This window comes from Prionailurus viverrinus, chromosome B3 (genome assembly GCF_022837055.1).
Source record: "Prionailurus viverrinus isolate Anna chromosome B3, UM_Priviv_1.0, whole genome shotgun sequence".
NCBI classification, from domain to species: domain Eukaryota; kingdom Metazoa; phylum Chordata; class Mammalia; order Carnivora; family Felidae; genus Prionailurus; species Prionailurus viverrinus.
The window spans coordinates 19,599,075-19,743,253 of NC_062566.1; the positions used below are offsets into that span (position 1 = coordinate 19,599,075).

The 144,179-nt window shown below is 36.3% G+C and overlaps 1 protein-coding gene across 4 annotated transcripts; it reads right to left on the minus strand.

The window, feature by feature from the left end:
• Window positions 1–16,301: 16,301 nt before the first annotated feature.
• UBE3A (ubiquitin protein ligase E3A) lies at window positions 16,302–114,242 on the minus strand. 4 transcript variants are annotated; one of them, XM_047862029.1, is made up of 13 exons: window positions 113,668–114,242; window positions 96,374–96,437; window positions 94,079–94,198; window positions 90,806–90,850; window positions 56,029–56,336; window positions 48,529–49,778; window positions 39,512–39,656; window positions 36,022–36,227; window positions 35,249–35,413; window positions 33,793–33,948; window positions 33,628–33,701; window positions 19,494–19,637; window positions 16,302–18,470 (listed from the first exon to the last, which is right to left on the minus strand). In XM_047862029.1, the coding sequence occupies exons 3-13, from the start codon at window positions 94,096–94,098 to the stop codon at window positions 18,350–18,352; spliced, it is 2,634 nt and encodes an 877-aa protein (XP_047717985.1). In that variant the 5' UTR covers window positions 94,099–94,198; window positions 96,374–96,437; window positions 113,668–114,242; the 3' UTR covers window positions 16,302–18,349. The 4 variants fall into 4 exon arrangements, with proteins under 4 accessions (XP_047717985.1, XP_047717986.1, XP_047717987.1 ...); XM_047862030.1 differs by lacking the exons at window positions 94,079–94,198; window positions 96,374–96,437; XM_047862031.1 differs by lacking the exons at window positions 94,079–94,198; window positions 96,374–96,437; window positions 113,668–114,242 and adding an exon at window positions 92,402–92,596.
• Window positions 114,243–144,179: the final 29,937 nt, after the last annotated feature.

The following is a 144,179-nucleotide window of genomic DNA, read 5'->3' on the forward strand; positions in this document are numbered from 1 at the left end:
CATACTCCAGAGAAACGGAGGGGGGGGGGGACCCACACTGTATCTTGTGAAAAGAAAGCCCCATAAGCAATGACCCTTCCGTCTTGACCTGTGCATTGCTGCAGGTCTCATTTAGAGCCTCAGACACAGGACTTGCCTGTGTCTTTGAAATGGCTTTCAAACAAACTTTGATTTGGCTTATGCTCTAAAAGTGGTTTGAAAGAAAGGGCTCTACTTGTCCATCAAGAGAAGGGGTAGCCGGGGAGAAGCCCACTCCCCTCTACAGTAGGCAACACCTGTGCAAATGGTGAAAGGGAAAAAACATGCCCATTCAGTTTGAATGAAGGGGACATGAATGCTCTCTGCTGCTGTGTTCACAAAGAGCACTCCTCAGACTTGCCCTTTGTTAGCTATCACCCACCAAGGTTATAGGCAGAGGCAACCCAGTGTAGTACAAAGAGTCCTGGAATGGGTGTCCCAGATTTGATACCTGGGTTTAGCTCTCTATGAAAACTTGACAATTCCCATATCATCTCTGGCGTTCAGACTCCTCATCATTTGGGCTCTGTGACACCCAGAAGCCTTTCCTATTTTTATATTCTGTAATCTCAGAAACTGAATAATGTAAGGAGTAACCCACAAGGAAGTTCTCAGCTTTTATGGGATCAGAATTCACGTTAAACATACCACAGACTGAAGAAGTTAGAGTATAAAGGAGTGAGTCAGAAGATCCTAGTGCCTGACGCCATCAGGTATTATTAACTCAAAGTACCAGTTCCATATAGGAATATATTTCCTGCATTGATGGGCTATGTCCTTCATAGGTATGAGCTTGTCCTATTGGTCAGTGGATTCTCCCAGAGCTAGACTTTTTCAGTACTTCTGTAGAGATTTCTGAGACTGCTCAATTCTTTTAATTGATACAGGCTTTAACAGAAGGGTCAGGGTATTGTGTCAGGTTATAGGCCTGGGAATCCTGCCTTGTTAAGGTAAAGTTTTGCTTTGAGAGAAGGAAAGAGGGTGCAAGTGAGCAAAGGGCAGACAGAGCGAGAGACAGAGAGAAGCAGGGCTCACCCAAAGTGGGACTCGTGTTCAACTGAAGAGGGGCTCAAGCTCACCTGATGCAGGGCTTGAACTCACAAACTGTGAGATCATGACCTGACCGAAAGTCAGATGCTTAACTGACTGAGCCACCCAGGCACCCCTTGTTAAGGTAATATCATTTCCATATTTCTAAATTCTACATGGAGGTGAAATATCAAGGGTGGTCTTACTGTGGCACTCAGGTCCTAGGTCCCAGAAGCAGGATAGGGTCACAAAGCCCTCTTAGTCTATGTGAGAGATAACTGGAGTAGTGGCCAAAGAGAAGAAATGATGTGAAGATCATTTCTGATATATTATATATGTATAAGACTTCGGGGACAACTAGATATGGAAAGTCAGAAACAAAGAGTTGGAGATGTCTTTGAGGTTCTCAACATAGGTAATATTTCTTAATGTTATTTAAGAAAACATCAACATGAGATTAAGGTGTCTGTAGTCACTGAACTAAACTGTAATTTCAAAGTGTATACTTCATGGACCTTAAGTGTGTAGTGATCAGATTCTCTGAGCTAACAATACTATGACTCTAGGAAAAAATAACATAGATTGGCATGCTATGTCAATGGTAAGTGTAAATGTTACTACCATAATCACAGTGGGACAGTACTATTGGTTATTCATCTAGAACTTGGTGCAGTTCCACATTTTGCTGGTGCTGACCTCCATGAAGGGCTTTTTGGCCCTTTCCTCTCTTTTCCAAAGTTGGCAAATCATTGCAGAGCTAATCCTTATATAATAGTATGTTGAACTAATAATCTCTTAGATCCCTTACAATAGTAAAATTATTATATGCACACCTCTATAATGAAAGGCAGGGTTTCAGGTGCAGATGGTTTTTCTGCTGCTATGGTTGTTTACATCTAGCATCTATTCCAGTTTGTTGATGTCACATTGTCAAATTTTGGAGATTATCCTTGGATGTTTTAAAGCACAGTGCTAGGCTCTATTGACTGTAAAACAAACTAGCATTTCTGACCTGACCTGTGTGGGATCAGACTAAGAGAAACTACCATGAGGAGGGAGGGGAAGACATAACTGGGTAAATTCAGCCCCTTTACCAGTTGCAGTATAGACAACCAAAATGCCCAAGCCATTCTGATGGTTATCCTGCTATTTAAGGTTGGTGAGGTCAAAGAGGGATCCTCCAGTATAGTGTGCAGGGATCAATAGAAGTTTCATTAAGCCACTTCTCCCTTCAAAGGAATTCTGATACTTTGCTAATAAGTACAATTTTCTTATGTCAGTTACAGGAATTTATCAGTGAAGATACTATTAGCTGACAACTTCTTGGACAATTTGATGATATGGCTCAAACATGTGATTTAAAATCTGGGTTCTGTCCCTCCACAAAGCTATCCATGGGTCAGCATTATACCAAGGCTGGATGCCCTTGGTGGTAAGAAGGCTGACAGTAGAAAGTGGAGACAAGAGAAACTAGAGCAACAAGTTTCCTTGTTTAGGTAGTGTTGCTTCCCAAAACTCATATAGGAGCAAGCATACTTTCTCCCAAGTCATACTAAACATCCTGCCATATCTTACAGTCTCACAGTGGTTTTGGCCAGCCCAGACTCAAATCAATCACTGTGGCAAGGCAGGTTTTGCATTATCCTGATTGGCTGAGACAAACCTGCCTATCCTCGGGGCTGGACACAGTTTTTGGGTCAGGCCTCCAAACTGCATGTAGCCATTCAGTGGAGACAGGTGGTATGATGTTTGAGAGCAATCTGGATTTGCAAAAACTCATTTAGATTTATATAATATTTTCTAATTTAAAAGCAACTTTTATATATTTCATTTTACTAATATAAATACCACTTTTACTCTAAATGTAAGCAAAAGATGAGGTCCAAGTATGTGAAGGAGCTATCAAAGCTTTGTGTTTTTACACAGTAGGGTTTGGCAAATCAATAACTGTTAAAGAAGGAGAACAAACAGGAGAGTTTAAGATTGCAAGAAGGTTTCTTGGGCTAAAGGAAGACTCCATACTATTTTAGGAATACAATGTTTAGATAAAAGAAGTTGGTGTCTGCTTTTTACATTTTTTTAAAGTTTTTATTAATTTTGAGAGATGGGGGGTGGGTGGGCAGAGAGAAAGGGAGAGACACAGAATACCAAGCAGGCTTTGCACTGTCAGTGTGGGGCCCAATGCAGGACTCGAAACCACGACCTGAGCCAAAATCAAGAGTCAGTTGCTTAACTGACTGAGCCACCCGGGGCACCTCAGGGTCTAATTTCTTGAGGAGAGTTGAGAATGACCTGGAAAACAGGAATAAAAGGGATAGTAATAAACAGAATAATTTACATTATTTTACAGATATTTTTACGGATAATTTACATACTATATGGGTGGCAATTAATGGACCTAAGAAGAGGAAGATTATAGTTGTTAAAAGGTCAGTCATGAAGAAGAAGAAGAAGAAGAAGAAGAAGAAGAAGAAGAAGAAGAAGGAGGGGGAGGAGGAGAGGGAAAGGGAAGGGGGAAGGGGAAGGAAGGAAGGAAGGAAGGAAGGAAGGAAGGAAGGAAGGAAATCTTCATAAGTAACAGTCTTGAGTTGCAAAGTGGCTGGGTCACAAACACATTAAATTCCTGGTAGAACAAATGTAGCAGCTTATCTGAAGGTACTTATGTAAAGGGGGCTATGGTTTGAGGCATAAGAGCTGGGGTTGAAAATTTAGGGCTTCTGTAAGCTGGCACCAGCACTATCTAGGGGATTCTGTGGCCCACCCTACTGTCACCCTGTCTGAGGCTGTCTAGAGAAAGTCTAACATCCAGTTAAGACCAAATCTTTTGAGCTCAGCATCTAGGTGCAGACTGTTAATAGTTGATGTGCCTTCAAGAAGAGTATCCTCATTTATATTTTCTCTTCTTCCTTCTCCATTTCTCCCATACTTCCCCCCCCCTTTTTTGTTTGGCTGTTGGGAGGTCTCATCTTTGAAAAAAAATCTTCTATATCACAATTAATGAAGGTGTCCAATTTCAACCAACTGATCACTTCCATCTTGAGAGGTTCACATAATAAGACTATATAAAGTACCTTTTTCATTTACTTACATAAACATTCTCCTATTAGATGATACTTCTATATCTCATATCTCTGTTAATAATCTTATTAAAAACTTCCCTACTGGCCATTCCCTACTTGTCAGGGAGATAGAGGGAACTAAATTTAAACAATCTGTAACATCTTTAAGTTACTAAAAAGTAAACACATTCAGCCCTGCCCCTGTCAATGCAGTCCAATCAGACAGAGACAGAGCAGATGGCCTTCAAGCTCCCACCCCCTTAGAAAAGGAACAGTTCTTAGGTGGAAGCCGAGCTTGCAGTAAACAGGCTGATGAATAAGTTTCCCAGAATCTCTGTTCTTAGGAAGAGCGTTGACCACCAGACTGTGTAACCTGATGATCTATGGAGTTAACAACAAACACCAAAACCCAGAATAGAACCCTTTGATCATAGTGTCCACTTGTCACTAGGCACCCTCACAGATCTGCTGACAGAATATTGGCTGCCAGGTCCCTGATGGACTGAGAAATGTCTGATCCCCAAGTCCAACTGGGTATCTTATGGAGAAACCACCAGCAGAGCGACTGTTATAACTTGTTGGACAGCATCAGCAATCAGGGAAACAAACACTATTCCACAGTTGGAGAGAACATAAAACTTAAGGAAAGAGAGAAGTCCTGCTCAATTCTGTCTTTCAACTGGAAAGAAGAGAATTTGTTGAAAAAGAAACTCAGTTTTCTGGAGTTCATGAAGAAATATGAAGCTAATGCCCAGCTAATGGAGCAGAAAGTCTTTTATAAACAATGTCATTTGAAGCTCCAAAGGTCAGAGCTGGCACATGCCCAGTTGCTGGGCAACAAGGACCTGGCCAAACGGCTCACCTCCAAGAATATGTTGTCCAACTACACCTCTACCTTGGTGGATGAGAGTGAGGCAGCAGTGAAGGCAATAGTCCAGAATAAGAGAGGGTGGAAGAAGAACAAGATGTTCTTCAGGCTCAGTCTGGACAAAAACATGCTCTACCCACCCCTCAGCAGTAGTCTGATGAAGAAGGTGGAGGCCCAGCCAGTTTCCAGGGTGACTTTAAAGGCAGACTCCAAGAAAGAGAGTGTAAGGGCAACTGTAAAAATCAGTAGGTCTCCTTCCCGAAAGGAGGGCAAGCCAGCTCTGGTTTTATCTTTAGAGTCTCTGGGTAGCCCACAGCAGGAAGCAAGGCAGAGAAAGCTTCCCTTAGACAGCAGGCCACCCCTGGAGGGGGAAGGAATGATGAGGGACTTCTCCAGCAGAACATCAAGCATTGTGCAGAGTCATCTCCAAGATCCAGCTAATGGCAGGAAATCAAAAGGCAAGTTTCTTAAATACATAGTGTATGGAGACAGAAGTGTGGAACACCCCAATAAGAAAATTCCAAGACCCAGGAACAATCCTCATGGCCAAGAAGTGGTCAGCACTGCTGACCGAGATCCAAATCCTTTTAAGGCAAGAGTTTCTGATGAATGAAAGAGCTAAGTCTCTGGAGAACAGAATCCAAAGTCTGCTGCAGCCTACACATTTTCTTTTTCAAGATTATTCTTCTAGCAGTCCCTTGGAAACAGGAAGTGAGGGAGTACTGCATGATCCAGTAATCAAAATGCATGGTGCAGGAAGAGAGCAGAAAATCATTCTTGAAGAGATCAGAAAACAAATTGGAAGCAATTCCCTCATTAAAGCAAACATTTTTTTCCCAAAGGTACCCTTCCCCTTTCTACCCATTTATCATTCAGCAAAAACTTAACAACAACAACAAAAATCTTACCCCTGACCTCAAACTGCTTCTGAACTCAGAGAGAAAATGCTTTTCCTCTTCTATAAAACCATGACATCAAGACAGGATTTAACAGTAAGAAAGTGGACCTGGATCACAACTGGCCCTTGTAGCCCTTAAATTGGAGACACAGAGACAAACATAGCCCACAGGCAGCAAATGATGGGCAGGATGCACTGGGAGCAGGGCATCTTGAACTTTCCATACCAGCCTTCATCTCTACACCAAATAACACTTTTCAATGAGTAATATCCAAAAGGAACATGATTCTGGGAAACTTTTTGCCAATATTATTTTTACTGTAAAAAGAGTCAAAGACAATAATTTGGGAAATGTTAGCAAATTTGTTCCTTCAGTGGCATGAGGAGGGAGTGGGAATGGAAACTTCACTTTAATTTCTGACCTTTTCACAATAAAAACAAACAAATGAACACTAGTTGACTTGAAAACTAGGAGAGATCTTTTTCTTATGGGGAGAAACCTCTTATGGGGAGCCTCCTTACATTTAGTTAAACAAAGACAGTACTGACTGAAGCAAGCTGAAGTTAACTGGCTTGATAATGTGGAAGGAGCATGGAGTGGGAGGCAGAGCCTGGTTTCTACCTTTAGTTACATGAATACAATGGCCAGAGTAATCTTGGGCAAAGTGCTTCACAGTTTGACATCTGTTTCCTCATCTATAAAATGAGGGTTAGGTAATATGATCTTTTAGGTCATTTTAACCCCTAAATTTCCACAATGCAAATTACTTTGTTACAAAAACAGATTCTGAATGACTGCCCTTGAGCAAAATAAAATGTCTTGTCCCTCCAGTGATCTTTCCAGTGGTCTGTTAATATTTCAGACTTTTTGCTGAGGTAACATAAGGCAGTTAAAAGTTTTTAATAATCAATTAGATAGTAATGGGATAAATACATAAAGTGAGAATTTTACATTTAAATGGTTTTTTTTTCCTTTTGTAACACCCAGTGCTCATCCCAACAAGTGCCCTCCTCAATGCCTATCACCCATTGAGCCCATACCCCCATCCAGCACCCCTCCAGCAACCCTAAGTTTGTTCTCTGTATTTAAGAGTCTCTTATGGTTTGTCTCCCTCTCTGTTTTTATCTTATTTTTCCTTCCCTTTCCCTATGTTCATCTGTTGTTTCTTAAATTCCATAATGGTAAGGCTCTCTTTAAAAGTTATTTCTGTGTATTTCCTAAATATTTAAGTCTCATGATGACAGCAAAAGTAATCTAAGAAAGTGGACTTCATTTTATAAAGCATGTAACTAATTAATCGCAGGTTTAGTGTCACCTGTGAAATCAGATGGCTGAAATGAGGCCCATTTGCAGGCAGAGGCTACTCTTGTCACACACTGCAATGGTCTGTGATGTTCCAAATGACTGTATCCACTTCATGTGGTTTCAATGTGAATTTTAACAATTTCCTCTATAGGTTATTGAGTAGAAGTATTGAAAACACACAGATGGTTATCACGAGAAACAAAAAGACATCCTTAAATAAATGATTACAAGAGTGATTTTAGAGTGGGGAGTCTAGATGGAGATATGAGATAGAGAGGAATAAAGAAGCTCTCTGAAAAGTAAAGTCGCTTAGGAAAATATGATCTATTTACTCACCACCTTCTTAGAAATATGTGGAAAACAAACTGGTTTTCCTCTTACTGCTTTTCCAAACCAGCTACATTCATAAGAATTATGCTGTCCCTGAACAATGGGAAGAAAGTGTGAGGAGCCCCTGAATGCCAGAAGAGCTCCAAGATCCTTCTACATATCCAGTGACAATTCTTATACTGGTAGTTTCTGTAGAGATCTGGAAGCCCAGTTGACAAATCAGGCCCTTTGACTTTGCAAATATAATTTCATTCATATATTCCTTCAATAGTTTTGTACTGGACATTGAAGTAAACCAAAATAGACATGTTTCTACTGTCCTGGAGCTTACAATTTGAGGACAGAGTTAGGCAGTAATGAAACAAACAAAATAATACATTGTGATAGGCACTATGGAATGATGATGAACATTTTGGAGAACACAACTTAAATTTGAAAAATAAGTCAGTCCTATTAATAATATATATTGAAGGCAAATGGCATTTTCACCAGGTTGGGTGCTGAATGCAAGCACACTGGGAGCAATTTTGAAATGCATTTTTAGGTAAGAAGATAACTTCATTTGACAGGCCCAAGTGTACACTGTTGAGTTGTGGCAAGCTGGGATTGTCTTACTCAATTTTAGCTTGAAGTACTTGAACGTTATCTTCCTGCCCTTGGTGTTATCTCTGGGATAAGGCTGCCTTATTTGCCTCAAGCAACAGATTTGATCTCACTACAGTGCCTTTTTGTGCCCACTGAGTAGATGAAACCTAGCAGTGTCAGGCAATGATTGGTCCTGAAAGGTGAACAATTGATATATAAAGTCCAAAATCAATTACATCACCTTTCAAAAGTTTTGAAATATTTTCACTTAGCTGATTTATCTGTAAGAAGAGTTGTGATTGAGGGGTGGGTGTCCACCAGTGGTGTGCAAAGGTACAGAAGGGAGGATGAAAAGGAATTTCTGAGACAGTCTGGTTGGTGTGTAGCTCCATAAATCATGTTTACATTCTGCTACTGACATGGGGGGCACAACCATGAATAAGACAAAGTCCCTGCCTTCATAGAGCTTGATTTCTAGTGGAGCACAGATAGCAATAAGCAAACTAATAATAATGACAATTTTCCTTTACTGAAAGTTCCATGTGTAACTCAAATGCTACCATTTCCCGGGGATATTGACCACGTTCTTCTTGCCTCCCTTTATTCCCTTTTTCTGGTTCCTACCTATGGGTTCTGCTATGACCTATATGAACTGTAATCTTAAGAGCCAACATTTTTATCTCCTGTGTAGGCTTTTTTCTAGATCCATATATTTTTTGAATTTTCTCTGAACAACTCCACTTGCATATCTTTCAGACACTTCAACTAAAACAACTAAACCCAGCTGTACTGTATTGGCTTTCCCTCCAAAACCTGCTCCTCTTGTTTGAACCCAACAACCCCACTATCTACCCAGTCACCTAAACCAGAAATGTGGTAGTTCTTTAGAATGCAAAACAGATTATCTTTGCTACTCAAAGTCTGTAAAATAAAGTCCAAAGTCTTTGGTATGGTTTACAAGGCCCTCTATGACCTGACCTATCATTGTCCTTTCTAATCCCATCTTGACACTTATTCCCTATACTCAGGTATATTGAACACCCTCTATATATCTGCCTGGTATACATTTACACATCTGTTAAGATTGTCCTAAACCCTTATCTCCTATCTGAAAAAGTTTTGGATCTGAATGCTAAGATTATATTTTTACATACTTCTATAACCCTTAGTGGTTTGCATATGTCTGATCTATTAAATTATCTCCTTATAATAGACTCTTTGATTGAGCAAAGCAGTTTTGAATCAATCTAACACTTTAGCAAACATGCAATGTGGCAAGTATTCAATTGGTATTTGTTAAATGTTAATGAAAGGAAAAAACTTCACACTTCAGTTGGAATAGGATGAGGGGCAGGTTTTGAAATCTCCTGTAGCAAACTCTCCTTGTCATAAATATTATCATCATCCTACATGTCCCAAGTTCTTCCCATAGGTCTGATTTACAGACTCATTTAAATAATGAGGGCTGTATTTGTGTATAGGGGAGGGGAGAGTGGAGCAGCAAAAGACAACTTTTTTTTTTTTTTTTTTTTTTTGCAAACCTGCTCTCTGGCTCTCGTGGCTCTGAAGAAAAAAATTTTTTTTTCTGGTCACTATCAGATAAGAAACAAACATCTACATTTCTAGGTATTAAGTCCACACCAGTGAAACTCTCTTAACTGAAAACATAATTCTCACTTAGGTCTTCCTCTAGGTGGGAAGCCTGAAGATAAGTGTGTGAGCAACCAGATTCTTTTCTCTTCCCCCCCCCCCCCCCTTACCCTTCTTCTTACTTACAGCTATTTCCAGCCCTTCTAGAAGGGAAGGAATTAGAGAAAATGATTCTGCCTTATCCATTTTGTGCAGCTATAATAGGGTATTGAGCCGTTGGAAGAGGTGAGGTTAATGGCTTTCCTCCATGAAATATATCCTACTGGGAACCCCAACTGAGAATCTCTAGTTAGGCTGGCAGGTTCCCATTTCTCCTCCCCTCACAACTTCTGTATTTTATGGTACTCAGATGTAGGGTACCTGGCCCCCTGCAAGAAGTCCGCAGGTGAAGTGATTTCCAAGATGGCTCATCTCTTATAACCACATGTAGCAAATGGGAAACATACACGTCAACCCCATTATTTGTGAATGTGCCTTTTTTTTTTTGGTTTATTTATTTATTTTTGTGAGAGATAGCATAAGCAAATGAGCAGGGTGGGGCAGAAAGAGGAGACAGAGGATCCAAAGCTGCTCTTTGCTGACAGCAGAGAGCCAGATGCGTGGCTCGAACTCATGAACTATTAGATCATGATGAAGCAAGGTTGGATGCTTAACCTACTGAGCCACCCAGGCACCCCTTTATTCAGTTGTTAAAGGTCCTTTCAGCCACATCCTACCCAAGGACCCTTTCCAGGAAGAGTCAAGTACCATCCTTGTGTTCCCCCCAATCTTATCACAGGGTCAAGGCCTCCAAGCAGTTCATCTGAACTGTATTTGAACAAGTATTGCCCTGATATCAAAACGAGGCAAAGATATAACAAGAAAACTACAGATCAGTATTTCTTATTAACATAGATGTAAATATTCTTAAAAAATACTAGCAAAACAAATCCAGGACCATATAAAAAGGTTTATGTACCATGGACAAGTAGGATTATTTCATGAATGCAAGGTGGGTTCAATACACTAAAATTCATCAATGTAATATACCCCCTTAGATACAGAAGAATGATTTGACAAAATCCAATATACTTTCTTGATAAAAACACTCAACAAACTAGGAATAGAAGAAAATTTCGTCAACCTGAAGCATCTATGAGAAACTCACAGCTAACACCATACTCACTGGTGAAAGATGGAATGTTTTCCTCCTAAAATCAAGAATAAGACAAAGATATCTGTTCTTGCCACTTCCAGCTAATGTTATTCTAAAAGTGCTAGTCAGGGTATGTAGGTATGAAAAACAAACAAAAAGAATCCAAAGTGGAAAGGAAGAAGTGAAACTATTTAAATTCACAGATGCATGATGTTGTGTGTACGAACTCCTAAGGAATAAAATAAACAGATAAATACAGAAAAGCTGCAGAATACAAGATCAATATACAAAAATTATATTTTACATACTAGCAATGAACAAACCAAAAATAAAATTTAGAAAAAAGATTGTTTATAGTAATAGCATCAAAAATAACAACTTAGGAAAACATCCAAAGAAGACCAGACTTGTACACTGAAACCTACGAAACATCAGTGAAAAAAATTAAAGACCTGAACAAATGGAGAGACATCCCATGTTCATGGATTGGGAAACTTTATATTGTTAAAATAGCAATATTCCTTATAAAACACAGCACAATCCCTATCAAAATTCTAGCTGTGTGTTTTGTTGATTATAAAATTCATGTGGAACTGCAAGGGACCTCAAATAAACAAAGTGATCTTGAAAAAGAACAAAGTTGGGGGATTCACATCTCAAATTCAAAACCTAGCTATAGCAATCAAGCTGTAATAAGACAGTGTGGCACTGGCATAACGACAATGCAAGTCCAAAAAATAAAGTCTTATATTTATGGTCAATCATTTCTCAATAATGGTGCCAAGACCATCATAGGTAAACAAGTCTTTTCAACTGGGCTTGGACAACTGGACATCCACAAGCCAAAGAACAAAGCTGGATTCCTACAATGCACAATATGCAAAAATGGATCAAAGACCTAAAACTATAAGACACTTACTAGAAAACAAGTGTAAATATTCATGACTTGGATTAGGTAAATTTTTTTTTTTTAAAGATATGACACTTGGGGCACCTGGGTGGTTCAGTCAGTTGAGTGACCGACTTTGGCTCAGGTCATGATCTCACGGTTTGTGAGTTCGAGCCCCACTTCGGGCTCTATGCTGACAGCTCTGAGCCTGGAGCCTGCTTCCAATTCTGTGTCTCCCTCTCTGTCTGCCCCTCCCCCACTCATGCTCTGTCTCTCTCTCTCAGAAATAAACATTAAGAAAAAAAAAAGAAAGATATGACACCAAAAGCACAAGTCTCAAAAGAAAAAATAGAGAATTTGGACATCACCAAAATTGAAAATTTTTCTGCTTCAAAGAGCGCCATCAAGAAAGTGAAAATACTATCCAAAGAATGGGTGAAAATATTTGCAAGTAATTTACGTGGGTAGGGACTTGCATTTAGAATAAAGAACTCAGCAATAAAAAGAACCCAATTAAAAAATGGGCAAAGGATCTGAATAAACATTTCTCCAAAGATGAACAAATGTCCAAAAAGCACATGAAAAGATGCTCAACATTATTAGTCATTAGGGAAATGTAAATCAAAACCATGAAATACTTCATTCCCACTAGGATGGCTAGAATCAAAATGTCAATAATAAGTGTTGGCCAGGATATAGAGAAATTGGAACTCTTACACACAGTTGGTGGAAATAGTTAACAGCCACTTTGGAAAGGTTTGATACTTCCTTGAGAGGAGTAGGCATATGACTCCGCAATTCACTCCTATGTACATAACCAAGGGAAATAAAAACTTAGGTCCACATAAAAACCTGTACACAAATGTTCATAGTAGTAGTATTTATAATAGCCATAAAGCAGAAATAACACAAATATCCATCAAATGAATGACCAAAATATGGCATATAAATACAATGAAATATTCAGCCATAGAAAGAAATGAAGTACTGATACATGCTGCAACATAGATGCACCTTGAAAACATTGTTCTAAGTGGGAAAAAAAGTCATACAAAGGCCACATATTGCACGATTCCATTGACATGAAATGTCCCAAGTAGGCAAATCTATAGACAGAAAGATTGGCGGTTACCAGGGGCTTTGGTGGGAGGTGGGGGGGTGGGGGTGGGATTGGGGAAGTAGTGAGGGGAGAATAAACAGCCACTCTAATGGGTACAGGAATTTTATTTTTTTTACAGTGATAAAAATGCTTTGTATAAAATGGTGATAGTTGCACAATTTTGTGAATATTCTAAAAGCAACTAATTGCACACATTAAAATGGTGAATTTTATTGGATGAGGGAGGGTCAACTCTTGCCAAAGAAATCTTCACTATAAATTATCTTCAACTTCTCCATGGACTCTGCTCTTAATTGGCAACTATTGAGAATCTCAGTCTCTCAGGATGTTTTGCATAAGGCTATCTAGCTTCTGTTATCTCAACTTTGCTGAATCCTGATAACCAGCAATGAGGTAAGCTTGGATATCAGAATCCAAGCTGAGGGCAGGACAGGGCCAGGACTGAGAACCAGTCATTTGACTCTGAAGGCTGCACCCTCAACAGCTGTGTACCTTTACCAGTCACATGCTTATCCCATTTTCTATGGTTTCTTAAAGACCAGAAGATAGCTAGGATAATTATTCCACATCCTGCTCAAATGCACTTAAGAATCCTGACTTGATGGTTGACTTGTAGTAATGGTAATGAGGTTCTGGGAAAAACAGGCATTCATCGTGGTGCTTCATTTAGTATAAATGTATAGTATTTGGCAGATTGCTCCTTGATAGACAGGAGGAGCTTTCAACAGTGGGATGATGTGATCCCTGCCTCCATCTCCACTGGGAAAGGAATGTGGCCACAGCAAGGCTGCACAGAGGCTTCTCGTTGTCAGAGCACATCCAAACGGCAGGGCTGGGAAAGTCCCATATTCTTGCTCTCAAGGAATCTGTCCTTTTCATCCTCCCCCTCTCACTAATTTCTTTCCATGAGTCGAAACACAGCCAGTGATTCTGGGGAGACACTGCCCCAAGGAGAAAAGTCCTTCAGTTACAAAACATTAAAATATTCAAAAATAAAAAAAAAAAACTTTTATTTTTAATGTTTATTTATTTTCGAGAGTCAGAGCGTGAGCAGGGTGGGGGCAGAGAGGGAGACAGAATCTGAAGCAGGCTCCAAGCTGTCAGCACAGAACCCAACGTGGGGCTCAAACTCAACGAACGATGAGATCATGACCTGGCCGAAGTAGGAGGCTCAACTGACTGAGCCACCCAGGCACCCCTAAAAAAGCCTTTTTTGGGGGGAGAAGTGTGGGAAGACAAGGAGGCAGAGGCCACCTTTAGTGAAAAAACAGGAAGCTACATTGAACATTCTATTGCATGCTGAGTCATTTTCAATCATTCACGTAGTGACAAGCTGGTGGAGAGATGATAAAAAACAAAACAAAACAAAACCCCATAACCTTTACCATTAATTGGCACACATTCTAGGTAATGGTTATGGGGGGAAAATTCCATTCACCCCTCACTGTTCAAAAAAGAAATGTGCCCCACCATGCTGTGCTACCATGAAAGCGTGGGCTGCTGTGAGGTCACATGAGCACTTTGGGGATCAATGAAGTTTTTATGGGTGAGGTACTTTTTAACTTTTGGTTTTGAAGGGTATTTGAGAAATATAAAAATGATTAGGCACAAATGTAGATGCTGGGTGGGGATGCAGGAAAGAAGTGCCCATAATAGAAGGCAAAAGTGGAAAAGTATGTGGGGCTCAGTCTATGGAGGGTTTTAGATGCCAAGCTTGAGGAATATTTCTAATGGGAATAAATTTTGAGGCAGAAGTTATTTAAATAAGCAAAACTGCATTTTAGCAGAATGAAAAAGACTGGAAGAGGTTACAGTCAGGGTGGCTAGTTAGAAAGCTACCAAGAGCAACCAGGTGATTCAATGGACCAGGACCTGAAAGGAAGTAGGATGGTGGAATGAACAGTTGGGAAGATTGGAGGGAAAAGAGCGGATACAAGCTGTGACAACTGAGGGAGGAAGGATTTTGGTGACTGGGTTGAAAGTGACCCTTTAAAGGGAGAAACAATAGGTAGAGATGCAAGATTAAGTTTTGGTATTGACTTTGAGATGCCAGAAAGATATCCTGGGGCTAGGGTCTGAACAGAAAATAGGGATTTAGGCAAGAATCTTAAGGAGTCGTTGAGGTTGACCAGAGAGAATTGGGCAAGACAAGAACTTTAATTATAGTATCCATCCAAGATCTGGACAGTATACATCCAACCAAAAAAAGGAACCAAGTAACAGGCAAATTAAGTTCAAGTTGCTGGCAAGATTAGAGCCCTTACTGGCAATTCAGGTTATGAGCATTCTTCAGGACAGCATTTTCAGTAGGACAGAAATGGATTAGCAGCATTTCTCACAGACATTTGCATTAAAATCTTTTTTTTTTTTTTTTAACAAAAGCCAATCTACTGGATTTGAACAGGGAAGAGGAAAAAGCTTTGGGACTTTGCATTTGACACTCTGTCCTCCCCAGGAAATTCTTTATAGACTAATGATACTGAGTAGAGGAAGACAAGAGGGAGTAAAATAGAAGCTTGTTTTTGAATTCTTTGGTGGCTCAGGGAAGGGGTGGGAGGGGTAGAGATGTTCCTTAAGAAGCTATGGAAGGTAAAAAAGGTGGTAAGGTAAAAAAAAAGATAGATTAGATAGATGACAGGATGGATAGATAGATAGCAAGGAGATCAAGACTACAAATAGAGTAGCCTCAGGAAAACAGTCCTTCCTGTAACAGACTATGAAACTGAGAAAAATCCCAAAGGGGCTTAAAACCCCAGCACAGTTGTGTTCTTATAGGAAAGGGAATGACATTGCTAGGTCACAACTATGAATGAATAACATCAGCAGTTCAGTTTGAAGCCTCATTTTCAAGTTGTTTTTTGTTTGGATATTTATCTTTCCTACACAAGTTTGTATCCCCAAATGAGGCTACGGAAGTTGTAATTGTATTTTATCACACAATTAACCACAACCCAGGAAAGTAGTATACAGTATAGGGTCAGGAAATCTAACTCATTTGCTGAAGCTGCCAGGCTCCGGGAAAATTTGGCTTCAAGATGTATTTTTATATTGCATGTTTGGAATTTTCTAAAATAATAAAATATTAAACACAAAGTTTCCATTTGGAAATTTCATTTTTTAGTTTATGGTTCATTTTGTCCCAGAACTTCTTGGGAGACTGTAGGCTGATTGACAGATAACCAAAATATGTAAGAGTGTCCAGGCAAAAATGTGCTTTAATAATATGACATTTGGGGTAGAGTAAGTAGTCATTAGTCAAAATTTCTGTTTTCCTCTTCCTTGAGATATTGTTCAGTGGCATTCTGGTAAACAGTAGTGAACAGGAGGCAATGATAAGAGGTGGTAACATGCCCAGGATAATTATTAAGCAAGTGAGAGGCTACTATGGACAACCAATGACTTTTTCTCTTAGAATATTTTTAAGGGTAGGTTTATTTTGAACTGTTTGTTAAAAGTCTATTTGATGTGAATTCTATATCTGATAACCTATACTCAATTACCATTCACAGACTTCATACAGATATATTAATACAATTGTAGAACTTCAATACTGTGATAATAGAATTTGAGAACTGAAGAGCACACATTTCTTCACGAATTTATTATAAAATGCCCCCAGAGTATTTTATTTCTCTCCTTCTCACTTTCATTATACACAAGCACATGGATGAGACACTCTTTAAGATAACTGTAGTAGCATGAGAGTCCCTTGCATCAAGGTAGTGTACATACCTTAACAGTGTTCTAAAGGCTGGCCCAAAAAAAAACAAAAAACAAAAACGTTACCTTATCACAAGATGGAAAGCATTATTTTCTTTTTCCACTAAATTATGATGAAAAATGTTACTGCTTTATTTAGCAATATGGTACATAACAGATGTGTTTCAATTACTAAAATAATTAAAATAATCCTCAAAGACATCCTTTTTCCCCTCCAGTGATTTGAAAAGCTGTATTTTTCCTGTCAATTGCAAACAAATCATCAGCTGATCGTAGTCTGTTAAAACAATCATCAAAGCACAAGCTCAGCACATTAGCTGTATGTAGCTTGTAGTAAAAGGATATATCAATATGTTTCTCCTTAGTTAAAAATACATAATCCTTTTATTTTATATTGCAATAAAACAAATTAACACCACAGACACATAAGACTAGAAAGGGGAAACTACTTACTTCTGAACTTCCAGTAATTTAAACGTATTTGTACTTTTCCATAGTACATGAAAGTAATATTTAACACTTACTTTTTGAAGTAAAACTTAATCTTTGGGGATATACAATGTAGATAGGACTTAAGAGTAATAGTTCCATTCATTTCCAGGTCTGCTTAATGTATGATTAGGTAAAACAAGGCACAATAGCCATCCTTTCCATTATGTTGCAACACTGATCATGTGCCTTGATAAAATGGCTGATTAGACAAGATGATGGCAACATGAAGGGAAGACTTTGGATTGTCTATTTAAAATGCAGGTAATAAGTAATTAATAAAAAATTTATTTTAAGTGCACTTTCACATGCTTTGAGTTTATAATAAACAACAAACTTCCTAACTTTCTTGCAACAGGCTTGACTACCATTTCTTTTGGCCAAATGCACTTTTCCCCAGTAAACTTAAAACAACAACAATAACAACAACAACAACAACAACAACAACAACAACAAAATAATCCCTGTCCTTTCATATACTAAGAAAGAGGATTGGCTACTGAAACAGTTCATTGCAAGACACATGAAGACGACATACTGTGGCATGAGTTGTTTTTAATTTGTTGTGCTGTTTCTAAAGTAAAGTTCTGAGGGCTGCAGTTAAAACATTCCAAGTTCTCCCTTCCATCTTTATTGATTTCAAGATTTTGCACAGAAAACTCTTTGGGGACTAGAACAGCAGCAATTGCATCACACTGTTTTCAAGACTTCAAGTTTCAAAGCAAATTGTTTAAAAAAAAAAAAAAAAAGCACAGTTCCTGATTTGAGTTAGATACAGGGACAAAATAGCACATACTTGAAGGTTACACAGTCTACAAATGGTGGTAATATTTTCCTTGGGAGAGTAGTTTTGTTGGTATATATTTTTTAAATACTCAAAAAGGCTCAACCTCAAGCAGTAATAAACACAAGCAAAAGTGATTTAACCCTTAAAATAAATATTCAGAAAAACCTCTCTGTACATACAAGTGAAAGAATAAGTAACACTTTCACACCAAAAAAAAAAAAAAATAAAAATAATAATAATAAAGGATTTGTTCATATAAGTAGCTGAAATCTGCTGTTCCAGCCCATATATCCCCAATAAAGAAGGGAGGCACAGACATAGGTGACTACTGTGGTTCACTATCTTACAGCCTTTTTGTACTGGGACACTATCACCACCAATTTTATCCCTCTTGTTATATGTATTAAAATTTTAAATTTCCTTTTTTTTTCTTTTTTCATTTTCTTCTTCTTCTTCTTTTTTTTTTTTACAGCATGCCAAATCCTTTGGCATAAGTGATGGCCTTCAACAATCTTTCTTTAAGTTTTTCTTTGCTTGAATATTCCGGCAGTAAAAGGACATTAAAGCAAGTATGAGATGTAGGTAACCTAAAGAGAGAGGAGGGGAAAAGGTAGGAAAATAAATCATGGAGAATACGCCCAGTACTAAATGATCCTACTTTTAGATGGTATATATAGTTGAGATGGTTTGCAATGCAGACTATACATTAATGCAACTCACAAAGATAAACTTTTTGCTTTTCCTGTGCAACTGCCAAGTATCAGTTCATTCAATACTAATGCTGCTGCTGCTGCTGACTGATGATAACACTGCATTCACTAAGCTATTATGACATCCCAGATATTGTTTTAGGTATTTAACTGTTACATCTATTTTAACTAAATCTTCTCACAATAAACCTACAGAGGAAGTATTATCCCCACTACAGGGCCGACATCACTGAGAAGTTACTCTAAAATGGAGATAATATTCAAACCCAGTCAACCCAGTTTTTAAGATTTCAAAGTCTGTGTTCTTTAATGCTAACCAGAAATATTCTTGGCCATATGACTACATCAATGACTTGTAACAAATATAAGTAAATTAACGTTAAAGCCATCATACAGCAAATAATGTGGACTACTAATAGAAATTTTTCTATACGTTTAAACCCTTAAATAGGTTACCGTATGTATGATTCTTATTCAAAAAAAATGTTAACTTCTATAATGAAGAGAGAATAAAATCAAATGTCAAGATTATGAAATTGGATTCAAATGTCAACATTATGAAATCTAGTGCCGAACAATTTTCTTAGCCTCAACTTAACCATCCTAAATAGATTACATAATATGGGTGTTCAATTAAAAAACTGTGAAATTAAAAGCTGAATGATTCGTAACAATATGTAAAATTCCAAATCAAGTGAGCCCTGTAATAATTTTGAACTAGGCCACTGTTTTAAAAATTTCCTCAAACAGTAACAGCAAAATATTCTCTGAACTAATGTTTCATGTGATTTGGAGAGTTCTATATAAAATTGTAAAAGTGCTCAGAAGCTACTGGACAGTTCACATATGTGTGATATGGAATGTAAGGTTTCTGGTATATAGTCACAATTTAATAATTACCTTTCTGTGTCTGGGCCATTTTTGGCTATAATCATCTTTAATTTTCCTAGTCCACCCACAGGTGCTCTGTCTGTGCCTGTTGTAAACTGCAAGAAGAGTCTTTTCTGCTCATCTGTAAATGAATGAACAATTTCCCAGAACTCCCTAAGGAGAAAAGATAGAATACTGATTTTAGTTTGGCATTCATTTACAACTAACACTAATATGAGTTTATGACTTATTAAAACCATATTAGGGAGATGAACTGGAAGTTAATATCAGAAACCCTAAACTCCTGGTGATTTAGGATCTATGGATTACTTATGCAAATTTATCTTAAGGAAACAGTTTTAAAATCATATTATTTACAACATTAACCGGCAAACCCAAGTGTCCAATAGGAAATAATTATGTAAACTACTGTATACTCACAGTATATAATCAGGAATCAGTAAAGTAATCAGTAAAGACAAAATCCAAAACCCAAATCCTGTTAAATGAAAGTAAGTGAAAAGAAATACTCTAAAAAATTAACTCCAGATGTCTTTGGGTATATATATTTTTATTTATTGCCCTCCACACCTGACTTCCTTATTCTCTTTGTCTACCCTTACCTTACTTAATTTTGGGCATTGGGGGTGAGGAAAGGTGATAAGAGATTAAGGACAAAATAAAAAGAAACACACACACCCCTAATAGTAGTAATACAAAAACATACTTTTATATAAACTAGAACATTTTTGACTTTACGTGTTATGGAAGTGGGGATGGAAGATAATTTTTTTTTTAATTTTTAAAAAAATATTTATTTTTGAGAGAGAGAGACAGAGAGAGAGAGAGAGAGAGAGAGAGAGAGAGAGAGAGAGAGAGGAAAGAGAGAGAGAAAGAGAAGGGCAAAGAAAGAGGGAATCCAAAGCAGGCTCCAGGCTCTGAGCTGTCAGCACAGAGCCCTATGTGAGGCTTGTGCTCACAAACAATGAGATCATGACCTGAGCTGAAGTCAGACACTTAACTGACTGAGCCACCCAGGCGCCCCTGGAGGACACTACTTACATGCAATTATTTTAAGAGAATGATTTGGTCCCTGGCATTCCTAAAACCTATGTGATAAAATTCATGTTGTTATAATCACTCTAAAAACAAAATGGGGGCGCCTGGGTGGCTCAGTCATTTGGGCGTCCGACTCCGACTTCAGCTTAGGTCATGATCTCACGGCTTGTGGGTTCAAGCCCTGTGTCAGGCTCTGGGCTGACAGCTCAGAGCCTAGAGCCTGCTTCAGATTCTGTGTCTCCCTCTCTCTCTGCCCCTCCCCCACTCATGCTCTATCTCTGAAAAATAAACATTAAAAAAAAAAAAAAAACCAAAAAATGTAGCTCATTAAAAGCAATCTTGGCATACTTGTTCGAATAATGAGATATCCATAAATTTAACATATATACTAATTCTCAGCTAAAAAAAAATTCAAGATTTTAGAAAAAAATTTAAAATGTTTTTTTAAATTGATCGAAGAGTACATTTTAATATTTATTTGAAAGGCTCTTTCCAGAATCTTAGCAGAAAAGATCACACTCCCTACACATGTAATTATAATTCCAGTTTTCGATATTCTAATATTCCAGGATACAATATTTATTATCAAAATGCTGGCATTTTTGTTGGTGCAATGCCAATACTTCTGACACAGGTTAGCAGCTTTATTAGACTTCTTGGCTCCCTTCAAAGTCTTCCTACTTTTTTTCCCTGACACTCTTAACATCCTCCCTACCCCTCAGTCCCAGTAACCTCCCACTCCCCTAGAGAAAACAATAAAGAACTACATCGTAACAACAGGAAATTAGACACGGAACTTGCAGGTGCATCTTTCAGGAACAGCTAAAATCACCCCACAGTTTAGATCATCACTTTTGGTTGGCTGACAAGAAAAAATAAGTTTCCTATAGCCTAGAGCTCTCTGTCAGGGCAGAATAGGTATCCTGCACACTACAAGGAACCAGTCATACCTAAAAAGGCAGATACAAAGGTATCCTTATCAGCATGGCTTCTTATTTACTTGGTTCTTTCTAAAAAATAGGAATTTAAAATATTGGAGTTACCATCAGTTTATATAATGAAAACACTTATTGACAAAATTCTTCTCTTAGTGTTATGTTCTATATTAAAATTCTGGTTAGGAATGCAACTATTTAGAAAATCAAACATGAAAGAGAGGCTTCTGCATTTCTTCCTTAAGTGGTGGCTGCATGGATCACATCTCATTTATATCTCCTTAAACCTATTCAGATCAAAAATGAGAGAAAATCTGATAGAAACACTCATAACCTATGCTTAGATTAAAACCAGGAAAACAGAGCAGCAAACTCCCAACTGACATATCAGCTGGAGTATGAACACCTGAGCCCAAACTAGCAGAGTCCAGCAGGAGCACTATGGAAGAGGGGGGTGTACAGAAGAATAACACAGGTTACAGTTCACCCCAGAAGGGCAGAGCCCCACCCCAAGAGTGAACTACTAAGGATAGGTAAGAGCACTGGCAACAAAGTGGCTAAAAGGAAGGGTCTTAGAAAAGTATCAGGGATTATAAATGACAGGCATGCTACCTGGAAGGGATGGGCAGCACCCTGGGAGGCATAAGTGTCCCTTGAAAGTAGCTTCTGGTTATAAAGGGATGGAAGCAGGAATGCCTGGGTGACTCAGTTGGTTGAACGTCCGATTTCAGCTCAGGTCATGATCTCACACGGCTTGTGAGAGTTCGAGCCCCGCATCGGGCTCTGTGCTGATAGCTCAGAGCCTGGAGCCTGCTTCGGATTCTGTGTTTCCCTCTCTCTCTCTGCTGCTAAACAACTCTCATTCTGTCTCTGTCTCACTCAAAAATAAATAAACATTGAAAAAAAAAAAAAACCTAAAAAAAAAAAGGGATGGAAGCAGCTAATGAAAAAGGTCCTAATTAAACAAGATGGAACTGAAGAATCAGAAGGTGGTAGGCCACATAACCATGTATTAAAGAAATTGCACAACAGCAAAAGAGGGACTATTCGATCAAAAGACCACTAAAGCCACCCAAACTTCTCTCTACTCCCCCATGAGATCTACTAATAGGTCAGAAAAATCCAACCAATAGAAACATAAATGAGAAAAACATAATTCCAAAGTCCAAATAAAGATATTATGAAACAAGTATAACAAATAAGAAGCTAAATTCCTAGCAGAAAAAATGTATTCTTGAAAAATTCAGTTGTGAAGAATGCAAACTGTGTAATTCCCACATTCCAATATGAAGATAGAAAAGAACACCATTAATCGGAAATACAAAGATCAGGAATGAACAAATCTGAAACAGAAATGGGAATACTCAAACATACTCAAGAAATATGAACATAAATTTGGAAACAGAAGGTTAATATATAAGGTGACCAAAGGAGAAACAGCATAAACAACATTCCTACTAGGGACACAGAGATCAGAAACAAAAGAACAAGAAAAATGAATTTAAAAAACTAAACAAACAAAAAAACCCCACAAAAAACAAAAACAAAACAAAAACCTAAAGAAATATGCACCAAAGCAGAATACAGAAAAAGATTACTATTTTTAACTACATAAACATAAAAGCTTTTACTTGGCAAAAAACAAAAACAAAAACCTAAGCAAAGTCAAAAGATAAACTCGTAAAAATATATTTGCAAATTTATTAGGGTTAAACAGCTAATCTAACATATAAAGTTTCTAAAAACAAAGAAAATAACCAATAACTGAGCAGGACAAGGAGTAAGACTATAAAGAATACAAATAGCTCCTAAGTACAAGAAAAGATGCCCATTCTCATACATATTGAGGAAAACACAAATTACCATTTCTTAACTGGCAGACAGGTAAACATCAGAGTTTAAACACCACACTGGATTTGGGAAACTGTAGGAAAAGGGATACTCATATATTGTTGGTGGGAGTACAAAACCTTATAATTACTGTGAAGGAGAATTTGGCATTACCTAGCAAAAAAACACATGTATCTACAATTTGATATAACAATCCCATTTTTAGCAATTAAATGATACCCATACATACATATGGAATAATCCATGTACGATGATTCACTGTCACATTATTTCTAATAGCAAAAGGTTAGAAATAAACACTATGTCCTAATAATCTATACTGCTTTCACCCAATGATAGTATTTAGCCATACAATTTCTTATAAAATGGCTTATTTCAGACCTTGAGTTAAGAATGCTCAAGGGTGACCTAAAAATTTCAAAATGTAATGAGGTGATGTTAAAAGCATACCAAAACTAAGCTGTTTGAATATCACTAAGAATAATGAATGTGAAACACACTCAACATATAAAAGTCCATGAGTTCATAACAATATTCAGAAAAAATCCAAAAAACAAAACGAAACAAATTCACCCCACCAATTAAAATCCAAACTCATTTGTCATCACTGAATTATATCAACTCCTTACTCTAAAATATTTAATACATTTTATTATGCTTTTCAGTAGAACTGTTTCTCAAGGTAATCAAATAGCAACCATTGATGAGGAAAAAGAATGGCAGGTATATATGCAGAATGAACAGAAAAAATTTTTTTTCCTAAATCACCATTTTGCAACCCCCAGTGAAACAATGGATTCAGGCAAGAATACTGATACTAAAAATTAGAAGAGAGACAGATAGGAGGTTCTGGGACAATGATGGTGGCAGAAACACAGTTATTTTGTTTTTGCTTTTCTTTCCAATCGTCCTAATCTTTTTTTTTTTTTTTTTAAATCTTTTTTTTTCAACATTTATTTATTTTTGGGACAGAGAGAGACAGAGCATGAACGGGGGAGGGGCAGAGAGAGAGGGAGACACAGAATCGGAAGCAGGCTCCAGGCTCCGAGCCATCAGCCCAGAGCCTGACGCGGGGCTCGAACTCACGGACCGCGAGATCGTGACCTGGCTGAAGTCGGACGCTTAACCGACTGCGCCACCCAGGCGCCCCTACAATCGTCCTAATCTTAATCTCTCCCATAAAATCAGAACTAAGTGGATGACAAAAGAGAAGACCTACAGAGAGCACCTATAAAACTAGGTAACAAGATATCCCCCATAAATCCTTGCGTGTAAGTGAAAAGGAACACCACTGACACTACAAGACCTGGCTGGTATCGGTGTCAGTGGGTGAAGAAGCACAAGGAAGACAACTGCATTTCTTACAGCCCTGAGAACAATGGGACCTCAAAAACACCAACCCACTGGAAATCACATGTTAGTCTGAGAATAGCAGCTCAAAGAGTTATCCAATACAAGGGATCATGATACAGTGAAAGGTCTGGGCCTTTAAAGCTCTCGAACACTAAAATTCTTTTTTAAACTGAGGAGAAACTGCTGGACATAGGTCCAAACTGACCAAATCAAGAAAAAAAAAACAAGAAAAAGTCAAATAAATGGGAAGAGAATAGGTAAGTTTCAGAAAATGCAAGATCATACATATATACATATATGTATATATTTTTATCATTTTGCAAAAGTAAAATGTACAGAGCCTTCCTGAAGCATGAAAAGCTGCCTGGCCTATCTCTCCCTCTTGCAAATATGACAAAACTCATTCCACTTAAAAGTAATGAGCAACAGGAAAAAAATCACAAACACTAAAAGAGCTGTTACTAGAGAGAGAATAGTGTGTGTGTGTGTGTGCGCGCGCACACACAAGAATGATGTCTCTATAGAGAATAAAGTACACTGAAAGATCCGCTAACAAAGATCCGCAGGAAGAGCTCTCCAGCCCCATGGGCCTAAGACATCATGCAACTTGGCCTGGTGAAGCAGCTCATTTCAGCCCCCTCAAACAACACCATCATGTATTGGGAGCCCCCATGGAATGATATAAATAAAGCAGACAGGAATAGTGCCACAACTCTGGAAAACTAAATTTGTCACTGGAACCACAACCCACAAAATGTTTCACTTGTGAAATAATAGAAAAATCTCAGGAAAGAAACAGAAGTTAAAATAATAATAATAAAAAAAAGAGCTAAATGTAAATTATAGAACTGAAAAATACAGTAAGAGAAAAATACCGGATAGGGTCAATAGTAAAGATGACAGAGAATAATAAACCGAACAAGAGACAAAACAGAGAAACAAAAACAACAGAAACTCAGGTTCATGTGGAACAATATCAAATTATTAGAGGCCCAGAAAGAAAAAGAGATTGGAGCTGAAAAAGTATTTGAAGAAATGGCCAAAACCTTACCATGTTGGGCAAAAGACACAAACCCACAAATTCAAGAAGCTGAACAAACTTCAAAAAGCTTAAACAAAACTATTCTTCAGGAATAAAGGGGAAGTAAAGACATCCCTAGACAAAGGAAAACTAAAAGAAAATGCCATCAATAGACCTGTCTTTGAAGAATGACTGAAAGAAAGTGACAAAATAGGGACTCTTGAAGCAAATGGAAAGAAGAATGGAAATGACAGAAGAAATGTAAGTAACATACAACAGAATATTATTCTCATGAGTTTTGTAAATCAAATGTGATGACTGATACAAAAATTGTAACAGCATTAATAGTCAAGACAATTTTTAAAAGTGAAGAAAGAAACCTAAATGGAAGCAAGGTTTCCACACTTCACTGGAAGTGATGTTATCCACTTTCACATATGTACAGTGTAATATCACAGCAACCAGGAAGAACACTATGTAAACAATATACCCCAATAAACACTAAAAGTAAATCAAGAGGGAATCTTAAAATATGCTCAAGTAACTAAATAATCCATGGAAGGCAAAAAGATAGAAACAAGCAATCACAAAGAGGAACAGAAAACAAATGGTAGATGTAAGCCCTAACCTATTAGTAATTACCTTAAATATGAACTGTCTAAATTTGCCAATTATAAGGCAAACTGACAGAGTAGACTAAAAAAAAAAAAACACACACAAACTTTGTGCTATTTCTAAGAAATTCATTTTGAATTCAGCAACAGGTTGAAAATACAATGACAGAAAAAGGTATCATGCAAACTTAAAAAAAATAGGAACTGTTATATTCATATTAGATTCAGAGCACAGAAAATTTCAAGATACAAAGAGTGACCTTATATAATGATAAAAAGACCAGTCCACCAATAAGGTATGATTCTAAATGGGTATGTACGAAAAAATGTTAAAAACTGAAAAAAGATATGCACCAAATTTCAGAGCCTCAAAATACATGAAGGAAAAAAAAGGGGGAAAGGAGAAAGACACGTACCAGAAAGAGACCTGCAGAAATATGCTCCACTGATTTTTGACATATGTGAAAAAAGTAATTCACTGGAGGAAAGATAAAGTAGTAAATCTAGAATATGCACACAGAGCTCTCAAACTCAACAGTAAAAAAAAAAAAAAAAAAAAAGTCAGGTGCACTCTTGGCATTTATCATAGAAATGAAAATTTATGTTTACCTAAAAAATCACATGATTATTCATAGCAACTTTATTCATAATGGCTTTAGAAGCTTTTCTGAAGTCTGAAGTCTTTCAACAAGCAAATGGTTAAAAAGACTGGTAAATCCATAGCAAAGGAATAAACACTACTCGCAATAAAAAGAAACAAATTATTGATAGTGAAAAAATCTGGATGACTTTCAAGGCTGAGTAAAAAAAGCCAATCCCAAAAGGTGACACATTATATGTGATTCACTTAATACAACATTCTTGAAATGACAAACTTAAAGAAACAGAGAACAGATTAGTGGTTGTCAGGGATTAGGACTAGAGTGAGGACAGGGTAACGGTATGAGTGTGACTGACATATATAAAAGATCAACAGAAGGAATTCTTGTGGTGACAGAACTTTTCTGTATCTTAACCGTATTCTAGTTGTGATATTATACTAATGTTTTATAAAGACTTCCATTCCATTGAGGGAAACACGGTAAAGTATACACAGGGTCTGTGTGATTTCTTAACAACTATATGCCAAATTACATGATCTCACAATAAAAAGTTTAATTAAAAGGAAAGTGTTGGGGCACCTGGGTAACTCAGTCTGTTAAGTGTCCAATTTGATTTCAGCTCAGGTCATAATCTCAGGGTTGAGACTGAGTTCCATGCTGGGCATGGAGCCCGCTTGAGATTCTGATGCTCCCCCGTTTGCTCACATGTGCATGCACTCTTTTTCTTTCTCTCACACACACGCACAAAAAAATGTGTTAAAGAAGATTAACAGATGAGTAGGTTTGGGAGTAAAGAAAATCAGTAGAGACAAAGAGGCACATCACCTAATAATGGTAAAGGATCAATCCACCAAGAAGACATCCACCAAGAAGACGTACTGAGGTTCAGAGTGTATGCACCAATCAAAAAATATTTAAGATACATAAAGTAAAAACTGATAGAGCTGAAAGGAGGAATGAACAAATCTACCAGTATGGAGCATTCAAGACCCTTGTCTCTGAGCAACTAATAGTCAGAAAATCTGCAAAATCATCAATGAACAGGATCTACATCATCATTTATAGAACATTCCACCTATCAACACAGAATTCACAAATTCAAAAGCATTGGGGAGTCACGAAGATTAAGTTCTCTTATTATGAAGAATCAAACTAGAAATCAGTAACAGAGGAAAATATTAAAAAACACTGGAAATTAAACAACATAATTTTATTTAAATAATGTCTGAAGACAAAGTCTCAAAATAAATTCTAAAAAATACATAGGGAAAAAAATGAAAATCAAACATATTAAGAATATGGGATACAGCTAAAGCAAAGGTGAGGGAGAATAAAATTTAAAGCACTAAATGATTACATCAGAAAAGAGGAAAGGTTTCTAATCAATCACTGTTTCTATCCTCAATAACCTAGAACAAAAAGAGCAAACTAAACCAAAATAAGGAAGGAAGTAATAAACAGCAGAAATCAATGAAACTGAAAGCAGGAAAACAACAAAGAAATAAAAGCTGGCTTTTCAATATAATCAGTAAATTCAACAAATCTCTCAAGCAAGACTAACAAGTTCAAAAAAGAAAAACAAGCATATTATCACTATGAGGAATTAAAATGGGTATGATCAGTTCAGATCTGCAGACATCAAAAGGATAAAAAGGGAATATTAAGAATTCTGCACACATAAATTTGACAACTTAAAAATAAAATGGATCAACTCCTTGAATAACACAAACTATCACAACCCACCCAATATGAAAGAAAACTTTAACAGTTCTACAAACATTAAACAAACTGAATTTGAAATTAAAACACTCCCCAAAAGGATATTTCTAGGCCAAGATGGTTTCATTGGAGAATTCTACCAAACATTTAAGAAATAATTAGTACCACTTGAACACAATCCTCTCCTAGAGAGCAGAACACTTTTCAACTCAATCATGAGGCCAGAATTAACCCTGATGTTAAAACCAGACCAAGACAACATAAAACACCAAAACTACAGACCAGTATCTCTCATGAACTTAAACACAAAAATCACCAAACAATTAGCAAGTCCAATTTGACAATAACTAAATGGAAATGACTCAGATACACAATGGTGGTTCAATAATGGAAAATCCATTAATGTAATGTGCCATATCAAATAGAGGATAAAGAAAAGTTATTTTATCAACCAACAGAAAAAGCATCTGACAAAAACCAAAAGCCTATATATAATAAAACTCAACAAGCAAGGTACAGAGGAGAGCTTCCTTGAATTTGTAGAGCACTTACTACACTAATATAAAGCTTAATAAAGATAAATGCTTTCTCCTAAATCTGAGAACAAGGCAAGGTTTTCATCACTTTTATTACTCCTATTTGGCATTGTGTTAAAAGTTCTAGGCAGCATAATAAGGCAGGAAAAATGAATAAAAGGCATAAACATTTAAAAAGAAGCAGCACAAACTATCCCTATTTACAGATGACACAACTATCTACACAGAAGGCCCCAAGTGATCTCAATAAAAAAAAAAACAAAAAAAAAACCCTTCTAAAATAAGTGAGTTCAGCAAGATCAAAAGATATATGACCAACATGTAAAAAATCAATTACATCTGACTATACTACCAACATATGGAAACAAAAATTAAAAATACAATACCATTAAAAAAAATAAAAACACCATTTACAATCACTACAAAGGAAATCACACATTTAGGATAAATCAAACAAAACATGTATAAAATGTGTATGTTGAAAATTACAGAATACTGATGAAAGGAATAAAAAATAAATGGGGAGCTATACTATAGCTGAAGAGTCAACAACAGTAAAAATGTCATTTCTCCCCAATGTGATCTCAGTGTTAACTCCTATCAAAATCTCATCAAGGTTTTTTTGTAGGCACAAAGTGAATATAAAATTTATAGGGAAAAGCAGAGTAGCTAACATATGGAAAAGGCAAGAAATCTTTCACTTAAAATTGGAGTAAGCACTCTATCTGATGTTAATACTTACTATTTACCTATACTAATAGACAGTGTAGTATTGACAGAGGGATGAATAGGCACACAGATCAAGGGAGAATATAGAATTCAGGATTCAGACAAACATTACAAACTGATTTTTGACAAAGATGAAAAAACAGTTCTTCAGGAAAGGAAGGATAGCCTTTTCAATAAATTGTATGGGAACAAATGGGCATCTACAGGCAAAAAAGAGAATCTTGACTTGAATCTCACATATAAAAATCAACTAAAACGGACCACAGATTTCAATATAATATGTAAAACTTTAAAATTTTAGGGAAAAAGAAAAAAAAAGAAAATCTTCAGGACCTAAAGCTGGCCAAGAGTTTTAGGTCTGACTTGACAAAAAGTATGATCCAGGGGCGCCTGGGTGGCTCAGTCGGTTGGGCATCCAACTTAAGCTTAGGTCATGATCTCACAGTCTGTGAGTGTGAGCCCTGCGTCGGACTCTATGCTGACAGCTCAGAGCCTGGAGCCTGTTTCAGATTCTGTGTCTCCCTCTCTCTCTGATCCTCCCCGTTCATGCTCTGTCTGTCTCAAGAAATAAATAAAAATGTTAAAAAAATAAAAAGTATGATCCATAAAATGAAAAAATCAAAGCTCATCAAAATTAAATACTTCTGCTATGCAAAAGATTCTCTAAAGAAAATGAAAAGATTAGCTACAAGAGTAGGACATAGTATTTGAAAAGCACATACCTCAGAAAGGACTAGAATATATGAAGAACTCAAAATTCAACAGTAAAAATAACCAGACATTTCACCAAAAACAATATACAGATGGTAAATAAGTACATGAAAAGATATCCCACATCACTGTCATCTAGAGTAATTCAAATTACACCACGAGATATCACAACATACCCGGCAGAATGAACAAAATAACATCTTTGATACCACCAAATGCAGGCAATGATATAAACTGGATCACTCATATATTGCCCAGGGAAATGTAAAATGGTATAGCAATTCTGGAAAATAGTTTGGCAGTTTATCATATAACCCAAGATTGCACTCTTGGACATTTATACCAGAGAAACGACAACTTATGTTCATGTAAAAATCTGTGCCTAAATGTTTAGTAGCCTTATTCCTAAAAGCCAAATACTGACAACAAACCACGTGTCCTTTAAACAGTTGAATGGTTAAATCAAATATGGTACATATATGCCATGGAATACTATGCAGGAATAAAAAGGAATAAGCTGTTGATATATGTAACAACTTTGATGGATCTGAAGGAAATCATGCTGTAGGGGTAGGAGTATGCATACAAACAGATAGCAAGAGACACACTTCTGGTGATGAAAAAGTTGTGCATTATGATTATGATAGTGGTTATGCACATCTATACAATGTGACAAAAAGTACACAGAACTACACATACATATAAATAAGTGCCTGAAAAATTGATGAAATCTGAACATGGTCTGTAGATTGAACCTATATCAATTTCCTGATTTTGATATTGTGCTACAGTTATGCAAAATGTTACCACTGTGGGAAAGTGATGGAGGGTATGGGGGACCAACCTGTAGTTTACCAGAAAATTCCAATAAATCTATAGTTATTTCAAAACAAAATAAAAAAAAATTCCAAAAAACAAAAAACCTTCTGAAAAAGAAATATCCAGGCCCTGATGGTCTCACTGGTGAATTTGAACAAAGTTATTTAAGAGAAAAAAATACCAATCTTACAGAAGTATTTCTGAAAATAAAGAACAGTACTCTTTCAAATCAGTATGTGAGGGTAGCAAAACCTGATAAATGTGTACAAAAAAGGGATATTATCAGTCAATATTCCTTATGAATACAGACCAAAAAATCTTAACAAAAGGTTAATAAAATAAACAGAGCACCATATTTATAAACTAACAGACCACAGCTAAGTTAGGCTTACCTAGAAACAAAGGCTGATATAATACTGAAAGATTCAATGAAATGAATCACAAGAACTGTGGGGAGAGGATAATCAAATCTGAATCTGCTCAAGCGTTTGAAACGGAAAACTATCAATTAAAAGAAAACTGCAGTCCCCACCTCTCACCTCACCCCAAGAGTAAAAAGGGGCATTTAAAAAGATATCTCTAAGTCTCTCAGTAGTCAAATGAAATCAGGGAGAGTCTTATCAGCAACTGGAAAACATATGCAAAAGCTTGCCTGTGAGTCAACATTTTTACACTTTGTTGTTTTAAAGTTTATTGATTTTGAGAGACAGAGAGTGCGAGTGGGGGGAGGGGCACAGGCTCAGCGTGGAGCCTGACACAGGGCTCCATCCCATAACACTGGGATCATGACTTGAGCTGAAATCAAGAGTCAGACGTCTAACCAACTGAGCCACCCAGTTGCCCCTATCATTACTATTCTGTCTTCAACTTCCTACTAGTTGTAGACTCTATTTAATAATTAATGTTTTCATATTAAGGTTGACAAAATAAGAAATTGAATTTTGTTTAAAGATTTAGAATACCATTAACTGTGAGAATGATTTGGAACCTGTTGTCTTTTCACTTGCCTTTCAAATCACACATTAACTTATGACCTTAAGATATGTATCAAGTAGGGATTATGTTATTATAGAAGCTAGAAATCAAATTAAACCTTAATTTAAAAAATAATTTCTCCATAAAGAACACACAAGGTATTTTCAACTATTCTCAGAGAAACACTAAGGCTACAAAATCCTGTGATCACTGTCATTAACAGAGATACTACTGTGAACTCCTTGTGACTCATAAGCGCCGTTTTTTTTTTCATCACCATATCTCAAACCTTTCATGTGTCAATTTTGAAACTTCAAGTAGTAGAAGAACAATGGTTAGAGTATGTAAGTTCCAATACTGCTGCTAGAAATGACTTAAGGTGTACTAAAAAGAGGAAATACCAGTAGCCTCCTGCACACCAGGATGAAGAACAAAATAACAGAAGAAAATAATTTAACATAAAATATTATTTATTTCTAATTATACTTGATATTCATTGTGGTGTCCACAAATTGGAGTCTTACAGGAATAACCTTTAGAGACAACCTCCAGGAAGTTATGTTTGCATTCCTTCTCACCTTACCCCACCCCAAAGATGCGCCAAAGAAGCATCTTCGTGCTCTTCTAACAATCCGTGCGAGGAAGAAAGCCTATGCCTTTTAAGATTGAATAGCGTAGTACAGAAAAGGAAATATTAGCAATTGCTAATTGCTTGACTGGAAGCAGATAATATTGGGAATCTTTGCCTCTTTCTGTGAAAATTTGGGGTTCAGTTTCTTCAGGTGTAGAACAAACATTAATACGTATCTTGGCATATTATCATAAAGATTAAATAAAAGAACGTAACATATCATATAAGGTGCTTCATATAAGTAGGGAAGAAACAGTTCACAAATAGGAGTTCAAAAGAAAGGAGAAACATTCAGAGATGGTAGCTCTATTTTCATTATTTTCTAACCAGCAGCAAGCACATGCTAATCAAAATCATTAAGAATATTAGATAACTTATATCCCAAATGCCAAAGAAAACATGTGACTTACATAAAACACTTAAGAAATAAATCGTAAGATTAACAATGAAAACTAGTGATTATATTACAAATACACTTTTAATATTATAGATTGAGAATTTGTGAGTTTGCTTATTTGGGAAGTAATACCTAGAGATGAAGACCTAAAGCATAAAGTACACACCCCTCTGATGAATTTAAATCTTCTTTTTAAGAATTAAACACCTCACCTAATCAGAACAGAGTCCCTGGTATAGCCACCATCATATTCGGTAGTTTCTTCTAGTGCTTGGAAGTCTAGATTCTGCAAATTCAAGAAAATGTGTCTTAATATATATACATCATTACAAACAATAAATCGATATATTTTTTGCAGACACTTTTTGCTTTCTTACCCGGCTTCCACATATAAGCAATTCAATTTCCTCTGGTCTGAATAAATATTTTAAGGGAGATTCATTGGTCACCATATGAAAACCTCTCCGAAAAGCCTTAAACTGTTTTTCTACTGATTTATTGAGAATGTAGTCAGAATAGAGATTGACAAATTCCTGCAGAAAACATTAACCACAAGAACTTCTTATAATATGCTATATAAACAAAACATAACAAACTACTCGGCTGCATAGCTTTTAGTTTTGTTTTCATTTTCCCCAAGAAAGAACAAACACTCAAAAATATTTTTAAAGATTCAAACTTTATACATATAAAGGAAAATACAGGCATACCTTAGAGATATCGTGGTTAGTTTTGGCCCACTGCAATAAAGTGAATATTGCAATAAAGCAAGACAAATGAATTTTTTGGTTTCCCAGTGCATATAAAAGTAATGTTTACACTATATTGTAGTCTATTAAGATTGTAATAACACTATGTCCAAAACAATGTATATTCCTTAATTTTAAAAATACTTTACTGCTAAAAAATGCTAACCATCATTTGAGCTTTCAGCAAGTCTTAATCACTGAACACAGATCACAGTACAATAATGATGAAAAAGTTTGAAATAAAATGAGAATTAACCAAATGTGACACAGAGTGAGCAAACACTGTTTGAAAATTGGTGCTGACAGACTTCCTCGACACAAGGTTTCCACAGTTGATTTGTAAAAAACCCAACATATGCAAAATGCAATAAAGTGAAGCTCAATAAAATGAGGTATGCCTGTACCTTTAACAATTTCACAACTTTTTGCAATAGTAAATACTGAACTATAAAAAGCCCACGTAAACTAATTATACACGTAAGTTTCAAATTTGATACTGTATTAAACCAGACTTAAAATAAAAGCTGGGCCTTAATGCAATTTTGACATTCCCTCAACCAAGTGTACAAACACAGACACATTTAAACCATGTATACATCCATTTATAAAACCTAACAACTGCAATGTACCGGATTTGAACAAACCAGGAAGCCTCACGTTGTCTGTGCTAGAATATTTAGGAAGCTGCCTACTGTATCCAGTTCAGCAAAAATGTGGGTGTTTTACTAGATACATAAGCTGTTATACCAAATTATAAAAGGCAAGTGAATCCTAACTTAGACATTATAATATTTTATCAAGTTACATTATTATAAAATGTTTTATGGCCATAATGTGTCACTCACTATCTACTATTCCTGCCCCCTTTCTTTAAAAGGGGTTTAGTGCCTAACTATGTGCTCTCATACCAGCTTATATCCAAGATTTAGAAAACTGGGGCTATTTCATTTAAAAGAATTTGAGTATTTGATTTCTTGAGTTTTTGTATGGACTATTTTAGATACTTCTTTATCACAAGTATATATGCTTTAAAACTCTGTTAATAAAGAGACAAAGACAATGATGATATAAAAACATGTATTACCTTCCTGTTTTCATTTGTAATTGGAATTTTATCACCATTTTCCTTTAGATCATACATCATTGGATTACCAAAAAGGTCTGTCTGAGATATCTGGAAAGTGATCATCATGTCATCTTCTACATTCCCTTCATATTCCAGTAAATCTTTTAAACTCTGATATAGGACCTAACAACCAGAAATGACAAATTAGGCTACCACAGAGCTATAAAATATAAGTTAGCATCATTTTTCTTGGGGAAAAAAAAATGACAACAAAGACTAAAGAATAGGAAGTATCTTTCTTGTCCCTCAAATAGTTTACTATAAAGAAAGACTGTCAGTCACTGGTATGTCCCATCCAGTGCTGAGAAAACCACAGCATCAATTTAGCAATGGATTTCCACTGTGCTCTATGAGTGAACCTCAGGTGTCTCATACTGAGGGACGGATTCGAGACAGAAACAACATACTAACTGTAGCCACCAAGCCCCTTATCCAGAGCAGTTCTGATTTCACGTGGCAATCTCATGTGTTTTAAAAAACAAACAATGTTTAAAAACCCTTTTCTACAGAATCAATTTTACAAAACCTGCTTGCTGAAAGTAATATATATAATAAATTTCCTGAGTTTTTAGGTATTCATGGCACTGCAACAGGTTAAAACAACTTTAACTTATTAGGTATAAATATTAACAAGTGAAACTGATTCCAAATGAAAACTGTAGTTTTTTAAATAAATTATAGTTTTGCTTTTAAATAAAGCTAAATGATCAAATAAAAAATGCCAGACTTACAGGGTGAGAGTCTCCCAGATCACGAAAAGTTCCTTTTTTCCCCATTAGCTTCCTGTAGACAACCATGGGAAAATGTACATCCAGTATACAGTTATTGTAAATAGCCAGACCCAGCACTATACCAATCAGAGTGAACTGACCCTCAGTTTCAAAAGAGGATGGATTAAACCAAAACAATTTTGTAGATTCATCATATGTGAACATACCTATAAAAAAGGATTTTAAAAAAATACATTACTTTTCTATTTTATTAAATAGACTAATGAACAATACAAACATAAAATAATTACACATGCAAACTTATACATAGTAGGCATACAAAAATCGTTTTTTCTATTACATCAGCACTTGAGAGACCACAGTTCAAATATATGTGATTGTTATAAATTATGGCAAATGGTAGTATGTCATTTTAAGAAGCCAAGGAAAAAGGAAACAAGTAGCAGGCAATTTTGGCTGCATTTTTCAAAACGGAAAAATGTTCATTAAATTCAATTCTCTAATCTTCTACTAATACAAATAAGAAATTAATTTACTACATCCACTGGTTGATTGAAAATGAATGCAAAACCAAAAGGAAAAAAGCTACCGTATTTTTAAAATGTTTCACGTATAAAAACATGTTTAATCTACATGTGCTGTTTTCAAAAACCAATTTTAAATTTCATTAAAGAAAAGTTTTCGCTTTTTCAAAACTGCACAATGATCCTATGAAGTTTTTCTAACTCCTAACGAAGTCAGATGAAGTACATAAACTTGAATAAATTTGATAAAGGTAGATTACGTCCAAAATCCAAGGCTATTTAATATACATACACGTTAATCATGAGCCAGTGAGTAAAACAAAAGTAGTTTGTATTTGTAGCCTTCTTTCAATTTCATATGTTTTTCACTATTCAAAACCCAAGCTTGGAGATTTTTTTTGTAACATTCATCTTAAAAAGGAGGAATGTTTCAGGGCGCCTGAGTGGCTCAGTTGGTTAAGCGTCCGACTTCGGCTCAGGTCATGATCTCATGGTCCGTGGGTTCTAGCTCCGCTTCGGGCTCTGTGCTGGTGGCTGGGAGCCTGGAGCCTGCTTTGGACTCTGTGTCTCCCTCTCTCTCTGCTCCTCCCCCACTCACACTCTCTTTCTCTCTCTCTCAAAAATAAACATTAAAAAAAAAAATTAAAAAGTAGGAATGTTTCGTTTACCTATCTAAAACCATTACTAAGACAGAATTATCTTCTTCCCTTTAAACAAACAGAATATCTAAGGAAAGGTTATATGATACTTTAATGAATTTACGATTTTTCTTACTTTACTAAAATGTTTTTCAGTTGCTACTGTGCAACTGAATGAAAATATTTTAAGAATTAGGTCTGAAAAGGGCAATTTCCAATAGAACAAACTTTAGAAATCAATTTGGCACATAAATATGTCAATTCATATGATTTTTGAAAGCTTTAAAAATGTTTATTTTCACATTTAGTTTAAGTTAAATACAAAGGAACCGTAAAATGTCCCCTGGATCATAAGAGTACAAAGTAAGCTAGGACGTTTTTCTAATGGAAGTTACAATTCACAAAATAACAGTCTGAAAATTATCCAATTCTTATCTGAATTTCAGTTTAGATCTAAATTTTTTTACAAGTCTAAGTTACAAGATTCATTGAAGTAAAAAACTTCACTTAGTTATAAATATGGTATGAACAAAGTCAACAACAGTTGAAAACAATAAATTTGATGAAATCTCACAAATGTATGTCCTTGGTCTCAAGAGCAATAAACTAAATTAATCAGAATATAAATTACACAGGTCATTACTCTCCTCTCTGTGTATGAAATGAAAGATAATAATTTTAAGGTTCAAAGTGATCTATTTTGGGCACATTTTTGCCAGGTCCCTGGAAGAAATGCACCATAAAAGGTAGTTCTTATAAAACATTTTGGGGCGCCTGGGTGGCGCAGTCGGTTAAGCGTCCGACTTCAGCCAGGTCACGATCTCGCGGTCCGGGAGTTCGAGCCCCGCGTCAGGCTCTGGGCTGATGGCTCAGAGCCTGGAGCCTGTTTCCGATTCTGTGTCTCCCTCTCTCTCTGCCCCTCCCCCCCGTTCATGCTCTGTCTCTCTCTGTCCCAAAAATAAATAAACGTTGAAAAAAAAATTAAAAAAAAAAAAAACATTCTATTTTGGTATATTTAACCAAATATTCCATATTTGGTATTTTTAACCATTTCAATTACTTTACTTTACTATCAAGTAGAACTGTTTATGTTTTTTTTCTGAAAGTATTTCTGCATATAACGTAAGTATATTTTATTTACAGCTAATGTTTTACATGTTGAGATACAAAGGAATCCAGAGCAAAGGTTTACCAAACCTATGAAGCTCATAAATTAATTTTCTATCACAAAAAAGGCATGGTTTTATGTGTCTTGGTTTACTTTGAACAAATTATATGCAAATTACACAGCTTTCTGATTATTAATAAACATTAGCTAAAATATATAGTCTTACTTTAACTACATTTATGTCATGAACTCAAAACGTCTATGTCCATTTGCACGTTTGTGTGTATATATGACCAGCTAAGAACAATAACAGAAAAGTCAATTCAATGTACATACTGACAATCAACAGGCTGTAAGAGCTCAATTCTCAAAGCTTAAAGGAAATGATCTGCATTATTCTATGTCATATTCTTCACAATCCTAAAAGTACCTTTAGCGGAATCCTTTTCCTATGATGGTCATGCATTGTTTTTAAAAGTAAGCAAACCTGGTAACCAAGTAAGTGGTTACATCGCATAAACTGAATCAGTTCAGAATTATCTATCCAAGAAGCTGTTGTCTTTTACCACTTCTACTGTGCCTACTTGTCTACCAGTAAAATTCAAATCCTTCAACTTTCAGACTGAGATATGTAGATCAGTTTTTCCCAAACTGTTCAATGAGAAAACACTTCTGACAGACAAATGTTATTAAAGGTGGGGTGGAAAAAGGCTTCTGAAGTTCAAAAAGTTTGGGAAAGAGAATATTAAGCCTCCTGAAATCCTGTAGTAAATAAACCTAATTAATCTGATACCAGTCAGGGTTTCCAAACTTTGAGCATGATACACTTGTGAGACATTCTCAACATTCTTCAGACAATTGTTGTATGAAACTCTCATTTCAGAAATGCCGTGAGTCTGAAGAATGTTTTCGAATAAAAAGAGCAAAGAAATCCTTCAATTGTTCTAATGTACCATTCTAAAGGGTTTTCAATTTGACTTACCTAAAAGACAATTTCCTACAGTAAAATATTTGGCTAAGTAATCTAAATAAGAACTTGAATAAATGAGTGATGCACATCACTCCCCCAAACCCAAATTCAGTCATTTTCTGTGATTCTAGGAAATCTATACTGAAACCTACTGTTTACTCTTTGTAACTGAGAATATTTATAAACCTAGGTAAACAAACCCTTAAATCAAAAAGATATGACATCATGATCACATCACTAAAATATTTACCAATATCTGGATTGAAGATTTCCTCCACAACCAGCTGAAAAAATTCTTTGGAAACACCTCCCTCATCAACTCCTTGTTCTCCTTCAAATTCCACATACAACTGTTTCTTCAAGTCTGCAGGATTTTCCATAGCGATCATCTCTAGCTAGTGAGTGAAAAGATAAAGTGAAAAGAAGGTGACTGCCAGTTTAAGGATGAAAGCAAAATAAAAATAAGTAGAAAAAATAAAAACAAGGATTCAGGCTATGGAGCAAATAAAAGATACTGACTTTTGGTTTGTTTTAAATGTAAACAGGAAGCAAACCAGTAAAAAGCCAGTAAAGGCAAAGATTCAGTCTCACAGATAATGGAAAAATAGGACAGAAAAGAAATCGGCATAGAATAATAAAAGAGTTACTAACTATTGATTTGTCATGAAATTAACATATAGTAGAAAATTAAAATTAGATTTTCTGTTACTTCTGTATAACAAACCTGGGCTCTAAAGGTTAGGACATGGAAAGAAGTCAACACAGCCAAATACATAAGTGACTACTCAAACTAAATCATTTCAGCAAAAACAACAGAGTACAGAAGTTTGACTTCAAGTTTGTTTGCTAGTAAGTCTTTATGTTTAATAGAATAGAAACTAAGGAATTAAGTTTTGTTATCTATTAAGCCATGAATAAAATACTTTCAATTAAGAGAAGAAACATTGGGTAAATAGGGAGCAGCTTATGGTCTCTTATAGCACTTAATACAAACTGCCACGTCTTGATGGAACCTAAGACATTCTATATATACTTTTTTTTGAAAGCAGATGAGATTTATGCTTGCTTACATCCTTACTCTTAATTTCTTACTAACAGTTACATTTTTCAACTATAAATCTTTACTAGATACTTTTTGGAATCTATAGAATAATACACAGTAAGTGATCTCAGTCATTAAGAGATCAATCAGAAAATACACACTAACTACTAATGTGAACTATTTATACTTCCAGTTTTTAATGTATTTGAAATTTACTAATAGCATGCCTGACTGATCACCCGCTTTACTTGCTAAATAGACTTAAAATGCCTTCTGGCGGTTAAAAAATTTGAAATTTGCCAAAACAGAGTATTTACGAGTGTTCAAGTTATTCCAACCATTGCAATTATAATTTTAAAAATGGTTTTGAGCAATGCAAACATCATCAAAACAACTGTACTATAGTCCTCAAGCAATTACTTTAGGTTAACAGTACTGGTTTGGACATTCTAGTATGTCTATAGAAAAATAAAATCTCAAATTCATCAATCCGGACAGTTGTCCTAGATCAATGTTTTTCAAACTGTCAACTGCCACTCATTAGTGGGCAGCCCAATTCATTTAGTGGTTTAAAACCAACAACGGGAGGAAAGAGAATGTGTTCCACACAGTAATGGCATCAACCATTTTGTGAAACTTTTGTTTCAACTATAAGTATAGACAGATACACATACATGTATGTACCTATGCTATGTAAAGTATCACTTTCCTACTTGGGAATACAGTCAAAAAAGTTTTAAGAACAAAGGCTGAAATAATCTAGATATCTTCAACTTTTGGAGTCTGTGAATTTAGAATCTTTAGCTTTAAGAAATGTCCTGTGTAACAATGGTCTTTAATATTTACCAAAAAAAAAAATTTATGCCAAGTTTTTAAAGATAATTTATTTTTGTGACAGAGTGTTGTGAATTGAGACAGAATAAATACTCTGTAGTTGTTCCAACTATCACTTAACTTTTAAACTTTAAATTTTAGCAAGCGACTCAGGTAAGCCTGTTTCCTCATCTGCAGAGAAAAAAAAGGGATAGTACTCTTCATACTGCAAAGATGTGAAGGCTTAATAAAAATATACAGAAGAGTTCTAGAGCAGACAATATTACTAAGATAACACATCATGTTGCAACCTTTTAAAACAACTTTGATCTTTGAACATAAGATTCGTAATTTGATTTTATAGCCTAGTCCCAAGTTTGAAAGAACCTTGGGGAAAAATAGTTCCAGTTGGAAACCTGCTTCAAGCCACAGAAAATAAAGAATGCTGAGAACTAAATTAGAATTATCAGCTCCAATGTGGTTTACCCATCACGCCAACATCCTATATTGCCATGGAACGCATTCCTAGTTTCCTTCTTCCAGTTCCCACCTGCCTAGGTGTCAAAGGAATATAAGTCAATGTTTATATATATGCCCTTATAACACAAAGACAAATCTGCTTATATCAAAAGTATAATGCATTCTGAGGTGAAAAAACTGATTATCTGCTATTTAAATTATACTTCCTATAGTCCTCTTTATTAACATTCACAAATGAGAGCTGACTCCATTATCAATTGATATCTTTTAAAGGATTCGGTGTCGATTCTACAGGATTCAGAGGCCATGTGTTATAGTCTTAGTTCCACCTAAGACACCTCATAGGACACTGAAACAAATTTATCTTCATTCCTTTTTTTTTTTTAAAGATGTTCCTAATACCTTTTTTTTTTTTTTTCTAGAGAGAAAGAGAGAACATGTGAGCAGGGGAGAGGGGCACATGGAGGGAAAGAGAATCTTAAGAAGGTTCCACACTCAGTGCAGAGCCCAACACGGGGCTCGATCCCACAACCCTGGGAACATGACCTGAGCTGAAATCAAGAGTCAGATGCTCAACCAACTGAGCCACCCAGGAGCCCCTAACTTCATTCTTATAAAATATTAAATGTCTGTCTCCATCAATCTCCACAGTGCTCTCCACCCTGAGTGCCAAAATAATTCAATATAATATTTTATAATTATAATTGTAAACATATAGCTTTCTTTCTTTGCTTTAGTTTCATCTATAAAATGAAAATGATATAATAAAAAATTAATATATGTGAAGCACTAGATGAATTCCCTGTACAACAACGCTTTTGTTATTGTTACTTTTATTTGTACTAAAAATTCTTTCAGGCATGCCTGAAAACCTAACAACCCAGATATTACAGAACAAAAATATTTCAGTAACAACACAAGAATAATATATAGCACTTATGTGCCAGGGCACTATTCTCAGCACTTTACATATATCAATTCACTGCATTTTCACAACAATCTTATGAGGCCAGTAATATTATCAATCCCATTTTACAGATGAAGTCTCCAAAGTCATGAGAGGTTCAATAACTTGCTTTTAGTGTTAGTAAATAGAACAGATTCTAATCCAGAAGGAAGCTCTTAACTATTATGCCTTCCTGCCTCTCTTCAATAACTAGCAATAATCTTTTTTGAAATTGTAAGTGACTTTTATTTTCTTCATGTTTTCTGTATTTTCAATTAGTTTTTACAATAAACATGTATTTCAGAATCAGGATGTAGTCACATGTAAATATGTAAAAAGAATGATTTGAAAAATAGATGGCAACTGAACTCTGCAGGCAAAAATTTCCATTACCTATGTTCTATACTTAATATATACAAGTATTTATATATACTATATACTTAATATATACCTAGGTATATATTAAGTGGTTCTGTAAAATACTTTATCATTTATGTATACATGGGCAGTCTATCTTTAAAAACAATGTTTACTTTTAATTATAGCATAAAATTTGCCAGTTACCATTTGACAAAGGCCATTAAGGGGCTACATTTTTATTTTTCTTAAACACAACCACTTCTGACCCACTGTTCAATCAGAGAATGATTTCAGAACTGAATTGTAAAGGTATACAACTTTCTGTAATAAATACAAAGCATTTAAAACAGAATTATGAAAATCAAAAGCTGTCTTGAATACAGGATACTTGGAAATTGAAAGACTAGGTCAGTGAACATTCTGAAAAGGAGTATTTGTATGCATCCTTGAATTGAAATCATTTAGTATACAGACTTGTAGTTTTATATACAGGTTTTCTTAAAGTAGGCTATATTTTGTATTAATTTAATATGAAGACTGGCAAAATGCAGATTACTGGGTTAAAATAAACAACAGACTGGATGTAATAACATCTACCTCTTCCTTATATGACTTCCTCTTCTTACTAAGACTCTTGATTTCATCAATTGTTGGATAAAACGATTTTCAATTTCTGAACTTTTAATTGGCCATGATGATGAAATCCTAGAGAGATCATTTTTTAAAAAAATTGATCTGGTATCAAAGCATTCCCAGAATACCTAGGTAGGATGACATCTTAATATAAAAATATCATACTTGCCAGATGCAAAAGCGTTAAAAGGAAAACCCTATCCTTTAAAATCTTACAGTATTCTGGGCTACTATTATTCATGACAAAGTTATCTTTACCCATAGTTGAAAAAATTCCTTAATGGTATGGATATTTAAGTAGTATTCACATAAAATGGACCTAATTCTTAAGAATGCCTACATTCTCTAAGAATGGCTGGCTTAAAACAACTTCAGTCAACTTATTAGACTCTATGGTTAAACAGTTTGTTTACACCTTTAAGCTACTGAGTGGAGCAAGATCTTTAGATTATTTAAGTATATTTAATTTTTTCATTTATCTACGAACAGATAAAGTGTTTTTTTTTTTTTTAACTATTTTACACATAAAGTTTAGATGTTTCGGTAACAGCCAAATCATTTAATCATATCTGCTTGTGAGACCAGGAACCTGAGTTCTAACAGTTCCAATCCTGCCATTAATTTATACAGGCCAGAATCTGAGATTCATTTTTCTCACATGTAAGAGTAAGGAGTTTCACAAATTTCATTTTTTTAGATTATTATATGATGCGGAGAATCTATGTAGATCTGCTTCATTCTCCTAATCTCCTTTGAGTACATAAATCAGACATGAAGTTAATTTCCTTTAGAATAAATCTTAAGAAACAATAATCATCATTGCATTAAGCACAATAAAGTGAATGTACAAGATAAAATTAATCACACTCAGAACAGCACAAGATAATCTGATTCTTAAAGCACTGTAGATCAATTGTTAAATAAAAGAATCAGGTTTTATTTAAATAACTAAGGGTGTGTGTCAAGGAAAATACTGGGGGCTGGGTCAGACAGTACTGTTAGAGCCCAGAAAAAATGAATGATTTTTTTTACAGGGGACTGAGCAGAACTAATTGGTAGTAGGGGGCTTTTCATTTGTGCTTATCATCTTTATCTGTTCCAGTTCACAGTTTTGGACTTTCCTATCCAGTTCTACTCAGCCATTCCTTTCAGTCTTTAGATCCCCACTCAAAATTCTAGGATTCCCAGAACCAAGAACCTAATCTGAACCAAGTCTCAGACCACTGTCAATCCTATTTCTACACCTGCTATTTTCACCACCTTTTCAAAGACTGCCAGTTTTCCCAGTATGTACTTGTATATAAAAATGGCCTCAATAAATATGTATATATAAACCGTACTAGTTGCTATCTTCCCAAATACTGGTTTGCAGACTGGCTTTATGGGAGTATCTGCGGACATGACCAGAAATATAGATTTCTAGGCTCCACACCAGACTTCCTAATCTGAATCTCTAGAGGGTAGAACCTTGAAATTTTTCTTTTAAACAAATTTCCCATTCTGACGTGAAGGCAGTTCAGAGTATGTCATAGATGGCAATACTGTCTTCCATGATACTCATACTCTCCTAACATAATCTAAGATAAAAAGTATGAATAAAATTTTATATCCTTTTCCTTTGGGAATGCTTGGTCTAAGAAAAATGACAAAATATCTACTTTTAAAAGAATACACAAATACACAAATGTTATGAGTAAAATACTATAAAAACCTTATGTTAGAATTGTTTTAATTCAAATGAGCTCATAACTATCACTGTACTATTTTCTAAGAAACAATAAAAAATAGTGAAAGTAAGCCCTGGGGGAAACATTCCAGCAACTTACAGGTATGGGAGTAGTTCTTAAATGATTCTGAGATACCTACCTGTGAAAAGGCAGTTAATATTTTACCATATTTCACTGATTCTAAAATTCATTTTTCTGTTTTTGCACTTTAACATCTCTGAAATTATGGATATACCATACAACTGGTAGCATCTCACAACTAACTGGCAGTCTTTTTTTCTTTTTTAGTAGTAATAGTGGGTCCTATAATCAATAGCATTTAAGGTTCAATAAAATAACTGTAAACACTAATTCAGCTGTCAGCAAAGATAGTTCCTCTAGAAAAAACTCCAGTTAGGAAATAATCTGCTAGTCTGGTCTGAATTACATGGTATGAGAAGGTGGCAAACATATTTTTCATTAAAAAAAAATCTGAAATTATCAACTGAAGGTACTACCCCTCCCTTTTCCTCCATGACAGTCAGCCTGACAATTAACTGAAAAATAGGACCTAACAGAAAACATACTCAAGACTGTCATATATGTAGTCACTATTTTCTGGGTCTCATTTGTATACTAAGGAGATGAACTCCAAGCCTCCTTTTAGCTCTTAAAGCCTACAATCCTATAACCTTAATTATTTAATTATTAATATTGAGCTCACCACAAAGTTTCTCATTTCCTCTTCTTTTCCTGACCCTAAATTAGCAGGCCATAAGAAAGTGGTCAATAGGTTTATTTTGTCTGTCAAACTGATATAGAAGAAAGAATGAGGCTTTAAAAAAGCAAAGTAGATCCTTGAAGAATAAGATGTTAAAACCCATCAGTACTTTTGGGAGTTCAGCTGAGAGGATGTCCTTAAACTACTTTTTGTTGTAAACCTTTTACTTTTTGCTACTAAAATACTATAATTTTTACAATAATCACACATTCTATGAATATTTTTTTAAAAATAGAGCATCAATTGACTGACTCACAAGCTATTTTGATGATTTTATTTTTCTGGCCCTTCATATTGTTATTAAAAAAGAAAGCAGAAGAAAAAAGGGAAGAAGAGTAAAATTTGCTTAGTATGAATATTTAGAGCCCCTAAGAAGCTTCTCGGTGGTCATGATTCATCTTTACATCTTTACTGCTTAGCAAAATGCCTCACACAGAAGATTTCTAAATCAAACTGCTTTTGTGGACTGGTAATTTAAGTACAGGTATTATCTAGTGAATCCTAATTTATAACTGGTCAAATTATAATATTCAGGTTTGGTATAATGAAGCAGAACTCACTAAAAAAACCCAATTTCTTAGCATAATTAAAAAGTTGTTAATTTTATCCTAACATCTGCTTTAAAAAAGGGCTTATAAACCAAAATGATTGTTTCTTCAAAGTTCTAGATGATAGAATAAAGTAAGTATACAACAAGTACTTAAACTTTCGTTGATTCTTAGCCTTGCTTTACTAAGGGGGTGGTGGTGGGAAACAAGGCGGGGGAAGGAAAATAAAGTTGGGTAGATTTCTTAGCAGAAGGCAGATAAGGAAGGTGGACAACATTTTTTTTTAAATTCTGGATTGAATCTTATACAGAGTGATTTCACTGCTTTTTAAAAGCCAGGCACAGCTTTTGCTGGAAATAGATGAAAGAATCCCAACTCAAGAAGCCAAACATAAAATGTGTTGTTTTGGGATATGCAGTTCTGCTCTAACAATCGAAATTCATAGAAGACTTCAATGTCCTTTTCACAAAACATCACTCACGCTTTTGTAAGATACCCTACTTTCTGCTAAATTATGTAAAGTTGCTGGCTGCCTGATGATGAGTTGTTAAGTATGTTAATTATTTATGTAGCTCAAAACTACAGGAGTAAAATAAAAAGAGCATCAGAAAGCAAGCAACAATAATTACTCCAAACAATTAATGCCTCTTTCTGCCGCTGTTGAAAAACTACTTGAGTTGTTTAAATAGTGTAGAACTTTTCTTCAATACTAGAAATATATTTGATGTTTTAAAAAACCAATTAACAAACAAAAGAGGCATAAAAATCTCGAAAACTTTTAAGTTTCTGAGGTGTCAAACAACTTTTTCCACTGGTTAAGTTTTATGAATATTCAGATTTAGACAAACCAATTCTAAAGCTAAAATATATTTTAAAATAAATACCACAATTTCCTAGTTGTGTCATGGTTTATCTTCCACTAGTATGGAAGGTTTACTGCATCTTAATTTTATCTGGCATCAAATTTTACTTAAAGTGGTTAAAAAAAAGAACTAGTAATGATGGGTGTATCTAATATTCTGAATACAATAAAATCCTGCAATAAAGCACCCTATGGCAAATGTAAATTTTGGTACATGAGTGGCAACTGGTTTCTGTCTTCTGAACAGGCCTGCACTCTTACTTAAATGGGGGCAGTAAAATTCTTATTTTCTGCTGCGGGAAGGAATGAACAAAAGGCAACAATCTGGAGATACAGGAAGTTAGAAGGTGGGTACTTGTATTCCCAATATTCTCCTAGCTCAATCTCCCTGGATTGGGTTTATGAAACAAGGCACCATTAATTTCAAGAAATCCTGGAATAGCTGCTGTTTTCCTAGAAGTTCCAACAAACTCCAAGACCCAGAGTAGTTCATACAGATTATTTAAGTGGTTAAGAAAATACCACAATCAGGCAGTGCCATTCAGGGGCATTATGAGTGACCCAGCAGGAACTCTTACCAGCAACGCACGCTAAAGTGTCTAGATCACTTCAACTTCACAATAACCCAACTCTAAACTTTACGTTTAGAGTTTGTGAATTTTTGAATACCACTTATTATTCTATGGTATGATTTTATTGTACCACTCTTCCCAGTTAAGGCTTGACATTCATACTTATTACTGTCTCCACATTCCCCTTGTTCTTGTGTTCTAGTCTTTTCCCAACATCCACTTGTCTTCTGAATAGAGAAAAAACTTTTGGGGTTAGTTGTCGATATTTAGAAAATCTTTTTCAAAGACAGAGTGACCATTATTTAAGACAACCAATAGTTTGTGGGACGCATTTATAAATTTGGACAAGAACAACAAAAGTATAATATTTACATTTATAATACAAAATGTCCATGTGTTCCTAAACCATGTAATACATTTTTTTTCAGAGTCACTTATAAAATGAATTCACTGAACTGTACTACAATCTCCCCAGCATTAGGTATGTATTCTAGTACTAATTTTTAAGCATTAGCCCAACTTACCCGGACAAGTGCATCATCTATGATATGGTCACGTCTGACTTTGAGTCTCAAATATGGATTCAACTGCTGTCCTTGAACTAAGCTGTAGAGAACAGTGATTCTTCGTTCACTGTACATGCGAATTCTATTGTCATAATATAATCCCAAATTCTTTGTGACAGCATTCAATATAAAGGGACATGTCATGAAAGAGAATTTGTTCTCTGTTTCTACTTTGAAAAAAGTATAGTCTTTATCCATTTCTAGAACATCATTCAGTGGTTCATTAATAAACTCTTCAAAAGGGATAAGTGGTTTTCGACAGTCCAGAGTTTTAACACCAAGTTCAGTTTCCAGTGGGTCCACTCGAGGACCTTTCTTGTTTCTTCTTTCCTCTCCCAAAAGCTCCTGAAGTGTCAATTCACTTGACTCAGGGATGGGCTCTTCATCATCTTCTTCATTATGATTTGTGTCCACTTCCCCACCCACTACATTTGCATAGTAAACCATTTTCAAGCACTTTGAAGCAGCAACAATAGCATCATCATCATTCACTAGATTGCGACTGTTAAATTCATTGCTTATGACCTTGTAAGTAATAAGTTGCTGAAATGTTTCCATCATTCTGCGAATCTGGTCTGCACTGTATTTAGACCACAGTCTAACCAATTTTCCTTGGGCTGCAAGGGGTAGCTTACTCATTGCTTTGCAAAATAATGGCAAAGCCATTTCCAGATATTCAGGACTGTGGAGATTTCTATTCTCCATTACAATAATGAATAAATTCAGATAATTAGGATCTCGAGAGTATACATTGTGATATGTCAAGTCACATTCCACATTAGGTGACAAATATACAAGTGCATTGAGAAAAGCAGTTTCTATTTTTTCATTAGAGAGTAATCTGGTGTAGACCCTTCTAATGGCCTCAATATCCACAGACACATCATCAGGGCCTAATTTTTGTAAGTTGTTATCTCCTTGTGAACTATCACTTATCCTTGAAGAAGATGCTTCTGAATCTTCTTCCATAGCAGCAGCAGCAGAACATGCAGCTTTTTCCTTTTCATCCTCATCTTTGTCTTCATCCTTTCCTTGAAGAGATTTCAGTTCTTCCTTGGTGTGTTGCTTGACTTTCCGAAAGCTCTGTACCAATGCCTCAGCACTAGAAAAAACTCTTCCAATAACACGGATTAAAGGGGAATAATCCTCTCTCTCTCTACATAATTCAAGAATTTCATATACCGTATCTTCTGTTAGGTAAGTCACATCTAGAAAATTAAAGAAAAAAGGAGAACATTTATTTTTTAAGTATGTTTACTTTGTCTTAATAAGTTCTAGTGAAAAGTAAAATAGCCAAAACATTTTGTACTCAATACCATTTATGATGTACAGCTCTTTTAAAATGTATCTAATAGTTAGATTCAACAAAATATATTTTATCTATTTCTTTCCATGAAATAACAGAAACAACCTCACCCATTCTTTTACATTCTTTCATTAATACACAGCATTTAATGAGTTTAAACTCTTTTCATAATCACAGTAGACTACAGCTTTAATTTGTAAATATGTGAACCAAGCCATCATGTGATTTGACTCATCACACCTCTTTACAACCGCACTTTAGAGAAGAAACACTGTTCTTCTGAGAGGTTTCTTCCTTATTTCACTACTCTGTTCTCAAAAGACTGAGAAGGCAAGAAAGGTTCCTTCAGTATTCTCTTTGATAAACCACCCTTGTCTTTTGTATTATCTGAAAATCAAACTGGTTCCTTTGGAGTCTTCATTTTTAGTTTTTTTGCAGGGTGGTTATTCTGTGGGTGATTGACAAGAATTAATACACCGTTTCTCATAAAACCTGAAGTTGACAAACACTACCATCTGCAGCCAGGAATCAGGTTGCAACAAACCTTACAGATAACAGGAAATAGTTACTGGGTCAGGCCAAGGCTTTTCCTTCTGGCTAATGGGGAGATGCTCCCAGAATGCTCTGGAAGCTATGTGTTAAAAATAATAATGTCACTACAGCTGCATTTCTGAATGACTGTGTGAAGCAGAATTTTGCCAACCTAGAATATCATGGCTGTCAGATGAGCTAGAAATAAATTTCCACTTTGTTTAATAAGCTAGTGCTCTTTCTAGTATCTACTTAATATTGCAGTCTAGTTGATCCTTACTTAATACAGAAAGAAGCTTTTCAGCTTTTTCCATCTTGCCTTCAGAGTCTTTAAAACACCAGTAATGACTGTCCCTCTAAATTAAGCTTAATCTTTCTTGGTACTTTTCTTGTATATATAAAAATTTTATAAGGAAGATAAGCTGTTTTTGCACTTAGTTACCATTGTTTTTGCTGTCTGTAGTACTTAAATCCAAGGTAGTTTTAGTATGTTTTTCTATTATATCCGTTCTCCCCCCATTAAGAAATAACCCTATAAGAGGCAAAAATGACAGGAGGCAAGGAAAAGCCAGACCAAATATCAGTTTATTACACATTTTCAGAATTACAGTAATGTTAATAAGTTGAAATTCAAATGAAATCACAGAAGAAACAAAAAGAACATTTCAAGGATTTTGGAGATAAAAATCTCTGGAGACAGGGACTACTGCTGTGGTGAAAGTCTGTAGCAGTTTGCTGGCATGCATCTTACTTCCTCTCACATCTGTCTCTAAATAGTAACTTAGACCTCCATTATCACCTTTTCAAATATTTTTATATTTGCCATTATTCTCTTTCAGACAAACATATGGCTCTCATTCTCTTCACCAACAAAAATTAAATCTATACATATATCCCCTTGAGAGGAATGAAGAATAAGTCTGGAGATTATAGAATGCATAAGCTTAATTAAAAGGGAACCCCAATGGATGAAACACATTAGAACAACAAAGAAAAACTCCAAGTGTGTTCCCTCTCTTATGCTTTGTTTACTCAAACACACAAAAAAGAATATTAACATGCTCTTTTCTAAAATTCCAAGTTGTCATCTATTTAAATGTTAATTTATTTCATGCAGTTTAATCTGAGCTTTCATAATGCTTGACTTTTTCACAGTACTGAGTGCAGTGATTAAGAGGAAACCATGTAAAACATTCCATTCAACTCCATCTCAACGCTTGGGGATATTAGACAATTGACAACTTGCAGATTCAACACATCAAATAATAGAACTCCCTGGTACTTACCATGAATTTCAATTTAAAAAAGGAAAAAAAAAACATTTTAAAAATTAAAATTAGCTTAGCTATAAATGTACTCAATTCTCATGATCTACCATCAAAACAAAAGCAAAAAAAAAAAAACAAAAAACCCACACTTCATTTTCTCACTTATAATCTGAGATAGGCTAAATAATCACAAAATTGCACCTTACCAAAGCTGAGAAATCTACCTTGACAACACTATTTTTTCACTTATGACTTGCATGAATATCAGGTTAACTGGGGATAACAATAAATTGTTTTTTAAAGGTCAAACAAGAACACAAATGACTTGTATTACAAATAAAAATAAGGAAATAAAAATATTCTGATCCTACAAACGACTTCATTAAGAAAAGAGGTGGAAATATCCTTTAAACATTAGATAAATAAATTTCACTTTAAAAATCAACTCTATGACCTGTTGTAATAGCTAAAGGAAGAATGAACTCTCTGGGCAAAGATAACTCAAAAGCTTGAAAGCTTCATGTTATCTGTGTGTATAAATGTGTTTTTGTGATCCCTAATGACTATCACATGTCTGGTATTATTTAAAATACTCAAATGTTGGTAGACAGGTAAGGCTAACCAATTACTAAAAGGATATGAAACTATTAATGACTGACTAGTGTACGTCATTCTCAACTGATTATAAGATGTCATTCAATGCTGGATAGTACACCCAAGAGTTTTGTGCCCTGAGTTATACTAGTTTAGTTTACATGAATATGTCAACTTCAATTTTCTTTTTTTTAATTTTTTTTTAATGTTTATTTATTTTTGAGACAGAGAGAGACAGAGCATGAATGGGAGAGGGCCAGAGATGGAGGGAGACACAGAATCGGAAGCAGGCTCCAGGCTCTGAGTTGTCAGCACAGAGCCCGACGCGGGGCTCGAACTCACGGACCGTGAGATCATGACCTGAGCCGAAGTTGGACGCCCAACCGACTGAGCCACCCAGGTGCCCCGTTAACTTAAATTTTCTACTGAGATTATTTCTAACTCCAAATTAGAATTATTAATCATTCTGTATCTAAAAGGTGATCTTCTGAAACTGTGGTCTTCTCTAAACATGCTGTCATAACAAACTGTAAAAACTAAACACTTAGTATTCCAATCTTTATTTATATCTGGAGAATAGCATGTGACACAGGTCTGCCAATTACCTAAGTGGAAGTTCACTGGTGAACTTCTGATGGCTAATTTTCCTGATAAATAGGGGCAGCTATGATTAACTCACACTGTGAGTACAACAAAAATCTCCTAATTTTTAGTAGTAGATATACTAATACACCTATAGTTTCCTTTATGGGTTTTAACTCTTTAAGAGTTAATCCTCAGGTTTGTTCCAGGATACACAGGAGTGCTTTTCTAAAGTTTCCATTAGGCTACTTTGTTTATACAAATAAAGTTAAAAAGCAAAAAAAAAAAAAAGAGTTTGTGTTATTTTGTGTTAAGAGAGAGGTTATTTTTTGGGTAAGAGAACCTCAAAATTTTTTCTATAGAAACTAATGATAATCACTTCTTCACTTATTATATGCCATTTTGGCTCATGAAAGGTTTCATAAGAATGCTCTATTTTCAGATAGTGGGGAATTCTGCTTAACATCAGTAATCTCTTCCTGAAAAGTATGAAACTGTTAACTGGAAGCTTATTTCCCATTATTTCCATTGGAAACAAAATTTAACATCTTACAAGACAAAACAAAACCCCTATCTAATTTCCTAAAATGTAACCAAAACAGAATACCTATTATAACTACCTTGCTAGGACCTAAAAACTCTGCTTCCTATTCATCAAATCATAAACTTATTAACAAAGAGTTGTTTTGCATGCAGTAACATGAACTATCTTAAGGGACAGCAACATTCTAGACCCACACACCCTTTTTGTTGACATGCTGTTCAGAACATCTTCAAGTGAATCAGACATTCTACTAACTCTATATAATGTATAATATAAAATGTATCAATTTCCCTACACAGAGTTTTGTTTAAAATGTTGAACTGAGGGGACACCTGTGGCTCAGTTGGTTAAGCGTCTGACTTTTCAGCTCAGGTCAGGATCTCGTGATCCCGGGTTCGAGCCCCCTCATCGGGCTCTGTGATAACAGCTCAGAGCCTGGAGTTTGCTTCAGATTCTGTGTCTCCCTTTCTCTATCCCTCCCCTGTTTGTACTCTTTCTCTCTCAAAAATAAACGTTTAAAAAAATTAAAAATTAAAAAAAATTTTTAAAGTGAACCGAGTTTTTCAGACATAAATTAGTTAAAAAAATTATAATTAGAGGGGGCGCCTGGGTGGCGCAGTCGGTTAAGCGTCCGACTTCAGCCAGGTCACGATCTCGCGGTCCGGGAGTTCGAGCCCCGCGTCGGGCTCTGGGCTGATGGCTCAGAGCTTGGAGCCTGTTTCCGATTCTGTGTCTCCCTCTCTCTCTGCCCCTCCCCCGTTCATGCTCTGTCTCTCTCTGTCCCAAAAATAAATAAACGTTGAAAAAAAAAATTAAAAAAAAAAAAAATTATAATTAGAGATATAAGCATTCACAATGTTTAAAAAGAGATGCTCTACTAAGAAAATGTTAAATGAAAGAACATTCCCATAGGGTATACCAGTATATTTTGTAATAAATAGATGTGTGTTCCTGAAAATACATTCTGTAAAATTTTATACTTAAGAAAATTTTTATACAAAAACAGAGTTTGGGGCAAACTACTAAATATGTATAGAACTAACAAATATAATTAACAATAAAAAGTACTAGTGTAGTTAATGCATTTGTAATTCCTCGTAGAAAAAATATTGTAGGAAATATAGAAAGTTGCAGAAAAAAGGGAGGAGCAGCAGAGAGAGTAACGTATTGGGAGAAAGTACAAGGAATTGATAAATTACATAGACGAGCAAAAACAGGGATAAACATTCAATAACACCTACAATGAAGCACATAGCCAAAAAGATGTGTCCATCTGCCCTGTACCATAATCCCCATGGGCTAGCTGTATTCAATTGCACCAACACATTTACATTTAGTAATTGCTACTCTGTGGTGCACCCTTAATGGGGAAATGGGTATGGGGGGTCTGGGTGGCTCAGTCAGTTAAGTGTCCAACTTGGGCTCAGGTCATGATCTCATGGTTCATGCGTTCGAGCTCCATGTTGGGCTCTGTGCTGACAGCTCAGGGCTTAGAGCCTGCTTTGGATTCTGTGTCTCCCTCTCTCTCTGTTCCTCCCCGACCTGTGCTCACTTGCTCTCTCAAAAATAATTAAAAAAATTTTTTTTTCTAAATGGGGAAATGGGTATAATGGAGTCAATGCAACTTCCACATTGTACACACTGACAACATTCACCTACTTATTCACACTGTGTGAGCTAGTTCATGTAACAGAACCATGCATTTAGGAGCAATAAAGTGGTATAAAGTTATGAAATTAGTTATACTATGAAATTAGAATAAAAGATATAATACAATTCCATATCACCAATTAAAATTAAACTTGCATTCAAATCATGTTACTGAAAACTTTTGAGGTGTTCTCCAACTTACACATGTCTTAAACAAAAAGCTTCCTTTTTTAAAATACCTCTGGTAGGTATTATGCACACTGTCAGTTATTTAGAAATTCAACTACTTTGTTACTAACATTGATTATCTTCACTGAGGAAAAGAAAGCTTGGATTTGAAGGTTAAAAAAAATTTTTCTTTAAACAATTTTGGAATACAGGATCATTTAGAAAACAAAGGCTTGGGTAAAGACTGCCATTTATAAGCAGGTGATGATTCTTGGCAGCATGAGTGTACCAAATCCTGAGAAGAAGCTGAGCAGGATATGGGAAGAATATTAGAAAGAAAAACTGAATTATTTCTCAAGTAACGTCTACAAAATTTTGCTGTGCCCTCAGAAATGGAAAAGACTGCCACCACTTCTTTCTGCTTCTTTCACCTAATAGTGCTCAGGTTCCACAATTCATTCCAGATATTCAGTCCAGCTATTTGATAACTTCATTAGATTCTATAGCCTAGTTTAGGAGACTACTACTTAGGAAAAATGTTCAAAAGTTCCAATCAATCTATTAAAGAAACTTTTGGAATTTAATCTGCTTCTCATTAGAGACCATTAGAACTATAAAATGCAGTCAAATAATTAGTTCAATTATTAGTTTGTTCTTTGCCACAATAAATATATATATACAGTGGTAAATAAATACCACTATACTAATACATCTTAATGTCACACAATTAGACAAAACAAGTAAGAACCTCACAAATTATTTAAATCTCCAATCTGGTTTTTCAGTCAAAAGTTCCCAAAAATAGAACATCTTACCTCTAAAATCATCTCTTGCTCCTTGTCCTTCCTTCTTGTTCATTTTTATGTCAGAGCAGGAGTTGTTAGGGGCACCTTTCGAGTTTTCAAGGTAAGCTGAGCTTGCTCCTTTCTTGGAGGGATGAGGATCACAGAGTTTTGCATTAATCTTATAAAGCTCGAGGGCTTTAATAGCTGCTGCATTGTTATCCATACGAAGAAAAGTTGGACAGGAAGCACAAAACTCATTCGTGCAGGCCTCATTTCCACAGCCCTCAGTTAACTGGTGGTAGTAGCGTTCTATTAGATGCTTTGCAGCTGCTCGCTTCCTGTAGCAAACATTCAAACAATGAGCACAGTAATTAAGATTAGTATAGCTCTCATGTAAAAAGCTCAACAGATCATAAGGCAAGGCAAGTTAGTCAAGCACTGAAGTAAAAAACTGGCAAAGATGAGGTTTAGAAAATGGAGATCCACTATTTACATAAATAAAACTTTTAACTAGATAAATGCTAAGATACTATGATAAAGAACAGCAGGGACACCTGGGTGGCTCAGTCGGTTAAGCATCTGACTTTGGCTCAGGTGAGGATCTCACGGTTCGTGGGTTCGAGCCCCATGTCGGGTTCTGTGCGGACAGCTCAGAGCCTGGAGCCTGCTTCGGATTCTGTGTCTCCCTCTCTCTCTCTGCCCTTCCCCCATTCACACTCTGTCTCTGTGTCTCTCAAAAATGAATAAACATTTTAAAAAAATTAAAAAAAAAAAAGAACAGCAATATTTATCAAAATCATTGTTTTAATAGATTATGCTTTTCTCTGGCTTAAAAAAGTGTGTGGGGGGGGACTTTATTCGATGGTATATGTGCTTACACTGTTTAGCACAACGGATGAAAATCAGAAGGTTTATGGCCAAGAGTTTTGTATTTTATCACTTTAAACAACTGACATTAAGAAAATAAGAGTTTAGTTAAAAGTATCAATCCAGCTTTCCTTTATATAATTACTATTTTAATAATTTATAAATACTTGATTAATAGTTAACAAAGAACTTCTATCTCGAACAAAAAAGTTTTTTCCTCCAATTATCTACCATATGAGGGATTTAAAAATAACCTATAAATCAAATAGCCAAAACTGTGTTATACTGCAAGAAAATGATTCTGAGCATACAATCCTGAACCCAAAACATGTCCTTGAACTTGCTCATTAATCCCATGTCACAGAAACCTAGAATATTTTAAGTTCCCGTAGGGCAAAATTTTATGTTTCATTTACTTGTGAAGTTAAAGTATGTAGATTAACATTCTTAACTGGCTTTCCAGCAGAGCTTCCAAAGATACTGAGGAAGAGATTATTTCATCAAGCAAGGAGCTGGACTACAATATCTATCTCTATGGTTTATTCAACTCTAAGATCTATGCTTGTACTGTCTGATGATGTGAGATTACCATAATTTAAGGAAAGCAGTCTAGATCCAAAGAAACAGAATTCATAGCTATTCCTTTTGGTCTCAAATTCACATGCATGGGAATAAAAACTACAAGTAATCAAAACCATAAAAAAAAGAAATTACCTAACTCTCAAAATGTTCCTACAATTACCTTACTAACATGTAAGACTAAATGGCAAAGGACAGTAGGGTTCACATTTTGTTAATTGTGAGATACCTCTTGTTCATCATGAGAAACTGAACAACAAGGCAAATGAACAGTAGATAAGGGACATACTAATTAAGTCCAATTCTGTCTCAAAAGTAGGACTTTGTCCCTAAACTAAGTGACAAAGACTAGCACAATTAACTCTTGAACAATGTTGGCATTAGCGGTGCAAACACTTTGCAGAGTTAAAATCTGCAAGTAAGTTTAGATGCTCTCATAACTTAACTACAAACAGCCTACTACTGACCAAAAGCCTTACCAATAATATAAAGAAGTGATTAACACATATTTTGTATGTTACATGTATTATATATTTTTACATTAATGTAAGCTAGAGAAAATAAAATATTAAGAAAATCGTAAGAATACATTTACAGTACTCTAGTGGATTTATCAATATGTGAGTTTAAAAAAACCCTCATGTAAGTGAATGCAGTTCAAACCTATGTTGTTCAAGGGTCAACTGTAACTCAAAAACACTCATTTTGATGCATCTATTTTTTTAAATGTGCCATGCAAATTAATGCATACAGAGAAAGAAGACAAACGTAAAACACACACTTAAAATTTTCATCAGCAGCACTTAGTTATTTTAGATGTAGCTACAAACAATCCAACTTTTGAAAATTAAAGATTATGCCAGATATGTCACTATGCAAAATATTAAAGTGACATGTAAAGAGAAATATAGCCTCAAGAAGATTTATACCATCATCTCCCAAAATATAGTAGCTTTCCCTAGTGAAAATGTAAATAGGTATGTATGTATTTCTATTCTGGAGGAAAATTATTGAACACAAAGTTAAAAATGAAAAATCAGAAATCAAGTGAAATTAACTGGAAAACTGTGCAAAAATGCACTGTTTCTGTGAAATTTGGAAAAAATGAAATGCCCATTTACATAATATGGGATTACTTAAATGAACTGCAACAATTCACATAATGGAATAAATGAAATTACCAAGATCTGAATTTGGCAAGGAATAGTCTTCTTCATTCATCACTAATGGACAAAAGTCAGTTACAAATTTTAAGTTTAAGATGAGGCCACTTTTATTTCAAAGTGTTAACAGTCATTTTCCCTAACTGATGTTGACTGAATGGGTTTTTTGAATTCTTCCATACTTTGCTTCTAATTTATTTTTTCTATAATAAACATGCTACTTGCATATTAAAAATAAATACAAATGAGGAAACGTTAACAGCTTTATAACTTCATATACATGATTTAAAGAGCCTCAAGATTTATTAAATTGTCCCTATGATTTTAGTAGTTAATTACAAAATTCAAAATACCAAACACTCTTATTATTTTTCTTAATAAGAGTGTCATGTTTTGTTCGAAGAAAAGTCCCCCCAAAACTCAGCCATATTACATAATGCTTCTGTATGTAATGCATAAAGGAGTGTGAACAGTAAAAATAGGACAAGACTGAGATATTAGAAGACCTACATTAAGTGACAGCTCCTTTTGCCTCTAATTACCTATACAGTTCTGAATGAGTAGTTCTCTGGGCCTCAGTTCTCCCATCTTAAGATTCCCTTCAGTACTAAGGTTTAGGTTATTCTATGTAATAGTAGGTGAACAAGGTACTAGTATTTGATGAGTGTCTGATAACATACTAGACATACTGCTAGGCACTCTGGCGTAGGTTATCTCATTTGAATCCCATTACTTTGAGGATTATCTTCAGTTGACAGCTAAAAGACAATTAAAAGAGTAAAATTATGTACCCAAGATCACACAAAGGAAAATGTAGAATCAGGACAAAAACAGGAGTCAGGGGTCTTCTGGCTCATTTCCACTATACTGCCTCACAGAAAGGGATTCATTTCAAAACAATTCTCAAGAATAGTAGCACTAATGACTCTAATGGGGGGAAAAAAATCCCAGGAATAATATGTAATTGAAAAAAGCAAAAAACCTGAAAAAATCAAAATCTGAATCTCACATTTATGCATACCTGCTATCTCATAAGTACACTAAGTTTTTTGAAGAGATACCAAAATATTCTGTAAAGTTAATACATCTACAATTTCTTGAAAACCTATATGCTACAGATGTTCTCACCTTAGAAGGCAGTAAAGCCTAGCAGTTAAGAGCTTGCACTATGAAGCCAGACTGCCCAAGTTCACATGTTGGCTCTGGCACTTATTAACTATGTGGCCTTGAATGATTTACTGACAACATTTCTGTGTCTCAGCTTCTTCATCATTAAAATGATGGTATACAATTACCATGGCTGTGAGAGAATTAAATGAGTTAATATACATAGTTAGAACACTGCCTGGGATATAGTAAGTGCCATGTGTTAGCTGCTATTATTGTTATGACTAAGATCCTCGTAAGCTTATGAATTGGCTAGATAAACTATCATTCTGCTGATGCTCAGAGCAGTTACATCACAAGTCACACATCTGATAAGAGATTTGAACCCAGGCTTGACTCAAAAACTTGGGTTTTAAATACCACTAAGGGGAGATTTAATACCAGACGGGAACGTAGCCCTCTCTATTCAGTCTGCTTCTCTGCCCGGGACATACAAATAGCAGCTACACAGCTGAAACAGGACTGAAAGGAGGCCATGCCAGAACCTCCAGGCTATCAGTGGAATCAACCATTTTAAACATTTTTCTTCTTTCCTCACACCAATGACACCCTGAATTATATCTGTCCAATTCTGTATCCCCATCTAATAGAGCATTAAAAAAGACTTCTATGTTGGCATTGTGTACACTAATAATGACATTTTTATAAGTAACTTGTACAAGGTTAATCCCTGTATAGTAGGAGTCACCAAATCATAGCTTGTGGGCCAAATCTAGCCTGCCATAAAAAACAAACAAACAACCATAAAGTCTTATTAAAACATAGCCAAGCTCAATAATTTATATATCGTCTATGGCTGTTTTGCACTACAACAAAAGAGTTGAGTAGTTTTAAAAGAGATTGTATGGCTTGTAAATCCTAAAATAAATACCACCTGGCCCCTTACAGAAAAAATTTCCCAACTCTTAATTTAGAGTCTGTGCTCCTTGCTCTCCAGTGACATTTCCTTATCATCACATGGTCAGCTGACTCTTTCCCCTCAACAAATCAATGCAGCAAAATATGTACTTTTCCCCAACTATGATTAAAAGAGAGAGAAAGAGAGAAAATGGAAGGAGAAGAGAAAAAAAGAAAAGAAGAAAAGGAGATAACAAAAAGGAAAGAAACGAAGAGAGATCCTTCCTTAACCAGACCCCTCTAGTGACCCCTATCTGCTATTCATAATCAAAACTACAATATGGGCTAGGGCTTATTTTTTTTTAAGTTTTTATTTAAATTCCAGTTAGTTAACATACAGTGCAGTATTAATTTCAAGTGTACAATAGAAGGATTCAACACTTCCATACAACACTTGGTGCTCATCACAAGTGCACTTGTAAATCCCGACCACCTATCCCCTCCACCCACCTCCCCTCTTGTAACCATCAGTTTGTTCTCTATAATTAAGAGTCTGTTTCTTGGTTTTCCTCTCTTGCAATGCCTCCCCCCCATGTTTGTTTTGTTTCTTAAATTCTACATGAGTGAAATTATATGGTATTTTGTCCTTCTCCAGCTGACTTATTTCACTTAGCATAATACTCTCTAGCGCCATGAATGTTGCTGCAAATGGCAAGATTTCATTCTTTTTTATGGCTGAGTAATATTCCATTGTGTATATACGCCACATCTTCCTTATGCATTCATCAGTTGTTAGATATCTGGGCTGTTTCCATAACTTTTCCTTTTTAGATAATGCTGCTATAAACATCAAGGTGCCAGGTATCCCTTTGAATTAGTGTTTCTGCATTCCCTGGTTCAATACCTGGTAGTACAATTGAAACTATAAAAATCCTATAGGAGAGGTCGGCGGCAAGATGGCGGCTTAGGAGGACGCTGGGCTCACCGCACGTCCTGCTGATCACTTAGATTCCATCTACATCTGCCTAAATAACCCAGAAAACCGCCAGAGGATTAGCAGAACGGAGTCGCCGGAGCCAAACGCAGACGAGAGGCCCACGGAAGAGGGTAGGAAGGGCGGCGAGGCGGTGCGCGCTCCACGGACTGGCGGGAGGGAGCCGGGGCGGAGGGGCGGCTCGCCGGCCAAGCACAGCCACCGAGTCTGGCTTGCAAAAGCGGAGGGGCCTGACGGACTGTGTTCCCACAACAAGCGCGACTTAGCGTCTGGGAGGTCATAAGTTAACAGCTCTGCTCGGAAAGCGGGAAGGCTGGAGGACAAAGGGAGGGAGAGCTGCTGAGCCCCCTGACAACAGAGCTCAGTTTGGTGGGGAACAAAGGCGCTCGCCAGCGCCATCTCCCCCGCCCATCCCCCAGCCGAAATCCCAAAGAGAACCTGTTCCTGCCTGCGAACTTGCTCGCTCCGCGCAAACACCTAACTCTGCGCTTCTGCGGAGCCAAACCTCCGGCAGCGGATCTGACTCCCTCCCGCTGCCACAGGGCCCCTCCTGAAGTGGATCACCTAAGGAGAAGCGATCTAAGCCTGCCCCTCCTGCCCCCGAGCACCTTGCCTACCCACCCCAGCTAATACGCCAGATCCCCAGCATCACAAGCCTGGCACGGTGCAAGTAGCCCAGACGAGCCACACCACCCCACAGTGAATCCCGCCCCTAGGAGAGGGGAAGAGAAGGCACACACCAGTCTGACCGTGGCCCCAGCGGTGGGCTGGGGACAGACATCAGGTCTGACTGCGGCCCCGCCCACCAACTCCAGTTATACACTACAGCACAGGGGAAGTGCCCTGCAGGTCCGCACCACTCCAGGGACTATCCAAAATGACCAAGCGGAAGAACTCCCCTCAGAAGAATCTCCAGGAAATAACAACAGCTAATGAGCTGATCAAAAAGGATTTAAATAATATAACAGAAAGTGAATTTAGAATAATAGTCATAAAATTAATCGCTGGGCTTGAAAACAGTATACAGGACAGCAGAGAATCTCTTGCTACAGAGATCAAGGGACTAAGGAACAGTCACGAGGAGCTGAAAAACGCTTTAAACGAAATGCATAACAAAATGGAAACCACCACAGCTCGGCTTGAAGAGGCAGAGGAGAGAATAGGTGAACTAGAAGATAAGGTTATGGAAAAAGAGGAAGCTGAGAAAAAGAGAGATAAATCCAGGAGTATGAGGGGAAAATTAGAGAATTAAGTGATACACTAAAAAGAAATAATATACGCATAATTGGTATCCCAGAGGAGGAAGAGAGAGGGAAAGGTGCTGAAGGGGTACTTGAAGAAATCATAGCTGAGAACTTCCCTGAACTGGGGAAGGAAAAAGGCATTGAAATCCAAGAGGCACAGAGAACTCCCTTCAGACGTAACTTGAATCGATCTTCTGCACGACATATCATAGTGAAACTGGCAAAATACAAGGATAAAGAGAAAATTCTGAAAGCAGCAAGGGGTAAACGTGCCCTCACATATAAAGGGAGACCTATAAGACTCGTGACTGATCTCTCTTTTGAAACTTGGCAGGCCACAAAGAATTGGCACGAGATTTTCAGGGTGCTAGACAGAAAAAATATGCAGCCGAGAATCCTTTATCCAGCAAGTCTGTCATTTAGAATAGAAGGAGAGATAAAGGTCTTCCCAAACAAACAAAAACTGAAGGAATTTGTCACCACTAAACCAGCCCTACAAGAGATCCTAAGGGGGACCCTGTGAGACAAAGTCCCAGAGACATCACTACAAGCATAAAACATACAGACATCACAATGACTCTAAACCCCTATCTTTCTATAATAACACTGAATGTAAATGGATTAAATGCGCCAACCAAAAGACATAGGGTATCAGAATGGATAAAAAAACAAGACCCATCTATTTGCTGTCTACAAGAGACTCATTTTAGACCTGAGGACACCGTTAGATTGAGAGTGAGGGGATGGAGAACTATTTATCATGCGACTGGAAGCCAAAAGAAAGCTGGAGTAGCCATACTTATATCAGACAAACTAGACTTTAAATTAAAGGCTGTAACAAGAGATGAAGAAGGACATTATATAATAGTTACAGGGTCTATCCATCAGGAAGAGCTAACAATTATAAATGTCTATGCACCAAATACCGGAGCCCCCAAATATATAAAACAATTACTCATAAACATAAGCAACCTTATTGATAAGAATGTGGTAATTGCAGGGGACTTTAATACACCACTTACAGAAATGGATAGATCATCTAGACACACGGTCAATAAAGAAACAAGGGCCCTGAATGAGACATTGGATCAGATGGACTTGACAGATATATTTAGAACTCTGCATCCCAAAGCAACAGAATATACTTTCTTCTCGAGTGCACATGGAACATTCTCCAAGATAGATCATATACTGGGTCACAAAACAGCCCTTCATAAGTTTACAAGAATTGAAATTATACCATGCATACTTTCAGACCACAATGCTATGAAGCTTGAAATCAACCACAGAAAAAAGTCTGGAAAACCTCCAAAAGCATGGAGGTTAAAGAACACCCTACTAACGAATGAGTGGGTCAACCAGGCAATTAGAGAAGAAATTAAAAAATATATGGAAACAAATGAAAATGAAAATACAACAATCCAAACGCTTTGGGACGCAGCAAAGGCAGTCCTGAGAGGAAAATACATTGCAATCCAGGCCTATCTCAAGAAACAAGAAAAATCCCAAATACAAAATCTAACAGCACACCTAAAGGAACTAGAAGCAGAACAGCAAAGGCAGCCTAAGCCCAGCAGAAGAAGAGAAATAATAAAGATCAGGGCAGAAATAAACAATATAGAAACTAAAAAAACTGTAGAGCAGATCAACGAAACCAAGAGTTGGTTTTTTGAAAAAATAAACAAAATTGACAAACCTCTAGCCAGGCTTCTCAAAAAGAAAAGGGAGATGACCCAAATAGATAAAATCATGAATGAAAATGGAATTATTACAACCAATCCCTCAGAGATACAAACAATTATCAGGGAATACTATGAAAAATTATATGCCAACAAACTGGACAACCTGGAAGAAATGGACAAATTCCTGAACAACCACACTCTTCCAAAACTCAATCAGGAGGAAATAGAAAGCTTGAACAGACCCATAACCAGCGAAGAAATTGAATCGGTTATCAAAAATCTCCCAACAAATAAGAGTCCAGGACCAGATGGCTTCCCAGGGGAGTTCTACCAGACGTTTCAAGCAGAGATAATACCTATCCTTCTCAAGCTATTCCAAGAAATAGAAAGGGAAGGAAAACTTCCAGACTCATTCTATGAAGCCAGTATTACTTTGATTCCTAAACCAGACAGAGACCCAGTAAAAAAAGAGAACTACAGGCCAATATCCCTGATGAATATGGATGCAAAAATTCTCAATAAGGTACTAGCAAATCGAATTCAACGACATATAAAAAGAATTATTCACCATGATCAAGTGGGATTCATTCCTGGGATGCAGGGCTGGTTCAACATTCGCAAATCAATCAACGTGATACATCACATTAACAAAAAAAAAGAGAAGAACCATATGATCCTGTCAATCGATGCAGAAAAGGCCTTCGACAAAATCCAGCACCCTTTCTTAATAAAAACCCTTGAGAAAGTCGGGATAGAAGGAACATACTTAAAGATCATAAAAGCCATTTATGAAAAGCCCACAGCTAACATCATCCTCAACGGGGAAAAACTGAGAGCTTTTTCCCTGAGATCAGGAACACGACAAGGATGCCCACTCTCACCGCTGCTGTTTAACATAGTGCTGGAAGTTCTAGCATCAGCAATCAGACAACAAAAGGAAATCAAAGGCATCAAAATTGGCAAAGATGAAGTCAAGCTTTCGCTTTTTGCAGATGACATGATATTATACATGGAAAATCCGATAGACTCCACCAAAAGTCTGCTAGAACTGATACAGGAATTCAGCAAAGTTGCAGGATACAAAATCAATGTACAGAAATCAGTTGCATTCTTATACACTAACAATGAAGCAACAGAAAGACAAATAAAGAAACTGATCCCATTCACAATTGCACCAAGAAGCATAAAATACCTAGGAATAAATCTAACCAAAGATGTAAAGGATCTGTATGCTGAAAATTATAGAAAGCTTATGAAGGAAATTGAAGAAGATTTACAGAAATGGAAAGACATTCCCTGCTCATGGATTGGAAAAATAAATATTGTCAAAATGTCAATACTACCCAAAGCTATCTACACATTCAATGCAATCCCAATCAAAATTGCACCAGCATTCTTCTCGAAACTAGAACAAGCAATCCTAAAATTCATATGGAACCACAAAAGGCCCCGAATAGCCAAAGGAATTTTGAAGAAGAAGACCAAAGCAGGAGGCATCACAATCCCAGACTTTAGCCTCTACTACAAAGCTGTCATCATCAAGACAGCATGGTATTGGCACCAAAACAGACACATAGACCAATGGAATAGAATAGAAACCCCAGAACTAGACCCACAAACGTATGGCCAACTCATCTTTGACAAAGCAGGAAAGAACATCCAATGGAAAAAAGACAGCCTCTTTAACAAATGGTGCTGGGAGAACTGGACAGCAACATGCAGAAGGTTGAAACTAGACCACTTTCTCACACCATTCACAAAAATAAACTCAAAATGGATAAAGGACCTAAATGTGAGACAGGAAACCATCAAAACCTTAGAGGAGAAAGCAGGAAAAGACCTCTCTGACCTCAGCCGTAGCAATCTCTTACTCGACACATCCCCAAAGGCAAGGGAATTAAAAGCAAAAGTGAATTACTGGGACCTTATGAAGATAAAAAGCTTCTGCACAGCCAAGGAAACAACCAACAAAACTAAAAGGCAACCAACGGAATGGGAAAAGATATTCGCAAATGACATATCGGACAAAGGGCTAGTATCCAAAGTCTATAAAGAGCTCACCAAACTCCACACCCGAAAAACAAATAACCCAGTGAAGAAATGGGCAGAAAACATGAATAGACACTTCTCTAAAGAAGACATCCGGATGGCCAACAGGCACATGAAAAGATGTTCAGCGTCGCTCCTTATCAGGGAAATACAAATCAAAACCACACTCAGGTATCACCTCACGCCAGTCAGAGTGGCCAAAATGAACAAATCCGGAGACTATAGATGCTGGAGAGGATGTGGAGAAACGGGAACCCTCTTGCACAGTTGGTGGGAATGCAAATTGGTGCAGCCGCTCTGGAAAGCAGTGTGGAGGTTCCTCAGAAAATTAAAAATAGACCTACCCTATGACCCAGCAATAGCACTGCTAGGAATTTATCCAAGGGATACAGGAGCACTGATGCATAGGGCCACGTGTACCCCAATGTTCATAGCAGCACTCTCAACAATAGCCAAATTATGGAAAGAGCCTAAATGTCCATCAACTGATGAATGGATAAAGAAATTGTGGTTTATATACACAATGGAATATTACGTGGCCATGAGAAAAAATGAAATATGGCCTTTCGTAGCAACGTGGATGGAACTGGAGAGTGTGATGCTAAGTGAAATAAGCCATACAGAGAAAGACAGATACCATATGGTTTCACTCTTATGTGGATCCTGAGAAACTTCACAGGAACCCATGGGGGAGGGGAAGGAAAAAAAAAAAAAAAAGAGGTTAGAATGGGAGAGAGCCAAAGCATAAGAGACTTAAAAACTGAGAACAAACTGAGGGTTGATGGGGGGTGGGAGGGAGGAGAGGGTGGGTGATGGGTATTGAGGAGGGCACCTTTTGGGATGAGCACTGGGTGTTGTATGGAAACCAATTTGTCAATAAATTTCATAAAAAAAATAAATAAATAAATAAATAGAAAAAAAAAAAAGAACATAAAAAAAAAAAAAATCCTATAGGAGAACACACAGTAACCTCTTTGACACTGGTCGTAGCAACTTCTTTCTAGATCTGTCTCCTGAGGCAAGGGAAACAAAAGCAAAAATAAACTATTTGGGCTTCATCAAAATAAAAGCTTCTGCATGGTGAAGGACACAACCAACAAAACTAAAAGGCAGCCTACAGAATGGGAGAAGGTATTTCCAAATGGCATATCTGATAAAAGGTTAGTATCCAAAATATATAAAGAACTTATAAAACATCAAAAAACCCAATAATCCAATCTAAAAATGGAGAGAAGACATGAATAGATATTTTCCCAAGGAAGACATCCAGGTGGCCCACAGACACAGGAAAAGATGTTCAACATCACTCATCATCAGGGAAATACAAATCAAAACTAAAATGTGGCACTGCCTCACATGTGCCAGAATGGCTAAAATCAACAACACAAGAAACAACAGGTGTTGTGGAGAAAGGGGAACCCTCTTGCACTGCTGGTGGGAATGCAAACTGGTACAGCCACTCTGGAAAACAGTATGGGGGCTTCTCAAAAAGTTAAAAATACGGCTTACTTTCTATATTCTGTATTTTTTTCACATTTCATGGACTTTTCTTATGGAGTCAATAATGGAGGAGGGCCAAGTGAGATCTGATGAGAAAGCTCTCAAAGTAGACAACTGAAAATATGCATTTAAAATAGACAACATTGGGGCACCTGGGTGGCTCAGTTGGTGAAGAGTCCAACTTCGGCTCACATCATGATCTCACAGTTCATGGGTTTGAGCCCTGTGTCAGGCTCTGTGCTGACAGCTCAGAGCCTGGAGCGTGTTTCAGATTCTGACTCTCCCTCTCTCTCTCTCTCTCTCTCTCTGTCCCTCCACTTGTGCTCTGTCTCTCTCTCTCAAAAATCAATCAATCAATCAGACAACACTTTCTATTCATTTATTTTACTTCCATGGCTCAGTGAGACAGTTCTACAAATAAATGTCCCATGGAATAAATTACATATAGAGGGCCAGAGTTACTCTAGAAAACTGGACAGAAGTCTTTTAAAAATTAGTTTCACTCTTGGGGAGAAGGGCACTGAGGTCAGCAATTAACTTTGAAATGCGTGAAAAAATAAAGATGGAATGATGGACAGAAGGATGGATATGTGATAATACAAGGTAAGTATTAATAGTAAAATCTAGATGGCAGGCATATTGTGTCCATTGCAGAACACTTTCAACTTTGCTGCATGTTTCCAAGTTTCCAAAATAAAACACTGGGGGAAAATACTGTTACAATAGATACTATAACTTCTGAGAGGTCAACTGGCAGAGGAAATGATTTTAGCCATCAGTGGCCAAAACAGAAAAACCCATGTGTCATCAATGGCACTAATACCATGTTTTCTGACTTTGAAGCTAGTTTTGAATCAATCCAGTACTCAACAAACAAAAACCCCTACAATAATAATAAAAAAAAGAAAAGCTATGAGATGACCATAAATACATATATCAACTTAGTTTACTTGTCAAGGAGACAAATATTAGGAAAGTATTTTTAATATCCCTATACCAATAGCAAAGCACTGGGGTTAGGATCACTGAAATGACGGCCAACGATAAAGAAGATGAAAGTTGAAAAAAGATATTAAACAGGTAGCTGAAAAATAAGTAATGAATACAGGAACAAAAAAGATGAAACCACAGAAACTGCTACTGTCAGAAAGGGAAGATGTGTTAACGAACAATGAGCAAACAAGATTGGAATCAATTAAAAACGGTAGAACATAAAAGAAATAGTAACTGTGACATGTTAACATAAAAACTAATGGTAGACAGGGGCGTCTGGGTGGCTCAGACAGTTAAGCATCTGACTCTTGATTTCGGCTCAGGTCATAATCCCAGGTTCATGAGATTGAGCCCAGCAATGGGCTCTACACTGAGCGTGGAACCTGCTTCAGATTCTCCCAACCCTCCCCTCCACTTACGCGCTCTCTCTAAAAAAATATTTATATAATAAAAAAGCTAATGATAGAGTACAAAATAATAAAAGAACATAAAAAGGCAAAGATAAAAAAGTCAATGTAAGCAGAGTGACTTTAACTGAAGATGAAGTTAAATGAAGATGTGAGGAATCGAGACGCCAGAGATAAAAAGGCTTGTATGCTCAATCTATAAAGCTAATAAACACTTGCTTACTGATTTCTCAAAGTAGTGTGTCTCTCTGTTCCTTTTGGGATGTTGGCTTTGTAAACACTCCATCCCCTCCCCTAAAGTTATATTTAACATAAAATTTTGGAAGAGTGAACAATGATATCCAAGGTAGTATTACGCCTTAGAAAATTGGATGACATAAAACATCTGTAACATAGCTGTTAGGTTTAAGGTTGGGTCTGTTACAATGGAACTGCATGAAATGTTAGATTATTTCAAGACTGAACGTACAATTCTGAAGTCATTATTACACTATATCCTACCAATAATCCATTAACTACAGAATAAGATATATTTTCAGGAGAAAAATATCAATATAAATCAGCATATTTTACTATGATAAACTCAACATAATAATAATCCCAAAGTATTACTTTATTGAGCTTTATAATCTCAATGCCCAGAGTGTGTGTTATACATTAAACATGAAGTAAAATTGTAGAACAAAATATTTATTTACCTTTAACCTGTTTTTTAAAAAAGTATCACATTTTATGGTGAAGTTGTAATGAACAAAAAACGAACTATATCCATCTGCCTCCCTCTAATTAAGATCCTAAAAGGATAGAAACACAAAAACACAAAATACTTGTTGGCATTAGTATAGGGTATCTATCAATTATCTGTGACAATCATGAAATATAGTCTTTGATTTTTTTTTTCTTTCTAATTCGAATATAATCAAGACAGAAATTCATTCCTTGGTTGATAACATACTTCTATGTCTACCATGGACCAGGCAATATGCCCAAAATTTTGTGATAAAGATCCGGTTAATGGGTTATTTTACATTCTGAATATTTTAATCACTCTTACAAAATCATCTTTTTTAGGGGTTTAGGGAGCTGACTAAACCTTGGAGTTACTAAAAACAATAGCTTTTATAGATACTGTTGAGAAACAAGTAGACTTTTCAGTGTTATAATGAGAAAATCCTGAAACAGATCTTTGAACTTATACTAAAGATAATTTACTAATATGTCTAAGTTAGCTTTGTATAGGTGATAAATCTTCTGGCATTTTCCTCCGACCAAATGAATTGGAGAAATACTAAATTTATCTGAACAAAGATAAAAACCCAACCAGGAGAGATGTCTGCAAGATGGAGGAAAAAGAAGCTCCAGAATTTATTCCCTCACAGGAACATTAACTTATATACATGGTCCAAAAACCCTTTATGAGACCTCTAGAAACCAGTTAGAAAGTTGCAGTACCCCAAGCAAGCTCCAAGACAAAAAGAGCCAGATATATGTAAGAAAAACTTTCATTTCAACTGTATCAATCCCTCCCCAAGATGGCACAGTTCATACTCATGATGAAAAGCTCAACCTGCAGCTTCACCCATTGGAATTATGTCCAATATTCCTGTTTTTCGGGGTGAAAGGAGCTGTCAAAGGGACAAGTTTTCGTATTGGCCAGACTTGGAGCACTGATGGAACCAGCATACACTGGATGCCTAGAGGCTACAGAAAACACTGGCTTGTTTCAGGACTAGAGTACTTGAAGCTCTTGAAAAAGAAACCAATTAAGTCTTTCACTGGGAAATTACAAGCGTAAGTCCAAAAAAGATACACCCCAATAAAAGGTATTAGAGTTACCAAGAATCTCTAATGAAGGTCTTCCCCTCAATGAAGCCAATTCAGAGAGACTGGAAGAGGTGGTTGTTTTTATCAGAGGCAAAATCTACACACACACACACAAAATTAAAATGCATATTAAAAACTATAAAGTACCCCCCCCAAAACCAAGAAATTACAGTCCAATTCCAATCAAAGGAACAAAATCAAGCTCTAGAAATGACCTTAAAGAAGCAGAGATCTATGAATTAACCTGACAAAAATGCAACATAACTGTCTTAGGGAAACTCAATTTGTTACAAGAGAACACAAAGAAAACAACTAGATGAAATCACCATGCATACACAAAAAAAGAATTCATCAGCAAAAAATATAAAAAAGAACTAACCAAAAATTCTAGAAATAAAAAGAATACAATAACTGAACTGAAAATTCACGAGGGAACAATAGACTTAATCAAACAAAAGAAAGAAAATAAACCCAAAGTCAGGCCATTTGAAATTACTGAGTCAGAGGCAATTTTTAAAACGGAAGAAAAGTGAAGAAACCCCAAGACACTTCTAGGACACCACCAACCCTACTAATATATGCACTTAGAGGAATTCCATGAGAACAAAGAATGTGGCAGACAGCTTATCTGAAAAAGTAATGGCCAAACACTTCCCAAATGTAAGGAAGGAAATGGATATCTAATCTTAAGAGGTTTGAAGGACTCCAACTACAATGAACCCAAAGAGGCTGATACTAAAACACACTATAATCTCTGTCAGAAGTCAGAGACAGAGAGAATATGGAAAACAGCAAAACAAAAATGACTAGTCATGTACAAAGGCAACTATCCTAAGACTATCAGCGGGTTTCTCAGCAGAAACCTTGCAGAAAGACCAGAAAGAAGTGGGATAATATATTCAAAGTGTTGAAAAAAATAAGTGCCAACCAAAAACACTGTATCTAGCAAAACTGACTTTCTAAATGAAGAATAAAGACTCCCAAGGATAAACAAAAGCTGACAGTTCCTCACTACTAGCCCTGTCTTACAAAAAGGAAGTTCTTCAACTTGAAAAAAAAAGAAAAGAAAAAGATAAAAAGGACTGTAAATACAAAATCATGTAAAAATATAAAACTGTTTGGTAAAGGTAAATATATGGACAAATACAGGATCCTGTAATACTGTAATGGTGGTGAGTAAATCAGTCAGGTAGATGCGAAAGATGTGAAAGATGAAAACATTTTTTAAACAACTATAAATAAAATTGATACAAAACATAAAAAGATATAATTTGTATCTTCAGTGAAAGGGGGGAAAGATGTAAAGGAGTAGAGTTTTTGTATGCAATTGAAATTGCTATTAGTTTTAAATAGATTATAACTATAGTACAACTATAAGATGTCTTATGTAATTCCCATGGTAACCAGAAAGAAAATGGCTAGAGAAGATATACAAAAGAAAACGAGACAGGAATCACAGCATGTCACTACAAAAAAATATCAATGAAACACAAAGGAAGACCTCACAGAGAAGGAAAAAAATAACTACAACACATACAAAACCCATAAAAATGGCGATAGGAAGTCTTCCTTATCAGTAATTACTTTAAAGGTATATGGATTAAACTCCCCAATCAAAAGACACAGAGTGGCTGAGTGGATTTAAAAAAAAAAAAAAAGAGAGACACAACTATATGTTACTTACAAGAGACTCACATTAGATAGAAGGATATACACAGACTGAAAGGATGGAAAGAGACATCCTACGCAAATAATAACCAAAAAAGAGAAAGAATGATTATATATATACATATACATATATATGGCTATATACACACACACACACACACACACACACACACACACACACACATATATAGAAAAAAGAAACAAGTGACACATTATATGATAAAAGGGTTAATTCGCCAAAAATATATATTATAAATATATACGCACCTAACAGAAGAGCAGCCAGATACATTAAGCAAATAATGACAAAGAACTAAAGAGAAAAGAAAGATAGTAACATAGTAATAATAGGACATTTCCATATCCCACTTTCAATAATGGGAAAGAAAACCGATTAGGAAACACAGGACCTTAGCATTAGACCAAATGGACCTAAAGACACACACATGACATTATACCCAACAGAATACACATTTTCTCAGTTGTACATGGGACATTTTCCACAGGAGATCACGTTATACCATAAAGTTAGTTTTAACAAACTTAAGGAGACTGAAATCATACCAAGTATCTTTTCTGACTACAACGGAATGAAGCTAGACATCACAAGCAAAAGAAAAACATGAATATCTACAAAATACGGGAAAATCAAACTGCATATTCCTGAATAACAAATGTCAGAAGAAAAAATCCGAAGGGAAAGCGGAAAATATCTGGAGACAAAGGACAATAAAACACAACATACCAAAATGTATGGAATGCCACAAAAGCAGTATGAAAAGGGAAATTCATAGTAGTAAATGCCTATAGTAAAAAACAAAGACCGCAAATGAACAACCTAACTTCAGACTTCAAGAAATTAGAAAAACTAACTCAAAGTTCATCAAAGGAGGGAATAATAAAGATTACAGCACAATTAAACAAAATAGAGACAGAAAAATAAAAATTCAACAATTTAGTATTGGTTTTTGGAGACTATTAAGAATATCAACAAACCGTTAATTAGACCAAGAGAAAATGCTCATAAAACAAAAGTCAAAAATGAAAAAAGACACATTATAACGGATGCCATAAGAATAAAAAGGATCATAAGAGACTGCTGTCAACACATGCCAAAAATTGGATAACTTAGAAGAAATGAGTATATTTCTAGAAACATATAATCTAACAGGACAGAATCATGAGGAAATAAATCCGAAGCAACCTGTAACTAGTAAAAAGACTGAATCAGTAATACAAAACTTCCCAACAATGAATAACCCAGAATCAGATAGTTTCAATGGAGAATCTACCAATGATTAAAAAAAAAAAAAAAAAATTAACAAGAACCCTTCTCTGACGCCTCCAAAAACCTGAAGTGAAGGGAATACTGTAAAACTCATCCCATGAGGCCAACATTACCCTGATACCAAAATAAGACAAAGAAGAAAATAAAAATACAGACAAATATCCCTAATGATTATTGATGCAAAAACCCTCAATGAAATACTAGGCAGTTAGAATTTAACAATACATTAAAAGAGTTATATCATCACCAAGTGGAATTTATTCCTGGAATGTAAGGATGCTTCACCATACAAAAATCAATCAATCCAACACAATGAATTATCAAAATTACAAAAATAACATGATCACTCCACTGACACAGAAAAAGCATTTGACAAAAATCAAGATCCTTTCATAATAAAAACATTCCACAGACTAGACAAGGAAGGAAATTACTTCAACACAATAAAAGCCATATATGAAAACCCCAGAGCGAAGATTATACGTAATGGTATAAAACTGAAAGCTTTCCCTCTAAAATCAGGAACAAGGCAAGAATGCCCATTGTTACCATTTCTTTTCAAAACAGTACTAGAAATCCTAGACAGAGCAATTAGGCATCCAAATTGGAAAGGAAGAAACAAAATTATCTGTTTGCGGATGACATGATCTTATGTGTAGAAAACCCTAAATTTAGACCCTGTAAAAAAACTGTTAGAATAAATCAAACTTAGTAAAATTACAGGATACAAAAGTCAACCAATGCAAAATCCAGTTGTATTTCTATAAACAGTGAACAAAAGGAAATAAAAAATATTCCCATTTACAAAAGCATCAAAAAGAAAAAAATACTAAAGAAACTTAACTAAGTAGACTTATGTAACAGTCCCCCTTATTTGTGGGGACTCTAAGGACTCCAACAGATGTGTGAAACCACAACAGTACCAAAACCTATATATATATTTTCCTATTGATACTTTTGATAACGTTTAATTAATAAATTAAGCACAGTTAAGACAGTAACAATAATAATGAAATAGAACAATTACAATATATTACAATAAAAGTTACGTGAATGTGGTCTTTCTCTCAAACTACCTTATTGTACTGTACTCAACCTTCTAATGATGTGAGATGATAAAATGCCTATGTGATGAAATGAAATAAGGTGAATGACAGATGCCTTGTGATGTAGTATTAGGCTACTATTGACCAAAATCTGACAACACCGAAGAAGAATCATCATCTGCTTCCACAATGCAGTTGACCATGGATAACTGAAAACACTAAAAGGGAAACAATGGATAAAGAGAACAATGAAAAATATACAATGAAAACTATGAAATACTGCTGAAAGAAACTAAAGACACAAATGTAAACATGCTGTGTTCACGGTAAGACTTAATATTGTTAAATGCCCATTCTACCCAAAACAATCTACATATTCAATTCAAACCCTACTGAACTGGCATGTTTTAAATAAAAAAATTAAAAAAAAAAATCTAAAATCCATATGGAATATCAATAGGACCCAAACAACAAAAACAATCTTGAGAAAGAAAACAAAGCCAGTCTCATACTTCCTGACTTAAAACATCTTACAAAGCTACAGAAACCAAAACAGTAATGTACTGGCATAAAGACAAGACAGAGACCAATGAAACACATCAGAGAACCAAAAATAAACTCACATATATGGTCAAATAAACTGTGGCATAGATGCCAAGGCTATCCAATGGGGGAACAAGAGCCTCTTCCACAAATGGTGCTGGGAAACCTGGATATCCAAATGCAAAAGAATGAAGTTGGAGCCTTACATCTTATACTACATTAAAAAAAAAAAAAAAAAAAAAAAGGTTAACCAAAATGGATTAAAGAACTAAACATACAGGGGCCTGGGTGGTTGAGTAACCGACTCTTGATTTTGGCTTGAATTGTGATTTCACAGTTCCTGGGATCAAGCCTCATGTGGGGCTCTATGGTTACAGGGTGGAGCCTGCTTGGGATTCTCTCTCTCCCTCTCTCTCTGACCGTCTCCTACTCACACACTCTGTCTCTCTAAATAAATAAATAAACATTAAAACAAATAGGGGCGCCTGGATGGGTCACTCAGTTGAGCATCTGACTTCGGCTCAGGTCAGGATCTCAGAGTTTATATGTTTGAGCCCAACATCAAGCTCTCTGATGTCAGCATAGAGCCCACTTTAAAAAATAAATAAAGACCTAAACATAAAACCCAACATTACAAAACTCCAAAAATAAACATAGGGAAATAGCTTCATTACACTGGATTGGGCAATGTAACACCAAAAGCACAACTAAAACCACATAAAACAAAAGCAAAAATAGACAAATGAGACTACAGTGAACTTCTGCACAGCAAAGGAAACCATCAACAGAGTGAAAAGGCAACATATATAATATGATTATTCCATCTCCTGGGTCTGACTTAAACACTCCACCTCAGGAAATAGAAGAACCAGGGATGGAGACTGGAAGACAGCAGAGGGGCCACAGGATACCTCTCAAAGACAGGAAAAACAGAAGGAGAGAAAGCAAGTAAGAAAGCATACAAAGATCACAACCTGAGGTGGCTATTTTAATTAACATTAAATAATAAACATTAGCATGCCCATGGAAATGGAAAGGAGCAGCAAAACAGAGGTGAAAAGAGCACTTCAAAGACTGAGAAGTGACTAACAATGAAGACAGACATAGCCATAAAGATGACATAGCCAGAATGCATAGCCTCAAAGGAGCAGGAATTTTTATGCTGAGAGAATAGTAACAGTCCAGAAACATCAGTGGAGAACAAGAATAACAATGTGTGGGAAACAAACAGGTCAGGCTTACTGCACCTGTAACCTAGCTTCTGTATCTAGTGATACAGAAACTATTCTTGAGAGTCATCACTTTTCACTCCTTATTTTGTTTTAACCTTGCTGAGAAATGCAGACCTGGAAATTTATTGTGGGCTTTCAGGACACATTTCCTGATTTTCTCCCTTCTCTCTGACTGTTCTTCACAGACTTCCCTCCCTAATCTGGAAATGTTTATACTCCCAGGGACCAGCCATTAGACACTTTCTCTTTTAAATTTCTTTGAACCATTTCATCTTTTTCAAGGCAATACCTGATGACTTCCAAATGTCTCTTTCAACATAGTTTAACTCTGCTTGAGAATCTATTCCAAGTTCTCTGGCTATTTTCATATTAGCTCTTTCTTTAAGAAATTTGCTGCTTGAAAAGATAAAGGCCAGATGATTTAAATATCATAGGAAATACAGAGGTACAGTAACATAAAGAAAGACAACTTAGCCAAGATAAGTCACAAAGGATGACTAGGAGAGGACAAAAAAATACAAGGAATATTTCAGGTAAGAAGGGAATGAGTAAAGGCACAAGAGCCTGAGAACATCCTATGACAATTTCAAAGATACAGTTCAAAACAGGAATCAAAAATATGAAGCGGAAGGGAGGAGCCAGATTATGAGAGACTTTGAATTCTGATTTTAGTCAGCAGAAAAGTAATCTAATAAAGGTGAATGATTTTCACCTCATAAAAATGCACATATACTCCATCTTGCAAAAAATTTCAGAGGCATCACATACTATTTATAAACCACTAGATAAAAACACATTCAATACAAGTCACTGAAGGGTTTAAGCAGGTCAGTGATTAAGCCAAATTTGCCTTTATGATAATTCTATTTTGTAAATTGGGATCAAAGCTGGCAAAAGTGGAGGCAGGCAATCCAGTTAGGTGATGACTACTGTAATACACCAGGGAAAGAAAGCAGCAGGAATGAAGAGAAGGAAACTAATGCAAGAAATATTTAAAAGATGTAGCATGTAGGGGGTAAATGAGTGGAAAGAGATAAATGCCTAGGTTTCTATTATGGGCAACTGGGTAGAAGGTAGTGCTACAATCTAAAATGGTAACAAAAACAACCACCACTCATTAACCTGCATTAACCTATAGTGAATGGTTTTTGTATGTTGTGTCCTTTAATCCTTACAATTATCCTAGCAAGAAGATTGCAGAAGCCAATAAAGGATCCAGTAAATCAGAAAGTCCTGCTTTTAAATAATATAGGGGAAACAGCATCTATTTTCACTACATCTTTTAACTTTGAATCCCATTTATAGCCAGCAAGTTCTATGTAATAAAGTACACCATCCCCATTAATGTTTCTTAAAACCTTTTTAGGGACCCATAAGATATAATGAATAAAATGCAAAATTAACATAGATTCTAAACAACATTTTATTAGAGTACCTGAACAAAACCAGCCAGGTTTTGCTCATTCTGCTTTCTGAGAAGACTAAGCCAGAGGGAGCTCATCTATTCATTCATTCTTACCATTAACCAGAAGCACAATACCTTCTATTTAAAATACAATGTGTAAGTTTATAAGATGCTTCATGTGGTAGAAAAGTAGACCAATTCAAGCCACTTCAAAGCCTAACACTTTTCATTAGCTCCTATGTCTACCAGAAGAAAACCCAGGGCTTTTCAGTAGTGTCGAGGCCTTTCACTTGACTACTTCACTTTGTCATGCCTTTCTGCTTCCAGCTACATTTTTTTTTAGCACATCCCCTCCCATCTCCTAAATCTACATTCCAGCAATACTGAACTTCCTACAGTTAAAAGGATCTGTTCTACCGTCTTCCTTGGTTCTAGGTGTTAGAAAAGTTTTCTTCCTGCCCAGAATACTATGATCCCTACTTACACCAAGTAATTCTCAAAGACTCAGCTTAGATATCACTTCCAAGATTATTACATATCCCTTCTCTGATCCCACAGCAACCTGTACCTACTCTAAATGTGCCTTATTATAAATGCCAATTATTTAGATGGTAGGTTCCCTGAGACACATGACCAAATAACTTCTTTACAGTTATATCCTCAGGACCTAGTAAATTATGAAACTTTAATAAAGGTCCTTCAATTTCTCTTCTGGTATTATCTAAATAACAGTGTCAATTAACCCTATCTTTTTCTAGTATTTAACCATAAAGGAAAATACCTGTCAGAATACTTCCCAGTTTCACAAAAATGAACCCTTGTGCACTGTTGGTAGGAATGAAAACTGTGTAGTCACTGTGGAAAACAGTATGGAGGTTCCCCAAAAAATTTAAAATAGATTACCATATTATCCAGTAATTCCACTACTGAGTATTTACCCAAAGATGAGCACAGTAATTCAAAAAGGTAAACGCACTCTATGGTTACTGGAGTATTATTTACAATAGCAAAGATATGGAAAAAATCCAGGTGTCAATCGACAGATCAAAGAATAAAGATGTGGTACATATATAATGGAATATTACTTAGCCATAAAAAAATGAAATCTTGCCATTTGCAGAAACATGGATGGATCTGTAGGGCATAAGGCTAAGTGAAATAAGTCATTCAGAGAGAAACAAATACAATTTCACTCATACACAGAATTTAAGAACCTCAACAAAGAAAAAGAGACAAATAAACAAACAAAAAAACCAGACTCTTAACTAAGAGAACAAACTGATGGGGGCAAGGGGAGGATTAGTGAAATAGGTAAAGGGGATTAAGAGTATACTTATCATAATAAGCAATGAGCAATGCATAGAACTGTTGAATCACTTTACTGTAAAATATAAAACCGTATGTTAATTACACTGGAACTTAAAATGGAACAAAAAATATGAGCATCTTTTTTAACAAAAAATACCTCCCAATTTCATAGGTTTTAACAGAAGCATAAAAAGAATATGCAAAGGCTCAATCTGGAGAAGAACACAGTTATCAGAACCTATAGGAGAGGATACTGAAAAAAGAATTATCTCTATTGACTAAATAGATTTTTTTCCAAATTTTTATTTAAATTCTAGTTGGTTAACATACAGTGCAATACTGGTTTCAGGAGAATTCAGTGATTCATCACTTACATAAGTACCCAGTGCTCATCACAAGTGCCCTTCTCAATACCCATCACCCATCTAGCCCATCCCCCACCCACTTCCTTCCATCAACCCTAAGTTTGTTCTCTATTTTTAAGAGTCTCTCATGGTTTGTTTCCCTCTCTTTCCCCCCCTCCCATATGTTCGTTTTGTTTCTTAAATTCCACACAAGCAAAAGCATACGGTATCTGTGGATGAAAGAGATTTGTATCTTTAGAATGTACTTCCAGATGTTATTTAATCCATAAATGCTGTTATACATGTTAAATATATCTAAGTTGGAAGTTACACAGAATTATTTTTCCCATTCCATATAGAAAATAAAAGCATCCAAGCTAGATCTCAATTTCTGACTTCTGGTTCCACATGTAAAGAGCTAGAAAGCTGCTACTCCAATCAAACAACAGGTAAAAATCTGAACAGACAAAAAATTAACAACTCTTCTTGGGTTATTGGAAGAGGGATACAGGGCAAATTGCTGCCCCAAAGACTGGAGAGAGAGAGGCAAATACACGCAGCCATGGTTTACTGAAGCAGAGAACAGGAAACCATCAGCGAAATCTGTGATGTGAGAGGAAAACCTAAACTGCAATTGACAAATTCCTGGAGGCTCACCACAGAAAAGTCTAATAGTTAAAAACTCCCAAAGGGACCTAGCCACAGCAGAGCCCCCACAATTTTGTGATATTTACCTCAAAAAACTCAACCAGGCTCTCACAGCAAATGCTGGAGAAAAATCCCCTCATGCTTCTAGCAGGGGAGGAAAAAGGAAACATTTGAGATAGATCAGAGAATTCATAACAAGACCTATCCTCAGGGGACACTAGTTAACCAGAGCCTAATCTACCAGGTATTATCAGAGCCTAACTGGCCTGTGTACTGGAAACATCCAACTCCAGCCCACTCTAGTCATCCTGTTCCACTTAAGAGGGGAGGAAAAAAAATGAAAGTTCACAATCCAGAGGCACAGCCAGGCTCACTAGAAGACTAAGACGTAAACAAAAGACTACAGAACACTTCCCTTCCTCCTACACCACAATACCATATTATTAAGGCCTATTTATAGCAATTCCTTTTACCTGGGAAATCACATCCAGCTATCTAGAAATATTACAAGGCATACTAAAGGCAATAAAACGCTGTCTGAAAAGACAGCAAACACAAGAACTAAATACAGCAGGGATGTTGGAATTAACATACCAGAAATTTAAACTATGATTAATATGCTAAGGACTCTAATGGATAAAGTAGACAGCACAAAAGAACAGCAGAGCTATGTAAGCAGAGAAAAACCAAAGACTCAAAAAAGAAAAACCAGAGTTCAAAAACACTGTAACAGAAATGAAAACTATTTTTGATGAGCTTAATAATGAATTGCAAACAACTGAAGAAAGAAATCCTGAACTTGAAAATATACCAAAAGAAACAGAACTGAAAAGCAAAGAGAACAAAGATTGGCAAAAACAATACGCAAGGACTTGTGGGACCTACAAAAAGTGTAACGTACACAAAATGGGAATATCAGAAGAAAGTGACAGAATCAGAACTGAAACAATAATGACTGAGAATGTCCCCAAGTTAGTATCAGACATCAAACCACAGATCCAGGAAATTCAGAAAACATCAAAAAGAATAAATTGTAAAACAAACAAAAAACACCCACCAAAAAAAAAACCAAAACACACCAAAACCAAAAAACTACACTTGGCATATCATTTTTAAACTACAAATAATCAAAGATAAACAAAAAATTCTGAGAGGCGCCTGAGTGGCTCACTCGGCTAAGTGTCCAACTTTAGCTCAGGTCATGGTCTCAGTTTGTGGATTCGAGCCCCATGTCAGGCTCTGTGCTGACAGCTCGGAACCTGGAGCCTGCTTGGATTCTGTGCCTCCCACTCTCTCTCTCTCTTCCCCTCTTCCACTCACACTGTCTCTCTCAAAAAAATAAACATTAAAAAATTAATTTTAAAAAAAGAAACAATTTTGAAAGAAGCCAAGAGGAAAACAACTACAGAAGAATAAAGATAAAAATTACATCTGACTTCTCAGAAACGATGCAAGCAAGAGAGTGGAATGAAAAAGCATCAAAGAAAAAAACCCCCACCAACCTAAGAATTCTATACCTTGAGAAATCATTCTTCAAAAGTAGAAAAGAAACAGACTCTCAAGCAAAAAAAAAGGGGGGGGGAGGGAATCTGTTGTCAGTACATTTGCCTTGCAAGAAATATTAAGAGAACTTGTTTAGACAGAAAGGAAATGATATAGATCAGAAACTCATTATCTATATAAGGAAAGACCACTACCAAAGGAATAAGTGGAAATAAAATAACTTATTCTTTTTAACCTTAATTGATATAACAATAACAGTTTGTTCAAAATAATAATGCCAACAATTTATTCAGTTATGAATATTTATGTGTGTAAAATTTTAAATACATGTTTATATATGTGAAATAAATGACAGCAATGATAAAAGGACAGAAGCAAGGAATATTATAAGGTACTCCCATTCCCTGTGACATGTATAGTGTTACTTGAAAGTAGACTAGGTTAAAATATAAATATATACTACAGACTCTAAGACAACCCCAAAAAGAAAAGTTAAATGAAAAGTAACTAACTGATCTACTTGCAAGTGAGAGAAAATGGAACAATATACAATGCTCAAGTAAAACCACAAAAGGAATAAAGAGGGTAGAAGACAAAAACAGGAAAAAAAGAGCAAGAGCAACAAACAGACAACAGTAACAAAAATGTTAGGTACTAATCCAACTATATCAATAATCACTTTCAACATTAGTGCTCTAAATGCATCAACTGAAAGACACAGATTGCCAGACTGGATCAAAAAAATAACATCCAAGGACGCCTTGGTGGTTCAGTCAGTTAAGCATCCAACTTCGGCTCAGATCATGATCTCAGTTCTAGGTTCAAGCCCTGCGTTGGGCTCTGTGCTGACAGCTCAGAGCCTGGAGCCTGTTTCAGATTCTGTGTCTCCCTCTCCCTGCCCCTCCCCTGCTTGTACTCGGTCTCTCTCTCAAAAATAAACATTAAAAAAAAAAAATAACATGCAACTATACATTGTCTACACTTCAAATATAAAGATACAGATTAAAAATTTAAAAATGTACTGTGCTAACAATGAAAAGAAAGCTGGGCAGACAGGCAGACTTCAAAAGCAAGGTAAGTCATCAGAATTAAAGAGGGGACACAACATAACGATAAACAGTTTAATTTTCCAAGAAGACATAACGATCCTTAACATCTGTGCACCTAACTAAAAGGCATCAAATTAAATAAGGCAAAAACGGAAACAACTACAAGAAAAATAGATAAATCCACCATCATAGTTGCAAACTTCCACACCCCTCTATCAGAAATGGACAGATCTAGCAGGCAGATAATCAGTAGAGACATAGTTGAACTCAAAAGCACCATCAATCAATTAGATATAATTGACATCTCTGGACTACCTCATCCAACAACAGCAGATTACACATTTTTCTCAAGCTCACACAGAACATTCGTCAAGATATATCACATTCGGGGCCATATGATATACCTTATCAAATTTAAAATAATAGAAATCATACAAAGTCTACTCTTACACTACAATTAAGCCAAAATCAGTAATAAAACAGTAACTGGAAAATCTCAAAGTACATGGATATTAAACAAGTCAACAAAGAAATCCCAACAGAAACCAAAAATTCTTTTCAACTAAATAAAAATGAAAACACAATTTATCAAAATTGTGGAATGGAATGCAGTGAAAATAGTGCTTAGAGAGCACTAATTATTAGTGCACTAATTTATTAACACTGCATGCATGTATTAGAAAAAAAAGAAAGAACTAAAGTTAATCATTTATATTCCCACCTTAATAAACTAAAAAAGAGCAAATTAAATCCAAAGTAAACAAAAGGAAAGAAATAATATTGTAACATAAATCCATGAAATTGAAAAATGGAAACCAATAGAGAAAAATCAACATCAAAAGTTCTCTGAAAAGATTAATGAAATCAATACTCCTCTAGCCAGGCTAACTAAGGAAAAAATGAATTACTAGTATCACAAATGAAATAGGGGACATCACAACAGATCCCACAAACATTAAAAGGATAAAAGATATACTACGAATAACTCTATACCCACAAATTTGACAACCTAGATGTAACTGACCAACTCCTTACAAGACCCACTCTGCCAAAACTCACAAGAAATACACAACCTGATAGGCCTATATCTGATATGAAAACTGAATAAATAAGTAACCTTCCAAAACAGAAAGCACTAGAACCAAATAAATTCACTGATGAATTTTACCAAAAATTTAAGAAATTGTACCAGTTCTTCAGTCTCTATCAGAGGATACAAGCTGTAACTCCAGAGTCTAATCTGATTAAAAGGCTCAGGTTTAAAAACAACAAAATCTTGCCAATTAAGACAATACTGATGGACCTGGAAGGTATTATGCTAAGCGAAGTAAGAGAAAGACAAATACCATATGATCTCACTTACAAGTGGAATCTTAAAAAAAAAAAAAAACCACACAACCAAAAAACCAAAAACAAATGAACACAAAAACAAACAAAAAGAAAAAGATCCATAAATACAGAGAACTGGTGGCTGCCAGAGGGGTGGGTGAGAGGGAAAAAATGGGTGAAGAAGAATGGGAGGTACAGGCTTCCAGTTACAGAATAAGTCACAGGGATGAAAGGTACAATATAAGGAATATAGTCAATAATTCTGTAATAGTGTTGTATGGTGACAGATGGCAGCTATGCTTCTGGTGAGCATGGCATAATGTAGAGTTGCTGAATCACTATGTTGTATACCTGAATTTAGTGTATCGCTATGCATCAACTATATGTCAATAAATAAATAAAATGCAAATTCACGAAATTAAACTTTACATACCTATAGAAATAAATATTTTGGTTATTGTTTGTGTTTTAAGAAGGCTCACTTTTATTATCAAATGACAGAATGCATGTGGAGTACTGAGCACAGTGGTTTATTATATGCTAAGTGCTCAAGATGTCAGGTGCTACTACATAAGTTCTGTGGGTTGTATACAAATATATATCAGTTATTTCCACATAAACTGATCCCAGAAAATTCTTCCAACACTTCTGCAAGGGAATTAAAAAGGCAGAAATAAACATTTTGCATTAACTTAATAATTTCACTCTTTCATATATTATTTACTGATTACCTCTTGCAGGCCAGGCACTCTATCATTAGGCTTCCATACTAGTATTAAATGAGTCAGACAACAATGAAATCAATTAAGTCAAATGACATTAAATCCCATGATGACAAATGTAACAGGGTAAAGGCAACAGCAAACAAAGAACATGACAATTCTTTGTTGAAGTTGGTCAAGGAAGGCCCCTCTGATAAGACATCATTTGAGCAGAGATCTCTGGGGCAAGTGAAAGGAAGCCATGGGGATACCACAGAGAAGGGTCGCAAACAACAGGTACAAGTCTTTTTTCTTTTTTTAATTTTTTTTAAATGTTTTATTTATTTTTGAGACAGGGAGAGACAGAGCATGAACAGGGGAGGGTCAGAGAGAGGGAGACACAGAATCTGAAACAGGCTCCAGGCTCTGAGCTGTCAGCACAGAGCCCGATGCGGGGCTTGAACTCATAGAGCGCGAGATCATGACCTGGGCCGGAGTCAGCCGCTTAACCGACTGAGCCACCCAGGCGCCCCAACAGGCACAAGTCTTAAGAACATCAAAACATTAAAGGCAAAATCATAAAGCCAGTGTATATAAAGATAAACAAGAGAGATGGAAAGGCCACACAAAATGAAAGCTCGTACAGGGCCTTGAAGATCTTCAGATTTTACTCTGAGACATATAGGGAGCCCCTGAAAAGTTCTGAGCATAAATAACGTGGTTTAACTTCAATTTAAAACAGATCACTCTGGCTGCTACCCAGAAAATACAATGAAAGGGGCAAGGATGGAAGCAGCAAGACTACCAGGGAAACAATTTCATTCTTCTGGCACAAGATATTGGCTTTAAAATCAGCATGATAAGGTGGAAATGGTGTAAATAAAGTGGTACAATTAAGATATTTTCAAGGTGGAGGCAACATGATTTGCTGATAACTTGAGTAAGACAAAGATAAAGATGCTTCCAAAGTTTTCGATAAGCTGGAAGAAAAAAAGACTTCCTACTAATTGAGATGGCAAAAAGATTACAAGAAAAGTAGTTTTGAGAGGATGAAAATCAAGACCTACCTTGGACTTAAGTTTGAGAATCAGACATTTAATTATTGGATATATGAGTTTACAATTCAGAGGGTAAGTCAGAGTTAGAGATGAAAATATGAGCTCTTACCTGGAGAGAAAAAATAATGATGGCCTGAGACCTGGGTCCTACCAACATTTACAGAAAACTAAGTATTTATTTCAATTACGGAACCATAAATCAGTTGATATGTTTACCCTTGTTCCATTTTCTTAGTCATACACTCATACGTACAGCCTAAGCACTGAAGATAGGGTTGGAGAGTAACTACCAAAGGATGAGAATTCTGAAGTTGCTAGAAATTGCTTCGTAATCATTAAAAAAAATTAGAGTCTAAATTAATATGTACAAAAATATTCCACTATGTGGTATATATGAATTTTTTAAAAATACAGGGTGACTATTCATACAATTGGATAAAAAGATCTGGGTTATTGTGTTAGTTCTATTTCTAGGCTAAACTATAGCATGGCATGCAACTGTTAAAGATTTTTACTGTTTTTCTGCAACCTAGGGAATAGGCAACACTAGGTATATTCTTTAATTTTATAATTACCATTTAGAATGCACCCAAGATGTTCCGTAAAGGATGCCAAATGCAAATGTGCCTCCAATTGCCCCCCAAAAAATCATTCTTCAAGATGTTGCCATTATTCAAAGATCCTAGGATAATTCTTAGGTAAAACCAAGAATCCTTCATTATCTATTTTGTACATCAAAACTCATAAAATTTTGGTAGAATAAACTGGACCTACTCACTTTACTAAACCATTGTCTGGTTATAGCTTCCACAGGTATAGTAATTTATGAAATGGGGACGGACACGAAGACAGAGCTGTATTACAACGATTATATCTGGAAGCTTAGACGCCGTTATCAAGACATCATGTTAGGTCTAATTCCCGGCTATTCTACCTTAATATGATCAAGTTAAACAGTACGGCAGCTTGCTCAACTCAACCAGAACTGAGTACCAGAGTTTCATCTGGAATCTTGTGACACATATCCTACCATGTCTCACATTCTTGCTATCCTTCATTTTTACTACAAAATGCCAAGCTTCATCTACTGTTTTCTATTCTTTACTATTGATTCATCCCATTAATCTACTCTACTAAGATCTCTAGAAAAATATTTATAATACAGGTTGTCCCTAATCTTCAACTGCTTTATATAATGGTTCCTCAACCTCTTAGCTTTCACTAAAGCCTGGTTTTACCCCAAAAGGCACTGCTTATCTTGCATCCCTTTTATGTGAGGATTTCATAAACAACTAAAACCCGTAAATCCACTATTATTCTTCTAATTCCTTGTATTTAAAACAATGTCCATCAAAACAAAATAAACACAACACAAACACAACTTACATTTGAAAATCATATTATCTACCTGAATACCTTTCTTCTGGTAAATTATACCCATATACTAAAGGCTCTATTTTGCCCCCATTTATATCACTGGCATGCTGACTTCAATGTCTGTGTTCATGATCTATCCCAACACTTTAGCCCCCTCTTACCCAAAATACTTACTTGACTTTCTTCAGAAACCTTCACCGCCTCTCTATGTCAATCACTACTGTAGGCATATTAAATATCCAACCCCTGATCATTATCATCTATCCTTATAAAAATTTCACTTACACTAAACAATCTCTCTGACCTATCAAGGCTTTTTATAACCAGCCTAACACCTCTGTCTGGCACCACAATATATCCAATCATGGCCATCACCAAAGACTTACATATTCAACTTACTTCAGTGTTAACAACCTATGCACATGCCACTAGTAATTCTGTCCCATCTGTTCTGCTAATACCCAACCTTGAAATACCATGCCTCTTTTCTGGCTATTAAAGAAATTCTTTAAACTCCAAGTATATGTTCCCTAACCTCAACTAACCACTCAGTAGCATGAGACTCAATAATATTTGGTCTACTTCTTCATCCATTCTCCCCAGACACTTTCCAAATTTGCACAGTCTTCTCAAATTCCCTAATCAAACTCTGTGTTCCACAAAACCCTATTAAAACATGTTTCTTAGAAAGTTACATGCTCACAAAACTAGAATAAAAAAAATAACTGCATTAGGATGGCAATTATCAAAAACAGATAATTACAAGTGCTGATGAGATTATTAAAAAAAGTATAGCGGTTCCTCAAAAAATTAAAGAATTAGCATATGATCCAACAAGCCTACTTCTGGGAATATGCCCAAAGAATTGAAAGCAGGGTCTCAAAGAGATATCTGTGTTGTCCTAAACATGTCATGAAAGCAATCCAAGTGTCCATTAATGGGTGAAAGGATAAACAAAATGTTATATACATATAGCAGAATATTATTCAGCCTTAAAAAGGAAGACAGTTCTGACAAATGCCACAACAGGATGAAGCTTGAGAACATTATGCTAAGTGAAATAAGCCATCACAAAAAGACAAATATAAATAATTCCGCTTATATGAAACAGAGTAGTCAAAATAGAAAGTAGAATGATGGTTGCCAGGAGGTGGGGAGAAGGGGAAATTGGGAGTTATTGTTTAAAGGATATAGTTTCAGCATTGCAAGATGCACAGAGTTGTGGAGAATCTACACAACATTATTAATGTACTTAAATACCACTGAATTGCACTTAAAAAATGTTACATGTATTTTACCACAAAAAAAATAGGATGAAAACGTTACATGGACACATAAATTTGAGAAATACATTTTACAATCCCTTTTGGAGATTCACAATGTACATCAGCACTTTAAAGTATTCCACTATTTTCAGTAAAGAAACCTGTTTAATTCTGTAGTTCCCAAATTTATTCAACAATTGAACCTCCTTTTCAAGAAGTGTCTACTAACATCTCAAAGGAGAAATAAACAGTGGTGTAGCAGACCTATACAAATTTACTGAGAAAATACTCCAAGTAAAAATGACCTTTGACTGGGGCACCTGGGTGGCTCAGTCAGTTAAGCATCTGACTCTTGATTCTGGCTCAGGTCAGGATCTCACGGTTCATGGGACTGAGCCCATGTCAGGCTCCGTGCTGTCAGTGGACTCTGATTGGGATTCTCTCTCCCTCTCTCTCTGCCCCTCCCTCTCTCGTTCTCTCTCTCTCAAAATAAATAAACTTAAAAAAAAAAAAAAAAAGACCTTGACTTCCCCTATTCTCATCTGCAAACACATTTAACATTACATAACCATCTTTATCTCCTTCTAGTTTAAGATAGGGGTCTCTGCTCTTATTCCAAAGCAATCCCTATACCTATACTCTTCATTTCAACCCTTACTATCTCAAAAACCTTGCTTCAATAATTACCACCTTCCTGTTACCTTACCTTAAACTTCTTAAATTCTTACAACTAGTCACTGAGGTCTTAACTATTTCACTTTCTAAATACTTTTCTTAAATCCAGAGAACGTTATCTTGAATTCCTATTCACTGCCTTTCTTAGGGCTGTCACTGACTGAACTGCTGAAGCTCTGGTCACCTGCCACCACGGACTTCTCTTCAATTCTGTTTCTCTGCTGCCAAAACTATTAAAAACCTATGTCTAACAAGGTTACTACCTCTTCCTCAGCAAATTCTTTATTGACTCCCAGATACTTATGAGAGACAGGCCAAGGCCCTTCACATAGCTGGTAAGGCCCTTTCTCTATCAAGTGTTATTTTTCACTTTCCTACTTATGATCTAAAAATCCTCAAATGCCTACTGTTCTCTACACACACTATGCAGCTTTATAACTTTACCCATGCTTCTGCCTAGAACAACTCTGACTATGCTTCTGGCTACCTAAGTTCCAGTTACACTTCAAGATTTAATTTGGCCTTCCCTGGCCACCCCTATTTCCCTGCCACCTGGTTTAGGTTCCTTTTGAATACCTAGGTAACACGGTATTCCTTAATGTTCCTGTTGCATCCTCAGTATAACTCTACCAAAAAGATGATTTGCTTCTATGTCTTTCTACTAGGTACACTGTAAAATTATCTGGGTTAGGGACTAATTATTATGCATCTTTGTAGCCACAAGACATCACCAGCTGCTTTATACATAGTGAGTCTTTAATAAGTGATTGTTAACCTGACTCTTTCCCCTCTCTATTTCTCCACAACTTCTAGGTGACCAAAAAGACATTACAATCCAGGAGTATACAATTATCCACTTAAAAGTAGAAATCTAGTACCATGTTACCAAAGTTTAGAGGTATTTATTTGGTAGGAAAAATAGTAGGCACATTCCTCTCTCCCAATTTTTTTTTTAATGTATTAGTCTCTTACAACTGGAAATTATTGTCAAATAACATGACACCTTTAAAGCAATCTAGGTTAACTTAAAAAACACCATAGCCTCAACCAAGTTACACTTACATTCGGCTAGCTTCGATGTTGTCAGACTGAGGTTCTCCTGGCGATCTGTAAAATGCAATTGAGGAAAGTTAAGCAGAATATTCCATATTCCAAAAAGGGCAGACATGTTATTTTAGAAGACAAATTTGAAAACAAGATTTAATTGTTAACAGTTTTAAAAGTAACTAAAGATTTCAACAGAAGAAAAAAGTGATCAAGTCAGACTGCCATTCAACACATTTATTATAAAAGCTGGACTAATAAAAAAGTCAGCACATTGTTTTTAAGGAAAACTGTAAACACTATATTTAGATACCAACATACAAAGCAGTATAATAAAACATAATTATTCACAAAGTCAATATTTATAATAAAAACATACAACTACGAAACTTTCTACAGCCAACTACTAGTTATCCATAATATCAAAAGTATTCACTAGTATTCACAGTCCCAAACTATATTTAGATCAGGGGTCAGCAAACTATTTCCTCGGACAACAAACTAAGGCCTGGGCCAGGCGCCTATTGTTGTACAATTTTATTGGAATACAGCCACACTCATTCATTTACATATTGTCTATGGCTGCTTTCAAAACACTACAAGAGCAGAGCTGAGAAACTCTGATAAGGCTATATAGCCCACAAAGCCTAAGTATTTATTATCTGGCCCATTAAGAAAAAGTTTGCCAACTTCTGCTCTAGATAATTTAAACTTAAATCTAATAGCCTTGGGAATTTTGAGACACTTTAAGTCAGATTTACCATTCTAATCATGATTATCTTGGTTTAACAATGAAATTAACTTTCCCTGAAAATACACCGGCAAGATGCACTACGTATCAAAAGTGTACCAACCGGGGATATTAAAATTTTACTACAGATAATTGTGAACTGACTTCAGTTATAAATAGTTGCCAGTTACACCAAAAAGTATTTTATTTGCATTTTGAGATATGAATCAATTTTGCCTATTCCCACCATGCTGTTAAAAAAATAAATTCCTGTGATCCTATTCAGTTTCATCAACAGTACTGGTCAGTGTATACTAAGGTGAATCAACATAATATTGATTTCTAACACTCAAATTCTCAAAATTTTCAGAGATCAAAAGCTAAATATCTAAAATGACATTATAAGGGCTTGATTTGTGAATTTATCACTGACTTGAAATTCCTAATTCTGACCTTTAACAAAAGAATCTTAAATTCAGAGCCACCAGCAAAATAAAAAAAGAAAAGAAAGAAAAAGAAAAAAACAACAAAAATAAACAGTTTTCCACATTTCTTAGCTTTTAAAAATCTCACTTCTTTACCAGACTTTCAAAATTACCCCTCACTGTAGTTCATTCAGAGTCCAAGGACAAGAATGCCAAAAAAAAAAAAAACCAAAAAAAACAAAAAAAAACAAAACAAAAAAAAAACAAAAAAGACTCCAGCAGCTCAAATATTTTAGCTCCTCTTTGCAGTGTATTCACATTTTCAATTTTGCACAAAGTTATATTAGAACTAAAAATTGGGGCATGCTGGAGGTGGCAGTGACTTGGCACTGACACAAATGCAAAAATTTCACTCCACCCTCTCCCCCAGGGAGCAAGCAAATCACCTTTGTGACACACCTGGTCTCCACCAGCCTTGTGGGTAAGTACCCCAAGATTGCTTCCAAACTTGTTTGTATGTCTCAGACAGAAGAGCTAAAAACTGATGATAACCCCATGTACCAGCTGACTCATTTTTGAAAGTGCGACCCTCCAGCATCAGATGTCATACTGTAAGGAGGCAGAGCAGGCTTGCAAAACAAAAAATAAACCTGCTGGCACTAAGGGAAGAGAGGCAGATTAGAAGCTTTCAAACACGTAGGCGGCAAAACTTTCAAAATTAACAGGGAAAGAGAAAGAGAGAGGGAAAAAAATGAGGACACAATGACAGGAAAATTAAAATACTACTGCAAAAAGGTAAGACACAAGCAAGAAGGAAAACAAATTCAAGTCTTAGAAGCACAATATATAACTGCTGCAAAGTTTTGAGAAATGAGATAGACGTTAAATACATCATCAAATGGTAACTACACTCTGTTTTCCAATCTCTGTTCCCTAAACAAGAGAATATGTAAACATTAGCATCAAACTGTCAGCAAATTATTATATAGTTAATACATATTCAAGTGAGCTACTAAAAACCATTTATAAGTCAAACCAAGCAATTTAAACCAATTCGGTCTAACAGAAGGACAAAAGAATAAGAAAGGATTGAAAGAGTATTACCCAAAAACAGATCTATCCTCAGTCTCTTAAACATGGTTAGCCCAAATTGTTTTCTACTCAAAATGGAAATGTTTTTTTTAATTAAGAGAAAAGTGAATATACACAGAACTAGCAAACGCTTTTCTTGCAATGTGTAATAGTATATGTCTGAATAAACTTCTAGTCATTCTGCTTATAGTTCTGTAATATTCTAAATAATTTACCAAAAAATATCCTAAAATTATGATTCTGACTCTCAAACTATGAAATATCTAACATCTTGCATTAGTTTCCAAGCTTTACTTTGGCCACTAAAGCATTTTTATTCATTACTGTCAAGTTTTTAGAAGTAAGGATCTAGTACATGTTCAGGATATTATCAATGGGGAGAAAAAAGAAAAAGTACTGACTTAAGTTAACCTAGTTTGTCAGAATAACAAACCAGAAAAGACACTTTAAAATAAACAATAAGTAACATTAGAAAATAAAAAATCTTGGAAGAGTCTCAATTTTAGGCCTTGATTTGGATCACAGAAAACTGATCACAAAATGCCTACTAATCTAGATAGTGCAGCATGAGCTGGAACATTCAAATGGAGGATCACTTCCAATAATAATGGGTGCAGCTTGTCCAGCCAGCAAGCCACTCCTTCTACCTCCACGATAACTATCTAGGAGAGAAAATTATACCAGTTTTATTGAAGTTGTAAAAATTTCTAGAAGTATTTTAGTTAAAACTCCTACCACATAAAAGGCACATCTTAAAATGCACACTGAGAATTTTTTTTATAGTTTTTATAATGTTCAAACAGGTTTATTTAAAAACATGACATTTTTGAGAAATACTTTCTTGTTTACTTATACAGATAGATCTGGGGTCGGGGGAAGCATAAAATATTTTAGGAAGGATATTTAAATGGAGAAGCACATTACCACTTAAGCTCTACTATTTGCACTATTCCTGCCAACTATAATTTTCTTCATTTCTTACAAAACATATTTTACTTTATAATAACAGCCTTTTAAAGGCTGTAAAATAACATTCAAAATTACCTTTTACAAGCTGTGGCCATTCGGTGACATCAGGGTGATCACAGCTTTGAGTCACTGATTAAAAACAGGTAGTCACACCAGTCTAGCTGCTAACTTGATCTGAGCGTAGGTTTAATAACTCTAATAAATTAAACAAATCTTTAGTTAGAACACTTTAATATAAATCCAATTCACTGTTCAAAAACTTATCTTCAAAGCTTCAAATCAGGTGTCAATTCAACATTCATCAGAAGAGTAATTATTATAGAAATGCTTTTAAGGACTATTTTCCAGATTTTTTTTTTCCTTAAATGATCTCTTCACTTGATAAAGTGTGGTGATAATCTCTTGTATTTTTACAGAGTGTTACAGTTTACACAGCACTTTGGTCAACAGTGTCTTGTTTGAGACTCAGGACAACTTCAGCTCTACCTAATCAGGGCAGATACCATAATAAGAATTTAAGGAAAAAACAAAAACCAAAACAAATTAAGCAGACTTAGAGTGATTAAGTGACTTGCCCAAGATTTTAGAATTAGTGTTGAAGCTAGGATTAAAACTCAGATCTACTGACTTCCTATCCAGGGTTAGAATTTTTTGGTTTGATTTAGTTTTTACTATACAGAGTTTCCTAACTTCAGTGTATGCAAAGATTCAGAATATGGATTGAGATCCCACTATTATGGCAACTGTTTAAATGAGACTAACAGTCATAGAGTTTTCCAGGTAGTCAAATGCTTAATGGTAACACACACACACCCACCCACCCACCCACCCACCCACCCACCGACCCAAAGTCTAGTCCTACTTACTCTACATTAAGGAGGGTAATCTAACAGCCCAAACCCCTTGGGTACTCCATGAAAAAAAGCGTTCTATTCTTTCTCAGCCATAAATCCACTAATATTCAATTCCATTAAAGAGACTGGCAAGATACAAAAACATGTTCTCCTCCCTCAACCTAGTATCTTTTGATCCCCTTACTTGGCTTTAGCACAACTTTCTTGATTGTCATGGTTCAAATTTATCAGGCATCCTAATCCTATATAGTTCTGGCAAAGACATACATCTGAAATATCCCCATATTGAGAACTCATTTTGTGCAACTAGTTTTTCCTCTATTTGATTTCCCTACCAAACTGTATATCCAGGCCAAATCCAAAAAGTGAACTAAGGAAAAATGAGAAAATTAAGAGGGAGGAAAAAATACCCTTGATAGTTGACACCTCTCCAAAGTGGCAACAACCAACCACAGAAGGCGGTTACCAGCATGGACCCCGAACCCAATATAAAATAGTAAGGTATACCAAGAGAATACCAAGGAATACCAATATACAAGGAATACCAAGAGAAGAGTTGAAATATCAATCTTGAGTCCATACCTCTACAGCAGCCTATGAACTTGGGCTTCAAATTCAGATAAGGGTGAGGGTTGGCCTTAGTATATACAAGTAATTTTAGGGAACTCCAAATATATGGGACTTACATGCCCTGGACAAAACAATCCAATTTTCCAGACTTCCCTATCATAGCTACCTGTCTCCTTATGAGAGCCTAGAATATTCCTGAGTTTACATGAGAAAAAGGCAATGGCATCCCTGAAATGAACAATGTTCCCTCTTGGGTTCCCTCTGATTTCAGAACCCCCAAAGAAGTCTAATTTTCCAACCTGTAAACATAATATATGAGAAAGTTAAAATACCTCGAGTGATCAACTGAGGTAAATTAATTCATTAAAGAGCTATTTGTATTTTACTGAGCCAAGTTCTCTCTACTGGTCCGCTTTTATATGAGGTCCAGTGTTTAACAGAGCACAAATAGGGTCCAGAGCCAATCTAGATTCAAGTCCTTGTTTGGTCACTTACTAGATGGCAACTCTTGGGCAAGTTGTTTAACCATTCTGAGCCTCATTTCATTCATAGAGAGAAGTAAAACAATAGTAGTGTCTATTTTAGAGGGCTGTCCTGAGGATGCACAAACCAACATATTCAACTGCTCAGAACAGTGCCTGGCACATAGTAAGAGCTTAACAAATGGAAGCTATTATTAACTCACAACTTAACAGCCAAACCTGTCCCCTTCAATCTTCTCATGCATAAGATTTCACTTTTCACAGCATCCTAACCTCTTCTAATTTCTTTCAGAATCTCATTTCTGTCCCTTATAGTCTACCTGGTAGCACAGTGATTTACCACCTAGCACAATGCTTTAAAAATAGCAGGCACCCAAATTTGCTGAAAATGTTTGTCCTTATTCTAACTATGACATTAAGATATGCATGCATTTTGAATTCCAAAAAATAAAACAGAAACATACCATATTTCGCCAAACTTCTGAGGAGCTGGTGAATTGTAAAATCAGGTTCTTACAGATTTTTAACCTAAAATATAAAACACCTCACTCAATTCTTTTCACATAGACAACTGGATAAACTAAAAAATCTTCCCCAAAATTCATTTTTTGTAATGTTTATGAATATCCAAAAACATACCAAGAGACAAGTGTCCCTAATGCTTTTGCCAGGCTGCATGCAAAGGTGGTTAGACAGGCCCTGTTCCCTGACTGCATTCCTCTGGCAGAGCCATGTTTCCTATATTCATCCACAGAGCTTAGAGTCCGCCATTTCTTTACTCTTCCCTCCCTCCAAAAGGGCTGCAAATACATGAAAACTTTGACTGTATGCCTCTAATTCCTTCAGATACCTATAGCAATTTAGCTATAGGTAAATAAATGTACCTAACACAGCAGATGCTCATAATATGCAGCATCTTAACATATTATGAGCATCTGCTATGTTAGGTATATTTACGAGCATCCGTCCACTACCCCCTAGATTTGCAGCCTTGGGCAGGTTCTTTCATATCTGAGTCTCAGGCGTCAGGTTGTTGTGAGTTTTAGAGAAAATGTTTTAGAAGTATGTAGGACAATGCTACCTGGCACAAAAAAGGAGCTCAACACATGGCAGCAATGATTACTTCCTAAATCAAACATGTAACATGTCTATCAAAACTTAACTCATCAAAAAAAAAAACAAAAACCTTGACCCATCAAAAACCAAATTCTGAGCTTAAAACATGTACCCAAATAATCACTGTAAATTCTTAACTCTTTTCCATTTCTCAGTGGAATAAGAACTGCAGTCTTTTAAATCATTTCCTTTGATCATATATGAAGAAACCAACTCCCAAAGATTAGGAAACCCACAGGAGGTCGGGTTGGGGCAGGCCAGGGTGACTCATTCAGTTAATCATCCAATGATTTTGGCTGAGGTCCTGATCTCAGTTTGTGGGATCAAGGCCCACATCAGGATCCTCGATATCAGTGCAGAGCCTTATTGGGATTCTCTCTCCCTCTCTTTGCCCCTCCCCTGCTCACTTGTGCTCTCTCAAAATAAAATAAATATACTAAAAAAACACAAACAAAAACAAAAAAAAACACCCACCCAGTGTTCTAGGTTGATGGTAGAAAATGAATACACAGCATATATTTTTTATATTAACCAACTTTTAAGATCTTAGAGAACCAAGTCTCAATGTATTCAAAATAGACTCCACTAGAGAAATCTGCAAAAAATGGGTATTTGACCTTTACTTTCAGACTGTGATTCGGTGCATAAAGTGGGGGTGCATGAATCTGCATTTTTAATACACATTTCAGGTGACACACAGATCCAAATGTGAAATACCTTGCTTTAGAAGATTGGGAACACATAATCATAGGAAAATATATCATCAAATCTAGAGTGATACAGGATAAGAGAAACTGTAAGCCCCAGAAATGTTAGTCTCTGTAAATTTAACCATTAGCACCCTAATACAAGACTTAGTGCCTTTATTTTATTTATATCTGTGTGCCTCTCCAGAAAGCCCAGTCTAATAATCTAAGAATAAAAACGTAATCTACCCTTTATCCATCTACATTCATCTGCCCCTCTAACATTTTCATTTACTCTTAAAATGGTCCATCTGTTAACCCTCACACTCTATATATGCACACCACCTATATACATTATGTCTATATATTATTACATTTGTTATGTCCTTCATCTCCTCTTCAATAGCCTATTTCCTTCATTTCCTTCTAACCTAGGTCAAAACTTAATTTCACAGACTACCTGTTCTATTGTTTTTTTGTGTGTTCCCTCAGCACTTCTTTGAACAATGGTTATAATGTCTTAAATTTATGGGTAAAGCTACTTGTTGAAACTCTTAAGCTTTGGAAATTTATAAATCTCACAACTGACCAAAGACTGTCCTCATCCATTCTGTTGTTAGAACAAAATGTTTAAATACTGCTTTCATACTGTACTCTCCACATAATCCCCTCAACTCTATTAACCCCTGAGTACCAGTTCCTTATTTTCTTCCCTTTTAACTGCTGGAAAGACCTGAAAACCATTATTAATTATCTCAGCTGCTTACACACAAAACCTTCCACCTACTGACATTTTTCTTACAGAAGTCATCATCATTCCTGTGTATTCTAAATCCAGTGGCCTCTAATCCTATTTTATCTCTGCAGCACTTCACACCAGTACTCACCTTCCCTGGCTTCCATAATGCTGCACCCACCTATATATTCTTCTACCTGTGACAGCAACTAGTTCATCTTCCTACCCCTCATTCTTGGCCACTAAAGTTTCTTGCACTAACCCCTTTTCTTAACCTAAATTAATTCTCTGTGCAATGCCATCCATTTCTATAGCACCCCTATACTTTGGACCCAACTCTATATCTTTAAGTCTATCTCTCAAGTTGTGATAAGCCTGCTACTCTCAATTACCACTGATACACATGCACGCCTGAAGTATCATTAGCATATAATCAAACTCCATTGTTTCCCAAAAAATCACTCCAACATGCCCAATCCTGCTGTCCTTCTAGATACAGAATGAAAAAATTGCTGCCACTCTTTATTTTCTTCTTCTCATTTTTATTTAGCATAACCACGGTGTGGGTTGAAACTTGTTAACCTTCAAATTCTTAATCATTCATTCAAAAAATGTCTGCTAGCTGAAACTGATACAATGTTATACATCAATTACATCTCAATAAAAAAAGTGTATTAGAGTTTGAGTGCACATCAAGTGCATAAAGACACAGTGGTAAAGAAACTAGACATAATCTCTTGCCCTCATGTGATGGGCAAAAGGGGCACAAATAATAAAAACCACAATAAATAATGTAATTGCAATACATAATTGTGTTGTAAAGAAGCACAAGATATGGTAAGTGCATACAGAGTTCTGACAATCTGGGAAAACAGGGAAGGCAAAAAAACACAGAAGCACCCTATGACCCAATAATACCGTTCCTCAGTAGATACTCAAGAACCAAAAATATAAGAACTGAAAGCAAGGACTTGAAGAAACATTTGTACATCCATATTCACAGCAGCATTATTTGTAACAGCCAAAAGAAGGAAGCAACCCAAGTGTCCAGTGAATGAATGGTTAAACAAATTGTGGTATTTTTACATACAATGAAATACTATTCAGCCTTAAAAAAGGAAAATGATACATGCTGTAACATGAGTAAGCCTTGAATATATCACGCTACGTGATACAAGCCAGAAGCAAAAGGATAGATATTGTACGATTACACTTACATAAGTAGCTAGAATAGTCAAATTCTTAGAGACAGAAAATAGAAGAGTGGTCACTAAAGGCTGGAGGGAGGGAGAAGGTAACAGGAGCAGGGGAGAGTTACTGTTTAATGGGTACAGAATCTGAGTTTGGGACAATGAAAAAGTTCCAGAGATGAGTAAGAGTGATGACTGCACAACAACATGAATATACTTTATGCCACTGATCTGTACACCTAAAAATGGTTAAAGTAATGAATTTTATCTTACGTACATTTTACTGTACAGAAAAAGAAACTATGATGTGATACCACCACACACCCATCAGAACATCTGATACTTGAAAATATCAAATGCTAAATGCAAAATGATAGAACAATTTGGAAAACAATTCTTTATAAATCTGAACATAAATTTGTCATGTGATCTAGTAATTCCAATTTAAGGTTTTTACTCTGGAGAAATGAAAACATGTTCACAAAAAGACACACGCAAAGTGTATGTTTATTCACAACAGCCTAATGCTGGAAAAAATCTCAATGTTCACCAAAAGAAAAAAAAAAAAGAAAAATGAATAAGCAAACTGTGGCATAGCTGTACTGCACTAAAAAACAAACAAAAAGTGATAAATACAAAATTGAAGAATTTCAAATACTTGCTAAAGGAACAAAGTCAAAGAAAGAAAAATATATAACTTATGACACCATTTATATGCAACTCTAGAAGAGGCAAAACTAATACGCAGAGCAATGGTTGGTTACCTGGAGCTAAGAGGGAGAAATGACTAGGAAGAACATTTTTGGGGAGTAATTTAAATGTTCTAGTTCTTAACTGTGGTAGCAGTTACAGGACATATATGCATGAAAATACATCAAACTGTACACTTAAAAATGGGCATACATTATTGGATATAAATTATACTTCAATAAACTTTTTTTGGTTTATGAAAATGTAGCATATAAAAAGGTGGCATTTTAAATCAGTGAAGAAAGGATCCCTTAACTGATCTAGAGAATTGTCTACCCAAGTGGAAAAAAAAAGGTAAATATGTGTACACAATATCCAAGGACATGCCAAATGCAATACAGATCTAAATCTAAACAAAACAATATACAAAAAATTAACTCCAAACAGATGACAGACTTAAATACAGAGCTAGAATTACAAAACTCTTAGAAGAAAGTAGGCATAAATCCTTATAACCTTTAGATTAGGCAATGGTTTCTTAAATAACAACACCAAAGACAACAAAATAAAAATTCATAAACCGGACATTTAAAACTTGGGTACTTCAAGATAACAACCATAAAAGTGAAAAGAAAACCCACAGAATGTGGAGAAATATTTGAAAATCATGTATCTGATAAGAGACTTGTATCCAGAACATATAAAGAATACTTAAAACACAACAATAGAAAGGGGCACCTGGGTGGCTAAGTCAGGTAAGCGGCTGACTTGATTTCAGCTCAGGTCATGATCTCACATTTCATGAGATCGAGCCCCACATGGGGCTCTGAGTTTAACTAACAGCGTGCAGCCTGCTTGGGATTTTCCCTCTCTCTTTTTCTGCCATCCCCCCACTCTCGTATATAGAAGCTCTCTCAAAAAAAAAAAAAAGTTCCAATTAAAAAATAGCAAAGGATTTGTGCAGATCCACCCCCAAAGAGGGCCAATCAGCACATGAAACGTTTCTATCATCATTAGTCATTAAGCAAATGCAAATCAAAACCACAAAGAGATACCTTCACACCCATAAAAATTACTAAGATAAAGGGACAATGAACGGAGGTAGTGCTATCAGAAAGAACCTGCATACGCTGCTGATTCAACTGTAAAATGGTGCAGCCACTTTGGAAGACTTTGGCAGCTTAAAATGTTAAACATAGATACCCTATGACCCAGCAGTTTCACTTCTAGATATATACCCAACAGAGCTGAATATATATGTCCACACAAAAGCCTATATATGAATGTTCATGGCAACTTGATTCATAATAACCATAAAGTGGAAACAATCCAAATAGTTATCAACTAACTGAATAAACAGTGCATATATTCATAGCATATTATTCAGCCATAAAAAAAAGAATGAAGTGCTGTTATACGCTACATGAGTGAAACCTGAAAATATAATACTGTGTAAAAGAAGTCTTACATTAAAGGGCACATATTTTATGATTCCACATACATGAGATGTCCAGAACAGGCAAATCCATATAGAAAGAAAGCAGATTAATGGTTGCCAGAGGATGGAGGACAGGAGAATAGGGAATGACTACTAACAGGTACAGAGTTTCTTTTTGGGATAATAAAAAGGTTCTAAAATCAGCCCTGGTGGTTGTACAACTGAGTATACTAAAACCCAAATATACTAAATACAGTTATTACTAAAACTGAATTATATGCTTTAAAAGGATGAATTGTATGGTATGTGAATTATATCTCAATAAAGTTGGGAATTATAAAAAATATATGGTGTGATTTTTTTTTTTAAGAAACCTCTCAAAACAAGAAAAAAGCTACATGTATCTATAATTATACAAATATATTTGTTTGGCGTTTGGCATTTGCCAGGCAATTTTAGATTATTCTACACTAACATTTAACAGCTGTTATATTTTAGAATAAGAAGAAACTTTCACTTATTTTTATACCTAAAACTATACATTTTATCTACCTGCATTTGCTCACTCTCAAAAATAATTCTATGCACCAATATTTAAGGGGGGGGGGGGGGGGGGATGGGAAAACCAACCAGGAAATACAAGTGGCTTTCTGGAAATACAGAAATGTTAGAATTCATGGTTTTATGATTTATGAAAATAACCTAACCCAATATTTGAAATTGATACTATGCTGCAAATCTAGATTGTACAGTTATATATAGGAGTAGGTAGGAGAACTCTGGGATCACAATTCCTGTGTATTGGAAAAGAACTGAACTCTCTAATGGCATTTAGCCTTCCCCTCCCTCTGGGTTCTGTGAACAGTTCATAAATTAAATAAGTTATGCTTATTTACCTACCTGAATAACTACAAAATGTACATTCCTGATTGGCCAATTTTCCCCCTAATAAGGTACCTTTACTTAAGTGTTTTGTTACATGGGTTAAGAGTAGATCAAGTGTCATCTATGGAAATCTTTTAGAAATTCTAAATTACCAGATTTATCTCAATTTCCTGGCTTTAAATATAAATCACATATTCTGGTCAAGAATTCTATGATCTGAAAATAGAAGCAAATGTGACACATAGTCCGAATGACAGTATTGTGAAACTTTCCTCCAGGTTCTTTCTGCACTATAGTTCATTTGAGTTCAATCTTATATAGTGCCTAACCTAAAATTAAACCTAGAATTATGCTTTCAGCCTATTTTATGCACACACACCAAAAAATGACATACAGTACAAGATACTGAAATAACTAAAGGTAGGTGGGTTTTCCTTGAAATAATCATGAACATATACTTTCACATTTATTATTTCCTCTGCATATCAAATGTAGCACCTAAACTCAAGTATCTGGCATGCTGGGGAGCTTAGTCGGTTAAGCATGCGACAGGATTTCAGCTCAAATCACAGTTCATGAGATGGAGCTCCCCTGTTGGGCTTCGTGCTGACAGTGCAGACCCTGCTTGGGATTCTCTCTCTCCCCTCCCCTGCTTGCATGAGCTCTCTCTCTCTCAAAATAAATACAATAAACTTAAAAAAAATAAACTCATAAATTCTGATTCAAGGATAACAAAAGACCACTGGCTTCTAATTTAACTTCAAAGTGCTTTTAAGAATGCTTACTACATATAATTTTAATTACATCTGCATCTGTTAAAAAAAATTAAAAATTGTTCTAAAGACTATACTTGAAGGATATAAAACGTAAAAGTTGAAGATGTTTAATTTTCTATTAATATCTAGTAAAATACCTCAAAGTGGCCTAATTATATTCTTTTGAGCAGTTACCAACTGGAGTAGTATTTTTAGATCAATTAGTACATGAACCTTCATTCATTCACCCAGCACAGATGCCTGAAAGTATACAATAAAAAAAAGGGGGGATGGGGAGGACATCAGGATGGCTTAGTTGGTGGAGTATGAGACTCTTTACTCCAGGGTTGTAAATTTGAGCCCCAAGTTGGGTGTAGAGATTACTTAAAAAAAAAAATAAGATCTTTAAATAAGTAAAATTAATAAAATAAAATAAAATAAAATAAAATAAAATAAAATAAAATAAAATAAAATAAAGAACCATTTACTTTTATCATGGAGTCATCAAGTCAGGAGTAAAGAACTTATTTAATTGCAATTTGAGGGGCGCCTGGGTGGCGCAGTCGGTTAAGCGTCCGACTTCAGCCAGGTCACGATCTCGCGGTCCGTGAGTTCGAGCCCCGCATCGGGCTCTGGGATGATGGCTCAGAGCCTGGAGCCTGCTTCCGAATTCTGTGTCTCCCTCTCTCTCTGCCCCTCCCCCGTTCATGCTCTGTCTCTCTCTCTGTCCCAAAAATAAATAAAACGTTGAAAAAAAAAAAAATAATTGTAATTTGAGATTATGTACTTGCTCAGGAAAAGCAGGATTCAAAAACAGCACAATACAAGGAAACACTAAAACCAATGAGTGCAAGGAGATTCTCAGGGAAGGCTTCCCAGAGTAATATTTAGGAATATTTAGCAATATTCCCTGAGACCTAAAGAACAGGTGAAATTTGTTGTCTGTATTCCAGGAAAATTGAAATGCACTGGCAAAGACTTTGACACTACTAGAAAGAGGTTAGACAGCTCAAAAAACTGCAAAGGTCAGTACTGTTAGATGGCTCTGAACAATGGGGACTGAGGAGAAAGATACAGCTGTGGAGGAGAAAGAATCTAGATTATGTGAGACTTCCTAGACTAATAAAGGATTCTGAATTTATTCTAAAAGCAACGGAAAGCCAAAGCATAATTTTAAATAGAAAGTAACAAGGTTAAGACTTATTTTTAAACAATCACTTGAAAAGACAGAATTGTTATTTGTTCACAATAATCCAAAAGAATTACAAACAATTAGAAATGATGGAGTTCATCCAAGTTGATGGTTACAAAATCAATACCAGAAATAATCAAATGAAATAAAAAGGATGCTATTTATATTGCAAAAAAAATTAATCATATACCAGGAATAAATTTAATAAAGCATGTGTAAAAGGCCTTTATGAAGAAAACTGCAAAATACAGAAGAATCAAATAAAGAGCAAGATAAACCATGTATAGTCAATGCAATTCCAAATAATATCCCCAAAGGAATTTGATAAAACAGTTTTAAGTTATGAAAGAATGAAAGTCTAAGAGTCAAGATAGTTCTGAAAATTAATAAAGGGGAGGCCTGGAATCCTAGATTTCAAAGCTTAATATAGAACTATGTGAAATAAAAAAAATGTAGCACTGGTGTTTAAAAAAGATTAAGACAAAAAATTAAATTAAAAAAAAACAAACAAACTAAAATCACACCCAAGCATATGACAGATGACAGTAGAAAAATAATGGAGAATCAATACTTAGAGTTGGAACAATTAACTTATGTGAAAAAAAAAAATTGATTCCTAACTCCCTCCCACATGGGACCTAAATGCAAAAAAATCAAACAATATAAACCTCTCAACTATTAGCAGACAACATAAAAGATGGTTTCTGGAACAAAAAATACAAATCATAAAGGAAAAGGATCATGATTTTAACATCCAAAGTTGAGATTCTAGATCACACAAGACACTATCACAACGGGCAACAAGTAATTTTATTCTTATTCTGTTATCTTTCACCACTGCACTGTAAAGTAAGAAGGTTGAATGAGATGATTATCAGGGTCCTTTACATAACATAAATGCTGTTAAGATGTCTCACTCTTTTTAAAACATTTAATTCATAAAATATTTAAAACATAGCCAAAATAATAAAGTTCACAGCCATTTACCAACCATCCAGAGTTAATAATCAAGAAAATGCAAATTAAAATGAAGTATCATTTCGTATCCATCAAATTTGCTAAAATTTTAAAATGTGACAATCCCAAGTATGGGCTAGGATGCTGGAAAATGAATTGCACATATGCTGCTGGTAAAGTAAACATTGCATAATGATTTTAAAGAAGAATTAGTAATATCTAGTAAAATTAAAGTTATTCACAACCTATTCCAGGCAATTTCACTTTAATGAATCTTCCCAAACACCTACACCAAAAAAAAAAAAAAAAAAAGTATAAGAAACAATCACTCCAGCATTATTAATAACAGAAAAGAAAATAACTCAAAATATCCATCAACAGTGAAATACATACATTTTATATATCTATACAATGGAGTACCATTACAGCAAATTGAATATTATTAGACTTATATTCACTAACATACAGATCTCAAAAAATGCTAAGTATTTTTTTTAAAAGGAAGCTGATGAAAGATTATGTTCAATACAGTACCATTTTGTAAAAATTTTAAACATAAAACACTGTGTATATCACTTATGGATACATGTACATGGATACAGTAGAAGTATATACAAGAATATGAAGTATATACTCAAGAACCTCAGGATAGTTATTACCTTAAGTAGAGAGAGGGTAATAGAACTTGGGAAAGATTGGGAGGATGTTGCTATAATTGCATACATAAGACTGCATTTACTTCCCAAAGAATCAAAAGTGGCCGAATTTATAATTCTGGATAGTGTTTGAATGAGTATTTGCTATATTATTTACTGTAAGTTTTAAATACTTTGTAAACAATGTAACCTAACCTACTTACTTTATAAAAGGAAAGATATCAGAATATAAAATAAATACTATTGTAGTCACAGCAATTTTAAACATGTCTAAAATAGCACTTTGGGGAATTAAATCTTGATCACTTAAGAGAAAGAAACTTGTAGGCTACAGTGCAGCCTTAATTTCTCAACATCTGATGTCAGCTAGAAATATCGAGAACACAAACACACCCCTCCTGGAAACCCTGTCAAGTACAGCACAGGTATCAGCAGTAAAGTGGGACTGCAGTATAGGCAGGTCTTTAGTCTACTGTCCAGACTGACCCCTAGTCCTATCATTACTTAAAATTATTTAAAGTTCTGAAGCCTAGAGGATTTTGCTCCTGATTAAACTTAGTTCATCAGCCCACAGCAGATATCCAAAAGTAGTTCTAAACTAAAAAGAAAGCAGTTCACTCATTAAGCACTTACAAATACATAAAACTGCACGTGAAAAAATGTTTATTGTTCTCACAGAATCTTCAATCCAGGAGCAAAGAAATGATTTAATTTCCGTTGAGATAAGTGACTTACCTATTCTCCTGTTGAGACCCATCTATTTTTAAGTTCACCCCTCCTTTCATCTAGCCCAAAAGATGGAAGAGGAATTTTAGGGTGAGTAAACAGACTCCCTACTGAGATAAATGAGACCACAGGACCTTACTTTTTCATTTTGAAGATAATCTGAAATATAATACACTGGGCAATCATGGAATTAAAAGAATATACAATAATACCTGAAATGCAGAAATCTAGTTTTATGTGTATGCAAGACTAAAGTTAGCTCATTTTTTTTTTTAACATATTCTACTTAAGAGGTCTCATTTCAACACTATAGTCAACTTTTAAGCACTTCCACCCTGTCAAGCACAGTACATCCCTACCTTCGCTGCCAAACTTTGATCCATTTAATTTTCTATTTTCCTTTTCTGCTCTTTAAACATGTTGAATGTGTCCTAGTCCATTTTGGGCAGCTAAAACAAGATACCACAGACTGGGTGGCTTGTAAACAAATTTCTCACATTTCTGGAGTCTAAGAAGCCCAATATCAGGGTGCTGGCAGATTTGATGTCTGGGAAGAACTAGATTCCTGATTCACAGACAGCTGTCTTCTAGCTGGGTCCTCCTATGGAAGAAAAGGCAAGGGAATTCCTTGAAAGCTTTTATAAGGCACCCCATTAGTGAGGGCTCTACTCTAATGATCTAATCACCTCCAGAAGGCGTCAGATCCTAATACCATTACACTGGGTGTTACAATTCCAACACATAAATTTTGGGAGGACGTAAACATTTAGTCTATAGCAGTATGTCACAAACATAACAAAATGTGTAAAATTGTGAATATAAATGAAGCAGCTTAAGTAGCTACGGAAAGAAACTTTTCATTTTTTGTAAGAAACTCTAAATTTAGAACATCTTGAACAGCATAGTTTCTATAACCAATATTCAATATGATGCATTGTCAGCTCACTTCAGAAAACTAGAAATGTTACCCAATTACTCTTTGTGTTAAATGGGATTTATCACATAAAACAGGTGCTCAAAAGACATGTATTTTTTTTAATTCCTAAAACAAAAACTTTAAATATTTAGCAAAGGTAAATATTTAATATCCTTATTTACAGCACACTATAAGGTTATCAATATTGGCACATATACACACAAAGAGTCACAATAAATAGAACCCCTAAGAAAAAAATACTGAAGTAATTATTAAGCTGAAAATACCCATATGTCTCCCTATGACCCATTAGCTTTATGTAATAAAACTGCTGGGCATTTCATCCTTTCTCTTTCAAAGAATGGGATTATGCTTTACATCTGATAAAAGAATTTGTTAGCAGTATGAAGAAATTCCTGTAGTGGTATCTGCAGTGCTAGAAGTATCATCTGAGAAGAAAAAAAAGAACACCAGTTTTAAAGATGAAGCAAGGAAGTGACAAAATGTGACTTTGTTCAGTCTGAATGGTACATACATGATTGTTATATTATTCTCTATACTGTCTGTATATTGAATTGGGGGGGGGGGGGGGTCAGAATTTGTTCTGAATCACAAAGAATATAAAAGTAAATGGGTTAGGATAGTGGTTACAGTCCACAAAAGAAATGCTAAGACTACCTTCTCACATTCAAGAGTAGAACTCTATTAGAAGCTTGAAATGGATAAGGTATCCCTTTTGATACAAGGAGGCAGAAGTCATCACATTAAGAACTAACAAAGAGCTATAAGCCTGCATACCACAAAGAAACAGGTCAAAAATTTTTTTCATGTTTTATTTTCAATATAAAAGGATCTGTGCTTGACTAACCTCAACTGACCTCAGAAGGGTACTGTACGCAACACACTGAACTGTTAAGAGTTACCACATTATCCATTCTGCCCAGCCAAGAGTTTCATTTAAAGAACATTTTACCCTACTTGTATAGTAAGTGTTCAGGGTTCATATGCTACCTTCATGCTTTTAATTATAGCATAGATGCTGACTTTAATAAAGTCTTACATAGGATTCTTTTCCATGATCCACATGTGATGCCTTATAGATTCCACAGACTTCCTAGGATTGAACTTCTCGCATAATCTTATCCAATAAGAATCTATGTCTCCAAAATTTTTCCTTTGAGGTCAACCTTATGATTCACTTGCCATTTATCAAATTAACAGGAGAGGTCAAAAGTAAAGCAAATTACAGAAGGTGTTGGACTATGGATTAATAATACTGAATACATCACTAATTATTAAGATTTATTGTTTATTTTAAATGTAGTTGACAAATTTAAAATAAATTCAGACACTAAACATTTTCCAAAATAATACTTCTATGAAAAGATTAAAAATGTTAATAGAGAAAAGCATGGAAATATACCAAGGTTCCAATCACCTATTTAATACTAACCAACTTGTTTTTTAGGGCAAGTCACTAAATCATACAAGGTCACTTTATTATTCCACTTTTTTAAGAATGATCACATCTGAAAAGCAATCCTTTGAAACAGACAAAGCAAGTATCACCTTCACTTGAAAGAAGTTAACAGAACAAAGGCTTTAAGAGATAAATGACCTGCTCATGACTAGAAGCTAGATGGGAAGAATGAACCCATGATCTTCTGACACCAAAGTTAGTGCTTCTTCCTCCACATCAGTGATTCTTGGTGGCTTTTGTTCACTGAACCTGCTGAGACTCTGAAACACTTAAAATTTTATATATAATTTTAGGGAGTTCACAGTCATGAAACTTAGAATCAAACAGTTAACAACTGTCAGCTAAATCTATATGCAAACAGCAATATTCCAAAAAAAGGTACTAGCTTTATTTCATTCTCAGATTGGCCTTAAACTTAATAATCTTCTTTTTGACTTATTATCCACAATGATATTTACTTGCTAAAGATAATTTAGATCAAACACACTATACGTAACATTTCTCAGGTTAAATGAAAATGAAAGTTGGTAGAGACTAATTATGTACTGTTATTTCATTAAAAAAATTACACAGTATCTTTAAGTGTTTTAAACATAGAATATGTTTATAGATTAATACTATTTCTATTTAGGGGCACCTGGATGGCTCCGTCGGTTGGGCATCTGACTTTGGCTCAGGTCACGATCTCGCAGTTGGTGGGTCCAAGCCCTGCGTCAGGCTCTGTGCTGACAGCTCAGAGCATGAAGCCTCCTTCAAATTCTGTGTCTCCTCCTCTCTCTGCCCCTCCCATGCTCATGCTCTGTCTCGCTCTGTCTCTCAATAATAAATAAATGTAAAAAAAAAAAAAAAAATACTATTTCTATTTACTGTAATTTTACTTGACTTCCTTTCTAAGAAGAAAAAGTTCCATTTCCGGCACTGTTATGGGTCAGAAAAGGCCCATTGATGGCATCTTGTGAAGTCATCCTTCTAATAATAGTGTAGAAAACACTCAAACAGAAGGTAAGTGTGTAATCACAAACTACTCCTCCCAAGAGGTAGGAGCAAACATGTGCCATAGGGTACAAAGAGTCCTGAACAAAGAGTCCATATTCTCAGACTGTGGTTCTGGCTCTGCCACCTAGGTGACTTTAAGAAAATCCGTTTAAAGCTTTGCACTTCAATTTCTTCATGTGTAAAATTAATGGAGTAACTAACTTCGAGAATAGTCCTACTCAGGGTTAAACCTTGTATAAATCTAGAAGACAGAAGGATAATCACCCCAGAAAAATATCAAAGTATTCATAGGAAACTGCCAATTTTTCTTTTTTTTTATATATATACCCATTCACACAAACAAACACACTATGTGCCAGATCTTGGGTGATGGAGAGGGACCAAGATATAAAGATATGAAATATCTCACATATGCCAAATAGTGGCAGAAAAGGGTAAAAATAATAATCTTTAGAATAGCAGCTGCGGGTGGAAAGTGGTGAGCCCAACAGAACTGTCCTAAGATTAGAAGAGCACAGAAGAATGAGGCTCTGTTACATGATAGGGTTTCACAAAAAATGGGATTAATATGGACAGAGTAACTAGACTATAAGCTTCCGAAAGACAGAGACATGATTTTTGTCTTTGTATCCCTTACACCTAACCAAGCTCATAGTAGGTACCCAATAAATGTTAGCTGACTATTTACTACTTCATTAACTAATTCATCCATACTCAAGTATGGATAGTAAACTTTCTGGTAAACACTAGTAGGAGTCCTTGCCCTTAAAGAGTGAGTTCACAGGTAGTGAGAATGAAAACATGTAAAGGATAACATGCTAGAGTTCCCTGTATGTAAGGTGCTTTGAGACCAATCAGAAAAACTGGGTAGAAAGACTTCAAATGATAATGCTTATTAAGGGCCTATGTGTTAGGCATTTTACAAACTTTAATCCTCATTAACAACTCTGAGTTAGTTTCACCATCCCATTTTACAGATGACAAAACTGCAGCTCACCAAGACGAAGTTAACTTGCCAAGATAAGACAACTAGGGGGAGCCCTGAATTAAAAGTGGGATCTAGTTCCAAAGCTGTTTTCACTGTACATACTGTAATGTCTTTGAATATATTTTATCTTTACATTTCCACTGGGGGTGGGGGGGTAGGGGGCTGAGGGAGCAGGAACTGTCAAAATCTGCCAAAACTCTGTTATCCTGAATTAACCATAAAAAGAGAAAATTTGTCTTCATTCATAAAAATGAGAAAACTAATTTTTATACAGCTGCATGTGTACTTAATATAAATTGTCTCTACATTCTGACCAATACAAGTTTAGGTCTCAACAAAAATATGCAACATGACTGAAGAACATAACCAATAATCATTTAAGAAAATAAGCATTTGTAAATATCATTTCAAGTGCTTGGGTTGAAAAATTTAGGTATGATTCATAGTTTTGGATTATTCCAATGACTGCTTATTCGAAAGAGCAAATTATTTCAGATTTGTGGGGGAGAGGTTTGGAGGTGAGAGAGAAGGGATAATTTTAAAAATGGCCTAAAGTTTAAGAAATACAAATGATTAAATGTTAAATGTCAAAGACACTGTAAGTAACCAATTAATCTTGTTAAATCACCTGGACAAGTGGGATGAGAATGTCTTCCTCTCAATTCTAATTAAGTATACTTAAAAAAAGTGAGTCATGAAAAAGATGTACAATTTAGGAGACATAAAACAAAAACAGCTTACAAAACCTCTGAAAAGGAATCAAAACATTGTAATTTTCTCTCTCTGTAAAGTTAAACTCCTCAGGAACTAGGCAATGTCTAGACAATTGTGTACACAACACTTAGCACATTAATGCTAGTTAATAAATATTGACACAATAAGGCTTTCTTAGTTTCCAATTCTAATTTTGTAAATATAGGGTCATTATTTCTTGGATTTATTTTTTACTTTTGCGATCATGATTACTAGTTTCTTTAAAGGGCTTCTGGGTCATTCTTTAGTTTTATCAGCACCATCACTAATACTGTATTCATTTCATTAAAAATGTGATAAATAGCTCAGATTTACAAGCAAGATCTAATTCCAAAATTACTTCAACTATACACACTGTGACAAAATTTTATTTTTATCTTCCTAAATTCTAAACTTTTTTACATGATTTACACAGTAATACTCCAAGTAAGAATACTTACTAGTCAGAGATATGAAATACACTTCTCATTCCTCTTGTCATTCACTTAAGATTTACTGGGTATCTACAATGACTTTGACAGGTAATTTTTTTGACTGCTGTACTTAGAAACTTTAGGTCACTTCCATTTCAGGTCCCCAGAATATTCTGGAATAATTTCCTGCTTCTTTCAATATTGCAAGCAGTGGAATACTCCAAAATTATAGGTCATATCCATATTCTCTCATGGTTTATGGAGAGTAACTCTGGACTGTAAATCCCATATTGCCATTCGTCTATATTTTCAACAGCACCTTAGCCACTTAATAAATATAATGCCAAACAGATTTAGTAATGCTTCTATTTTAATATGCCCATAGAACGTTTTAAAAAAAAAATCAGAAACTAAATTATCTTTGAAGAATAAACTCAACGAGTGTCTATGTTAAAATTATTTCTAACAATTTTACGGACTAAAGCATTTGCCACATTCAATTCTGACTTTACCAACAAAACCTCAACGCCATGACGAAAAGTCCTTTTCATTTTCTCAACTGAAAAGGGAAAACAAAAAATGCCAACTGTTTGCAGGGTTGCATTTAACAGAATCTCTGGCAAACCCGGTAGAGCTCATACTTAATTTGAAAAACCCAATAACCTGTGAACACAATCCTTGGGCTTGATTTCCCTCTTCATTCCCCCTCTCCGCCAGTCCACCCCCAAAATCCCGACCCACCAAAGCACACGTCTAAACATTTTTCACTACCGGGGCAAAAACCTCGAAAACAGAGGCTTCCTCCCCTTTGGAAGAAAAAGGCCAGGCCTATTCAGCCTGGGGCCCGGGCCTGCTCCTTAAGCTCCGCTCCAAGGAGGGCCAACTCTCGACTCCCTGCACGGCCCGCCTCGGGCCCGCTCGCGTCCCCTAAGGCGACAAAACCCTCCCTCAGGCCCTCAGCCAGGACTGACAGTTACGGGAGCAGCAGCGGCTGCTACCTATCAGAGGCCTACTTCTGGCACCGACCCCTCCAAACCACGCGCCCCCAACACCTGCCGCGGCGCGGTTTAGGGGCGTCCTTACGTTTGCCGAAACCAGCCCCGCAGGGTGGCTTGGACTACAGAGAAAACGAAGGGAAATGTGACCGGCCTCCCCGGCCCAGGCCCCGTCCTCGGCCACACTGACCTGTTGTCGCCCCCGCGCCTGGGCTGTGGCCCTCGCAGAAGCGGCCGCCTCACTAGTCGTCGTCGCCCTCGCTCGCCGCCTCCGCCCGCCGCCGCCTCGTTCCCTTTCGCTGCCGCCACCGCCGGGGCTCATGCGGGACCCGCGCTTCCTTCTCCGGAGACTAAGGCCGGGAAAAGGGGCACCGGGGCCGCATAAAACCCCGCGCTCGTCGCCAGCCGCCGCTCCGCCGCTGCCTGTCCCCACTAGAGAGCTGCGGGGCCCGCCGACCCGGGGCTAGACTGTAAGCTGCTCCGAGCGCGACCCCAAGGAGGAGCCGAGGGAGGCGCCGCTCCCCGAGGCCGTAATCGCTAGGTCCGCACAGATGAAGCTCAAGTCGGAGGCAGGAGCGAAAGGCGAGTGCCTGGGACGGCAGATGGCTAAGTGGTAGCGAGGTGTGCAAGCGAGAGGAAGGCGATGTGTCGAGGTTCTGGCGAAGGGGATTCAGGCTCTGTCGTCTCCTGCAGTCACCCCGAACCCAGCGCCACCATCTTGGGAAAAACGCGGATCTCGCCGCCGCAGCGCAAGCCGGGAGGACTGGCTGGGCGGGCCGAGTATCCCAGCAGGCAGCGCGCTCCGCCCGGTCGGGCGAGGGCTCCGGGCCGGGACGCAGGAACGCGGGGCGGGGCTGGGGGGAGCGAAGGAGGACGCAGCGTTGTGCCCTGCCCCCCTTGCTGGCTCCGCCCTCTTCCTGCTTGCCGTCGTCGCCGGCGCAGGGGCTGTTGGGAAGGGGAAGTTGGTCCCGGTTCCCTGGAGTCCTACTAGGCTCGGTCGCCATCTTAGGACGGGGCGGAGAGGGCAATGTTTCCTTTGAGCCACCGCTGTTTGTGGCCCCACGAAAGAAGGGGGTACACGCCGGAAGGCCCCTGTCTCCCCAGGCGTGTTGGAGAGCCCCCTGGTCAACCCAAGTACAGAAACGTCCTAGGACTTGGACGCTTTTGATTTTGGTGGGGAACAAATCGGCTCTGAAAATCCGCCGAAGGGTGGGTGGAGGGGGCCTTTGATAGCTCCCAGCCCCTCTGCAGGGCTGAAGCCTCCGGATCCCAGGCCTTCGACCCCAACCCCTTTCTGTCCAGAGCTGCCTCTAAATACTGCAGAGGTAGCCCGAAAGTGTGAGCCAGCTTTCAGGGATCCAAGGTCATATGCTTAGGTCTCTCGGCAACACTTTGTCACTAGTTTGCTGGAATCTGAAAGCCAGTCTCGCAGTTTTGATGCTTGGTAGGTTGTTGATAAAATGAATGTGGCGTCTTGGTAGACATCAGCTGGATGGATGCTAATTTTGACCCATATGACAACACATTTAAACCCGTGCGTCATTTTTAGTACCAAGGTCACCATTTTATTTAAAAGGGATTTTTTGTGGCTCTGCGACACTTAAACTAGCAAAGCTATAATGGAATCACTAGCAATTCATAGTCTTAACGGCTTGCAACTTTGCTAAGCCCATAGAATACTATATGAGATCCCATTCATCTAGTATTCAAAGGATTTTTTTAAATCAATCTTACATAGCACTGTATTTAGCTGTCATTCTTAGAACATTTTTTTCTATACAGTAACATATATATAGTTATATATAGAGATATACTGCTTTCCAACTATAAACAACTTAAACAACTATAAAAAGTCAGCTACTGGAATTTAAAATTTCCCAGGACAATTAATGATAAATGACAGTATTAAATCATGTCCAATTTTAACTCAGTTCCTCATTCTTTTTTTTCATTTTCCTCCATTACAGGTCTTAATTTGGAAACAATTTGCAGTTATATTTTATAGAAGAGGGAAATTAAAGTCAGTCTTTTAAGGATTCTTTGCATATTATCAAAATAGGCAAATGAGAATGAAAATCTTTGAAGAATTTTGTTAGAATTATCAAAGCAAAATGTTACTGCAGTGTCTAGTATGTGAAGATACTTGTAACTATTCTACTTAAGTATAAATTGAATAAATGAAATGTAGTTTCGTATAACCTGATGCATCAAAATGGGGCAGAAATTCCTGAATATCAAAAAAATTAAAGACTGACGAGAAATAATTCTGTTCTTAGTTAAATGTCGCACTGACTATCCTGTTCTTTACCAAAATCAAGGAAGATCCCAGATCCTTTGAATATGCAGAAATTACATATAGACCTTTTAATTCATTGATAGGTATTTGTTAGTGTCAGACCTGGTTCAAGAACCCACTCTCTTTGTCTTATCCATTTAAAATGTTGTGATGTTTGCTGATAAAAATTACTAGCACTTTGGCATATGGTAAGTGCTCAGTAAATGTTAGGGCTTAGTAATAGTAGTAGTATCAATACTATTGTGTAACATTATACACTTCATGAACTCCTTCACACCTCCACACTTATTTCTACAGATCTACCTGAATTTCCACTCCCCCGATCTCGTGTCTTAAAGTATGAGCCTTTTTTTTTTTTTTTTTTTTGCCAGTGCGTGAGGGGGTAGAAATCTCAAGACCTTAGTCCCTTGGTTGTTTCCTTTCTTGTTCATGAATTCTCCTAACTTTGTCCCTTCTATTTAGAAGAGCTATCTATACTTGGGTTGTCATTTCTTTCTAAGTCCCTCTTCAACTACTGAAATTTAGCATTTGCCCCCATTTTAATATACTGCTTGTGTTAATGCCAGTAATAGCACAGTGGCCAAATCTAAAAGTTGCTTCTCAATTTTCATGGTGTATGACCTCTTTGTAGGCTTCCATACTGCTGCTAACCACTGCCTGCTGGAAACTGCTTCCTAGGTTCCATCACCCTGCATTCTCCCTTCCTTGTCATGGGCCCTCTTCTTCAAGTTGTCTTTGCATAATGTTCTTCATTGTTGGTTCTCTTTGCCTGCTGTATTATACAGTCTCTGACATTACCATATACATATACTCTCCCTCTATCACTTATTTCAGTCAGAGAACAAGTCTGAATCTTGAACACTGATCTCTCTCAGAAACCAGTTATATTCAGCCCCTTATTGGAAATGTGTATTGGATGTTCTGTTGCACCTTAAAACTCAACATGTATAAAATTAAACTGCTAATTTCCATTTTACACCATTAACTGAGATGGGAATAATTTTGGAGAAGAGCAGGTTTTGGAAGAACTAGCAGGAATTGGGTTTGGGGAGTGTTAAATTTGAAATACCTATATCTCTGTAGTGGATATCCGTAGTAGAGATTGACTGCTAGTTGACTCCTAATATGCCTTCTCCTCTTCATCCATGGTAATAGAATTATCTAGCCAGACACATGGTTGCCTATAATAAACTCTGAATGTATCCATGTCAGTAGGTTCTGGCCAGTGGGATTGAGAAACTTCCAGATGATATTCTAAAATAATGGGATGCCTCTTTCCCTTTATCCGTTTCTGGTGATGGAAATGTAGTAGACGTTGTGAGCTATTTTGGAAGGACAATTGGGTGGGTCCCTGAAGACTTCATGAGTCAGAGCCTTTGTACCAGCTTGAACTTTAGTGTGAGACCGATAACTTCTATAATTTGCCATGGTTTTTCTACATCACTTTTACTGAAGCTGACCTTGTATCATAATATCCAAATGAAGAAATCAAGGAGGCAGTTGGATGTGGGTGTCTGGAGTTAAGGGAGAATGAAAGCAACTTATTCTACATTCCCTGGCTTGATGACTCTTCCATCTGTGGCATTCCTCAATCATAATTTGGTAATCCTAGATTTCTTCCTCTCTCTCACTCCTTTGGCAATTAGGCAAAGTCACATTTTCTTTAAAGCATTGGTTTTAAAGTTAGGTAGCATAGCAAAATGGTTAAGAGCACCGGCTCCCAATTTATTGGCAAGTGCAAAAATGTCAGGCAAAATCATAAATCCCTCCCTGGATTAACTTTTCTCATCTGTAAAGTGGGGTTATTGTGAGTATTAAGTGTTAATATATGTAAATCTCTTAGAATAATGCTGAGCATATAGTAAACAAAAGTGAGCTTTTTCTAAATCCCAATGCAAATCCCAGTTCTGCCACTTACCAGGTATAGAACTTTTAGTTAAAACTTGAATTAATGTCTCTGTTTCCTCATCAGTAAAATGGGAAAAATAATGGTACTGACCTCATATGGCCACTGTAAGCCTTCTTTCATCCATTCAAACATATTTATTAAATAGATATGATATACCAGCATAGTTCCAGGTGTCAAGAATACAACAGTGAACAAAGCCTGCCCTCATGTGGTTTATGATCTAGTAGAGAAACCAATCAATGTGATAAGTGTTAAGGAGAACTACAAAACAAAGTGAAGAGAATAGAGAATGCTACAGGAGTTGAATCATGCAGGGTGGTCAGAGAGGTGTCATTAAAAATATATTTAAGCAGAGGCTTGACAGAATGAGCTGTGAGATATAAGAGGGAGAGTATTCCAGACAGAGAGGGCCCTGAGGCAGGAAGGTGCCTAAAGAATTCTAGGACCACCTAGGAAGACACTGGCTGGAAAACAGAAAAGGAGCTGAGATGAGATCAGAGAAGTCAGAGTGGGCCACAGCCCAGGCTTTGCAACACATCTTGAGGCCATGGGTACTTGCACTAAATGAGGTGGAAAGCCCTAGAAGGGTTTGAGAGAGTTATGACAAATTTAACCCATAGGAATCATTCTGGCTGTTGTGTGGAGAATGGGCCGACAGCACATGTGAAGTGTTTAGTGCCTGACATATAAGAAGTGTTCAATAAGTGGTAATAAACATTTATTAGGTATTATGATTGTTGCATCCACATGACTCCTGAAACAGAATGCTATGGGCATCAGTGACAGTCACAATAAAGTTTATTGCAATGAGAGGTAAGGCAAACCGATCGATCGGGACCGACACTCTTGACCAGAGTGCGGTCTCGAACAGCCGGAGTGCAGAGTTTTTATAGCTGACCACATCGTCGTATTATCACCTGGGAACAGAACAAAGGAATAGTTCCCAGGTGGAAACAGTTCAAACAGACCCTTGTCCCAATCCAATCAAACACTAATCACATCCCTTGATTGATAGGATAAGGCTGTTATCTCTTAACCTATAGTGTTAAAACAAAGCTGTTATTTCTTAAGGCTACAGGTTAGCCCTACACTACAATTTAATCCTTACAATGATCATTATTATTATGACATCTATTTCCTTCTATGTGAACTCTCTGATACTACCTTAATTTAGACCCTTACTGTTTCTTACCTGAATGCCAGTGTAAGCTTCAGAAGGGCAGGATCGTACTACCTTATTCATATTATATCCCCCAAACCCAAGACAATGCTTTACAGTACTTTGCTACTGAATCTCACTGTGGAATATTTTTTAAAGAAACAAATATGATTTCATTGCATCCTTGCTTGAATCTGCCACTGGTTCCTTTTTTTTTTTTAATGTTTATTTATTTTTGAGGGGAGGGGAGGGACAAAGACAGGGAGATCCAGAGCAAGCTCTGCTCTGACCACAGCAAGCCTGATGGGGGGCTCAAACTCACGAACTATGAGATCATGACCTGAGCCAAAGTCAGATGCTCAACCTACTGAGCCACCCAGGCACCCAAAATCTGTCACTGGTTTTCATAGCTTTCTGGATGACGTCCAAACTCCAAGACCAAAGTCCATTCGAATTGGGCCTCGCTTCCCTTCCAGCTCCAATTCTTTCCACTTCGCACATAAATCCATTGCTGGAGAAGTACTTACTTTAAAAAGTCATTTGGAGCCCTTTTGCATGCAAATTCATTTTTTTTTTTCATTTTCCAATTCCAGTGTAGTTAGCATGCAGTGTTAATCAGTTTCAGATGTACCATATAGTGATTGAATAATTTCATGTATTACGTGGTCATTAAGAGAAATGCACTCTTAATCTCCTTTACTAACAAAACTAAAGACAAAAGACTATTGAATGGAAGAAGGTAATTACAAATGATATCTGATAAAGGATTAGTACCCAAAATATATAAAGAACTTGTACAATTGATACCAAAAAATAATCCAATAAACAAATGGGCAGAAGGCATGAACAGACATATCTCCAAAGAAGACATACAGGTGGCCAATAGACACCAAAAAGATGTTCAACTTCAGTCCTTATCAGGGAAATGCAAATCAAAACCCCAATGAGATATCACCTCACATTTGTCATAATGGCTAAAATTAACAGCACAAGAAAAAATAAGTGAGAATGTGGAGGAAAAGGAACTCTCCTGCACTGCTGGTGGGAATGCAAACTGGTGCAGCCACTGTGAAAAACAGTATGGAGTTTCTTTAAAAAGTTCAAAATAGAACTACCCCATGATCCAACCATCCCACTCCTGGGTATTTACCCAAAAAATAGAAAAACACAAATTCAGAGGGGTACATGCACCCCTATGTTTATTCTAGCATAATTTACAGTAGTCAAATTATGGAAGCAACCCAAATGTCCATTGATACATTGATGGATAAAGAAGATGTGGTGTGTGTGTGTGTGTGTGTGTGTGTGTGTGTGTGATGGAATATTATTCAGTCATAAAAAATAATGAAATCTTGTCATTTGTAACAACATAGATGGAGCTAGAGTATGATGTTAAGCAAAATTAGAACTATGATATGATTTCTCTTATGTGGAATTTAAGAAATAAATGAGGAATAAAAAAAGAGAGGCAAGCCAATAAACAGACTCAAATATTGAGAACAAACTGAGAGTTACCAGAGGAGACGTTGGTGGGCATATGGGTGAAAATAGATGATGGGGATTAAGGAGAGCACTTGTGATGAGCACTGGGTGATGTATGGAATTGAATTGGTATATTGTACACCTGAAATTAATATACCGCTGTATGTTAACTATATTGGAATTTAAAAAAGTCATTGAAGTAAAAACTTGGAAGTGTTATGCTTTGACCTTGGTGATTTCAGTTTCTTTGTGCCTACCTTAACCCAGCTGGAGAGTAGGTGGAAGAGAGGAGTTTCATTGAACACCAGCTGCTGCTGCTGCTGCTGCTACTGTTGCTGCTGCTGCTGCTAATCTGAACTGTTCTGAATAAAACAGTTCCACTGAAATCAATGAAGCCATCAGAAATTTTGCCTTCTGACAATTTCATCTTTTATTTATTTGAAATCGTTCACATTGCATTCATATATCTGATACTATTTTTTAATACTTATACTCATTTTAACAGGAATCTAAGGAAGTGCATGGGTTAAATAAAATCTCAATTATTAAAACCGGTACAGACTACACTTCCTATTTTTCCTCATGATATCTCAACTAAAGAAAAACATCTGGTTAGGGAAGAATCATGAATACAGTTTGGAATCAACAAGCAATATTTTATTTTATTTTTTTAATTCTTGCTTGACACTAACAAAAATACAAAATTATCAAAATGATAAAGTTACTATTGGACTCTGAGCTTACTTAAAACAATTTTATACCTAAAGCTTGCCTTTATTTTAGTTTTGCTTTGTGACAGTAAACAAACTATCATTATGATATAGAAAGATCAAAATTTTTAAAGATAGTAATGTAGATATCATTTATGACATAAAGTGTTTTTTTTTTATTTTGGTTAAGCATAATACTAATTACATCTGTATTTTAGCACTTAACACAAAGTTTCTGACATGACAGTTTATTTCCACAAATTGCATTTGTGCACCCTTTAGGTGCTAGTTGCTTGAATAAACCTTATTAATCCTTACAACAATTTTGAATGCTATGCATTTTATGGATTAGGAAATTGAGCTTAGAATAAGTAACCTGTCAATGTCTCGCAGTTGAAACCTAGTAGAGCTAGGATTTAAATCCAGGTGTGTGTGTGTGTGTGTGTGTGTGTGTGTGTGTGTGTGTCCTGTTGCTGCTTTCCCAGAAAACAAAGATAATTTTTTGAATTTCAAAGGTTTCATTGAAATGCTTTTTAAATTATTAAGTTATCCCTAACAGTATTACAGGTTTCCCGTGCTTTCCAAAAGTAGAATGCTCATATGAAATCTTTCATAAGCTGAAATGGCATAAATCAAAGAAGCAATTACCATAAATTTACATGGAAAAACTTTTTTTAGCATTCCCAGACCCCCCCAAAAAAAACTTCTCTTAGGCTTTTCTGATCCCTTACAACACATCTTGCTAATGGATGTACACAATGAATGGAAATAAAACACAGATATTCATAAACACAGTTCAAAGCTTTGGCAGTTTGATGCTAAGATGCTGAATGTAGTTCCTGGAGAAGACGCTGGGCGGTGACACTCGCTGCTCTGGGTGTACGCTACTTCTATTATGGCTCGATGCAAAACAAATGTTGAACACTATTTTCACTTTATACCTTTTTCTGATAAAAGCAAAAATCCTCTTCGAATTTCTTTTAGTCAGTGAAAATAGGTATGTTCTAATGTGAGTCTTCCATAAAAGCAAAGTGGTGGGTCATGAACTGTATATCAGAAATTGAACCTGGTATGACATGAACCTGTATACCAGAACAATATTCTCGACTTATTACCCCCAAAGAAACCTCCTTTTCCATAATGTTCAATTCAAAACACAAATTCTGTGGCCCTCAGCTGCCTGATTTGCCACAACTCCCTTCCAACACTCAGTCCTATTTTGTGATTGTTGGACAAGATGCTTATCTTCTTTAGGCGTTAATTTCTTCATTTGTAAAGGGGATGATATGAATATGATTAAAGAGACTATGTGTTGCTAAGGACTTGACTCAATGCTTAGCACATTATAAATGCTAAATAAATGTGATGTATGAATGAATGAATGGGTGAGTAGATGAAGTTGTCTTAACTTGGGTTTCCCAGAAACAGATTTGAGATAATTTGAGTATAAGTATTTTAGTTGAGAGGTTATTCTAAAAACTTTGGTAGGGAAGCAAGGAAGTGAGCTAAGGAAGGAGGACAACGAATAAAGTGGGCAATATCAATCAAGTATCCACTGTGGGTAACCAGCAGTTAATTCTGCTGAGGAACTCTGGAAGAAAGTGTAGAACAGTCACCTCGCAGTTATCCTGTCAGTAGAAAAAGGGAGCTTTTATTATACACTGATTATCCCGGTGATTACACTGCTGTCTTACTGTAGTAGGGGCATGGCAACTCCAACTGGTCAGAAAATGCCCAAAGTAAAAAAAATGCAGATGCTAGCAATTAGAGCTAGTACTGGCATGTACTACATTGATAAGACTTAGGTCACCAAGAGCATCTACTGTATGAATTAATGCACACACACAAAAAAGGGACAAATGAGCCATATTTGATGAATTTACCACAGTTCAGATGGCCCTCGTGTTTGCAAGTTTAGAAACCTATTAGAGCAGCCCATCAAACAAATTAACATTAACCAAGCTCGAGAAATGGAATTTTAAAATCAGAATGCCAGTTTATTTCTTTTCATTTGTTTTTCGTAAGTAGAATTTAGCGATTCATCACTTACATGCAACCCAGTACCCATCTAAACAAGTGCCCTTCTTAATACCCATTACCAATCTGGCCCATCTCCCACTGACCTCCCTTCATTAACCCTCAGTTTCTTCTCTATCATTAAGAGTCTCTTGTGGTTAGTTTCCTTCTTTTCTCTTCCCCCTCCTACCCCTATGTTCATCTGTTTTGTTTCTTAAATTCTACATAGGACTGAAATCATATGGTATATGTCTTTCTCTGACTTATTTCATTTAACATAATGCATTCTAGCTCCATCCACGTTGTTGCAAATGGCAAGATTTCATTCTTTTTGATGGCTGAGTAGCATTCCAGTGTGTGTGTGTACACATATATAAGGTATTTTCTTTATCCATTCATCAGTCAATGGACATGGACATTTGGGCTCTCTCCATAGTTCAGCTATTATTGATAATGCTGCTATAAACATTAGGGTGCATGTACCTCTTTGAATCTGTATTTTTGAATCCTTTGAGTAAATAATAGTGCAATTTCTGGATCATAGAGTAGGAAACTCCATAGTATTCTCCACAGTGTCTACACCGGTTTGCATTCCCACCAATAGTGCAAGAGGGTTCCTCTTTCTCCACAACCCTGAAATACCTGTTGTTTTTTGTGTTGTTAATTTTAGCCATTCTGACAGGTGTAAGGTGGTATCTCATTGTGGTTTTGATTTGTATTTCCCTGATAATGAGTGATGCTGAGCATCTTTTCATGTGTCTCTTAGTCATCTGGATGTCTTTAGAAAATGTGCTCTGCCCATTTCTTAACTGGGTGGTTTGATTTTTGGGTGTTGAGTTTGATAAGTTCCTTATAGATTTTGGACACTAACTCTTTATCAGATATGTCATTTGCATTTATCTTCTCCCATTCTATAGGCTACCTTTTAGTTTTGTTGATTGCTTCCTTTGCTGTGCCAAAGATTTTATCTTCATGAAGTCCCAATAGTTCATGTTTGCTTTTGTTTCCTTTGCCTTCAGTGATGTGTCTAGTAAGTGTCTAGTAAGAAGTTGTTCTGGCTGAGATCAGAGAGGTTGCTGCCTGTGTTCTCCTCTAGGATTTTGATGGTTTCCTGTCTCACATTTAGGTTTTTCATACATTTTGAATTTATTTTTGTGTACAGTGTGAGAAATTGATCCAGGTTCATTCTTCTGCATGTCACCATCCAGTTTTCCCAACACCATTTGTTGAAGAGACTGTCTTTTTTCCACCAGATATTCTTTCCTGCTTTGTCAAATATTAGGCGATCATATAGTTGTGAGTCCATTTCTGGGTTCTTTATTCTGTTCCATTGATCTATGTATCTGTTTTTGTGCCAGTACCATACTGTCTTGATGACTACAGCTTTGTAGTATAGCTTGAAATCCAGAATCGTTATGCCTTTAGTTCTGTTTTTCTTTGTCAGGATTGCTTTGGCTATTATGGGGTCTTTTGTGGTTCCATATAAATTTTAGGATTGTTTTTACTAGATCTGCAAAAAATACTGGTGGTATTTAGATAGGGATTACATTAAATGTGTAGATTGAGTTGCATAGTATAGACATTTTAACAATGTTTGTTCTTCCAATACACGAGCATGGTATGTTTTTCCATTTCTTTGTGTCTTCTTCAATTTCTTACATAAGCAGAATGCCAGTTTGTTGATTTAAATTGAGAAATAACTATTACAGGGGCTGGAATGGTGGCAGTGCATATGATCAGAGCATTCTTTCTCTGTAAGAAGATATACAGTCCCCTCAATAAGAGAAAGTTTCTTATGAAGCTTGAGATCTAGACAAAAGGAGTTGGAGGAAGTGAATTTTGATGACAATAAGCTAAAATACCTGATATATTCAACTTCCATTAAGAATAATTTTGAGGAATTAATATGGCAGAATTATATGGGGACCCTGAGCTTGCCTCATACCTGAAACACAGCTAGATCAGCATCAAACCATTTTGAACACCTAGGAAATTGATCTGAGGATTAATGCAACAATCTGCATAATTGAAGCCAGAGAACTTGGCAGGTGCATGGTGCAGAGAGGTTAATTGGGGGAGAGAACAGCCATGGAGCCACAGAGGGTAGGGAGACATTTTCATAGAGAGAGGACAGAGGGAGAAAGAGAAAGGGGGAGAATGCAGCATATCAGAGTCACACAAGAAAAGTCCTCCCCATGAAAATAGCTAGAGAGAAAGAGAGAGAGAAAGAGTGAAAACACTTGCACAGGACTGGACAAAAAAATCTGTTCACCAAACCATTGACAGGGAGAAAGGAGAGGAGTTCAATACCACCAGATTCTATAACCAGTGGAGAGAAAAGTCTGAAATTTCAGATCTCAGTGCCTGGAGGTGCTCTGGTGAAGAAGTAGCACAAAACCTCATGAGCAGGCAGCACACTCTGAGGGGACCGTGTGCCATATGGGGAGAAGCGGTTTCCCTGATTGGAGTGCATTTGGTAGAAGCCATATGGCCTCCCTGCAGACAAAAGTCCCAGTGGACCCCCTCACCCTCCCAAGGGCAACCACGTTTACTGATATTGGAACAAAGATGCCAGAGGGGAGCACAATCTGGTGCCAGCTATGTGTTGTGACTTGCCATAAACTCTGGGCCTCTGTCACTGTGAAACTGAGTGAACTTTTTCTGGGACGAGCCAGCACCCAGCCATTGCTTGGCGAGACCCTCCCCCAGAGAGTTGGTGTGGGTCCAAGCCATAGGACTCTCTGAAGTATGGGGTTTTGAAACAGCCCCACCTGAGATAAAACTCTGGAGGGAGGTTCCACCTGGCAGGTGGACAGCTTGGACACAGGCAGGATGGGGCAGGGAGCAGACAGAGGCCTGAGACAAATGAGGGGTGCTTGATCACCAGTGAGGGCACAGGGTTTCTGTTTCAGAGACTAGGGATCTGGGTGAAGCCATTTTCACTTCTAGCATGCACACACATGGATCAATCCCAGTAAGCTAGCAGCACCACCAAGTGGAGAACAGAGTTGTTACACCAAGCCCTGCCCACCTGCACCCTCCAGGCATATCCCCCAAAGACCAGCACACATCCCTTCTACCTGCTTATTAGTCTACAGACTATAGCATGTCTATAAACTGCAAAGTTTCAGTTCTAGTGGACACCGAATGTAACTTCATTCAGATTTCATTCTGTTTGCTTATTTGTTTGTTTTCTTTGCTTCTGTTTTTCTTTAGATTGTTTTCTTTGTTCTTTCCTTTCTTTCTCTTTGTTAGGTACAGAAAGATCAAATTCTTACTTTTTAATGTCTTTATTTTATTTTGTAATCCTATTTTATTCTCTTTATATAATTTTATTATTTAAAAATTATAAAATAATGTATAATAATTTATATAATTTTATATAATATATATTTATTTATACTTATAAATAAATATTTATTTATTTATAATAATTTATATTATTTTATTATAAAATAATAAAAATTATGGCGCGCCTGAGTGACTCAGTCGGTTAAGCGTCCGACTTCATCTCAAGTCATGATCTTGCAGTCCATGAGTTCAAGCCCCACATAGTGCTCTGTGCTAACAGCTCAGAGCCTGGAGCCTGCTCCAGATTCTGTGTCTACCTCTCTCTCTGCCCCTTCCCTGCTCACACTCTGTCTCTCTCTCTCTCTCTCAAAAATAAATAAAAATTAAAAATTTTTTTAAAAATAAAAATAAAAACATTATTTTCCTTTCTCTATTCTATCAAGCTTCTCTCAACAAGCAGACCAAAATACACCTAGGATCTAGCTTTCTGTATTTGATATTTTTAGTTTTATTTTTTTTATTTTTAACACTTATTTCTTATTTTATTATTTTTTTTCTTCCTCCAAAGTGACAAGACAGAAGAAATCACCCCAAAAGAGAACAGGAAGAAATTATGGCCAGGGATTTAATTAACACAGATATAAATAAGATATCTAAACTAGAATTTAAAGCCATGACTATAAGAATGCCACCTGGGCTTGAAAAAAGCATAGAAGATGCTGAGAATCCCTTTCTGTGGAGATAAAAGAAGTAAATTCTAGTCAGCCCCAAATTAAAAATGCTATAGCCAACATGCAATTGTGAATGGATGCCGTGACAGCAAGGATGATTAAGCAGAGCAGTTAATCAGTGAGATAGAAAATAAAATTATGTAAAATAAAGAAGCAGAAAAAAAGAGGGACAAAGGAAAAAGATCATGATACAATACTTAGAGAACTCAGTGACTTATTAAAAAGGAATAACATTTGAATGATAGGAGTCCCAGAAGATGAAGAGAAAAAAAAGGGGCAGAAGGTTTATGTGAGCAAATTACAGCTGAAAACTTTTCTGATCTAAGGAAAGACACAGACTTCAAAATCCAAGAAGCACAGAAAACTCCCATTAGATTCAACAAAAACCGACCATCACCAAGGCACATCAGAGTCAAATTCATAAAATACACAGACAAAGATAGAATTATAGAAGTAGCAAGGGAAAAAAGTCCTTAACCTGCAAGGGAAGACAGATCAGGTTTGCAGCAGATCTGTCCACAGAAACTTGGCAGGCCAGAAAGGAATGGCAGAGTACATTCAACGTGCTGAATTTGAAAATAGGCAGCCAAGAATGTTTTAACCAGCAAGGCTGTCATTCAAAATAAAAGGAGAAATAAATAGTTTCCCAGACAAACAAAAACCAAACGAGTTTGTGACCAGTAATCCACCCCTACAGGAAATTTTAAGGGATATTCTTTGAGTGGAGAAAAACACAACAAAACAAAAAAGACCAAATGCAGCAAAGGCTAGAAAGGACGAGAGAACATCACCTGAAATACCAACTCTACAGGCAACACAATGGCACTGTATTCATATCTTTCAATAATCACTCTAAATGTAAATGGACTAAATTATCCAATCGAAAGACATGGGTATCAGAATGGGGAAAAAAAAGGGATCCATTTATATGCTGCCTGCAAGAGACTCATTTTAGACCTAAAGACACCTGTAGGTTGAAAGTAAGAGGCTGGAGAACCATCTATCATGCTAATGGACATCAAAAGAAAGTCAGAGTAGCCACTTATATTGGACAAAATAGATTTTAAAACGAAGACTTTAACAAGAGAAAAGCAGGGCATGACATCATAATTAAGGGGACTATCTGCCAAGAAACTCTAATAATTGTAAATATTTATGCCCCCATCTTGAAAGAACTCAAATGTATCAATCAATAAATCACAAACATAAACTCATTGATGATAATAATAACATAATAGTAGGGGACTTCAACACCCCACTTACAACAATGGACAGATTTAGGCTGAAACCAACTAGGAAACAATGGCTATAATAACACACTAGACTGGATGGATTTAACAGATATATTCAGAACATTTTGTCCTAAAGCAACAGAACACACATCCTTCTTGAGTTTACATGGAATGTTCTCCAGAAAGGATCACATACTGGGTCACAAATTAGTCCTCAACAAGTACAAAATGATCGATACCATACCATGCATATTTTCAGACTGCAATGCTATAAAACTTAAAATCAACCACAAGAAAAATTTTGGAAAGACCACAAATACGTGGAGATTAAAGAACATCTTACTAAAGAATGAATGGGTTAACCAAGAAATTAAAGAGAGAATTAAAAAGTACATGGAAGCCAATGAAAACACAACAGTCCAAAATATCTGGGATACAGCAAAGGGGATCACAATAGGGAAGTGTATAGCAATTCAGGCCTTCCTAAAGAAAGAAATGTCTCAAATACTCAAGCTAACTTTACATCTACAGCAGTTGGAAAAAGAACAGCTAATAAAGCCCCAAACCTGTGGAAGAAGGGGAATAGAAAAGATTAGAGCAGAAATCAATGATATTTAAATACAAAAACAAACAAACAAACAAACAAAACAATAGTAAAACAGATCAACAAAATTAGGAGCTTGTTATTTAAAAGAATTAACAAAATTGATAACCCCATGTCCAGATTTATCAAAAAGAAAAAGGAAAGGACCCAAAGAAATAAAATAACAAATGAAAGAGGAGAGATCACAACCTACAGCACAGAAATAAAAACAATAATTAGAGAACATTATGAGCAAATATATGCCAACAAATTGGGAAGGAAACTGAAGCAGGAAGAAGTAGAAAATTTGAATAGATCCATAACCAATAAAGAAATTGAATCAGTAAATAAAAAAGGGGGGATGGCACCTGGGTGGCTCAGTCAGTTGAGTGTCTGACTTTGGCTCAGGTCATGATCTCACGGTTTGTGAGCCCCATGTTGGGCTCTGTGCTGACAGCTTACAGCTTGGAGCCTGCTTCAGATTCTGTGTCTGTCTCTCTGTTTCTTGGCCCCTCCCCCCATCTCAAAAATAAATAAACATAAAAAAAAGCAATTGAGTCAGTAATAAAAATCTCCCAACAAACAAGAGTCCAGAGCCAGATATCTTCCCAGGGGAATTCTACCAAACATTTAAAGAAGAATTCATACCTATTCTTTTGAAGCTGTTACAAAAAATAGAAATGGAAGGAAAAGTTATAAACTCACTCTATGAGGCCAGCATTACCTTGTTTCTGAAACCAGAAGACCCCACTAAAAATGAGAGTTACAGACCAATCTCTCTGATTAACATGGATCCAAAAATTCTGAACAGGATGCTATTAAACCAAATCCAAAAATACATTAAAAGAATTATTCACCATGATTAAGTGGGATTTATTCCTGGTCTGCAGGGCAGGTTCAGTATCTGCAAGTAAATCAATGTGATACATCACATTAATAAAAGAAAGGACAAGAACCGCATGATCTCTTAATATATTCAGGAAAAGCATTTGACAAAATACAACACCCATTCTTGATAAAAACCCTCAAGAAAGTAGGGATAGAAGGAACATACCTCAAGCTCATAAAGGCCATATATGAAAGACCCACAGCTAATATCATCCTCAATGGGGAAAAACTGAGAGCCTTTCCCCTAAGGTCAGGAACATGACAGGGATGTCCACTCTCATAATTGTTGTTCAGCATAGTGTTGGAAGTCCAAGCTTCAGGAATCAGACAACAAAAAGAAATAAAAGGTATCCAAATTGGCAAGGAAGAAGTCATACTTTCAGTCTTTACAGATTACATGATACTCTATGTGGAAAACCTGAAAGACTCCACCAAAAAACTGCTGGAACTGATACATGAATTAAGCAAACTTGCAGGTTATGAAATCAACATACAGAAATCAGTTGTATTTCTATACGCCAAAATGAAGCAGCAGAAAGAGATATCAAGGAATTGATTCCATTTACAATTGCAACAGAAATGATAAAATACCTAGGAATAAGTGTTACCAAATAGGTGAAAAATCTATACACTGAAAACTCTAGAAAGCTTATGAAAGAGATTGAAGAATACACAGAGAAATGGAAAAACATTCCATGCTCATGGATTGGAAGAAAAATATTGTTAAAATGTTGATACTACTCAAAGCAATCTACACATTCAATGAAATCCCTATCAAAATAACTCTTACATATCTCAGCATACTTTTCCTAAGAACAAAAGCATTCTTGGGGCTCCTGGGTAGCTCAGTTGGTTGAGCATCTGACTTTGACTCAGGTCATGATCTCACAGCTCATGGGTTAAAGCCTCACATTGGGCTCTGGACTGACAGCTCAGAGCCTGGACCCTACTTTGGATTCTGTGTCTCCATCTCTCTCTGCCCATCCCCTGCTCATGCTCTGTCTCTGTCTCTGTCTCTATCAAAAAGAAATAAACATTAAACATAAGAAAAAGAAAACAACAAGAACATTCTTACATATTACCACAATACTGTATAATATTTAACATTGACCCAATAATGTTGTCTAACACACAATTTATATTCAAGTTTCCCTAATTGTAATATTGCTTATAGTTTTTAAAATATTTTTCAAGTATAGTTAGCACATAGTGTTATATTAGTTTCAGGTGTACAACATATAGATCCAACAATTCTGTACATTACTCAGTGCTCATCATGAGGAGTATACTTTTAATTCCCTTCATCTGTTTCACCCATCCTCACACCCACCTTCCCTCTGATAACCACCAGTTTGTTCTCTATAGTTAAGGCCTTTTTTGTCTCATTTTTTCTTTGATCCTTTGTTTTATTTCTTTAATGTTTATTTATTTTTGAGAGAAAGAGAGAGACAGAGTGTGAGCACGGAGGGGCAGAGAGAGAGAGAGAGAGAGAGAGACAGACAGACAGAATCCCAAGCAGGCTCTAGGCTCTGAGTTGTCAGCAGAGGTCCTAATGTGGGGCTTGAACCCATGAACCATGAGATCATGACCTGAGCCAAAGTCGCATGCTTAACCAACTGAGCTACCCTGGCGCCCCTTGTTTTATTTCTTAAATTCCACATATGAGTGAAACCATATGGCATTTGTCTTTCTCTGAGTAAGAACCAATTAAGTAACACACACCATTAGTTTTCATAATTTTTTAGTCTTTGTTTATCTAGAAACCACCCCACAAGATTTTTTCTTTTATGACCTTGATTCTTTGAAGATACAGGGCAGTTGTTATATAGGAGTCCTCATGATCTGATTCATCTGATTGTTTCCTCATGATTAGATTCACATTATATATTTTTAGAAATAATATATAGGTGATGTTACATACTCTTTGCATCACCAAAGCAGGCATATATTGTAGTTTTTGTATTGTTAGTGTTGCTCTTATTACTTGGTTAAAGTGGGGTCTGCTAGATTTCTTCATTATAAATGTTTGTTATAATTAATAAGTAATTTGAGTAGTGGTACTTTTAAAGTTGAGCATATATTTCAATATTTTACCTAGTAGTTTTTGTCCAGGTATGATTATTATCTGAAGCAACCTTACACTGATGATTATATAATAATTCTCCCTCCATTTCTTTTACATCTATCAGCTGTGTATTTTAGAGAAGAGATTTTCCTCCTACCCACCATTTTTCTTTAGTTTTAATATGGATTCATGGTTTTACTTTTTATTCAATATGACAAAATACATTACATCATTATTCTTTCTAGTGCTCAAATTGTCCCAAATTTGGCAAGTTGAGGCCCCCCAACCAATTTTGTATCCTTTTGACTTGATCCTATCAATCTGAGTATTTCTTTGCACAATAAGATGTTCAGGTTTATTCTACTCATGATCTGGACTCAGTGACTGAGCTGTTTCTCAGAAACCTTGTGGGGTTTTGTTTTGATTTGTTTTAGTAAATCTGGGCACTATTCATTGCATCAATGGCCATATTTATGGAATACATCTATATCTATCTATCTATCTATCTATCTATCTATCCATCATCTATCATTTTTTAAATTATGTGTCAAACCCAATACTCCTGTATTCTTCTGCATCTTCTCTCATTTCATATTTACTTCTTCCTTCTCCCACAGTGAGAACCCAATATATTTATTATATGCTCTATCTTACAATACACACAAATTACCAATACCACTATCAACAACAAATTTACCAAGTAAAATTCAAGATTTCTTTGCAGATTTCTAGTCCTTAAACTAACCCCCCCAAAGATGATCAGATTATTGTATTCAGAAGTTTCTTGAATTAATTATTATTACTTTGATACATAGGTTTATTTTTTTCTGTCCACAGGAATTTTTGGGCTTGATTCTTTCATCTTCATGAGTTATTTTCATTTTGAGTTTGTAAAATATTTTGATGTTTCAAATTTTCAAACTACATAAAAAGATATACCTAGAGGTGTTTCACTCAATTTCCTATCCCTCCAACTCCATTCCTACTCACTCCTTATAAGAAGCCATGTTTATTTTTTAGAATACCTTTCCTAACATTTTTTAAATGAAAATTTATTTTCAATAAAATAACTCCCACACATCTTGTTCATATTTTTATTTGTGTATGTAATGTATATTATTATTATCATCCTCTCTTCTTTATATTTATGGCGTTTATTTCTTTTGGTATTTAAGAAATGTAAATTAGTATAGAAAAAAATTACACTAATACTTTATATAATCTTCTCAGTTTCCTTTATTTAGATTTTGACTATTTTATTTAATAGTTACTCAAAAAAGTTTAAATTCTACCTATTGCCTATGCAACAATCAGTGAGATTTTCTACTCCCCATTACTTCTCCATTCTCTTATTTTTAAAATGGTGTAAGTTCTACTTAGTAATAATAATTTTTACATACTATTCTTCACAGCAATTTGTTTTAGGGTTAAGGTTAGGGCTATAAGTAAATACATTCTAGGCTTATAACAAGTCCTTTTACTGATGTTTCTTCAGTTATATTTTGGTTTGATAAAAGTCATCTTCCAGTAAATTCCTCAGGAAGAGGTCAGGCATACAGTATTTCCTGAGTTTTGTCCATATTTTAAACTGTTTTTCCTATATCCTTGATATTCAAAGGATGGCTTAATTGGCTTAAGACATTTGGTTTACATATTCCCTTTGATCTTTATGTATATTATGCTCCACTGTTTCTTTACTTCTGCTGCTTTTAAGAAATCTGATGAGAACTAGATTTTATGCCCTTTATAAGAAACTTTGTCTTTTAACACAGAGCCATACTTTTAAAAATCTTAACTTTTAATAGTTTTACTAGGATATGATTTGGATGTGATCATTTAGTGGTGATTTTCCAAGTTCACAGTGAGGCCCTTTCAACATATAGCTTCAGATCTTCTTTTATTTCCATAAATATTTTTAGTATGTAGTTATAAGACTAGGTAATACCACCATAAATTCATCATGAGTGGAAGTGATACATTCAAGATCAGGCTTCAGCAAATCTAAACATCACAAGTAAGCTTAAATAACAGCTGTCTCTCAACTCCATGTTATTTACTATTGCAGTGTTGCCTCTCCCTTCACCCAGTGTTACCTTTGACCCAATGGAGTATTTCTTATGACAAGCTAACAAAGAAGAAAAAAAAATTTTGAACTTGTTTGAAAATGGGTCAATGTATGTTGTTGGCATGACCAGAAAGTTAAAAACAAAAACAAAAAAATAGTAGTGTGGGGTAAGGGAAAACATCTCAATGGGTAGAGCTTTGGATGACTCGTCATTTGTTTTATGTGGAGAGAGAAGTTGGATACACATGGACTTATGGGAAATAACAAGTGACTTAGTTAATTGGTCAGGGTTATAGATAAAATTGTCCTACATGGTAGAAGACTAGGAGTATTTCTTCAAGTTTGGGACTAAAACAAAGATTTCCACTCCCATTATTTCTGTTCAATGTTAGCCTGGAGATCCTGGCCAGTGAAGTTAAGCAAGACAAAAAATTAGAAAGCGTATAAATTATAAAGAAGTAAAATTATCTTTATTCATACATGAAAAAATTTCATACCCCATTACTATATGAAGAGAATCCAAATGAATCTGTAAGTAACTTTTTTTAAATATATGGAATTTATTGTCAAACTGGTTTCTATACAACACGAGTGCTCATCCCAAAAGATGCCCTCTTCAGTACCATCACCTCCCCTCCCCTCCCTCCGACCCCATCAACCTTCAGTTTGTTCTCAGTTTTTAAGAGTCTCTTATGCTTTGGCTCTCTCCCACTCTAACCACTATTTGTTTTTTTCCCCTCCCCTCCACCATGGGTTTCTGATAAGTCCCTCAGGATCCACATAAGAGTGAAAACATATGGCATCTGTCTTTCTCTGTATGGCTTATTTCGCTTAGCATAACACTCTCCAGTTCCATCCACGTTGCTACAAAGGACCATATTTCATTCTTTCTCATTGCCACGTAGTACTCCATTGTGTATATAAACCACAATGTCTTTATCCATTCATCAGTCGATGGAGATTTAGGCTAGCAGTGCTACTGCTGGATCATAGGGTAGGTCTCCTTTTAATTTTTTGAGGAACCTCCACACTGTTTTCCAGAGCAGCTGCACCAGTTGCATTCCCACCAACAGTGCAAGAGGGTTCCTGTTTCTCCACATCCTCTCCAGCATCTGTAGTCTCCTGATTTGTTCATTTTGGCCACTCTGACTGGCGTGAGGTGACATCTGAGTGTGGTTTTGATTTGTACTTCCCTGATGAGGAGTGACATTGAGCATCTTTTCATGTGCTTGTTGGCCATCCGGATGTCTTCTTTAGAGAAGTGTCTATTCATGTTTTCTGCCCATATCTTCATTGCATTATTTGTTTTTTCGGGTGTGGAGTTTGGTGAGCTCTTTATAGATTTTAGATACTAGCCCTTTGTCCGATATGTCATTTGCAAATATCTTTTCCCATTCCCCTGGTTGCCTTTTAGTTTTGTTGGTTGTTTCTTTTGCTGTGCAGAAGCTTTTTATCTTCATGAGGTCCCAATAGTTCATTTTTGCTTTTAATTCCCTTGCCTTTGGCGATGTGTCAAGTAAGAAATTGCTGCAGCTGAGGTCAGAGAGGTCTTTTCCTGCTTTCTCCTCTAGGGTTTTAATGGTTTCCTGTCTCACATTCAGGTCCTTTACCCATTTTGAGTTTATTTTTGTGAATGGTGTAAGAAAGTGATCTAGTTTCATTCTTCTGCATGTTGCTGTCCAGTTCTCCCAGCACCATTTGTTAAAGAGACTGTCTTTTTTCCATTGGATATTCTTTCCTGCTTTGTCAAAGATGAGTTTGCCATGCTTTTGTGGGTCTAGTTCTTGGGTTTCTATTCTATTCCATTAGTCTATGTGTCTGTTTTTGTGCCAAAACCATGCTGTCGTGATGATGACAGCTTTGTAGTAGAGGCTAAAGTCTGGGATTGTGATGCCTCCTGCTTTGGTCTTCTTCTTCAAAATTACTTTGGCTATTCAGGGCCTTTTGTGGTTCCATATGAATTTTAGGATTGCTTGTTCTAGCTTCGAGAAGAATGCTGGTGCAATTTTGATTGGGATTGCATTGAATGTGTAGATAGCTTTGGGCAGGATTGACATTTTGACAATATTTATTCTTCCAACCCATTAGCACACAACGTTTTTCCATTTCCTTATATCTTCTTCAATTTCCTTCATAAGCTTTCTATAGTTTTCAGCATACAGATCTTTCACATCTTTGGTTAGATTTATTCCTAGGTATTTTATGCTTCTTGGTGCAATTGTGAATGGGATCAGTTTCTTTATTTGTTTTTCTGTTGTTTCATTATTAGTGTATACGAATGCAACAGTTCTGATTTCTGAACATTGATTTTGTATCCTGCAACTTTGCTGAATTCATGTATCAGTTCTAGCAGACTTTTGGTGGACTCTATCAGGTTTTCCATGTATAATATCATGTCATCTGCAAAAAGTGAAAGCTTGACTTCATCTTTGCCAATTTTGATGCCTTTGATTTCCTTTTGTTGTCTGATTGCTGATGCTAGAACTTCCAACACTATGTTAAACAACAGTGGTGAGAATGGACATCCCTGTCGTGTTCCTGATCTCAGGGAGAATGCTCTCAGTGTTTCTCCATTGAGGATGATGTTAGCTGTGGGCTTTTCAAAAATGGGTTTTATGATGTTGAAGTATGTTTCTTCTATCCCGACTTTCTCGAGGGTTTTTATTAAGAAAAGATGCTTAATTTTGTCAAATGCTTTTTCTGCATTGATTCACAAGATCATATGTTTCTTTTCTTTTATTAACGTGATGTATCACGTTGATTGATTTGTGAATGTTGAACCAGCCCTGCATCCCAGGAATGAATCCCACTTGATCATGGTGAATACTTCTTTTCACATGCTGTTGAATTCGAGTTGCTAGTATCTTATTGAGAATTTTTGCATCCATATTCATCAGGGATATTGGCCTGTAGTTCTCTTTTTCTTATCGGGTCTCTGCCTGGTTTAGGAATCAAAGTAATGTTGGCTTCATAGAATGAGTCTGGAAGTTTTCCGTCCCTTTCTATTTTTTGGAATAGCTTGAGAAGGATAGGTATTTTCTCTGCTTTAAACGTCTGATAGAACTCCCCTGGGAAGCCATCTGGTCATGGACTCTTATTTGTTGGGAGAGTTTTGATAACTGATTCAATTTCTTCACTGGTTATGGGTCTGTTCAAGCTTTGTATTTCCTTGTGATTGAGTTTTGGAAGTGTGTGGATGCTTAGGAATTTGTGCATTTCTTCCAGGTTTTCCAGTTTGTTGGCATATAATTTTTCATAGTATCCCCTGATAATTGCTTCTATTTCTGAGTGATTGGTTGTAATAATTCCATTTTCATTCATGATTGTATCTATTTGGGTCATCTCCCTTTTCTTTTTGAGAAACCTGGCTAGAGGTTTATCGATTTTGTTTATTTTTTCAAAAAACCAACTCTTGGTTTCATTGATCTGCTCTACAGTTTTTTTAGATTCTATATTGTTTATTTCTGCTGTGATCTTTATTATTTCTCTTCTTCTGCTCATTTTGGGGTGTCTTTGCTGCTCTGCTTCTATTTCCTCTAGGTGTGCTGTTAGATTTTGTATTGGGGATTTTCTTGTTGGAGATAGGCCTGGATTGCAATGTATTTTCCTCTCAGGGCTGCCTTCACTGTATCCCAAAGCATTTGGATTGTTGTATTTTCATTTTCATTTGTTTCCATATATTTTTTAATTACTTCTCTAATTGCCTGTTTGACCCATTCATTCTTTAGTAGGGTGTTCGTTAACCTCCATGCTTTTGGAGGTTTTCAAGACTTTTTCCTGTGGTTGATATCAAGCTTCAAAGCACTGTGGTCCGAAAGTATGCACGGTATGATCTCAATTCTTACATACTTATGAAGGGCTGTTTTGGGACCCAGTATATGATCTATCTTGGAGAATGTTCCATGTGCACTTGAGAAGAAAGTATATTCTGTTGCTTTGGGATGTAGAGTTCTAAATATATCTGTAAAGTCCACCTGATCCAATGTATCATTCAGGGCCCTTGTTTTTTCTTGATCCTGTGTCTATATGATCTATCCATTGTTCTAAGTGAGGTATTAAAGTCCCTTGCAATCACTACATTCTTGTCAATAAGGTTGCTTATGTTTGTGAGTAATTGTTTTATATATTTGGGGGCTCCTGTATTCGGCGCACAGACATTTATAATTATTAGTTCTTCCTGATGGATAGACCCTGTAATTATTATATAAAGCTCTTCTTCATCTCTTGTTATAGCCTTTAATTTAAAGTCTAGTTTGTCTGATATAAGTATGGCTACTCCAGCTTTCTTTTGACTTTCAGTAACATGATAAATAGTTCTCCATCCCCTCACTTTCAATCTGAAAGTGTCTTCAGGTCTAAAATGAGTCTCGTGTAGACAGCAAATAGATAGGTCTTTTTTTTTTATCCATTCTGATACCCTATATCTTTTGGTTGGCGCATTTAGTCCATTTACATTCAGTGTTATTATAGAAAGACATGGGTTTAGAGTCATTGTGATGTGTGTAGGTTTCATGCTTGTAGAGATGTCTCTGGTACTTGGTCTCACAGGATCCCCCTTAAGGTCTCTTGTAGGGCTGGTTTAGTGGTGATGAATATTTACAGTTTTTGTTTGTTTGGGAAGACCTTTATCTCTCCTTCTATTCTAAATGACAGATTTGCTGGATAGAAGATTCTCAGCTGCATATTTTTTTCTGTTCATCACATTGAAGATTTCCTGCCATTCCTTTCTGGCCTGCCAAGTTTCAGTAGAGAGATCCGTCACTAGTCTTATCGGTCTCCCTTTATGTGTTAGAGCACATTTATCCCTAGCTGCTTTCAGAATTTTCTCTTTATCCTTGTATTTTGACAGTTTCACTATGATATGTCATGCAAAAGAATGATTCAAGTTACATCTGAAGCGAGTTCTCTGTGCCTCTTGGATTTCAATGCCCTTTTCCTTCCCCAGATCAGGGAAGTTCTCAGCTATGATTTCTTCAAGTACACCTTCAGCACCTTTCCCTCTCTCTTCCTCCTCTGGAATACCAATTATGCGTAGATTATTTCTCTTTAGTGCATCACTTAGTTCTCTAATTTTCCCCTCATACTCCTGGATTTTTTAAATCTCTTTTTCTCAGCTTCCTCTTTTTCCATAATTTTATCTTCTAGTTCACCTATTCTCTCCTCTGCCTCTTCAATCTGAGCTGTGGTTGTCTCCATTTTATTTTGCAGCTCATTAATAGCATTTTTTAGCTCCTCCTGACTGTTCCTTAGTCCTTTGATCTCAGTAGCAATAGATTCTCTGCTGTCCTTTATACTGTTTTCAAGGCCAGCGATTAATTTTAAGACTATTATTCTAAATTCACTTTCTGTTATATTGTTTAAATCGTTTCTGATCAGTTCGTTAGCTGTCGCTATTTCCTGGAGATTCTTTGAGGGGAATTCTTCCATTTTGTCATTTTGGACAGTCCCTGGAGTGGTGCAGAACTGCAGGGCACTTCCCCTGTGTTGTCTTGAATAACTTGCGTTGGTGGGAGGGGCTGTAGTCAGACCTGATGTCTGCCCCCAGCCCACCATTGGGGCCACAGTCAGACTGGTGTGTACCTTCTCTTCCCCTCTCCTAGTAGCAGGATTCACTGTGGGGTGGTGTGGCCCATGTGGGCTACCTGCACAGTGCCAGGCTTGTGATGCTGGGGATCTGGTGTATTAGCTGGGGTGGATCAGCAAGGTGCACAGGGGCGGGAGGGGCACGCTTAGCTCGCTTTTCCTTCAGAGATCCACTTTGGGAGGGGCCCTGCTGCACGGGAAGGGAGTCAGACCCGCAGCCGGAGGGATGGATGAAGAAGCACAGCGTTGGGTGTTTGCGTGGTGCAAGCAAGTTCCCTGACAGGAACTGGTTCCCTTTGGGATTTTGGCTGGGGGATGGGTGAGGGAGATGGCGCTGGTGAGCGCCTTTGTTCCCCGCCAAGCTGTGCTCTGTCGTCCTGGGTTCAACAACTCTCCCTCCCATTGTCTTCCAGCCCTCCAGCTCTCCAAGCAGAGCTGTTAACTTATAACCTTCCAGATGTTAAGTCCCGCTTGCTGTCAGAACACACTCTGTCCGGCGCCTCCGCTTTTGCAAGCCAGACTCAGGGGCTCTGCTCTGCTGGTGGGCTTTCCCTCAGCCCTGGCTCCTTCCCGCCAGCCCATGTAGCGAGCACCGCCTCTCCGCCCTTCCTACCCTCTTCCGTGGGCCTCTCCTCTATGCTTGGCTCCGGAGAATCCACTCTGCTAGTCTTCTGGTGGTTTTCTGGGTTATTTAGGCAGGTGTGGGATTTAGGCAGGTAGGGATTGCATTGAATATGTAGATCGCTTTGGGTAGTATTGAGATTTTAACAATATTTGTTATTCCTATCCAGGAGCATGGAATCTTTTTCCATTGTTTTGTGGTTTCTTCAATTTCTTTCATAAGCTTTCTATAGTTTTCAACGTATAGATTTTTCACCTCTTTGGTTAGATTTATTCCTAGGTATTTTATGGTTTTTGGTGCAATTGTAAGTGGGATTGATTCCTTGATTTCTCTTTTTTTTGCTTCATTGTTGGTGTATAGGAATGCAACCGATTTCTCTGCATTGATTTTATATCCTGAAACTTTGCTGAATTCATGAATCAATTCTAGCAGTTTTTTTGGTGGAATCCTGTGGGTTTTCCATCTAGAGAATCATGTCATCTGCAAAGAGTGAAAGTTTGACCTCCTGGCTGATTTGGATGCCTTTTATTTCTTTGTGTTGTCTGATTGCAGAGCCTACGACCTCCAATACCGTGTTGAATAACAGTGGTGAGAGTAGACATTCCTGTCTTTTTCCTGACCTTAGGGGGAAAGCTCTCAGTTTTTCCCCATTGAGGATGATATTAGCGTTGGGTCATTCATATATGGCTTTTATGATCTCGAGGTATGCTCCTCCATCCCTAGTTTCTTGAGGGTTTTTATCAAGAAAGGATGTTGTATTTTGTCAAACTCTTCCTTGCATCTATTGAGAGGTTCATGTGTTTCTTGTCCTTTCTGTTATTGATGTGATGAATCATGTTAATTGTTTTGCTGATATTGAATCAGCCCTGCATCCCAGGTATAAATCCCAATTGGTCATGGTGAATAATTTTTTTAATGTATCGTTAGAGCCAGTTGGCTAATATCTTGTTGAGTATTTTTGTACCCATGTTCATCAGGGAAATTGGTCTATAGTTCTCCTTTTTAGTGGGGTCTCTGTCTGGTTTTGGAATCAAAGTAATGCTGGCTTCAAAGAAAGAGTTTGGAAGTTTTCCTTCCATTTCTATGTTTTGGAACAATTTCAAGAGAATAGGTGTTAACTCTTCCTTAAATGTTTGGTAGAATTCCCCTGGAAAGCCATCTGGCCCTGGACTCTTGTTTTTGGGGGAGATTTTTGATTACTAATTCGATTTCTTTACTGGTTATGGGTCTGTTCAAATTTTGTATTTCTTCCTGTTTCACTTTTGGTAGTGTATATGTTTCTAGGAACTTATCCATTTCTTCCAGATAGCCCATTTTATTGGTGTATAATTTCTCATAATATTCTCTTATTATTGTTTTCATTTCTGCTGTGTTGGTTGTGACCTCTCCTCTTTCATTCTTGATTTTATTTATTTGGGCCCTTTCCCTTTTCTTTTTGATCAAACTGGCTAGTGGTTTATCAATTTTGTTGTTTGCTTTAAAGCACCAGCTTGTGGCTTTATTTTTCTGTTCTACTTCTTTTTTTTTTAATTTCAATAGCATTAATTTCTGCTCTAATCTTTATTATTTTCTGTCTTCTGCTGGTCTTGGGTTTTATTTGCTCTTCTTTTTCCAGCTCCTTAAGGCATAAGCTTAGGTTGTGTATCTGAGATCTTTTTTCCTTCTTTAGGAAGGACTGGATTGGTATATACTTTCCTCTTATGTCTGCCTTTGCTGCATCCCAGAGGTTTTAGGTTGTGGTGTTATCATTTTCATTGACTTCCATACACTTTTTAATGTTCTCTTTAACCTAATGGTTAGCCCATTCATTCTTTAGTAGGATGTTCTTCAGTCTCCAAGTATTTGTTACCGTTCCAATTTTTTTTCTTGTGGTTGATTTCGAGTTTCATAATGTTGTGGTCTGATAATATGTACGGTTTTATCTCAATCTTTTTGTACTTTCTGAGGGTGACTTATGTCCCAGTATGTGGTCTATTCTGGAGAACATTCTATGTGCCTTGGAGAAGAATGTATATTCTGTTGCTTTAGGATGAAATGTTCTGAATATATCTGTTAAGTCAATCCGGTCAAGTGTGTCATTCAAAGCCATCATTTTCTTGTTGATTTTCTGTTTATATGATCTGTCCAATGTTGTAAGTGGGGTGTTGAAGTCCCCTCCTGTTATGGTATTATTATCAATGAGTGTCTTTATGTTTGTGATTAATTGATTTATATATTTGGGTGTCTGCACATTTGGAGCATTAATGTTTACAATTGTTAGGTATTCTTGGTGGATAGACTCCTTGATTATGATATAATGCCCTTCTGCATCTCTTGATACAGTCTTTATTTTAAAGTCTAGATTTTCTGATATAAGTATGGCTACTCCAGCTTTTTTTGGCAAACATTAACCTGATAGATGGTTCTCCATACCCTTAGTTTTAATCTGAAGGTGTCTTTAGGTCTAACGTGGGTCTCTCGTAAACAGTATATAGATGGATCTTTTTTTCTTATCCATTCTGTTACCCTCTGTCTTTTCATTGGAGCATTGAGTCCATTGATATTTAGAGTGAGAACTGAAAGAAATGAATTTATTCCCATTATGTTGCTTGTAGAGTTGGAGTTTCTGCTGGTGTTCTCTGGTCCTTTCCAATCTTTGTTGCTTTTGGTATTTATTTATTTATTTATTTATTTATTTATTTATTTATTTATATTTTCATCTTGTCTCCCCTGAGAAAGTCTGTCTTAAAATTTCTTGCAGGGCTGGTTTGTGCTAACAAAGTATTTTAACTTTTGTTTGTTTAGGAACTTTTTATCTCTCCTTCTGTTTTGTATGACAACCTTGCTGGATAAAGAATTCTTGGCTGCATATTTTTCTGATTCAGTGGATTGAATATATCTTGCCACTCCTTTTTGGCCTCCCAAGTGTCTGTGTATAGGTCTGCTACAAACCTGATCTGTCTTCCCTTGTAGGTTAGGGACTTTTTTTCCCTTGCTGCTTTCATGATTCTTGTCTTGCCTGAGTATTTTGTGAATTTGACTATGATATGCCTTGCTGATGGTCACTTTTTGTTGAATCTAATGGGAATCCTCTGTGATTCCTGAATTTTGATGTCTGTGTCTTTCCCCAGGTTAGGAAAGTTTTCTGCTATGATTTGCTCACATAACCCTTCCACCCCTATTTCTCTCTCTTCCTCTTCTGGGACCGCTATGATTCTGATGGTGTTCCTTTTTAATGAGTCACTGATTTCTCTAATTTTTAATTTGTATCTTTTGCCTTAATTCCCTTCTTTTTTTTATCCTTCATTAGTCTCCATAAATTTGTCCTCTATATCGCTGATTCTCTGTTCTGCCTCATCCATCCTTGCCACCGTGGCATCCATTCGAGATTGCAGCTCATTTATAGCATTTTGTATTTCATCCTGACTAGCTTTTACTTCTTTTATCTCCACAGAAATGGATTCTAATCTATTTTGACTCCAGCTAGAATTTTTATTTTCATGATTCTAATTTGTGGATCAGACACCTTGCTTGTATCTGTGTTGGTTAAGTCCCTGGCTGTCATTTCTTCCTGCTCTTTCTTTTGGGGTGAATTCCTCCATTTCATCATTTTGAAGGAGAAAAGGAAATTGTGAGGCAAAAAAACTTACACAATTTTAAATTTACACTTGATCTTAGCCAAAAGGCCGAGAAGCGATACACAATTTTAAATTTAAAAAAATATTAAAATTAAAAAAATAAAAGCAAACAAACACACACACACAAATCAAATAAATTATGCTAGATCCTAGGTGTGTTTGGTCTGGTTGTGGAAAGGGGCTTGATAGATTAGAGAAAAAAGGGGAAAGAAAAAAAGCAAATCATTTGATAATTTGAAAAAATGAATACACTGAAGTAGACTAAAATGAAATATAGAAGTAAAATAGAAGTTGAAAAAATTTACATGAAGGTAAAAAATATAGTAGAAAAACATGAAAGAAAATATTTTTAATAAAAATTAAAAATAAAAATGAATTTTTCTCTTTCTGTATTGAAGACAAAGAAGAGAAATTAAAAAAGAGAAAAAAAAAGGAAAGAAATTTGAATAGATG

What these genes read in the sequence shown, in the direction of transcription:
- UBE3A (XM_047862029.1), bottom strand. Translation starts at nt 94,098, where the DNA reads ATGGCCACAGCTTGTAAAAG. An exon ending in ATGGCCACAGCTTGTAAAAG is followed by an intron (nt 90,851 to 94,078) that starts GTAATTTTGAAT and finishes TGCATTTTACAG; the next exon opens with ATCGCCAGGAGAACCTCAGT. An exon ending in AATCTTCAATCCAGATATTG is followed by an intron (nt 36,228 to 39,511) that starts GTAAATATTTTA and finishes CCTTTTTTATAG; the next exon opens with GTATGTTCACATATGATGAA.